At 35.9% G+C, this 144,179-nt stretch overlaps 3 protein-coding genes across 4 annotated transcripts in view; all 3 read right to left on the bottom strand.

Annotated features, from left to right (window-relative positions):
- nup214 (nucleoporin 214) overlaps positions 1–21,405 on the bottom strand; it is a 58,106-nt gene extending 36,701 nt beyond the window's left edge. For both annotated transcript variants that reach the window (XM_073840555.1, XM_073840556.1), the window contains exons 1-23: positions 21,229–21,405; positions 18,630–18,825; positions 18,404–18,555; positions 15,862–16,060; positions 15,645–15,715; positions 15,108–15,171; positions 13,150–13,253; positions 12,961–13,067; positions 12,786–12,852; positions 11,453–11,579; positions 10,812–10,970; positions 9,360–9,801; positions 9,150–9,283; positions 7,215–7,309; positions 7,043–7,123; positions 6,813–6,962; positions 5,461–5,619; positions 5,284–5,387; positions 5,023–5,205; positions 4,133–4,218; positions 3,834–3,917; positions 2,172–2,444; positions 1,934–2,095 (exon numbers count right to left, since the gene is read on the bottom strand). In XM_073840555.1, the coding sequence (XP_073696656.1) occupies positions 1,934–2,095; positions 2,172–2,444; positions 3,834–3,917; positions 4,133–4,218; positions 5,023–5,205; positions 5,284–5,387; positions 5,461–5,619; positions 6,813–6,962; positions 7,043–7,123; positions 7,215–7,309; positions 9,150–9,283; positions 9,360–9,801; positions 10,812–10,970; positions 11,453–11,579; positions 12,786–12,852; positions 12,961–13,067; positions 13,150–13,253; positions 15,108–15,171; positions 15,645–15,715; positions 15,862–16,060; positions 18,404–18,555; positions 18,630–18,825; positions 21,229–21,270 (3,241 nt within the window). In that variant the 5' untranslated portion in view covers positions 21,271–21,405. The remainder of the gene's footprint in view (positions 1–1,933; positions 2,096–2,171; positions 2,445–3,833; positions 3,918–4,132; positions 4,219–5,022; positions 5,206–5,283; positions 5,388–5,460; positions 5,620–6,812; positions 6,963–7,042; positions 7,124–7,214; positions 7,310–9,149; positions 9,284–9,359; positions 9,802–10,811; positions 10,971–11,452; positions 11,580–12,785; positions 12,853–12,960; positions 13,068–13,149; positions 13,254–15,107; positions 15,172–15,644; positions 15,716–15,861; positions 16,061–18,403; positions 18,556–18,629; positions 18,826–21,228) is intronic.
- A 7,271-nt stretch (positions 21,406–28,676) lies between these two features.
- nacc2 (NACC family member 2) lies at positions 28,677–80,149 on the bottom strand. The gene is made up of 6 exons (XM_073840679.1): positions 80,001–80,149; positions 43,188–43,983; positions 36,466–36,642; positions 32,168–32,273; positions 31,466–31,563; positions 28,677–29,927 (listed from the first exon to the last, which is right to left on the bottom strand). The coding sequence occupies exons 2-6, from the start codon at positions 43,936–43,938 to the stop codon at positions 29,410–29,412; spliced, it is 1,650 nt and encodes a 549-aa protein (XP_073696780.1). The 5' UTR covers positions 43,939–43,983; positions 80,001–80,149; the 3' UTR covers positions 28,677–29,409.
- Positions 80,150–88,643: 8,494 nt separating this feature from the next.
- On the bottom strand, positions 88,644–92,748 carry tmem250 (transmembrane protein 250). Its single transcript, XM_073841263.1, has 2 exons — positions 92,680–92,748; positions 88,644–90,079 (listed from the first exon to the last, which is right to left on the bottom strand). The coding sequence occupies exon 2, from the start codon at positions 89,889–89,891 to the stop codon at positions 89,472–89,474; it is 420 nt and encodes a 139-aa protein (XP_073697364.1). The 5' UTR covers positions 89,892–90,079; positions 92,680–92,748; the 3' UTR covers positions 88,644–89,471.
- Between the last annotated feature and the right edge of the window lie 51,431 nt (positions 92,749–144,179).

The following is a 144,179-nucleotide window of genomic DNA, read 5'->3' as shown; positions in this document are numbered from 1 at the left end:
AGAGTCAAGTTTTAAATACAACAAATATGGAAACTCGTTGGTCATTTTTGAACGCGATGCTATTGGTCTAATAGGATTCAATGATCTATGCTAAGCTATGCTAAAAGTGATATCGCCAGAACAGGAGAACGGCTGAATGGATTTCAAAACGGTAAAAATCAACTTATTAACTCGGAGGGAGTTGGAGAATGAGCCTATTTCCAAAAAAAGTGGAGTGTTCCTTTAAGGCTGTTTGATCTTCTTTGCATGTTCACTTTGCAAACACTGGGTCGGTACTTCTGCAGCGATGTAGGATGATTTTAAAATGATTGCTATTGCTATATTGAAGTTGAGGGAGAAAATAAGATGGGAGTTTTTTGACATATCCTAACCGTCTTGAACCGGAAAAAAAGTTCAGGCAGAGCAAGAAAATATGAGCGTTTGAGGTTAAAAAGTATATAAATTGTAATTTTATTAAAAAACAACAACTAATCTTTTTGCTAGATAAGACCCTTCTTCCTCGGCTGGGATTGTTTAGAGCTCTTTGAAGCTGCATTTTTGGAAGTTCAAAGTCGGGGCACCATAGAAGTCCATTATATGGAGAGAAATTCTGAAATGTTTTCCTCAAGAAACAATTTCTTTACGACTGAAGAAAGAAAGACATGAACATATATAAAACATTGTAATGTTTTTGAAAAAAAGCCTCTGCTGCTCACCAAGGCTGCACTTATTTGAATTCTGAATATTTTTGTTGAAATTGTGATACATTAAATTTTTTTTTAGGATTTTTTGCTGAATATAAATTTCAGAAGAACAGCATTTATGTGAACATGCTGTAGGTCCTATGTACAGTTTCTGTCGCCCCCTAGTGTACAAATGAGACTCAAAGAAACGAATAAACAGACATTGATTTAAATTCATTATCAAAAATTTAGTTCTAAGCAGTTTAAAATGACACAAACTAAAACCAAAATCATTTAAAATGTCACTTTGTTTTCATCTGTGAAATTAAAGCAAAGTGTGAATGGGGTGTAAATGTGGATTATGACACAGATCGGTGAAGTAGTGTGGTCATGATACCAAAATTTTGACTTTGATACTATACCTGACTAAAATGTTCACAATTAAGGCCCTATAAAATGTGTTATTTTTCTCAATTTTGATCAAATTCTGTGAATCATTGTATTAATTGTCTGGCTTCCATTTTAATCGTTTCATTACATTATAATAATCGAAACTATGTCTAATTAATTTATAAAGGTTACTTAGATTTTATAAAAAATTTTTGTTGTGTATTTACAATTTTCTTGTAAATAAATTCTCGTCAATTTTTTTCTGGTAAATCCAACTTACATATTGTTTTAACAATATTTTATTCGTAATAGTAGTGCTGTTGTTACATTAAGTAATATTTTTTTCAGGTCAAATCGAACTTTTATTTTGATGGGTTGCTGTGAAGATCTTTGGAAGTCTGTATATGATATGATAATGGTTTTTCTCTAGTAACAGTAAAACGCTAATGAAGTGACTCAGTTCTAGATATTGTTTATGTTTTTATGTACTCATATATTGAGTTGGCAGAGGCTGAAAACAGCGAGTGTCATGTGCACACAATATGTGTGTAGTAAACGAAACCGTACGTCTGTGCCATTCATTCATACAGAGATGCACACAATGTGCAAGATTCATATTTAAATTCTGTGATATTCCGTGTTATACAGTAAATTCCGTTTTTATGTCTGGATCCTGCAATTCCGTCTGCATTTTCTGCTTTGTGATTATCATAGGGTTCTAAATAAACAGTGATTTACTCAGGAAATATGGCTCTTATCAAAATGGATTCTTAAAGTACCAGTACTGGTAAAATGTGGAATCGTACTGTTTTTGAAAGCACGGTATCGCGATATCTTTTTACCGGCATACTGTAACACTACTGTGAAGGACGTGTTTGTACCTGGTTTCTGGCTGGTCATGTGTCTGCTGAGCGCGGCTCTTCCTGCAGCCTGAGGGGCGGGGATTGTACTGGGCGTGGTCTTCTCTGTGGGCGGAGCTCCATGCTTGACTGTTTTTGTGGCTAACGCTGTACTATCAGCACTGTCCATGTTTATCTTCGGAACTGCAACACATTCAAAAGATGTTGTAAAGACTGTTAACATCACCAAGAAAACGTTCAGGTGCGTTTTGAGCCTCACCAGGGCTGATGACGGGTATGGGGCCGCTCTGGACTCTGCTAAATGGACTGGACTGCATACCGAAGCCCGGCTGTATGGAGGGCGTCCGGACCACTGTAGGATGTCGCGGGATAGCATGCGTCATCACCGGGATTGGTGTCGGCTCGTCCTCTTCCTCGGCCACGGCCAGCGAGTCCTCGGGCTCCAGAGGCTGAGACAGAGACGAGCTGGAGCTCACCTCATCCAGATCCTCATAGAACTGAGGAGACAGGAAGGCCGACCGCGACAGGTTGGCTGAGAGACAGAGAGACACGTTGAGCTCTTCATGTATAATCACATATGTGACCCTGGACCACAAAACCAGTCATAAGGTTAAATTTGACAAAACTGAGATTTATACATCTTATGAAAGCTCAATAAATAAGCTTTCTATTGATGTATGGTTTGTTAGGATAGGACAATATTTGGCTGAGATACATCTATTTGAAATCAGAAATCTGAGGATGCAAAAAAAATCAAAAAGACTGAGAAAATCACCTTTAAAGTTGTCCAAATTAGGTTCTTAACAATGCATATTACTAATCAAAAATTACATTTTGATAGGTTTACAGTAGGAATTTTACAAAAAATCTTCATGGAACATGAACTTTACTTAATTTCTTAATGATTCTTGGCATAAAAGAAAAATCAAAAATTTTGACCCATGCAATGTATTTTTGGCTATTGCTACAAATATACCCCAGCGACTTAAGACTGGTTTTGTGGTCCAGGGTCACATATGAGAAACATATAGCAGTGTGCATGCGTGTATTGTCTACAATAAAATATAGTTGACGTCAAAAGTTTATATACACCTTGCAGAATCTGCAAAATGTGAATTATTTTACCAAAATAGGAGGGATCATACAAAATGCATGTGGTTTTTTTATTTAGTAGTGACCTGAATAATATATTTCACATAAAAGACGTTTACTTATAGTCTACAAGAGAAAATAGAAGTTAAATTTAATTGAAATGACTGAAGTTCACATACGCTTGATTTTTTTAATACTGTGTTTTTTCTTATTTTGCCAAAAAAAAAAAATTTTTTCATTTGGTACTGGTCTTCAGAAGCTAAAGAAGATATTTACATGTTTCCCAGAAGACAAAATAAGTTACATTTATTCTGATCTTCAAATTCAAAAAGTTGGCTCTTAATGCATAGTTTTTCCTTCTGAAGCATCAGTGAGCTTTTGAACCTTCTGTAATAATTCCCTCGGTTGTCCTCAGTGTGAAAAGATGGATCTCAAAATCATACAGTCATTCTTGGAAAGGGTTCCAATATACAAAAATGCTGAAAAAACATAATTTGTGTGACCTGAAGGATTTTTCAGGACAAACAAGGGACTCATGGAAAAAAAAAAAAGCTGTGGATCATTCAAACAACAACAACACAGAATTAAGAATCAAGCGTATGTAAACTTTCGAAAGAGGTAATTTTTATAAACTAATTTACTATTTTCTCTTGAGGACTATATGTAAACACCTTTTATGTGAAATATCTTATTGAGGGCAGTATTAAATAAAAAACATGAATTTTGTATGATCTCTCTTATTTTGGTAAAATATTTAACATTTTGCAGATAATGCAAGGTGTATGTAATCTTTTGACTTCAGCTTTATCTTATGGTTATGGTGACGTACCTGGAGCTGTGGAGCGCACCGGAGGAGTCTGTCGCTTTGACAGGAAGTTCCTCAGCTGAGACTGTTTGGCTGGGGTCATTTTAGCTGCGCACACCACACACACACACACACACACACACACACACACACACACACGTCAATTACAGATGCGTTCAGATTAACAATGCAGTGCAACTCATGTGTAAGCAGAAGTGGCTCGAATCTAATGACAAGAACAATCTCTTTCACTTTTGGACATTACATGCTGGACCAAACTGTGGTGAACAGCTCATGCATCAAAGAGGAACAAAAGCTCTTACATGGGGATTTTGCAGGAGCTTTGGGTGCGGTTTCCAGACTGGCCTTCAGAAGAGCATCCTTCAAACTCTCCAGTTCACTGTCCAGACTGTAAAACACACAGAACATATGAACATGTTATCTCCGATAAACAACAGACTAAAAGTAATTCATTTTCAAATCAGAGCAGTACAGAAACTGATAAAAGGTTTAAGCTGATGAAGAAGTTGCTGATTATGACTTCTGAAAAAAATAAAAATAAAGGACACACTTCGTATAAAGTGCTTCAAACTAAATCATAAACCTACATTGTCAGCCTTCCTGTCAAACGCATGTTGTTCAGTGCATTCGAGACGCATTTACCCTCACGGCACAACTGACATCTTAGTCTGTAAACGTTACAAATTCATGCAAGTATTTCGATTTGTGCAAATAATATTATTCTGTAAGCAAGTCTACATTTAACACAGACTTCAATGAATGAAGAGCTGCCTGATGAAGAGCCATATGGCTCGAGAATTTAAACATTAAAATGATTGTTTCTATTTTTGGCTCATCAAAAAGCTCATTGAGCTTTTTGCCTGCAGGATGTTTGCATTATTTGTTTATTTTCTGGCTTATATTGCTTAACTATATCATATGATATTAATATATTTATCACAGATTAAGCCTCAACCCACAGTGGATATAACACTATCCACCTTATTTTTCAATGCTGTTGTAAAAACCATTGTGTTATACAGGGTTCTCACACCTTACTACTTAGTAGTGTTATGATCACATTTGAGTGTATAATTGGCACAGTTTGTTGCTTTCTCGCATCATCTGATAGAGCATTTGAACCTGGAAGGGACGAAAGAGGTGATGTGTGATGTCAGACTTGACATCCTGTGTGGCACACATGTGCTCTTACCTCTGTCCTGAGGGTGTGGAGGGCGTCTGGCTGGTGATGCTCCACACTGGCGTCCCTCTGTAGAGCCGCAGCTTGTGCAGATCACTCTCCAGCCGTTCCAGACGCTGCTTCTGCTGGTTGATGATGTCCAGATTATTGGCCAGCGCTGCAAACAGAGCCTCTCTCTCTGGGATGATCATGTGCCTGCGGGAGCAAACACTGATACTCAACCGTACAGAAGAACAGACAATGAATAAAAAAGACAATATTACACATGCTGACCTCTGCTTCTTCTTCTTCTCCAAGTGCTTCTCCCACTCCACATCCAAAACGGCATTCACGTCCTCCATGGCGAACTTCACGTACTGGTACAAACGGCGAATTTCCTGTGGCAAAAACAAACATTCAGCACACGCCATCACTCCATATGGTGATCAAACTATCGGAGGTGGACGAGACCTTCAGTTGCTCCTCTCGCCGGGGGTCTAGTGGTTTCTTGTAGAGCAGCTGGAGGTAATCTTTGTCTCGGTTTAATTCACTCTGAGCTCGCGCCTCCTCCGCTCCAGCGAAACCCTCCAGCAGGCTGGTCTTCAGCATGCTGATGTCCCCGTGAAGAGACTGCGTTCAACAGTTAGACACGGTCAGACATGCATTCATATAGGGCTGTCAGTAATGATTATTTTGGTATTTGAGTAATCTGTTGATTGTTGTCGATCGAGTAATCAGATAATTATAATTTTTGTACTATATAGACCTAACTGAACCATAATCTTTCAAATGACTTAAATAATTAGTTCAAATATTGTACCACAAGAAAGTAATCATATGGTTTAGAAAGTTAAAAATGCACTTGGAAATCAGTTTAAGGGTGCTATTACACCTGTAGATCGATTGCTTTGTTTCGAAACAGGGATTAAAATGATTATAATAGCCAGTTTTCCATCCAAGGATTTTATGCTGAAAAATATTTAGCATTTCAAAATTGACTTGATGAAAATGCCATTTATCGATAAAAACTTTCATGTGTCGACAAAATCTTTTTAAAGGAAGTTCTTAGCAATGCATATTACTAATGAAAAATTAAGTTTTTTTATATTTACTGTAGGAAATATACAAAGTATATTTACATGATGATCTTTACCTAAAATCCTAATGATTTTTGGCATAAAAGTAAAATCAATTATTTTGACCCATACAATCTATTGTTGGCTAACAATAAATATACCCGTGCTACTTATGACTTTTGTGGTCCAGGGTCACATATTGCCCTTTCTGTCACTGCTGTGAACAAACGATCACACAGAATATGAAGAATATGAAAAGGCTTTGGAAGTCAGCTGTCACGACAGGCCTAAAACAGCTAATATCAGCATAAACACAATATTTTTGCAATTTGATAAAGCCATACTTTGATTTCACTTTTAGTTTGACATGTTGTGCTAAAGCAATGGTGCAAAACACAACATTAGAGATCTTGTTTTTTTATTACGAGAGGTGTGAAAATATTTCTGCCGCATGAAACTGTGGCAAGACAGATTATACTATCATGGGCCACAACAACCTAGAAAATGAATGCAAACACTGCTTTACCTGCTCTAAGTCTGAGCTATTTGCAACTCAGGTGTTTCATTATGTGAGGCTGTCTTTGAATTATGAACAATCTCATTGTTTGGTTTGTGATCATTTAACTTTATTTGGGACATTTAATTCACTAGATTATCAAAATTAGCCATTAAATGACTATCAAAATGTTCACATTTTCTCTGAATTTCCAAGAAAGAAGAACTAAAATTCTAAAATGCATGTCGTACCTCTGTGGTTTCTTTGATCTCCACTGTGAAGGTGTTTAAGTTCTCTGAGTCTTTCCTCAGGTCTTTCATGTTGTCTGTGCTGCCCACTCTGAAATCAGCATTTCTGCAGCGAGTCTTTAGATCATCCAGCTCCTTCTCAAAGTGTCCGATCTGAGCAACGAACAGAGCAGGCGCTCAGTCAGCATCAGTATAACAGGCATTGAGATGTAAACATGATTATTGTACTCTACCTCCTCCAGTATTCCAGTCATGACAGGGTCAGAATCTCTCTTCTGCTGCAGATGTTTCTCCAGTGCTTTCACAGAAACAGTCTGCCACAAAACATGCAAACACACTTCAGATTAGTCCATGCAGGACACCTGAGAGTAAACCTCTCTGATGCTAGTCTTCAAAAAGCTGTACCTGTGCAGATGGAGTGCTGGTCGCAGGAGGAGCGACTGCGGCTGGTTTCAGCGGAGCAACGGGAGGAGCACTGCTTTGGGCGACCCGAGTCAACACTACATCAACAACAGAGACAAAGTCACACACTTTAATTCTGCATCTCTATTCACTGTAGGGGCCTAAAGTTGTGTCGAATTATCCTTAACGTGTACGTACAACAACTTAGGAAATTATCATATTAAATACAATAAAGTGCATACAAACAAGTGTAGAACATTTAGAAATACCCTTCAATGGGTTGAAAGAAACACGGCACTGTTTAAATGCATATATGTGACCCTGGACCACAAAACCAGTCATAAGTAGCACAGGTCTGCTCAAAATTATAGATTTTTCTTTTATGCCAAAAATCATTAGGATATTTAGTAAAGATCATGTTCCATGAAGATATTTTGTAAATTTCCTAATGTAAATATATTAATATTTGATTAGTAATATGCATTGCTAAGAACTTTATTTGGACAACTTGAAAAGCAATTTTCTCAATATTTAGATTTTTTTTGCACCCTCAGATTCCAGATTTTCAAATAGTTGTATCTCAACCAAATATTGTCCATCAATTGAAATTTATTCAGCTTTCAGATGATGTATAGATGTGGTCCAGGGTCACATATTGTGTAAAATAAAGTATTAATTTTAATTCTGTAACAAACACTACCAAATTGAAATAATTAAGATTTTTTAATATTTTTAAAAGTCTCGTCTGCTCACCAAAGCTGCATTTATTTGTTCAAAAACAGTAAAATAGTAATGTTGTAAAAAATTTTAAAAAGTGTTTTTTTAGTCTTCAGCGTCACATAATCCTTCAGAAATTACTCTAATTTGCTGATTTGCTTCTCAAGAAACATTTCTGATTATCACCAGTGTTGAAAACAGCTGTGCTGCTGAATATTTTTGTGGAAACCATGACCTTTTATTTTTCAGGATTCTTTGATGGACAGAAGGAGCAATATTTATTTGAAATCTTTTGTAGCATTACAAACGTCTTTACCGACACTTTGGATCAATGTAATGCATTAAAATCTATTTTTATTTTTATTTTTTCAGAAATTATCAGATTATTTCAGATTATCCTCAGAATTTAATTTCAACAACAAAATGATCACGAAGTGGTTACTCATGTGCATATAATGTTATTAACACTATTTAAATGCTATTTAAATGTCTATTTAGATTACATTTTAATAAACCATATGTGACCCTGGACCACAAAACCAGTCTTAAGTCGCTGGGGTATATTTGTAGCAATAGCCAAAAATACATAGTATGGGTCAAAATTATTGATTTTCCTTTTATGCCAAAAATCATTAGGAAATTAAGTAAAGATCATGTTCCATGAAGATTTTTTTTTAAATTTCTACTGTAAATATATCAAAATGTCATTTTTGATTAGTAATATGCATTGTTAAGAACTTAATTTGGACAACTTTAAAGGTGGTTTTCTCAGTATTTAGATTTTTTTGCATCCTCAGATTCCAGATTTCAAATAGATGTATCTCGGCCAAATAGTGTCCTATCCTAACAAACCATACATCAATAGAAAGCTTATTTATTGAACTTTCATATGATGTATGCATCTCAGTTTTGTAAAATTTAACCTTATGACTGGTTTTGTGGTCCAGGGTCACATATTAGATGCTTAATTACTGGTATATACAGCATAACTGCAGAAAGTTTGTATACATGTTCATCTGTCATAAGTATGCATTAAAAATAATCTGTTTCACATCAATTTTCACATTAGTTTTGGCTTTAATAATTAATGATTTGTTCATCACTTTTGATGTAGGTCAAAATTTTGAATCAAATCCTATCCTATGTGCATTTCATAAATGCTCTATGAAAAAGCTGAAGGGGTGAAGGCCTGGATGGAGAAGGTGTGAGGTGAACATGTACCTGCAGGGGCAGCTGGTTTGAGAGCTGCTGTCATTGGACCACTGATCTCCACTGCTGCAGGTTTGGGTGTGGAGGTCAAAGAAAACGGCTGGACAGTCGATGAGACTGATGCCAGAGAGTCTACCGCCAGAAACCTGCCACAAAACACGTCAATTTCAGCTCATCATTCAGGAATATCCAGGAACGTAATATCCAAGATCACACACTCACCTGTCAGTGAGGTTCATCCTGACGGCAGGTGTTGCAGGCTCCGCTGGCGCTTTGGGGCCGCTGATGATGGGAGACATGGCAGGCGGACGCTGAGGAGGAATGGCTGTTGGAGCACTGATGACCTCCTTTGGAGCTAAGGAGGAAGTGAAGGAGAAGGCAGCAGCCTCTGAGGAGGGTTTGGGAGGGGCGAAGGAGAAACCAGCCATGGAGGAGCCCAGCGAGAAGCCTCCAGAGCCGGTGGAGCCCAGAGCAGGAAGAGAGAAGGAGAAACCTGCGGAGGATGCTGAGATGGGCGGGGCCGAGGAGGCAGCAGCAGGGGCTGCTGGGGGTGGGGCTGTGAAGGATAAGGCGGCTGGGGGCGGGGCTGTGCTAGAAGATGCTGGGAAGGATGAGAAGATGGAGGACGGTGCAGAGGCGGGAGCAGAAGAGGACAAGGATGATTCTGAAACAAAGTGTGTTAAATCACAAAGTTACTGGACAGCAAACACTGCACTTCGAAATCATGATTCTAGGTTTTACGGTTTACTTTTTCTGTTCAGTCCATTTTAAGGTCAGGCGTGTAAAACTATAAAGACTTTAAAGAGCTGCAACTAAAGTGTAATTCTAATTAAAAGTCACACTGACATTTTTCTTCCATGTTTAATGCTTGCTTTAATCAATCTAGTGTATAAAGCGCAATATAAACATGACCTAAGCTGACTGAAGCAATGAATTTAAAGCTGGAGCAAACATATCCACATCACTATTATTAGACACTTTCTTAACTGCTGTTTTCTCACTGCTGTCATTTTATTGTGTTTGTTACTGAGAGCAAAGTGTGCAGCATATATTTACAGGGTTCATACAGATACTGTAAAATTTAATTCCAGGACTTTCAAGGACTTTTCAAGCACTAATTTTTTGATTTTCAAAGAACTTCAATTAGAGATCTCACTTATCAAACAACGACTTTCATTAAAAAAAAAAAAAAAAGAGGAACAGATAAAGATATACTAATAAAAAGGGCAAAAATAAAGTGAAGCATGTGCAAAGTGTTACTACTAAAGTTTACGCGGTTAATTTTCATAAGAAAATTGTATTTGTGCATACTTTCTTTTTTCTTTGTTTTGTTTTTATAACTGTACTTCCTTAATGGTTTGATATTCTCTACTGTTTAAAAAAATTAAAATCAGAAAAAAGCTGATCCTCTAAAATCCTGATCTGAAACAAATGATTTGCGATTCACACTCCGAAGAACAATACCTTTACAGACCAGGACTTAGAGCACAGAACGCAAATCATTCGACTTAGATCAGAACATTTCCATCTAAAATGTGTTGAGATGTTTGCTAACAGTATACCACTGCTAAGTTATTACCAACTTTTTGACTATTAAGTGAAGAACAAAGTGTGCTGCGAGTATATCAGGGGCTTTAAACGTTGACAGAGCGAGTCGCATGATTGCGGTCTTACTGGCAGCAGGAGCTCTCTCTCCGTCCTCGGGCAGCGGGACGGCAGCCACGGTCAGCTGTTGGACCCCTGGGTTGAGGTTTAGTAAAGAGAAGGGACAAAGAACTCCATCTGTAGACAGCAGCATCAGCGTCGGAGCCGGAGGCAACCTCTTCTCATCAGCTGAGGATGCAAGAAAACAAGTGACTACACATAAAACAAACAAGCAGTTTCTATGACAACACTATGTTTACAAAACAGGGTTCATGAGTTGACAAAGAGCTAATAATTATTTACATGGAATGCAACTTTAATATAAACAAATGGGGATGCATAATTAATCAAAATAAAACAAATATTAATATTAACAAATTGCAATGGTCAAATCAAAGGCATTAAATAAACAAATACAGTTGAAGTCAAAAGTTTACATAGACCTTGCAGAATCAGCAAAGTGTTAATTATTTGACCAAAATAAGAGGGATCATACACAATGTATGTTGTTTTTTAATTTACTACTGGCCTGAATTAGAAATTTCACATGAAACACATTTACATATAGTCCAAAATCATAGTTGAATTCATAAAAAAGACCCTGGTTAAAAAGATTACATACGCAAGGTATGTTATTAAGGTATGCCTGCAAGCACCATAGGAGCTCTTACACAGATGTATGTCCTCCTGGCTGGTGTAATCGATGGCCATGCCCACAGGAAGTGTGTCCTCACTGTTATCTGTGACAGGAAGCTCTGCTCGACTGGCGTCTTCCAGACACCACAGCTCCCAATTCACCTGCACACAACATCACTTTAGCTATAAAAGCTATAAACAGCGTAATATATTATTTTTATACTTAGGCTACATAACATATCTAGGCTGTTCGGAGGTCAAGCCTCCGTCCCCACTTCTCAAACCAAAGTTACACCCTTGCACTCACGGACACTGCACTTATTTGCAATCTCATAAGTACATTATTTGCAGATTGTTTAAAAATGCAGTGGTTGCCTATAATTTAAATGGCTCTACCAGTAATAGAGAATCCTGTTCATGTACTCATATTTTCATTCATTCTTGTCTCTTTCTTAAGGCATAAAATAAATATTTAAAAAAAGGCTTTCAGAATCAGCCCATTTACTTGTAAATCATGGACAATCAGAATAAGCCTTGAAAAATCAAGATCGGTGCATTACATTTAAAAAAAAAAAAAAAAAAAAAATGCCAGGACGAGTGCTGGCTTTTCTGCTCAATTGTGACCATGGACCACAAAACCAGTCATAAGGTTAAATTTTACAAAACTGAGATGTAAAGATCATATGAAAGCTCAATAAATAAGCTTTCTATTGATGTATGGTTTGTTAGGATAGGACAATATTTTTTTCCGAGTTACATCTATTAGAAATCTGGAATCTGAGGGTGCAAAAAAAATCAAAATACTTAGAAAATCACCTTTAAGTTGTCCAAATTAAGTTCTTAACAATGCATATTACTAATCAAAAATTACATTTTGATATATTTATAGTAGGAATTTTACAAAAAAATCTTCATGGAACATGATCTTTACTTAATTTCCTAATGATTTTTGGCATAAAAGAAAAATCAACAATTTTGACCCATACAGTGTATTTTTGGCTATTGCTACAAATATACCCCAGCGACTTAAGACTGGTTTTGTGGTCCAGGGTCACAATTGGCAATTGTGGTGCTCCTTAATATTCATTGGGTGCTCCTAAATTTTTTTTGGTGCTCCTAGCTTTTTGAATTTGGGAGTACCCGTGCTACAAAGTAAAAAAAAAGTTCCATAGTATTTTTTCCATTCTATAGAAGTCAATGGCTACCATCAACGGATTGGCTCCCAACATTCATTAAAATACCTTCTTTTGTGTTCAACAGATGAAAGAAATTCATACAAGTTAGAAAAAAAAAACAAACGATTACAATTTAGTTTTTTATGATTTTAGCTTTAGTTTACGATAATGACCCATGCTGGCGTGTGTTTACCTTGTCCTCCTGTTTAGCAATGATGCTGACTTCAATAGCAGCAGCCGATGCAGCCAAAACCAGATCCCTGTGCAGGAGAAATCAGTTTCATTTAAATTTATGTCAACTGACATCCTGACTGGCTAGAGGACTAACAAAGCTCATGCAGAGCACAGGACATGTAGACAAGTCTCACCAGTCTTCGACATGGCACAGGTAGTAGTGATGCTGCCTCTCAGTGCAGGTGCCGTACACCAGGTCGTTGAAGTTCAGATAGCGCTCGTTTCTCTTCTCATCCTTTTTCTGATACACACACAGTTGACACATTGTCAGCACAGTCCTGTCTGAAAGGGTTTGTAATGTCTGATTTGTAAGAGTAACTCACAGGCAATGACACAACCACCAGCTCCGGCGGCGTCTCCAGAGAGCCATCAGCCGCTGCGTACGCCACTGCAAAGTTATACGTGCTCAACCACAACACGTCCAGCACTGCGGATCACACACATCACAGACATCAGCACTGACTCAAACAAGATGAAATGTGCATCTGGTATAAAAATGACTGTAAATAAACATGGACTTAATACGCAGTTGGACATTTCTGTCTCTCGATAGTCGTTACCTTCCAAACAAACAGACAATGGTTTCTCTAACTGATGTTCACCTATGTTTTTCACTTCTCACACTACCACAGAGAGTGATGTGATAGGGCTGCACGATTAATAGAAATAAAACTGAAATTGCGATATATACTGCTGTTTAAAAAATTGGATCAGTAAGCTTTTTAATGTTTTTTTTTGCTCATCAAGGCTGTTTATTTGATTTAAACAAAGAAAAAAAGTGAAATATTATTACAATTTAAAATAGTAGTTTTCTATTTTAATATACTTTAAAATAGAATTAATTAATTTTTTTTGTCTTGAGTGTCACAGGATCCTTCAGAAATCATAATTTTATGCTAATTTATTGTCAATGTTGAAAACAGTTATGCTGCTTAAGATTTTTTTGGAACCTGTGATACTTTTTTCAGGATTCTTTGATGAATTAAACATTAAAAAGAACAGCATTTATTCGAAACTGAAAACTTTTTTACCGTTCAAAGTTTGAGGTCAGTAAATATATTCTTTATTTCTTTGTTTGAAAGAAATTAATACTTTTATTCAGCAAGGATGTGTTGAATTGATAAAGTGTGATAGTAAAGACCTAAATTGTTAGAAAAGATTTCTATCTGAATAAATGCTGTTCTTTTAAAAGTTTTATTCATTAAAGAAACCTGTCCGTATTACAAGTTCCAAAAAAGTATTACGCAACACAACAGTATCAAAATCGCATATTAAAATGATTTCTGAAGGATTGTGTGATACTGAATAATGAAGTAATAGCTAATGAAAATTCAGCTTTGCATCACAGAAATAAATTACATTTTAAAAGTATATTAAAATAGAAAAATTATTTTAAAATGCAATAATATTTTATATTTTTTTCTGCATTTTGATCAAATAAATGATGAGCATAACAGACTTCTTTAAAAAACATGAAAAATCGTACTGTTCCCAATCTTTTGAACAGCAGTGTAGCTCAGTGCAATTTGTCAATTCACAAAAGCTGGGTTTTAATTCAAAATATGATAAGATACATTTAATAAGATCATTTTAAGACCAGTTAAAAAAAGCTTAACTAAAATATGGAAATAACTTTTTATAGTACCTTCTGATCAACTACAAAAAAAAAAAATGTTCTTCCTCAGTATTTTGTCTTGTTTTCCAGGGCAAATATCTAAAGATTCTTAAATCAAGATACATTTACCAGAGAAGCAAAATGACAGAAGATGACAGAAGAATTCTTGTTAACTGAGAAATGTATCAAAGTGAATTTGTGCATCTCATGTAAATGTATCGTAATTTAAGGAAGATTAGATATTTGTACTGGAAAATATTACTGAGAAAGAACATTCATTTTTTGCAGTGCATGCAACATTTAATGCCATGACATTAAAATTTTCTGCTAAAACCCTTTTAGGCCTTAATTACAGGACCCTTTCTAATTAAGATTTTTAGGATGTTTTTAACACTTCCAGAAACCTTGTTTTTATTATAAATATCTGTATTATTTCAGTCATGGTTCTATACAATTACAAAATATATGGCCAAACAAGCACAGCCAACTTAGATTTTTGATTGATAATATTGAAACTGCAGTCTCATTATGATCAAAACCAATTCACAAGCCAAAGTCAGGGGTTAAAGTTGTGGTGAAGTTCAGGCTGATTAGCGCTGATGTCCCATGTATACATGAATACAGTAACTGTAAGAGAACAGTAAATCTAAATCGGAGCTGTTGTACCTTTGACAGGGTGATCCTGACTGTAGAAGTTGGGACAGGGAATCACCTTCTTGGCCTGTAAGTTCTGAGACACAAACACACAAAGACATTAGACACTGGACTAAACACAAGTTTTAATAATTGCTAAAACAAAGAAACTATATTACTATAACCACTTTGAGAAAACTGTTTTTATAGCTAATGAATAGGAATATGACAATATTAAAATCTCATGATACATTAATTTCACAATGTGAAGTCCACAATACAATATTTACTATGATATCTAAAAAAAAAAAAAAGGCAATCTTTTTGCCTTGATCATGACAATATCGAGACATGATATTTACAATATCGTTACATCCCTACTAATGAATGATAAAAACACTGACAGCCAGTCAGAGTCCATCCAGCTTTAAAGAGCTCAAACACTGAAAGCAGCAGATGACAAAACTGCAGTGCATGTTTAAATTACTATAGTTATCATTTTAGTCATCATTCTTGGTAAAGTGAAGATCTCAAGATCTGTTCATCATAAACGATTGTGTACAGACTTACAGGAGTGAACTGAACCACTGTAGCGTCCTTTTTCCCAGCAGACACCTGCTTCCCCTTGGGACTCCAGCAGACTACAAGATGATAAATAAACATGCTTAAAAATATGGTCAGAGACACTGAATAACAAGAGCTCTAGATATCTGGGGACTGATAACTTCAATAGATTGACTCAAGGTTAGCACTGTGAGAATAAATACAGCACAGAGTAACCACTGACCGCATGTGATTCCCGTGGAGGCAGGAAGTTGCGCGACCACACTGACGGAGTCCTGAACGTCCAGCACCATCATACTGCCGTCAGACAGACACATGGCTAGACGGGACGCGTCCACAGGACTCCACTTCAGATCCTGGACCAGGGTGTTTGCAGCGGCTGCGGGTCTGAAAGAGGTGAAGGGACGCTTGTCCTGTCTGTTCTGCTGGAGCAAACACACACATGCATGCATTAACACTCTGGTGTTCACACTCTTGATCCTCAAAACAGACAATAATCATTTTGGTAACACTTTAGAATAGGTAACACTTATTCACTATTAACTACGACTTTTCCCTTAATAAATTCCTAATTTGCTGCTTATTAATAGTTAGTAAGGTAGTTGTTCGGTTTAGGTATTGGGTAGGATTAGGAATGTAGAATAAGGCATTAATATGTGCTTAATTAGTACTAATAAATGGCTAATCTTCTAGTAATATGCATGCTAATTAGTCGTAGTTAATAGTGAATAAGTGTTACCTATTCTAAAGTGTTACCATAATTTCAATATTTATTCTTCAATATTTTGTATTCTGAGGGGATTTAATTTTACTAGACAATAATCCCATATAATATTATGCATAATTTATAATAAGAACGAATAATAATTGAATTATAAAAATAAGAATGTACTGGTCTAAAATGAAGTATAATAGCTTTAAGTTTGCATTAATGATTCTGTTATTTTTCCATATATTTCTGTGAATCTGCTTTTGAAACAATGTGACTGGACTATCATTAAAAGAAGTAGTTCACTATTATGCATTAGTAGTTCAAAAATGTTCAGATAATATACTCACCCCTTTTTCATTCAAGGTGTTCATGTCTTTCTTTCTTTAGTCGTAAAGAAATGATGTTTTTTGCAGTGTTGTTTTTGACAACCATCTTAGATTTAGTCTTAGTCTTTTGGACTAAAATGCTTATTAGTTTTAGTCAAATTTTAGTCACTTCTATATGTGATAGTTTTAGTCCAATTTTAGTCGACGAAAAGTCAAAAAGGTTTTAGTCTAGTTTTAGTCAAAAAAGGGGGGAAAAGTAGTCTTTTAACAAATTAATGTAGGTCAGTAAGTATTTTGCTGTTGGGTTGTGTCACTAATAAGTTGTGAAAATAGCAGATCTATAGTTCAACACAATGTGAGCTTCCGACGATTGACTATTTTCACCAACAATTACAATAATGAAGGAATGGTTTTAGACATAAAAGACATATTTGAAATAATGTGCAAACTGCCGCCATCATGGTTAATCGTTTGTCTGTCTGAGTGACAACAGTGTAACGTGTTGAGCACGTTGTGCGCTGCACACCAGTTGGGGGGCGTAACCAAACAAGGATGGAATGCTAAAACGGCTTGCCATACTAGTATGGCAAATAGTATTTAATGCTAAAATGGCTTGCCATACCGGTAGATACTTTTTAGGTTTTAATTGGCATGCAAAATAAGCAGAAATGTCGTGCATTTTAAACGTCTGACGGACCACCCACTAACATTTTCGTCTACTCTCGTCTCGTCAACGAAAACTCACACACGTCTCGTCATGTTTTAGTCATCAACGAGCCATTTTTATCTCGTCATCGTCTCGTTATCGTCATTAAAAAAAGTTGCGTTAACTAAATGATTTCGTCATCGTTGACGAAAACAACACTGGTTTTTTGAGGAAAACACTTTTTTCTTCATGGTGGACTTCTATGGTGCCCCGAGTTTGAACTTCCAAAATGCAGTTTAAATGTGGCTTCAAACGATCCTAAATGCAGTTGTAAACAATTCTAACCGAGGAAGGAGAGTCTTATCTAGTGAAACGATCTTTTTTTTTTTTAAATGACAATTTATATACTTTTCAACCTCAAACGCTCGTCTTGTCTTGCTCTGCCTCAACTATTGTCTCTCTCAACTTCAAAAATAATTTCAAAATCATCCTACATCGCTGCAGAAGTACCAACCCAGTGTTTGCAAAGTGAACATACAAAGAAAATCAAACACCCTTCACAAAAAAGGTAAAACAGTGTTGTAGGACGATTCTGAAGTTGATGGAGAAATTGAGATGGGAGTTTTTCGATATACCCGAACTTGAATTGGAAAAAAACAGTTTAGGCAGAGCAAGTCAAGATGAGCGTTTGAGGTTAAAAAGTATATAAATTGTAAAAAACAAAAAACAAAAACGGGATCGTTTACAACCACATTCGGGATCATTTGAAGCCGCATTTAAACTGCATTTTAGAAGTTCAAACTCGGAGCACCATAGAAATCCTGAAATGTTTTTCTTTACGACTGAAGAAAGAAAGACATGAGCTTCTTGGATTACAAGAGGGTGAATACATTATCTGTAAATTTTTGTTCTGGAAGTGAACTACTCCTTTAACTGAAGTACAAGCCACATCACTCCACTGCTTCAGCTGCAGATATGCATGTTGACTTTTAGATTTAAAACATAAACTAAACATGAAGAGCTGCTTGAGGAGGAAACAAATGAAAGCACAGTTGAAGTAGTTTTAGGAAAGCTGAATGACCTTGTTGAGGAAGGTGCGGACATCGTAGAAGTCCATCGTGAGCTCCGCGGCGTCCCCCGTCCCGCACACAGACAGCGTGAGCTCGTCGCTGCTCAGAGCTATGTGATGCATTGCCATGTCGACGGTCACAATGACAGCACTGGAGCACTCCACTGATGAGACACACATAAGACACACATGAGTCTGAGCTCAGACACAGCGCAGCACAGGGTTCATGCGTTCTTACCCGTGTCATTGGGGTTTCCCTCCAGACGGCCGGCTGCGATCACGTCCCTCGTCCAGAACACTTTCAGTGTCCTGTCTTTTCCAGCGAACGTCAGACCATATTTGTTAGAGATGTTGAGGAGACTGGAGCGCTCCTTGGGAAGATCCGCGGACGACTCAAACACGCGGATCTTCTTCATCTGACGGAACTGGAAGTCCTGAAGAACACAGAAGAGCACATCTACAGTTAAAGTCCAAAGTTTACATACACCATGCAGAATCTGTTAAATGTTAATTATTTTACTGAAATAAAAGGGAACTTGCAAAATGCATGCTATTTTTTATTTAGCACTGACCTGAATAAGACATTTAATGTAAAATATGTTTACGTATAGTCCACAATAAGAAAATAAGAGTTGAATTTATAAAAAAGACCCTGTTCAAAAGTTTACTGAGTGATCCACAGCTATTATTTTGTTCTGTGATAGTTGTTCATGAGTCCCTCGTTTGTTCTGAACAGTTAAACTGCCCACTGCTCTTTAGACAAATCCTTCAGTTCCCACAAATTCTGTGGATTTTCAGCATTTCTGTGTATTTGAACCCTTTCCAACAATAACTGTATGATTTTGCGATCCATTTTTTCACACTGAAGGTTCAAACACTCACTGACGCTTCAAAAGAAAAAAAAAACATGATGCATTATGAGCCAGGGATGTAAACTTTTGAACAGAAAGAGGATGTGAATATTTTTCGTGTTTTACCTAAACATGATTTTTTTTTCATTTAGTACTGCCCTTCAGAAGCTACAGAAGATACTTACATTTTCCCCAGAAGACAAAATAAGTTCAATTTACCCTGATCTTCAAATTCAAAATGTTTTCACCCCAGACTCTTGATGCATCGTTTTTCCCTTTACAACAAAACTTTTACTGTATCTTTTTCTTTTTTTTCCCAGTGCAATCAAGATACATTTACGTGAGAAGCAAAATTACCTTCTTGTTTTATAAGAAACTGATTAAATGGAGGAGAATTCATGATAAAACTGAGAACAAATATAGGCCAAACGCATCTAAATTCAAAGGGAAAACTAGTTTTCATACTCCATTAATAGATCTGTTGTTTCTTGTTTAAAGCATAAACCTTTTTACAATTGTGTTCAATCTTTCAGAAAACAAGACTTTATATCTTCAGTTCGCATCTCAAGTAAATATATATTAATTTAAAGATATTTCAGTATTTGTTTTGGAAAACAAGACAAAATGTTGAGAAAGATAAAAATTATTTTTTGGCAAATTCCATGACTTTATAAAGACTTTCTGCTCTAAGACCTTTGTTTTAATTTGCAGAAAGGCGATTTAAAACTTTTTAAGACCAGCATAAAACCCGGGTTCAGTTGTTCAAAAGCTTTAACCTGGATCAGAATGATCCAGATTTGGAAATCCCATTTTTTGCAACCCAGGATCTTACTTTTGTGCCGGTTTCTAAAAGAAAAATGTAATGGATCACTCTGATCCAGACACACATTTTTTAGATTTTTTTTTTTTAAATCTGTATTACTAGTGCTCTACAGAGAGCACCTAAAGGGACATGGTGATGGAATAAAAATGTGAGGGAAAAAAGCCAAAGTTTTGCATTCTAGTTTGCATTGCAAATACTACTGACTGGACCATCTCTAAAAAAAAAACACCTTTAAATTGAATATAATACTTTTTATATTTACAGCTGTTTTGGGATATATTACATGTTAAAATGTAAAAACTATTAAATACATTTTTATTCCTGAAATCTACCCTTTTGCTGGTATCAGAAAAAAACATTTTTTTTTTTTAATCAAAGCATCTTAATCTTACTAAAACGTTTTGAACATCATAAACTAGGGGAATTAATCCAGATCAAAACTAAAATTGGATTTTGTGATCTAATCCGAATTCAGAATCCTTTTTTCCCTTTAGAACAACCCATTTTCAAAATTCAAAATCCAATCAGCTTTTACTTTTGAACAACTGGCCCCTGAATAACACAATGTTTAGTGTCATGAGCACAACATGTCACACTGAAAACACACAACAGAAAAACAATCAGCTCGTAAACACACCTGTTGCAGGTGTGTCTCTCAATCTCACAGCTTTCACTTTCATTTCACAACATGACTGGCATTAAATCTAAAGAAGCATGGGTTGATGTGCATTCACTTGTGTAACATCCCAAACACCTCCAAACTGAGTGAAACATTAATAAATAACGCAGATAATCTCATGTGAAACTCTATCTGCTCCATCATGCTGTCAAGATAAAGCTCATGACGCATGAAGTGATAAACAGACAAATACGACACTTAATAACCTCCAGCATGTGTTTATGTTCTTACTTCGTGTGCTAAAGACATACAGTACTAATATACCTGCATATTTAATCACTTAATTATGACTAGCATTGTTTTATAAAAATAAAACTACATCAATTCATAAGAATAAGAAAGTAAACACACCGTGGAGGCACATGAACTCACACACCATAAACATATATCATCTTTATCTGCCTCAGAATGATTTTACATTAATAATAATAATAGTAATAATAATAATAAGAGTCATAATAGCCGGTAACGTTAAGTGTCCCACCTTCATCTCTCTCTCAGGAATAGAGTCCGGATCGTCTCCCATCTTAGCAAAGCTTCACTCGAGCGCCTTCAATAACAATAACAACTAAATGTGTAGCTAATAAAGTTATTAATGGCGAAGTAATATATTTATTCCGCTCATCTCAAACTCTGCGTGTTAGCAAGAACCCGCGTTGAACTTTAGCAGGATATGACGCGTGTTTTGAAGCGGAAGCGTGCAACACGGTTGCGACCTCTTCCGGCCAAACGCAGCACAGCAGCAACGCTTTTGCAAGGAACAAGAGGAACAACTTGTTCTCTATTAATAAAGTTAATGGCGATCATTATAGTATGAAGTGATTTTAATTTACCTCATAGTAACCTGACAACATAATGAATATTGCAATAGAAATGTTCAGTCTTATATTCACATTTATATTTTTTTTGCCAACAGTAAAAAACCTGAGAATCACTCGCAAATCGTTAGAACAAAAACATTATAGGCTATATTTTAAACGTTTATGGAACGTTTTTGAAACGTTTTAGTTGGACGTTGATCTAACGTTCTTAAATGTTATTACTTGTTTCAGATGGTTCAGAGAACGTTCAAAAGTAACGTTCCTATTATGTTTGCAAAATGATAAAACGTAACGTTCATGTAATGTAGCATTCATATAAGCAAGAAATAACACTTTTTAAACATTTAAAAAACGTAATGTTTTGAATGTCCACACTGGTGAAAATGATTTTGTGGTAAATAATACAGAAAAACAAATGTCATTTCCACATAAAATAATTGATTTCAGGCAAAAATAAAAAAAGGAGTAAATTCAATATTAGTATTTAATTTAAAAAAATACATACAACGATTGTAGAATTTAAAATGTAAACTTTTAAGTATATTTTACTTGGAATTGTTTGTTATTTTTACAAAGTAAATATTGTTCAAGTCATGTTCCCATTGTTCCTATCATGCACTTGGGCATTACTAATTAACACAGTTACATTTATGGCTATTTTTTAGATGTATTTACACTGTTTTATGGTTGCTTTTTGTTGTTAGGTTAAATAACTTGCTGTTTTGTAACATCTAGAGTTCATTTTCTACTCAAAATGACCTATTCATACTCAAAAACTATTCACTGATTCACGTCATTGGGTATCATGTGGCCAGTATTGAGGTCTCTGTTCATTTGGTTAGTAACTACATTGAGTCAGCATATAACCTTAAAAACAATAAGGAGCTGTCTACTTGCTTACGTACGTTTGTAAGTGAACCGTATGCTTTAATGGCATTTTTTTCAGTGCTATGATGTTTGGGTAAAATTTACAAACCGTGAGTAGATTTGTACTTGAGGATTGTAGAATAAACTTAAAATAGTTAAATAGAAATTACTCATCAAGCTCTAACTGCACATTAAATTTACTTATTTCCTTTGCTAATTTTACTTGTTTGGTGAAATATATTTTGATTGGAAGAAAAGTTCAACAAATCAGAAGAACATTTAACCTGTGTTTCTGTCATTTTGACCCAGAGAGGATTTTCTTTTCCCCAAAAATGCTAGTTAATGTTCTCACACTGAACAAAAAAAAAAAAATAAAAAATAAAAAAATTTTGTTTACTTTTTGGGTTTTATTTTCTCTTACCTTGATACACTTTTCTCCCACTGCAGTACATTTGTGGTGTTCCTGTTCAAAAATGACCAGCCCACAAAATATACATATAAATCTCTAATTATGCTTATAATGATCAAAATACATTAGGAAAAGAATTGTTTTGTGAAATATGTTTTTTGATTTTCAGTCATTTTGACATAGAGAGGACTTTTTTCCCTCAAAAATGCTAGTTAATGTTACGCATTGGACTAAAACAGACTACAGACTTTTTTGATGTGCTTTTATTTTCCTTCCACCTCGATACACATTAAGCATTGATAGTATTTCAATTACATGTTTGAGTCAGACAACAAACACTGCCTCAAACACCTTCTTCCTCTGATTGTCTGCCTATTTAAAGCATTTACTGAAAAAACATCCATTATATAATGTTATTACTACGAATAATGATCAAAGTAAATGAGTACATGAGATTGTGTTGTGAAATGTGTATTTTGATTGAAAGAAAAGTTATCAGAAGGACATTTAACCATGTGTTCTTGTCATTTTGACCCAGAGAGGATTTTCTTTTCCCCAAAAATGCTAGTTAATGTTACCACATTAGACTCAAACTTGCAGACAGATCATTTTTGTACTTTTTTTTTGACTGGACCACAAAACCAGTAATAAGGGTCAGTTTTTTAAAAATTGAGATGTATACATCATCTGAATAAATAAGCTTTCCACTGATGTATGGATTGTTAGGATAGGACAATATTTGACTGAGATACAACTATTTAAAAATCTGGAATCTGAGGGTGCAAAAAAATCAAAATATTGAGAAAATCACCTTTAAAGCCGTCCAAATGAAGTTCTTAGCAATGCATATTACTAATCAAAAATTAAGTTAAACATCTGTATGGAACATGATTTTTACTTAATATCCTAATGATTTTGGCACAAAAGAAAAGTTGATCATTTTGAGCCATACAGTGTATTTTTGACTGGTTAATATGTGGTCCAGGGTTACATATTATTGCCAAATACTGAATCTTTGCATCAACTTTTCTTTGAATTAGCATAGGTTTTGTGTTTCTTTTTGGAGCTGATCATACCCCTCTTTGATCTGAGCTCATGCACCTCAGTTTTTGAGACAAAATGTTTGTTTTTTAGTTAAGGCGAGACACTGAATAGGGTAAAAAAAAATAACTAATAGTTATCTCCTTACTTACCCAGTTAATTGATTACATTGATCATTGCAAACATTTTTTGTATTACAAGTTTTGTATTAAATGCTTGGTTTAAATATGCAAATGAGTCATTATTTAATGAAATATGCGCTAATATGCATACATTTCTAGTACAAAAATCTAAAAACTGGATGAAGTCAGTTTCAAAATTCTTGTTTAATATTTTTTGACATATTAGAGTCATATGTTTTTACAGAATCTCATTTTGTCACTACGTAACTCAGATAAAACAGACAGAAAACAAAATAATTTGTTATATAAAATTAAGCAAATTCTATATGAAAAAATCCCTCTGTAAAAACCTTCAGGATATAGACAGGAATAAAAATGTAAAGTTTGGTGTGTGTTAGTGCTACTGAAGTGGAGATTGATGGCTCAGTGTAGGAGAAAAAACTCATTTTGAGAAAACGGCCTTTAAAAATGTGTATTGTGATTGAAATCTATTGACGCAAATAGATAAAGTGCTATAAAAGAAACACTTAACAGTGTCTTTTGGATGTTTTCTTTCCACTAGTCTAAAAAAACAACACTTTATGAAAAACTAAAAAGCCCAAAATCTCCAACTTGACAGGTTCATGAAAAAACAGCATTTTTGCCTGCAGTGGCTCCCCTTAAAAACTGAGGAGCATAAGCTTGGATCAATGAGCCCTTTGATCAATCAGCTCCAAAAAGAAGCAAAACTTGTGCTAATTCAAGGAAGACAAGTAAAAAAGACTAAATCCAAGATTTGGTGACAGCTAGTATAGCATCATTTGAAGAAATGAGCTTCACCCTTAATCACCAAAGACACTGGGAATGGAAGAAATTTTATTTGTGACAATGACAGTGACATGTTGCAGTAGACATAATTGTTTCGTATTTCAATAAAAAAAAGCAGTTTAATAGTTCATTATAAACTTTTGTAAGGAACTTGCATGAAAGCGCGTCGTGGCGATGCTACGCTATAGGCAAAGCTCGGCTATCGTTAGTACTTCAATCACAAGTTCGAGTCAGACGACAAACACATTCAATCGCAGAGATCCTCAAACACCACCTTCCTCTGATTGTCGGCGCTCAGAGCTCGAGGTTTACAGGCTCCCAATGAATTCCTCCAACCTTCACACAAACGTTAAAGTGCTGCCGTTATTTACAAGAAGAAACGCGCGTACGTAGTGCAGACGGGACACGAGAGTCCCACGAGAACTGCTCATCGGATCGATCTGAGGAGAAACAGCATGCAGTTATAGGCAGATCATTAATGCGCATATTAATTTGAATAATTAAACAGGAAGTCATTTGGCTGCACAACACCCCGACAGAGAATTATGCAATTACGCTACAACACTGTGGCGAAAGGGCGAACCCTCTGGGTGCTTTTCACTCCAAAATCAAAGGAATGAAAACAAGAAATGATCATCTGCGTAAAGAAGATGAAGGACCGAGACGTTTCCTTTATGCATATGCATTCTCATAATGAGGTGAACACCTGAAACAGCTGTTTTTATTACATTCAATGGCCATTGCTATGAAATTCGAGTCAAATGATGAAATTCTGGACCACTGCCATCTCACAAACACGTTCTGCAGACAGATCTGCTTCTCTCAGTGTTGAACATCACAGATGCTCCTTCACTTCTCTCACAAGCTGTGCAAAAGCACTTCCATTAGCCATTAGTGCTGATATTTGGATAAAGCTCAGCCTCACTGATTTATCTATAAATTAGCATGTTATATACATTTGAACAGCTACAACAAACAGCTTTGAGCTCTATAGAACATTCTCCCAGATCCACATCTAGTGCAACATTTTACAAGAATTCAGAGCCACTTCACTTCAGAAATAAAGCTGGCAGGTGGAAACGAGATACTTGGAAGGGGCTTCTGGGTAAATAATGAAGGATAGAAAAGATGTGTAAAAATACTAGTGTAAAACTGGCCTTAGTGATCATATATAAGTTCCAGCACATTTCAGTGGCAGCCAGCCGACTATTTCTACCTTTACAAACGTATTGCTATCGCTCTAAATAGTCACAGACTACATAAATATGAAATCGTACGAGCTATCTGTCAGTTCCGGTCAGGTGCTGAGGTGTTTTAACACGACAAACCAGCAATTGCATAACATTTTTGCATAATTTTCCCAAATGATCCAAAATGATCATGTCTCGTTACAAACATTCTGAATTGTAGAGTTTTGATGGTATCAGTAGTCACAATAAGGCACAAATTCTTCAACCTCAACACAACCAAGGCTCCTCAAGACGTTTCCTCATTAAGATATGAGACGGGTATGACTCGAAGTTGAATAAAATGCTCAAGCTACTAATAATAAAACAGGAGAAAAGGGTGCTCTCCACAAGAAAGAAACATCAATTCTTTAAGATTCTCATAGAAATGTTTCCTCGGACGTGGCGCTGGACTTTTTCATCTAGTGTTGATCAGAATTATTGTCAATTGTCAATCAACAGCACTGACGAGGCACTTAAACTCACAAACACCTGACAGTGAAAATAAACCAGCAACTGAGGAACAAATCACTAGACGTAAATGTCACGACTGATGACAACCGTAGTATTAAAAGCATGATAAATACACAACGCTCTTAAAGTTTCAGTGAGAACATGACATTTTTGTGTCACTTAGGAGGTTAAATCTAAAGAAGAACATTCATATTTTTCCCTAAAATCAAAGAAATGATATTTGCAATAAAGAAAACACACTATCAAACGCCTTCCAACTCTGCTTGAATTTTTGATGGCCAAAGATGATTTCTTTTGATTTCAAGGTGTATGTGAGTGTGTTGTTCACGAAATTCACCCATACACTTTAAAAATAAAGGTGCTTTAAAAGGTTCTTCACAGCGATGCCATAGAAGAACCATTTTTGGTTTCACAAAGAACCATTCAGTCAAAGAACCATCTCTTTTTCACCTTTTTATAATCTGAAAAACCTGTGAATCAGAATCGGTTAAAGGTTCTTTATGGAACCATTTAGACAATAAAGATTCTTCTATTGCATCGCGAAGAGTTTTGCATGGTAGAATTAGCTACTGTACATGTTGGGCAAAACACTAGTTTTTAAGTAAATGAACTCCATTTTGTGTCATTTTTAAGATGCTGAAGCATGTGGAGGGTTTGTTCTTTTAGTGTCCCACAGGGAACAGAAAACGCCTCAGACGTAAAGCAAAAGCCGCGTGAAGAGCGAACACAAACACGTAGACGTTGCTCTTAGTGCCGCTCACAAACAGTCTCCAGCAGCTCCGGTCGAATTGCGCAGCTGCTCTCTATCACCTCCTTAAATTCATCAAGTGCAAATGTAATAAAGCCAGCTAGATTCTTTAGAGTTTACAGTACATAAAAACCTCATCACTTCGATTCCAGACAGCAACACCCGCCTGTTGCCACTCTTTGTCCGAATAACAATCTTTACATAAACAGTATAGCAGTTTTTCTTTGTTTTTTGGGGATGCAGATTATAATCAAGGCTGTGTGTTTCTGATCTGGCATGCAAGCATCAGCGTGCGTTTGTTTCGAAGGATCGATGAAATGTCTGACGTCATCCGTGTGTCGGCTGGTCATGTCAGCGTTCAGATCAGGTCAAACACACACAGGCATCGCTCTTTTGAAGGGACGATCGCTCACATACCAGTCAAACTTCTGAAGATGGTCGTATTTGCAAAGGCGTTAGATGTGCTGCATGAAAACTGAACATGAAATGTCTCTTAATGTTCATGAAATGCATAATTTCAGCTTCATTTCTGTAGGTAGTAAGTTAATCTCATGAAAGAACATGCCCAGATCACACACAATATGTTTAGGACCATTATGGTTGCAAATTAAGTTAATTTAACTAAAAAAAATAAGAAATCACTGCATTATTCAATGTGTTACTGTAAAAATGAATACAAAATTTACAAATTAATTTGCACATACATTTAAGGTCAAAAGTTTACATACACCTTGCAGAATCTGCAAAATGTTAATTGTTTTAGCAAAATAAAAGGGGGTTCATATAAAATGCATGTTATTTTTCAGATATTTCACATAAAATATGTTTTTTTTATTGTTGTTGTTTATTGATAGTTGTTCATAAGTCCCTTGTTTTGCCCTGAACAGTTAAACTGCCTGCTGTTCTTCAGAAAAATCCTTCAGGTCCCACAAAGTCTTTGGTTTTTCAGCATTTTTGTGTATTTGAACCCTTTCCAACAATGACTGCATGATTTTGAGATCCATCTTTTAACACTGAGGACAACTGAGGAACTCACATGCAACTATTACAGAAGGTTCAAACACTCACTGATGCTCCAGAAGGAAAAAACAATGCATTAAGAGCCGGGGGGTGAAAACTTTTGAACAAAATTAAGATTGTTCTTATTTTGCCTAAATATCATATATTTTCATTTAGTACTGCCCTTCAGAAGCTACAGAAGATACTTACATGTTTCCCAGAGGACAAACTAAGTTAAATTAACACTGATCTGCAGATTCAAAAAGTTTTAACCCCCCCGGCTCTTAATGCATGGTTTTTCCTTCTGGAGCATCAGTGAGCGTTTGAACCTTCTGTAATAGTTGCATATGAGTCCCTCGGTTGCCCTCAGTGTTAAAAGATGGATCTCAAAATCATACAGACATTGCTGAAAAGGGTTCAAACACACAAAAACGCTAAAAAAAACAAAGAATTTGTGGGACCTGTAGGATTTTTCTAAAAAACAGCAGGCAGTTTAACTGTTCAGGACAAAAAAAACGCTGTGGATCATTCAGGTAACAACTCAGCAAGGTATTATTGCGTAAGAAAACAGTGTATTGAAGTGTTTACATATTTAATTTTATCCTGCTGGTCATGTTATTTCAGATCTACACCATTTCTTTCTATCTACTTAAAATTGAATTTGGATTGTCAGCAATCAGTCCGATTTAGCCTTCATTCAGATTATAAACTGAATATTTAACAGATTCATGTAAACATAGCTACTGATATGAATGTTAGCAGCCCTTTAAAGGGCTCCTAATTTTCCTAATTTTAAAGGGCTCCTAATTTCTCGTTTTTGGGGTGTAAAGTGATCGGATCATGTTTTAGTGAGATTCGTTGCTATATTTATGGCAAAGTGATCTCAAGAACGGAATACGCTAAATGAAATATAATGTTTCACAATGAAGGTCATCTGCCATGCCACTGGCATTGTTTCCTCACACGACCCGTGACTTCTGCTCTCTGTAGCACATGATGAACATCCTACCAGCGTCCAACTGGAAATCCAGTCAACTGCACATGAATACGAGTCTGTGTGTTCTGCATGAGTGATGCCTGCGTGTGTTTGATTCCTCCCTTCAGTGTTTATTCACATGGTGGATATGAACTGAAGGCTGGTTTCTCCAGTCTCACTGCCCGTTTACTCTCAGGCCGTCCACAATCTCCTCCTCCTGCTGCTGCCTGTCAGGGGGTGTGGCCACACTGGCCCCACCCTCAGCTTCAGGCTTGACAGGCCCCGCCCCCAATGTCCCATCAGCGCTGTCGGTCTGGGTCTCCTCCTCCTCTTCCTCCTCGGCCGGCGTCTCCTCCTCGCCTCCGTTCCGCGGGAGATCAGGACCGTCGCCATCCAGCGGTAAGTGAGTTCTCACGGCTTCCTTGCGCTCGGCGTAGAGACTCAGGCCAGAGGGAAGCAGGTTCTTAAAGTCCGTCTCGAAGGGCAGCTGAACACCCACTGGGAGGCCGCCGATGCCCAGACTAACGCCCGCCGCCACCGCCGAGCCCTGGTACACCTCCATCCCGTCTGGCAGCATGGACTGGATCTTGGGAAGCCATCGCTTTCGCACACGCCGCGCATTGGTGCACATGTCTGCGGCGATAACGTTCATCTCGCTTTCCTTAAAGTTGGGTGCGAAGTTCTGACAGTAAACTAGAGAAAAAGAGCACTTATTAGGAGCTTGAATGAGAAGAAAACTGCTGTATGAATTGTGTGCAATAAGGAACTAGAATTAATAGTTAATGTTGAATTCACACACTGCTTGATTATACTGAACACAGAAGTTGCAAAAAGGCACATATTACCTAATTTGAGTCCAAAAATAACAATTAAACATTAACATCATGTACAGTCTTTTCACCAAATACAAAAAGGATGTTTCATATTATAAATATACAATGCCTTGTGAAAGTTTTCCAACCCCTTTATTTCTTCACATTTTGTTATGTTGCTGCTTTGTTAAATTGCTTTAAATGACTATTTTCCACATCAATCTACACCCCATACACTAAAATGACCAAGCAAATACAGAACTGTCACAACTTCATCAATTTATAAAATAAAATAAAAATAAAAAAACTTAATTAAATACATTCCATAAGTATTCACACCCTTAACTCTGTACTTAGCTGAAACTTCTTTAAAGCCTCAAATGTTTTTGGTATGGTATGGTCACAGACCAAGGCTCGCAAAATTTCAAAATCTATGGTAGCACTTCGGGAAGGTACTCTTTAGATTTTAGTAGCCCGAAAATGCATTTAACTACCCCAAATAAAACCCTTTTTTTAAATATAGAAAATCAGATAGGAGTCTAAATGTCAATTAAAAATATTTTCAATTCACAAATATCAACAAATTTCAAGAATGGAATTTTATTTTGGGTAAGGGTTTAAATACTTATGCAATTAACTCATTTAAGTTTTCATTTAAGTTAAATATATATATTAAAACCAGTTTTTTTTTGCTTTGCCATTATGGTGTATGGAGTGTAGATTGATGTGGAAAAAAATAAAGTCAGTTTGAAGCAGTTTAAAATACGGCAGCAACATAAAACGTGAAGAAAACGTACTTTCGCAAGGCACTGTATATATTTGTATCAGCTTTAATGACTAATAAATGAACAAAAGCAGTAAAATGTAAAGTTTTGATGAGACAAAAGTTATTTAACTTACAATCAGCAAAGAAGTGGATTGAAAAATGTGTTAAAATACTCTATTTCATGTCAAAGAAACTTGCATGGATATACATTTATTATAAAATAAGCTTTTTCAAAAAATCTGTAATTTTCTGTGGCTGTTTAGATGCGGTAAAAGCAGAAAACATCTGCTTGTGTTTGCATTTTCTTTTGTCACTTTCCATAATTCTGATTTTGAAATCAGGATCAGGTATAAATGTCACACGTGTAAAAATGGGTTGAGAATTGAATAAACAGTTGTAATCTGCTCAGATTCAGACAGAAATTGTGGCTGTGGCGTTTCCTGCCAATCAAAGGTTGTCAAAAGCAAAAATCCTACGAAAAACATAATAATTTATAAGAAAGTGTGACATGCTTGAGCAATACAGACGGTATTTTTGGAATCAGCACCAAAAATGAGTTAGGAAACATGTTTTGGATTTCATTCAGCAGATATGATGCAGGGTTGTAATGAATGTTGACTTGAACATTACTGATGACATAGAGTGTAACTTACGTTTGACAGCGTTCAGGACCCGACTGTCCAGTGGTTTTCGGCTGGGGTCGCTGGTTGACGATCGGATCCCCGTCCCACAGCTGTTTGCTAGCGTGTTCCTGCAGGTTCAACAAACAGCCAGCAGAAGGTGCAGTGGAGAGCAAAGCCATGAGACCAAAACACTCAATATCTTAATAACTGCACTGTATATAACTGTACGGGTGTAACAGTACACAAAATGACGGTTCAGTACGTAACTCATTTTTAAAATCATGGTTTGCTATGTTTTTTGGTACAGCACTTGTAAAGAAATACAAGGAAAAGTGATTATTTTTCCGTTTTAAATAAACAGTGGATTACTGAACAAACTATGGCTCTCTCTTTAAAAAAAAAAAAGTCAGTCGCTACTTCTGTTAAAACACTCTTCATACTCAAGTTTATGGTGCTGTTGTAAATGAGGGATTTAAAAGACATTTGAAGATCTTCCACTTCAACATTTTACTGTTTTGAATTTTACAGACTCATTTATTTTCAGAACAAGTCTTTATGCGAAGTAGAATTACTTGCATTAACAGGAAGGCAAATGCTTTAAACTGTAGGCTTATGATTCAATTTGAAACGGTTCATACAAAGCACATTAATGCGTGGCAAACCGAATAAAACGTATGAATATGTGGTGTTACACCTGTGCAGACAGTGGTCATTTGATGAGAAGTCACACACCTGTCAAAGAAGGTTGCAAGGAGCCTGCGCAGCAGCACCTTGTGTTTGACACCAGCACACAGATGACAGTTCATCAGCTGACCTCTGGTCATAAACACACCTGTGCCTGAAAAACACACAACACAGAGACATATGACAATAACCAACGGCACTGGACAACTTAAGTGCATAAAGATCATCAGCACAGGTGAATAGCTTTAAACAAATAACTACTAATTATCTCACCGTATTTACCTTCAGTTGATAATCACAGTACATTAGGACTTTTCTGAAATGCTATTTAAATATGCCTGATGCATTATCTAATTAAGTCAGCATTCATTTGCACTAGGGTTGGGCATCTAAGGTATAATGCCGATCCGATACTCATCTCGATACAAAGTATCCGATCCGATATATTAACGATACATTTGTGACATATTGCGATGCAATACGATACGATTCACACCCATATCACGATACGATGCGATAATTCAGCACTAACTAATTAGATCAAGTTTATGTGATGATGTGAAAGAGGATGCGGTGCCAGTGAATGAGTTTGATTATTTATTAACCAAGTAAAACCAAGACTTTTTGATATATATATATATATATATATATATATATATATATATAATCAAAAAGTCTTGGTTTTACTTGTTGTTCTGTTTGGCAGGTTCACTTACTTTAGAAAAAGTACTCTGTAGTTGTTTAGAATGTCTGAATTAAAGAATATATTAGACAGATTTAAAGCTCCTGAATTCTTTAATTCAGACATTCTAAACAACTACAGAGTACTTTTTCTAAAGTAAGTGAACCTGCCAAACAGAACAACAGGGAGATGCCAACCACTCACTAAACCTGTCCATTTGAACTGGACTGACCGAATATCTACTGTTTGTATCCATCATAAAATGAACATACAAATGAAAAATACAGCAAATACATACTATATCTGTTGATGCTGGTGCTCATATGTGCATAAACACCACTGACCCTTACAAGATCCACCTCTATGGGTGAGTATCCATTATAAAACACTCACAAGACATTAATTTTGACAACTATGCAAATATTTTGAAATTTCACACAAAAATACTATGGATCAGAGCCCCGAAACATGACTAGTTCATGAATCAACAGCGGACTTATGCGTGCCTCCGATATGCAAGAGTGTCATTGTTACTAGTAGCCTACTCTGATCGTCTTTACTTTTACATTAGTGCGAGGGTTTGTTTCATGCAGTCAAGAGATGAAGTAGAGACCCGTTTTTCCGCGGGGGTATAGGTTACTTTTATGTGGGCTTTTGCTGGTGGGAGTGGGACAAAATAACATACATTTCTGCAGGAGCGGGACAAAAAAATCAGTCCCTTGCAGGTTTCTGATGATGTTTGCGTGCCGCGGTTGAAAGTTTTGAGCCGCCGTTCAGTCTGTATGCAATGAGGCTTGCTGCGCCGAGTCCAAAGCAATCAATCACAGAACACGAAAGAGGCCGTGCTTTGACCATTTTAGGATAAAATTTAAGTTAATTTTAAGCCATCTCGCGGGCCACCGGTTGAGAATCCCTGCTCTATGTGACTTTCTGGACACGCCCCGGTCTCTGTAGTGTTGTGATAGTCTACGTCATTCACGCAGCAGTGAAGGGAGACGTGCTTGCGAAACAGTTCAGAGGGGAGAAAACAATCTAACAATATTTTCCACTTTCTAAATAATAAAAATATTGTATGTCTACTAATAATTATAAAGAAATAAATCGGGATTTACCGATGCAGATATGTTAGAAACGATGCATCGCGATACAAATGCCAATTTGTATCCGATGCGCACTTTTTAAACCGATGCATCGCATCGTTAACGTTTTAAACCGATGCACCGAGTGAATCGGGGAATCTTCCCATCCCTAATTTGCATACATTGCCCGAATAGAAATCTGAAGACTGGATAAAGCCAAATTCTTGTTTGATTTTACTGACATGAGGTTTTTCCAGAAGAGAATTTGTATTTTCACTTTTTAATCAGTAAATACTGTCAACAGCCAAAAACAAATGCATTTTCGCCATGTTTTTAGAAATGAAATGTTACATAAATCATTGTGAAACTGAGAAGTTTATATACACCTAGCAGAATCTGCAAAGGTTTAATTATTTTACCAAAATAAGAGGGATCATACAAAATGTTATACAAAATGTATTTTTTTAATTTAGTACTGACCTGATTAAGATATTTTACATGAAAGAAGGAAAAGTCCACAAGAGAAAATAATAGCCGAATTTATAAATACGACCCTGTTCAAAAGTTCACATACACTTAATACTGTGTTGTTACCTGAATGATCCACAGCTGTGTTACAAAAATTCTGTTAAAAAAAAAGAAAGGAATTTTTTTTCCCTAAATTGTGAATAAAATAGATTATCTGAGTATGTTTTACAAGAAAATACTATTTCAGTCCTTCTACTTCAAAATTTCTTGTTTAATTCACATGCTTTACTTGTTTGTTTTTTGTATTTGTGAAATTCACAGAAGGTTCAAATGCTCACTGATTCTCCAGAAGGAATAACGATGCATTAAGAGCCGCAATGAGGATGTGTTCACCTTTCTTATTTTTCATTTAGTGTAAGTATTTAGAAGATACTTACAAGTTTCCCAGAAGACAAAATAAGTTCAATTTACACTGATCTTTAAATGCATTTAAATGCTCTTAAAGCATTGTGCTTCCTTGTGAAGCATAAGTGAGCTTTTGAACCTTCTGTAATAGTTGCATCCCTCAGTTGTCCTCAGTGTGAAAAGATGGATCTCAAAATCATACAGTCATTGTTGGAAAGGGTTCAAATACACAGAAATGCTGAAAAACCAAAGAATTTGTGGGACCTGAAGGATTTTTCTGAAGAACAGCAGGCAGTTTAACTGTTCAGGACAAACAAGGGACTCATGAACAACTATCACTAAAAAAACAAAAAACAAAACAGTTGTTGATCAGTCATCGAACAACACAGTATTAAGAATCAAGCGTAATGTATGTACTTTTACGGGGTCATTTTTATAAATTCAGCTATTATTTTTCTTGTGGACTATATGTTCTATTAAACCACCTGATGTACGCAGACATTTAGTTATTATGTCCCCCAGCACTGTTGGGTTCCAGCAGTTGTTGGATATATGCTCCAAGTATGGGGTTGAGTTTGATGTACAGTACAATGCAAAAAAGAGCGTTGTGTTGGTTTGTAGGACTAAGGAAGATCAGAAGCTGCACTTCCCTATGTTTTACCTGTCAGGACATTGTATCTGTGTATCTAACTGTACAAAATATCTTGGGCATATCATTACTGACAAGATGGAAGATGATGCTGACATGTATAGGCAAAGACGAATGTTGTATATCCAAGCGAACATGTTAGTTAGGAAATTTCATTACTGCTCTGATGATGTGAAAGTGCACTTGTTTCGTGCTTACTGCACCCCTATGTATGCAGCCCCATTATGGGTCAACTACAAAAAGGAGACCATGCGCAAACTGCAGGTAGCTTATAATGATTGTCTGAGGATACTGCTGAAGAAGCCCAGGAGCAGCAGTGCAAGTAAGCTTTTTTGTGACTTGAGGCTAAGCTGTTTACAGGTCCTCTTGAGGAACCTAATGTTTAAGTTTATGTGTCGACTTGATGAGTCACAAAACTTTATTATAGTAAGGCTCACAAGTCCCAGGTGTAGCTCGGTCCGATATCAATCACATCTATGGAAGCATTGGTATGAGTGTCTTTTAAGACTCTTGTGGAAAAGGGTGTTTTTTTTTTTATATATGTTTATGTAACTGTTTTTTTTTTATTATTATTATATGTTGTATGTTCTGCTATTGGGCCTAGAGCCTGTAATAAAGTTTATATATATATATATATATGTAAAAGTCTTTCATGTAAATAAAAAATAACATGCATTTTGTATGATATCTCTTATTTTGGTAAGATAATTAACATTTTGCAAATTCTCCAAGGTGTGTGTAAACTTTTGACCTCAACTGTATAAAAACATCTGTTATTTTTTATATGTTTGTGAGCCCTCGTATTTTGTTAAACATTCTCCAAGGGGTATGTAAACTTATGAGCACAACTGTATGTGTAGGACTGCTAGAAAATAAGACTTTAGGACTAGTAGGACTTTACTAGAAACATGCTAAGGAACAAAATGATTAACAATATTCTTCAACATTAGATGATGCTACAAATGAATCTCAGTTGTGCTTATGATTCCTAATCTGAATATTCCTGTAATGCTTTTCTTATTTATCTCTGCTAAACTTGACAGGGTTGAGTGCTTTCACTAACCTGCCACCAGTTCCAGTTTCTCTCCGGGGTCTCCCTCCGTGTAGAGTTTGGGATGGCATCGGTAGCCGATCTGACTGATGAGACTAGCGGGCAGAGCCACCAGATCCCTGCGGATCAGCACACACGAGCGGTTCTCTAGCGACACCGGCATGACCGCCATCTCCGGCTTCTCTGCCACTGGAAGAAACAGAACATTCAGAACCTCTGATACGGCCTCAAATCATGCTGTGAAACCAATACTGAATCATCTAAACAGATGCTTAGAAAAAATCATTTCAGAATTATATATACACTCAATATAATCTATTTACTTTAACTCATCAATATCATTTAACCAATTTCATTTCTAAGGGGAGATGCTACAGAGAAAAACTAATTGTCATGCTTCAGTCAATTTTGATTTTGAGATTTTCAACTATTTGGCTTTTTATAAAGTGTTGTTTCAGACTAGTAGAAAGAACACATCCAAAATACACTTTTAAGTGATTTTTTCATTGCACATTTTTTATCTACTTGCATCTGGAGATTTCATTCCCAATCCATATCAATTTAATATCAAAGTTTGTTTCTCCACTTCAGCAGTACTTACACTTACCAAAACTTAGAGTGTTAGTCCCATCTATATTCTGAAGAGTTTACTGAGCGGTTTGTTCACATACAGTTACGATCAAAAGTTTACACCCCCCTTTCAGAATCTGCAAAATGTAATTATTTTAACAAAATAAGAGGGATCATACAAAATGCATGCTATTGTTTATTTAGTACTGACCTGAATAAGATATTCCACATAAAAGATGTTTACATATAGTCCTTATAGTTGAATTAAAAAAAAAAAGACCCGTTCAAAAGTTTACATCCCATTGATTCTTAATACTGTGTTGTTACCTGAATGATCCACAGCTGTGTTTTTTTTGTTTAGTGAGTCCCTTGTTTTTCCTGAGCAGCCTGCTGTTCTTCAGAAAAATCCTTCAGGTCCCACAAATTCTTTGGTTTTCCAGCATTTTTGTGTATTTGAACTCTTTTCAACAATGACTGTATGATTTTGAGATCCATCTTTTCACACTGAGGACAACTGAGGGACTCATACGCAACTATAACAGAAGGTTCAAACGCTCACTGATGCTCCAGCAGGAAAAAAACATGCATTAACCGGGGGGGTGAAAACTTTTGAACAGAATGGATGTGTACATTTTTCTTATTTTGCCTAAATATCATATTTTTTTCTTACATGTTTCCCAGAAGACAAAATAAGTTAAATGTACCCTGATCTTTAAATTAATACATGGTTTTTCCTTTAGGGTTCAAATACACAAAAATGCTAGAAAACCAAAGAATTTGTGGGACCTGAAGGATTTTTCTGACAAACTGCTCAGGACAAACAAGAACTCATGAAAAAACTATAACTAAACAGAAAAACACAGCTGTGGATCATTCAGGTAACAACACAGTATTAAGAATCAAGTGTATGTAAACTTTTGAATGGGGTCATTTGTATAAATTCAACTATTATTTTCTCTTGTGGACTATATGTAAACATCTTTTATGTGAAATATCTTATTCAGGTCAGTATTAAATAAACAATAACATGCATTTTGTATGATCCCTCTTATTTTGCTAAAATAATTCATACTTTGCAGATTCTGAAAGGGGGATATAAACTTTTGAACTTGGTTTAATTATTGTACTTCATCTATTTGTATCTGTAGAATTCAGGCAATTTTCTCAAAATAAGTTTGTATCTCCACTTCAGCAGCACTTTCATACTCCAAAACAAAACAAAAAACAAAACACTTTTATTCATATCTATATTCTGAAGGCTTTTACTGAGGGGTTTGTTCATATATCATCCAGACTGATTTAAAACAATTTTCCCTTAAAAACATGGTAAAAATGTATTTGTCTTCTCTCTGTTGACAGTATGTTCTGAGCGATAAAAGGTGAAACAAAATCCCTTCTGGAAAAGCTTTAATACAGTATGTCAACAAAATCAAGCAATTTTAAACCTGACTTTATCCAAAGTTAAGATTCAAATTCTGTAAATGAATGCAAATTCGCCTGTATTTGATTAGATAATGCCAACAATTTGCATATTTACACGTAACATTTTGTTGAACTTGGCAGACATTTTTAGTGAGTCTATTCAGGGGAAGTGCCTGCTCTTCACTTCTGACGCATCAAATTGCCTCAACTCAATAAAGCTCTGCACTGGCAAAACTAATAGAAAAGTTCTGCTTCCCATTTGTCCTTCAGTCCTTAAACTGACACTCGCCAATCACACACACACACACACACACACACACACACACACACACAAAAGATGTGTGAGCTCTCAAATAACCCACAATGTGACCCTCTGGAGCGGTGACTGATTACAGACTGAATGCATTTCACAATCTGTGACACCCGAGCGCCGGACAAGAGCTGCAGTTAGTGTCACCGCGGAAAGACACAAGCTCCTGCACGACCATTTCTACAGTCAGGAGAGATCTGAATAGTTACCAAACATACGGGACAAATCAAGACAGGAACCGATAACACAAAGAAGACAATAGATCAGAGTGTTACTCAACATGGAGGAATGTTCAAATCCAGCAGCATTTCACTGTGCATTTGACCTTTCAGCTGCACTTTCTTCAAACTCTGACTCATTAACCTCAGGCTCTTTCTCATGAAACACTCATGTGCGTCTCCATGATTTATAAACAGCAAACTCAAACTATATTAGCATAACAAAGGTTAAAACAGAAAGTTGGTGTTTTTCCATTGGATTATCAGTAGACAGACGCAGTAAATGTGCATGGTTCATGCAAAGAATTATATTTAAATTACGCTTTTACTGATATTAAAACATGTTCATTTTTCTTTTTGTCTCAAAAGAGCCTGTATTTACTAGAAACAACATCTTGAATTTATATCGTTGTATTTCTTATTTTATATTTGAGAGAGTGCCTTAATCAATCTGATCTTGATCACTTTTTTACATTTATATTGGCTTCAAAGCTAAGTAGCTACATTTTAATGGAATTTTTTTCACAAATCACAATTTAGAATTGTGAGATGAAAGATGCCAAAAAAATGCCTTAACTGCAATTAAATAAATAAATAAAATACAAATGAATAAAATAAATGTCAAAATGTCAAAATTGAGAAATACCTGCTGCAGGATAAAAACATAAAATTTCACAATTAAAAAATAATAAAAATAATAAAATCTGACAATTCTGACTTTTTCCCTCAGAATTCTAAAATTAATATCTTATATCTTAATTCTGAGGGAAAAAAGTAAGAACTGTGTGATTTTAAAAAGTCACAATAATTTTTTTTCCCGTGTTGTAAAAAAAAAAAACTGAATTAAAATATACAAATTTAGAATTGCAAGGAAATTAACAATTTATTCACGGAAAAAAAATGTCTTACTTAGATTTTGTTGTCTTATTTCCAGCCAAAATATCTAAAAATTCTTAAATCAAGCAGGATTTTCTAGACAAGTAAAATTATTTTCTTGTTTTGTTTTTTACAACATGGGAAAAAAAATTGTGACTTTTTAAAACTCAGAATTCTGACAGAAAAAAGTCAGAATTGTCAGATTTTATTATTTTTATTATTTTTTAATTGTGAAATTTTATGTTTTCATCCTGTAGTGAAAACAAGGTTCCATACAAAGTATGAGAAAACTGTCTTTGAAGTAACATTTTGAAAGTAAAATGGGTTATTAATACATTTTAATTAGGATATCTGACTTGTTAGCACTATGTCCTGAAAATGACCCTTCAACTAAAGAAATGTTTATGCTTTTGAGCGAGTGTATTTTGGAGAAAGCCTGTATCTACACACTGTAATAATACATCAGGTTATCTTTAGCACATGTCTCTGATATCACAGTTAAACAGACATCATAAACCGCCCAATGTTCACACGTCTGTTCACGCACGCTTCTTTGCTGGCTATATTATGTCTCCCAACAGTATTTTTGACAGCTCACTAACAATTCTGACAGTTGTCGTAATGAATTGTATGCCGAGGGATGAAACAGCCGTTACAAACCATTGTAGGAGACATCCTGAAATATAATTATGCATATTGGTTTTACTTTTGGCTCTGGCTCAACTTAACAGACTCTCCTCTACTTAAAATGGTCTAGACATATTTACACACTGACACAAACTAATGAGCCTGTAATGTCTTCAACAGCGACGATGACGGCTTCTTGTGTAATATTGAATGATTTGCAATGATATAATATACCATTATTCCATTGCTAAAAGTACAGTGTTGTGTTGCGTGTAAAAGGTTATTTATTACATTTTAATTAGGGCTGTGAAACGATTAATCGCGATTAATCGCATCCAAAATAAAAGTTTATGATTACATACTGTATGTGTGTGTACTGTGTGTATATATAATGTATGTATAAATACACACACAAACATGTATATTAAAGAAAACTGTTTTAGATTTATATATAAAATATTTATAATTCTATATATAATCTAAATTAAATACAAATATAACTATCCACACATATAAGTATTTTTAAAGGCTATACATGTATGTGTGTGTATTTATATATACATAATAAATATACACAGTAAACACACATTTAGTATGTTAACAAACTTTTATTGTGGATGCGATTAATCGCGATTAATCGTTTCACAGCCCTAATTTTAATACATTTATACATGCATTTATTTAATAAAATAATACAGTAAAAATTATGAAATATTATTACAGTTTAAAAGAGCTGTTTTCTATGTGCTTAATATGCTATAAGCTAAAATTGTATTTATTCTCGTGATCAAACATGAATTTTCAGCATCATTACTCCAGTCTTCAGTGTCACACGATCCTTCGGAAATCATTCTAATATGCTGATTTGCTGTTCAAGAAACATTTCTGATTACTTTCAGTGTTGAAAACAGTTGTTTCTGCTTCATATGTTTTTGGAAACCATAGTGCATTTTAATTTTCAGGATTATCTGACGAATACAGCGTTCAAAAGAACAGCATTTATTTGAAATTGAGATCTTTTATGACATTATAAATGTCTTTCCTATCATTTTTGATCGATTAAATGTATCCTTGATGAAAAAGCAAACTGACGGCAAAAATTTGAAAAGTAAAAAAAAAACATATATACATATACATATATATATATATATATATATATATATATATATATATATATATATATGATCCACAGCTGTGTTTTTTTGTTTATAGTTGTTCATGAGTCCATTATTTGTTCTGAACAGTTAAACTGCCTGCTGTTCTTCAGAAAAGTCCTTCAGGCCCCACAAATTCTTTGGTTTTTCAGCATTTTTGTGTATTCGAACACTTTCCAAAATGACTGTATGATTTTGAGATTTATCTTTTGGACACTGAGGACAACTGAAGGACTCAAATGCAACTATTACAGAAGGTTCAAATGCTCACTGATGCTTCAGAAAGAAAAACAACGCAATCAGAGTCGGGGGTGAAAACTTTTGAACGGAATGAGGATGTGAACGTTTTTCTTATTTTACCTAAATATCTTTTATTTTCCATTAAGTACTGCCCTTAAGAATCTACAGAAGCTATATGCATGTTCTCCAGAAGAGAAAATAAGTTAAATTTACCCTTCAAATTCAAAAAGACCACCCACCAGGTCTTAATGCATGATTTTTCCTACTAAATCATAGGGCTGTGCAAAACTATTGCAATAATTTCTTTTACGATAGTGTATCGATAGTCCAACCTCAAGTATCGATCCAAGTTGTGCCAAACGACCTCCTTCTTCCGCTCCAGTAGATGTCGCTAACTCGCTATGAACAAAACGCTAAAAGTAACGTTGGCTACTCTGTTCAATCACACTGTGCAGTTTTAATGTATTGAATGGATGGAAAATAAATTGGAATTGGAAATTTAATTCGTCCGCCGACTTTATCAAGTTGTCAATGTGACATGCATACTAATACAAACTATTGCAATATATCACAATATTTATTGTATCGCATATGATATATTGTATCGTGACCCATGCATCGTGATATGTATCGTATCGTGAGGCCCTTGCCAATACACAGCCCTACTAAATCATCCGTGAGTGTTTAAACCTTCTGTAATATTTGCACACGAGTTGCTCAGTTGTCCTCAGTTGTAAGGGACTCATAAACAAGTATCACTCTCCTCTATCACTCTTCCTCCTCTCTCTCCTCCTAAAAGAGGAGAGAGAGGAGGAAAAAAGGGGAGGGAGGAGAAAGGAAAAAAAAAAAATCTAATTATACTTTGAACTTTACATATATTCAAATGGAAAAAACTAGCAATGGATACATGCTGGATTTATATAATGTATTATTACCATTACTACTATTGTTATTATTATTACTTATTTATAATAACTCTTTCTTACATGTGTTGGAAGATGGGGGAGTATTGTTATTCAACACATTGCATGTATGTCCATTTGTTTGTCATTTGGTTTGTTTGTTTGTTTGTTGTTTATAAATTATATTGTCTTTTGTTATGTTTATTGTCAATAAATAAAAAAATAAATAAAAAAATATTTATTAGAAAATGTCATAAAAAAAATAAATAAAAAAAATAAATAAACAAGTATCACTAAACAAAAAAAAAAACAGCGGTCAATCATAGTATTAAGAATCAAGTGTATGTAAACTTTTGAACAAGGTTATTTTTTATGAATTCAACTATTATTTTCTCTCGTGCAGAGGCTGCTGTACCTCCGTAAGGATTGGCAGAGCGGCCACAAAGCTGGCTGTAGGTCTCATCTGCATCGAATGGCTCCTCCTCAAACTCCTCATCTTCGTTCTGGTATGACGTGGGGCTGTCGGTGGTCGGGAGGCTGGACGCTCCCGGACTAGAACGCTCTCCCAAATACGCAGACGCCCCAGGTGGAAACGTGCCTGCCGAGAACAGTGGCGCGCCCCTTCCCGAACGCATCCCGTCACCACCAGCGATCCGTTTGGCCAGCGGCTCCTCCAGCTTGATCCTGCGGGCCTGCGAGGACCAGCTGGCGGGAACCAGCGGGTGGTTGCTGGGACTCTGCGGGCCTGAATTAGGCTCGTCCATAGCGGCCGTAGCCGAGTCGCAGTGCGGCGAGTTGGCTTTGAACATGAGGTCCATGCCGCGCTCTACGATGTGCTGGATCTGCAGGTACCCGGCCGTGTACATCACGACCAGCTGCTCGCTGGCGGCCATGGTCAGCTTCCCCGTGTAGCAGAAGCTGAGGATCTGCTGGAAACAGGCCGGTGTAACAGAGGACGGCAGCTCGAACTGCGCTTTGCTGCTGCCGCTGAACAGGTCACGGAAGTAGAGGCTGCTGGCGGCCAGCACGGCGCGGTGGGCCTTGAACGCCTGGCCCTTCACCAGGATGGAGACGTCACAGTACTGGCCTTGCAGCCGCTGCTCATTCAGGGAGCCAAGCACCATACTGCCGAAGTTAGGGATCTCCATGTGGAGCATCTGGGACATGACGGTCCACGTTCACACCGTTGACAGAGCCAGCGAGAGGGTCATCTGGACAGAGACAAGACGAAGTAGAAGTGAGAAACGGCCACATTGAGAGAAAATGTCACATGCATACAAAAGAAAATGACATGCACTCATTAACAGTGTTGGGGAAAGTTACTTTTAAAAGTAATGCATTACAATATTTAATTAAAAAAAAATCACTAATTACGTCACTTAGTTACTTTTTATGGAAAGTAATGCGTTACATTACTTTTGCATTACTTTTTAAATCTGTGCAGGGCTTGCTTGTTTGTTTTTAATATAAAAAGTTCTATTTTTTGCAAATGTAAAAGCCTTTTCACACCAAAAGCCTCAGGCTTAAAGAAAAGTAAATGTATGTCTGTACAGTACCGTAGAAGAAAAAATGTCAACTCTTTAGCAGTAAAAAAAGGAAAACAAATGTTAGACTATCTTAAGTCATTTTTGCTTATTAGAATGGAAGAATTGGATCATCAAAGTTCGGCAGCAAAGACATTGGTTAGTAAAATTAAAAAATTCATAAAGGATATTTGTATTAACATATTTAATTATTGCAGGTTTGTGTCATATTCTGAGTTGAATTTCACTGTTTTTATTCATTTTGAGGAATACTGTATCTGTTTTTTTTGAGTGAGATGAATTAATGCATGTTCACATTTATTCTAGAACTAAAGTAACATCTTACTCACAATTTCTCTTAACATGGGGACAGGAGAGCTTTGAATAAATAAATGGGGGGAAAAAGTAACTGGCTTTACTTATTTGAAAAAGTAACTCAGATATTTTCTTGTCAATTAAAAAGTAATGCGTTACTTCACTAGTTACTTGGAAAAAATAATATTATTACGTAACTTGCGTTACTTGTAATGCGTTACCCCCAACACTGGTCAGTGCTAAATAAAAAAAAGTAACATGCATTTTATATGATCCCTCTTATTTTGGTAAAATAATTAACACTTTGCAGATTCTGAAAGGGGGGTGTAAACTTTTGACCTCAACTGTATATAGATATTAAAATAAGTATATGTTAAATACACTAAAGGATTTTCTTTTTTATTATTAGAAGTTTTAAAGACACTGAACTAGACAGAAAATGAGTGCTCTTGCAGACTACCATCCCCAACAAAGCCAAATAAAAGTCCTAGTTTCGATTTGGCCAAGCAGATAAACTTAACAACTGACACCTACAATTACAAAATGCCAGATACTGCACTGTAAAAAACTATTTGTTGAAACAACTTAAAATAATTTGCTACCTGGCTGCCTTATAATTTTAAGTTCAGTCAACTTAACCCTTGTGCGACATTTTGGCTCAGATGTTTATTTTATTGAAATTTTAATATTTCACCCAAATTCCCTTCAAAAAAATTAATTTTACCCTCCGTACAAAAAAATACTCACACCCAGGGCATTAAAGACAAAAATGTCCACATTGACACCCATTAAAACTGCAATTTTTTAACCCAGGGCCATTTGACTATAAAATTATGCAATATTTGCTAATAGGCATTCATTCTATCGGCAAGGCTTCAGATTTGACATTTTTACCATTTTTTACTAGATTGTGGCATTTTTTCAAATTTAGCATATACATTTAAAAAATATATATTTTTAAAAATCTAAAACTACATAAAAATTGCCTCAACAATGAATGTTGTTGCTCTTCACTGACACATCCAAGAATCTAATAAGCAAAGAAAAAAAATTCTGCTTAGCATTTAGTGTATGGAAATTAACTACTATTTTTCATTTTTTCATAAAAACACCTGTGGCATTATGTAAACAAACCAGCACTTAAAGGGTTACAATTCTGAAAATTAATGAATGTTTGGTATCTATGGATAGAACAGACGCTGCTTAAAAAATCGACATCAGTGAAAGTGAAAAAAAAAAAAAAAAAGAAATCATATTTTTATGATAGCTTTTTGATGCCCAACTTTGAACAACTTAGATATTTGAATTGATTCAACTTGAAATTTTAAGGCAGCAGGGTAACAAATTATTTTAAGTTTACGCAACAAATTGTGTTTATTTGTTTTTTTACAGTGTGGGTGATATATTAGCCTTGCCTTGACTGAGATATCGGCATCAGCCAATTGAAACCCTAATCTGTGAAACAGCAGTAAAGAAGCTCAGAATCAAACTCAACAATAGCTGATAAACACATTTAAGCTCAGACCGTTGATCAGACACACACACACACACACACACACACACACACACACACACACACACGTTGGGTTTACATGTTTTATGGGGACATTCCATAGGCGTAATGGTTTTTATACTGTACAAACCGTACTTTCTATTGCCCTACACCTACCCTACACCTAAACCTAGCCCTCACAGGAGATTGTGCACACTTTTACTTCCTCAAAAAAACTCATTGTGCATGATTTATAAGCCTGTTTCCTCATGGGGACCTGAGAAATGTCCCCACAAGGTCAAAATCTACTGGTATTCCTATCCTTGTGGGGACATTTGGTCCCCACAACGTGATGAATACCAGGTACACACACACACACACACACACACACACACACACACACACACACACACACACACACACACACACACACACACACACACACACACACACACACACACACACACACACACACACACACTTTCATATGTGGTTTACAGGGTTTTTCTGTCCCCTTTCCCTTTCTATCTCTCCTTTTCTATTCCCTAATTCTACTCCTAAACCTACCTCTCACACTAAACTGCTGGCATATTTCTAAAAAAATAAATAATAAATTAGGACACAGGAAGTGTAAACCTCATAAACCACGTATACGTTGTAATACCCATGTCATTATACACATTTGTGTGTCCTCAAAACCCATTAAAACCTGTGCACACAGACACACACGCATTCACTCAAAGCACCACTGATGAGTTGGCGTGACACACACAGAAGTTCCACTCTTGGGAAACACCGGCGCTCATTTCCAGGAACAACAAGTGAAACGCAGCATCTGTCTGACTGTGTGTCTGTGTCTCTGTCCATCAGTCGCTCTGTGAGTTCCAGAGCCATCGGGACACAAAGCTTTAATGACGCAGTTGCACTCAACAAGTGCATCTGCGTCAGTGAATGTGTGAGGAAAGCAATCAATGCTGCGTCTATAACGTCACACACAGAGACCAGCTACAGTTACAAAGAGAGAGAGACGGGTGAGGGAGGGGTGAGAGACACAGCAAAGTCATTTGAGGACAGAAGCAGCAAAGAAAAGCAACTGCAGCACAACACTATTACACACACACACACACACACACACACACACACACACACACACACACACACACACACACACACCACTGATTTCACTGTAGGCAAATCACGCTGTCCTGAAAAGTCCATCGGATGATTTTCATGCTGTTTGTTGGGTGATTTATGAGCTTGCATTGTCATTATAAGAGCATCACGAAGAATATAAATCAACTAATTGATGTAATAACTCACATCTGCATCCTACTGATAAACTGTGTTCTGTCTATCGGTGTTATAATAGTTCACTAAAACTACTTCAAATTATTTTTTTTTTTACCTGAAATGAAAAAAGCTAGTTTCCAAAGCAGCATTTCTCAGAAACACTTGAGTTTAGGAAGCAATTATCAATATTAACTACTCATGCATATTACTAGCATACTGACTGTTTGTTAGTACTTATAAAGCACATATTAATGCCTTATTTTGCATGACCATATTATGTATCCCTTACTAATTATTAATAACCAGCTAATTAAGAGTTTATGACAAAATTCATAGTTAATAGTTAGTTTTGATAGTAAGAATTGGTCCCCAAACTACAGTGTGACCAAAACTACACTACCAGTCAAAAGTTTTTGAACAGTAAGATTTTTCATGTTTTTTTTTTTATTTTTAATAGAAGTCTTTTCTGGTCACCAAGCCTGCATTTATTTGATCCAAACTTTTGACTTGTAGTGTATACAGACACAACAAAATTACCAATACTTCAACTAAAATTAAATTAAAAACAGAAAATACAAAAAAAAAAAATTAAAAGCCTGCATTTATTTCATCCAAAGTACAGCAAAAACAGTAAAATTTTGAAATATTTTTACTATTTTAAATTACTGTTTTCTATTTTGATTTATTTTAAATGTAATTTATTAAAGCTGAATTTTTAGCATCATTACTCCGCAACTTTTGACTGGTAGTGCATACAGACACAACAAAATTACCAATACTTCAATTAAAATAAAAACAGAAAATAAACAAATAAAAAACAAATTCAAAGTATTTAAATAAGACCAATTTTCAGTATTAACTAGTTACTTATTAGCATGCATATTACTAGCATTTTGTCTGTTTATTAGTACTTATAAAGCACATATTAATGCCTTATTTTGCATGACCATATTCTAGATCCCTTAATCCTACATTACTAACTATTAATAACCAGTTAATTAAGAGTTTGAGGCAAAAGTCATAGTTAATAGTTAGTAAATAGTAAAAATTGGTCCCCAAACTAAAGTGTGACCAAAACTACACTACCAGTCAAAAGTTTCTGAACAGTAAGATTTTTAATATATATATATATATTTTTAAGTCTCTTCTGCTCACCAAGCCTGCATTTATTTGATCCAACGTACAACGAAAACAGTACAATTTTGAAATATTTTTACTATTTAAAAGAACAATTTTCTATTTGAATATATTTTAAAATGTAATTTATTCCTTTGATTTCAAAGCTGAATATTTTTGCATCATTACTCTAAAACTTTTGACTGGTAGTGTACTGTATATGTGACCCTGGACCACAAAACCACTCATAAGGGTACATTACTTAAAACTGAGATTTATACATCATCTGAAGGCTGAATAAATAAGCTTTCCATTGCTGTATGGTTTTTTTAAGATAATAATAATTGGCCAAAATACAACTATTTGAAAACCTGCAATCTAATGGGTGCCAAAAAATCTAAATACTGAGAAAAATGCCTTTAAAGTTGTCCAAATAAAGTTCTTAGCAATGCATATTACTAATCAAAAATGAAGTTTTGATATATTTATGGTAGGAAATTGACAAAATATCTTAATGGAACATATTCTTTACTTAATATTCTTATGATTTTTGGCATAAAAGAAAAATCGATAAGTTTGACCCATACAATGTTTTGTTGGCTATTGCCACAAATATACACTGTGATACTTAAGACTGGTTTTGTGGTCCAAGGTCACATATAGACAGAATTACCAATAAAAACCAATTTAAAATATTAAAGAAGTACAATCTTATTTTAATGATACTAAAACAACACTGTCTACTCACATTAGCATTCAGCCTTCATAATGCAAAACAAATCCAGTTTCTTTGTCTTGTTTAACCATAAAAATATCTGATACTGATTGACAGATTCTGAAACACATTCAGTCTTAATATTGTGTGCAATTTTGTCTCTCAAATCCATTTATCAGAAGATATTTTCACTGTTAAAGCCGAAGGTAGTTTTGAAGCACAGTGGTTTTGTTCTGCAGGTATTTGTCTTTGGCACAGACACTGAAAACTGCCGTCTGCTTTAGTGAAAGGAGAAAAATTTCTCCGTCTGAGCCGCAGGTGAAGTTATCAATCCAGTCTGACATGCACATGAACTCAAGACAAACAGAAAAAAACGCAAGGACATCCAACACTGACAAGCTGTATGTCTGCAGTCTGAATGAGTTTGAGGTGACATCCACTTTCTCACCCAGTTTCATTTTTTTTAAAGCATTGTTTTCATTGCAATTGTAAATACTACCTTTATGCAAAAGATAGTTTTTCTGATTTTCCTTCTGTGGATTCTACAGTGCAATATGAACCTCGCGTGCTTTCGTGAGATCACTCACTAAACGTCTGTTCAGTGTTGGATTGATCCTACGTGACCAGATGCAGTCAAAGACGACATTTCATGCCAGAGAATGCAAATCGAAACAGAAAAACTGCAGGCGCTTTTTGCCAGAGGACGACACAGAAAACACAAGTCAGTCTTGCTTCAAACATTTGCATTGATTTCCACAGATGTGAGCTACACTACAAAAGCAAACCAAAGAAATCTGAAATGCCATTTAGCAGATGCTGTTTATTCAAAAGTGAGCAGAGGAACAAGGACTGCTGGTGTTTTCTATTAGCTGTTGACTGGGTCAATATCACGTGGTATATCATATCGCGTGTTTATAGGATCTTTTAAATTGGATTATTCGCATTACAATTTGAGTAAAAAGTTGAAATAATTACAATTTTTTAAGCCTCAATCAAAAATACAGTAAAAATAAAAATTTAAAACAACAGTTTTCTATGTGAATACATAGTCAAATGTAATTTATTCCCGTGATCAAATCAAAACTTTCAGCATCGTTACACTAGTCTTTAGTGTCACATGATTCTTCAGAAATCATTCTAACATGCTGATTTTCTGCTTAGTTATTATCAATTATCATTGGTGATCAATTCTTATTAAAATCAGTGTTTAAAACAGTTTTTGCTGGTTCATATTTTTGTGGAAGCTGTGATACATTTTATTTTTCAGGGTTCTTTGATGAACAGAAAGTTTTGGAAAATAAAACTTTTGTAACATAAATGTCTTTGCCGTCACTTTTTGTCAATTTAATGCATCTTCACTGAATACATTTCTTTAGGCTGAGTAGTAGTGTATCATGGTTTCCACAAAAACATTCAGCAGAACAACTATTTTCAACATTAATAATAATCAGAAATGTTTCTAGAGTAGTTATACTAAAAATAATCCTGGCACTCAGTCCAAAACAAGTCCATCCATATTAAAAAGTGCCTCACGTGGCTCCGGAGGGGTCAGTAAAAGCCTCCTTTAGAGATCCGATGTGTTTTTGTAAGAAAAATATCCATATTTAAAATGTAAGAATCACTTTAATCTAACTTGCGCTAATAGTTGTACACAGAACTTGCTGCTTTGGAAAGGGGCGTGGCAGGACTCAAACGCTGTTTAAGCTGTTCGCCAATCGCAACGCAGTAGGACTGCTAACCAATCACAACACATTTCGTTTTTCGGAAGGCGGACCTTCATCAAACCTTGAACTAATCAAGCCATTTGTGCCAGGCTGGGGAGAAAGATATTGTAATAATGTCAATTATCTGAAAAATAATGCATTTTTCAAACCACCGAGCCATCAAGAGAATGTTCTAGTGCAGTGGTTCTCAATCGTAGTCCTGGAGGACCCCTGCTCTGCACATTTTGCATGTCTCTCTTATTTAACACACCTGATTGAGATCTTCAGCTTGTTAGTTCAGTTCATGGATCTCTCTCCTAATGAGCTGAAGATCTCAATCAGGTGTGTTAAATAAGGGAGACATGCAAAATGTGCAGAGCAGGGGTCCCCCAGGACCAGGATTGAGAACCACTGTTCTAGTGCATCCCAAAAAACTAAATAAAGACTTTGTAAAAGGACCCCTTTAAACAATATATGCATTGAAAATACTAAAAAATTATTCAAAATGGCCAAATATTGTTCTACCACTAATTTCCACACAGCTTGTCTCATCTGTGTGCAAGTAAACTACACTAGAAATGAAGATCTAATACCTGCTTTTCATGTATCCCATGTAAGCTCTACATCAGAAGCTATGTGATATCACAGCTGTGATAAATGACAGACAGCCGTCACACGTCCACGTGAGCCAAGAAGCACTGCTATCACACGTGAGCGGCGGCTGCAGCATGTGAGGATGGGCGTTCACATCACGCTGCCAGCTAATGCACAGCGCTGCAATGCAGTGCCACACACGCATGTACGTGCAGGGATAGTGTCGAGTCAGCCCAGCACGCACACACACACACACACACACACACACACACACACACACACACACGCGCACACTAAATATAGACTTTGCACATCTTTGATAAGGAACGTACAGACATGAACTCCATAAACCTGCGGCGATCCTCAGCCGAACCTCTAAATAAAATCAGCACGCGTCCGTCTGAGAGTCAGAACTGGGCCACGACGCACTGCACCGCACACATACAACTCCTTAGACTCAGAGGAAAAGGAGTTCTGTCAGAATAAAACATTTTGTTCTTGGTAAAGCGTTTAGGACCTGTAGAACCAATCAATCCTGGAGAAACACACATATATATGTATATCTGCTCGCACTCGCCGACCCTCTTCATATGAACCGTCCGCTTTATAAATATTCAAGCACTGCAGTCATTCTAAAGCCGAGCATGTCTAAGTGCACAGACACAACACATTCAGTCCACGTTGAGACGCTGCGCTCCCTGGCAACAGGCCTGCCAATCGGTGCCGTGCATTTGAGGAACATACAGAACCTAATACAGAAAACTAGAGCAGACACATAATGCACATTTGACTGAATTTGGCAGAGAACTTTTCCCTCAGTTCAAGCATCACCTGGGAATCGAACCCATGACCTTGATGATGCCAGGAACACAATCTCACAGCGACTGGAGATCTGCGGTCGAGTTGAGCGTCCAGCGTGTTTCTTAATATAGAGAGAGCGGCGCTGGGGTGAGATGGGGTGATGGACACTGAAATATCATGATGGCACGTCCTCTAATGCCACCGGCGTTTGACATACGATCCCTTACGTGTCACCCTGTTAAAATTCACGGATGAAGGTAACTGTATCAAACGGCCCTTATTTTGAGCTGCGATACTGTTTCCTAATGAAATATTACGAGATGCTGTTGGTCAGAGGTGAAGTTTTCAGTTATTTTTCATTGAGTGATCAACAAGCAGGGGTCATCAGATGGACATTTTCCAGAAGTTTATATGATTCTTTAGGGTCTTAATGGGAAGTCTCATACTTTGGTTAAAGGTGCCATAGAATGGAAAACTGTATTTACCTTGGCATAGTTAAATAATAACACATACCGTGAGTCTCAAACACCATCGTTTCCTCCTTCTTATATTAATCTGGTGTTTGCAAAAGACCACTGAAAAATTGGTCAATTCCAACATAACTATTGAGTAATAGCCGCGATCGTTAATAGCAAAGTCCCTTTAAGGCAAGTCATGTCACTCGGCGGCCATCTTTGAAACGCCTCTCGGGCATTCAAGTGCAGCTCCTATCTGTTTGAATGGGGAAACATCAAATTCTCCAAAACTGTTCACCAAGCTTACGATTAAATTTCATATTTTAAATCTCCAAAGAAATCCAACAAGAACTGCCTCATAAATATGGTTCCTTGTGCTCCAATAGCGTGAAAAAACGCTTATTTTTCCGGCTTGATGAGCCAGTGCGCATGCGCAGTACTGAGCGCACGTCTTAGAGCGCCGATTGTTTCTATAGCAACCAGGACTTCTAACTGCAGCTGCAGTGATGCGCTGACTTTTCTAATCAACTATTGGCTCTTTCACTAAGAAGGCGGAGCTTCGTGGCCATGATGATCGTTTCATTGTTCCCCATTCAAAACTACACGAGTGACATGTCTTTGGTATTCTATAGTCTTTGTTAATAGTCACGCCCCCAACATTTGCATCGCCCAATCATCAGACGTTCTGCAGGTGGGCTATTGTGAAAAAACAAAGCGAGGACAATGGCGAAAATGGCAGATCACAGGAATAAATGTTATGTTCCAGGTTGTGCAGGAGATGTTAAGTGCAGGGATGGGTTGGTGTTTGTACTCAGAAAGGCACAGAAAACAAATAAGGTGATCTAATAAAATAAGGCGAGACACTAAAGGGACACGGTTAGCTTCTTGCTAGTGCTAGCCTACATTGCAGTATATAAGATTTCACTTACCACATAAACAAAGAGCTGGAGAGATGACTGCGCGAATGATTTACAGATCCTGATCACTGCTGACAGAATCTAAACTTGTCAAATATGGTAAGTACTGCCGCTGTAGTATAACGTTACACAGAGCACATGCATGTGTTTCCTTACTGCTGTGTGAGAGCGGGCTGCTCTGTGAAACAGCCAATCAGAGCAGAGCTCATCATTATTATTCAGGAACCTTCCAAATAAGGCAATAACAGACCATTTCATTCTAGGGACAAATCCTAGGGTTGTAAATTGACCTGTAAAACCATTTCTTGAGAATACCTTCTATGTAGGTATCAGAGAACAATTTAAAATAGTGTATCAATGCATTCTATGGCACCTTTAATATTTCTCAATGGTAGTGTAAAAAACACGTTTTACCTTGTCAAAATCAGCCCTTTTTAGAGCAAGCTATTCTGTTGCATGTTCCTTTAAAAGCTAAAAAACACAAAAGTACGTTTTTATAAGTTGTCGACCCAAAAAAACGAGTGACAAACAGTTGTGGATGTCAGGGTATTTCCCGTTGGGCCATTCAGTTGGATCATTTCTCCAACAAAAGGAAGGTAAGGAAAAGGAGCACTGAAATAGACCAATAAAATTGTGTTTCTCAATATATCTCCTTCTTTCAGGGTGGTGAAATAACACTTTGACATGGTTAAAAATAATGAATGTTTACTGTTGCCGTTAAATTTCCCTCCAGCGGACATAGTTCTCAGAGTAATACGACACATTGCGCTCTACTTTTGTGTCCTTAAACGCTCGTTTTTTTAGGTCAACAGCCTATAAAAATGTAATTTTGTGTTTTTTAGCTTGTTTACTGTACACTTTGTCACATAGCAGCTTTTAGACATTGTTCTGCTTCTTGTTTGAAGTCCAAAATGACAAGGAGGCGGATTTTGGGTGGATTTTTATCATTGTAGGGTGGTTGCGTACACTAACTGCCGAAACACATTAATGTTCAAACAACATGTGAAAGTGAGTTTTGCATCTGATGACCCCTTTAAGGTCAGAGAAGACATATTTGAAGCTATGCACGGTTTATCAAAATCAAATAGGAAATTTGTGATATGACTTCAAAACACAAAAGCTGTGATTGAATTAATCAAATTAGCACTGCATTCTTCAGAGTGAAGTGCGGCATTGTGTTCATTTACACATGAGCAGCTTATGATCTCACAGTAAATGATCCACATGAATTCCATTTGTGTTTGTGTATTTAGATCTGGAAACCACACATGCAGCAATCATCTTCACAAAACTGTAATGAGAAGCACTTAGCAACAAAATCGTTTTAGGCACTCCCTGTAGTTTCCCATCAAAATACAAGCTTGATGGTGTAATATTCAAAAATGAAAAAATTAAGACAGCCATAAGTATTAATAAATAAAATATATTATTAATGCAGTAAAATATTACAGCATTACAATTTGTTGTGTACAATTATTATTATTATTATATTTTTAATGTTGAATAAATATCTTTATATATATATATATATATATATATATATATATATATAGTGCAAGAAAAATCTAAATATTGAGAAAATTAACTTGTGCTACTTACAACTTATGTAGTCCAGGGTCAGATATTGTTATATATTTTTAATCTTAAATAAATTTCCTAAATTCTTTATTTGCTATTTTACTGTGAAATATTAGTTTTAGTATTTTAGTATTAGTATTAGAGTTTTTTTGTATAAAATTATTATTATTAATTATTATTATATTTTAATCTTGATTAAATATTTAACTCTTTTATTTATTTATTTATTTATTTTTGTAATTTACAGTGAAATATTATATTATTTGTATTTAGTATAAAATCTGTCATAATGACAGTTTATTTGCTAAAGTTTAGAAAATGGTTATAAAATATGACAATAACTCAGAGTTAAACTGTGTCAGAACAAATTCATCTTGAAAATGTCAGATAACTTTAATAGAAAGGTATGTAATTAGGCCGAATAGCTGTCAGCTGTTAAATTTAAGTACACACTTAGATAATACAAGCAACGCTCAATTTTGTTCAGTCTGTGGTGTAAAAAGGTCACATTAGTAATTAAAAAAAAAAAAACATTTAGTGCAGGTCAAAGTGTCTGAATAAATTTTGGTCCCAAATTTTGAACAGTTTTAATGGAAACTCAGTGTATGAAGAATTTTTGGGTATAATAATGTCAGTTTACTTTATTTTGCTATCCTCACTTTCATAAATGAACTACAGTGTCCTGCACCCACTAGTAAAAAATATATAAAAATGATATCTGGTGTCTGAATGAGGTGTTGTTTGACTGTATCTTATATTCTCTTTTTTATTTTAGTAAAATATTGCTATATTATTAGAGCTGCACGATTGTGAATAAAATGAGAATCACAATTTTTTTTGCTCAGAATAAAGATCACGATTCTTTTTTTTATTTTAAAGATTTACCCCTGAACATTAGGTTATCAAACAACAGTATAGCAGTGATATAGCAATGAAATAAGACAAAATAAACTTTGCTTTAAATTTAAAGAAATGTAATGAAAAATAATGTAAACAAAACAAAAATCACCATTAAACATTAAAAAATAAACATACAAAGGTATTATGTCAGAGTAAAGCGATTTAAAGATTCTTAGCAGAAACACTGGCCTATCAACATTTTACAGCTGTCACCGTCCACTCTGTGCCCAAGTTTACTTCACCATTTTACAAATAAATCCTAATCTAATCATGACAAACTATATATCCTTGGAAAGGTCTAAGGCTCCTAAATAGATATTTGACATTTTTTTGTGTTACAAATTATGTAGGAAAATAATTTATGACAAGAGTTTTATTGATTCATTTATGACAAGAGTGCACCTCAAAAATCTCCTTCATAACAGGAGTTCTGACCTTTTTCACAAACAGACTTTCTTGTTGCCTTTTTCCCTATTACACTTTAGAAATAATAAGAAATTATACATCAGATGAAAACTTAAAATGTCAAAATTCATCCTTTGGAATGTCATTTTAAAATCAGACATTGAATTAACATGGAAAATGTACATCAAAATCATATGTGACCCTGGACCACAAAACCAGTCATAAGGTTAAATTTTACAAAACTGAGATGTATACATCACATGAAAGCTCAATAAATAAGCTTTCTATTGATGTATGGTTTGTTAGGATAGGACAATATTTGGCCGAGATACATCTATTTGAAAATCTGGAATCTAAGGGTGCAAAAAAATCTAAATACTTCAAAATCACCTTTAAAGTTCTCCAAATTAAGTTCTTAACAATGCATATTACTAATCAAAAAATACATTTTGATATATTTATAGTATGAATTTTACAAAAAATCTTCATGGAACATGATCTTAATTTAATTTCCTAATGATTTTTGGCATAAAAGAAAAATCAATAATTTTGACCCATACAATGTATTTTTGGCTATTGCTACAAATAAACCCCAGCGACTTAAGACTGGTTTTGTGGTCCAGGGTCACATATTACTAAATGTTCTTGGCCATGAATTATAGAGATTAAAGATTCAATTCTTCATTTTCACGTCTCTGTTCAAAAATGGGAGTAACAGTTAAGGGGTTAATGGATCGTCATGCTCATATTTGTGACCCTGGACCACAAAACCAGTCATAAGGTTAAATTTTACAAAACTGATAATAAATAAGCTTTCTATTGATGTATGGTTTGTTAGGATATGACAATATTTGGCCGAGTTACATCTATTTGAAAATCTGGAATCTGAGGGTGCAAAAAAATCTAAATGCTGAGAAAATCACCTTTAAAGTTCTTCAAATTAAGTTCTTAATGCATATTACTAATCAAAAATTACATTTTGATATGTTTACAGTAGGAATTTTACAAAAAATCTTCATGGAACATGATCTTAACTTAATTTCCTGATGATTTTTGGCATAAACGAAAAATCAATAATTTTGACCCATACTATGTATTTTTGGCTATTGCTACAAATATACCCCAGCGACTTAAGACTGGTTTTGTGGTCCAGGGTCACATATATGGTTCCATTGCTCTGCCGGTCCATAAATCTGGCACGATCAAAGTACTCTTTCAATATTCAAAGTGCTAATAGAGACCGAATTTTCCAAGCATGATACAGAGCTATCTACTGTACACAACTACACAACTTATAGCCTACATACTAATAACAGCCTAGATATTTTATGTAGCTTAACTTGCGCGCATTGGTGAGTCGCTCTCTAAACACGGGGTTTTAAAATTGCTTTTGAATGCGCGTGCAGGTTTTACTCTTGGTTTCGTTTTAATGACCGCGCGAAACTTTCGGCGGCGCTGAGCGTGCATTCTACAATACAAGAGATTACTTTAACAAAACCATTTGAAAGTGGGTGGACACCAACGGGATTTTGAAAAGTGTCCCCAGTGGAAATTACGCCCCTGCGTGAGTGGACCAGCCGCTGAGTTATCATTTGATGAATGCCCCGTTGTACGGTATATTGAGACAGAGGCGCCATCAATTGCATCTGACAGAATGTGCGCTGAAGATGAAGTTTAAATGGTTATGTAATGTTGGAGAGAACGGTGAACCTGTCACTGCATCAGCTCACAGCAGTCTGTGCAGTAATAAGGCTAGCAAAAGTTTGGTAAAATATAAATAAAATATAATTGGCTGAATCGTATAAATGCTGGATTAAGATCGTGAGGGGGGTCGAATCGAGATCGCGATCTTTTAACGATTAATTGTGCAGCTCTATATATTATACATACATACATAAATACATTTCTTAATTTATTTAAAAAGTTTGGCCATATCGTGCAGCCCTACAAATAAGCAAATCAATCACATTCTAATTTGCTATTTTTATCTTTCTCCCACACAGTACAACTCTATGTGAAACTTCTTTTTCTAACAGAAACATGAGAATCAGGAGTCTCTACTAAATCTCACTGCTGTTGTGTGAAGGTAAAAGCTCATTCAGCCACAGCAGAATCTCAGCGAGGCCTGCGGCTGAGTCAGTCCACACACTAATGGACTCAAGCCGGCAGAGAAGATCAACAAACAAACAAACAAACAGTGAGTTCAACAGCCGCCGCCAGACCTTCGCACACAACTACAGCTCCAACAAATGACAAAACGGCACAGAAAAGTAGACGATATCTGTGTGCTGGTCATAGATGCTCTTAAAGACATTCAAAATGTATTTGATTCACTATTGGCTGTGACATGAAGTGTGACTCTCATATCTGAATAGACAGTTCTTGGCCAGATTTAATTGCCAGATTTCACAACTTTGACGTGCGAGTATGGCCGGACTCACTATTGAGGTCCCTGAGGTCCAGACTTCTGTGTGTTTTTTTTTTAGGTGTGGCTATAATAAAAAAAATTAAATAATTGGCCAATAATAATAACAATAGCACTTTGGTGCTACAGCAATATTATACAATGAAACTCTCATCTGAGCTTATCATCTAATGATCAAAATAATCAAAACGACTGAATCAAATCAAAGGCGGCGGGAATTACCATTACTGTTCACATGGAGAGTGTGTGAATTCCTCCCCTTTAGTTTTAACAGCCAAAATGCAAGAGCTATAATGTAAGCAGCTAATTATTTAACATTTGACAGGTGTGTTACAATTGAAATGACCTACAGAATTGACCCACAACCTCTGCATACATACATCAGTGTTCCTGTGTGGGTTGTTCTTTTGTCTACATGTGCAGAGATTGGCTGTTGATGGAGGAATGTGACTGAACCTGCTGACGCTCCGCTACCAGTATATTGTGGTGTATATAACTGGACCATGCTTTTGATTGCGACGATACTTTACAAGACTCTTGAAGAAGTTCACTTACAGAACAAAAATTAACAGATAATTTACTCACTCACTTGTCATCATGTTCATGTCTTTCTTTCTTCAGTTGTAAAGACATTGTTTTTTGAGGCAAACATTTCAGGATTTTCTCCATATAGTGGACTTTAATGGTGCAAAATGCAGTTTAAATGCAGCTTCAAAGGGTTCTAAACGATCCCAGCCGAGGAATAAGTGTCTCATCTAGTGAAATGATCTGTTATTTCCTAACAAAATGTACAATTTATATACTTTTCAACCTCAAATGCTCGTCTTGTTTAGCTTTGCACGTACTCTTTGTATTCCAGTTCATGACATTTAGGGTATGTCGAAAAACTCCCTCATTTTCTCCTTTATCTTCAAAATTGGGAGTTTTTCAACATACCCTAACTGTCATGAACTGGAATACACAGTTCACACAGAGCTAGACAAGACGAGCATTTGAGGTTAAAAAGTATATAATTTTTTGATTTAAAAAAGTGATTTTTTTTTCCCTTGGCTGGGATAGTTTAGAGCCCTTTGAAGCTGCGTTTAAACTCCATTTTGGAAGCTCAAATTCGGGGGCACCATTGAAGTTCACTATATGGAAAAAAAATCCTGAAATGTTTGCCTCAAAAAACAATTTTCTTACGACTGAAGAAAGAAAGACATGAACATCTTGGATGACAAGAGGGTGAGTACATTATCTGTAAATTTTTGTTCTGGAAGTGAATTTCTCTGTAAACTGTAATTTATTTTGACTTAGTTTGTGAATAGATTATTTAGTACGGAGTGTGAAACTATTCTCAGTTGTACAATATTAACAGAACCATGAAGACCAAATACTTTCAACATCAAATTCAATTTCCAAATACTTTCAACTTCATTTTATACTTATTTTGAGAAAAAAAGCGCAATGTTTTTGGAAGGACATACAGTATGATCTATGAACAATATTTTTACTCTCAATACACTAAAATGTCATCGTATGATCTGGATTTGTAAGAGATTGTAGAAGAAGTAACTATGACAGATACTTGTTTTGTTTTGGATATTACTGGCAACAAGTAAAACTGCCATAAAAATAGTACAAAAAAGACCAACCTACTAATGAACAATGAAACAGTAGCAGAGGTCAAAGAAATGGAAAGACTTTGTCAGCAAATGGAGGAAATGTATTACAATGTATTGTCAAACTGATTTCAGGAATATACATAAAGTTCAGCGACTAGCTCCTCACAGACTCTTGTTAAGCATTTTGAGAAGTACTGGAAATGTGGGATGAAATTATACACTGCAGTGGGTGCTGTGCATGTGTGTGTGTGTGTTAAAAGTGTGTTAAGGGTGTGTGTGTGTGGGATGGTTTCCGGCTTAGTTTCAAGATACCAAATCAATCCACAAGACAAAGAGCCGCCGCTCTACAACTCTTTGCTCTGAATATGACTCAGCACGCAAATCACACACACATTTTCTTCAAATAATCCTCACCTGCTCCAGCATCAGTTTGTCTTTCCATCTGGTTCTGAACTGGTCCTGTTCACCAAGTCAAGCAGCATTGCTGTTGCTCACACTTGAAACAAACCTTAACTCAGACACGAGTGGCAGTATTTGTCACAACCTGCTGTTATTTTACTATTCTAGTTTTTTAAAGACCAAAGACGTCAATGTAGAACGTCAATGAATTTGACGAATTTGGGATGAATAAGTCAAAAGTAGGTCAGTACACTTAAACTGGAAACTGGTAAATATATTCCTTAATGTAATGCTAGTACTACTACTACTACTAATAAAATTATTATTGACATATTATTAAAAAAAAAATACCAGAAAAATTATTTACCAGAAAAAACAACAACATTTTTTTCTGGGGAAAAGAAATAAAAATAAAAAAAAGTAAATAAATAAATAAATACATAAATTCATTTTTAGCTACGCTTTTGATTCTCAAAATTTAACGAAAACATTAAAAATGAAACCCAGAGAATTAATAAAAAAACTGAAAATTTGGTCAAATATAAAAAAAATTCATAGGGCCTTAAAAATGTTAAATTGCTTATAAATTATGTAAATTTCATGTACGTTTAATTCATTAGACACTTTTTTTTATAAATATTTTTGTTATTTAACCATTATTTTATGGAATATTTACAAGAGCATTTTTTATTTGAAATAATGTAAATACACAACACAGTATTTCTCTGGGGGGATTTTTTTTATTAAATAAATTAAATACATTTTTAAATAAAATCTATTAGTTGGAGATGCTTTTGATTTTTACAATTTAAAGAAACCATTAAAATGGAATCCAGGAAATTAAACTGAAAACACAAAATGTGGTAAAAAATAAAACTAATTTAAAATTGCTGTTGCATACATTTAATGATTTTAATTAATTAGACATGCTTTTAATTCATATTTACTAATGTAACAATTATTTTTTAAGGGATATTTACCAGAAAAATATTTACTATAACTTTTTTTACCAGAAAAATGTAAATAGAAGTATTTCTGTGTGAAAGGAAATAAAAACAAAAATTAAATAAATTAATACATAAATAAATTCATTTTTTTTTTATAAAATCTATTAGTTACAGATGCTTTTGATTATTAAAATTTATTGAAACCAATAGAATCCAAAATATTAATGGAAAAACACAAAATCTGGTAAAAATATAACTGAATTTGAGAATATAAAACCCATATTATGGGGCCTTAAAAAATTTAACATTTCTATTAAATCGTGTATGCTTCATCATTTTAATTCATTAGACAGGCTTTTTAAATTCATATTTTTTTTAATTTAACCATTAAAACAGTCTAGAAAAATTAAAAGGGAAAAAACAGAATTAAAAAAAAAATTGAACTTGAAAATAAATGGATTTGATAGGGCCCAAAAAAGATGCAATTGCTTTGTAAATGCATTAACGCCACATTTGAACAGTATTAAACAATCTAAAGTGCTTCTGCAGAGTAAATTTAATGTAATACAGACAAACAGCATACATTTTTCAGTGTCTTTGCAAATTGTGAGCACTTCACAGTTTGGGCCACAAGTGTAATAGTAAATTAGTCACTAATTCAACTGCTAGCTGTTATATCTTGAATAAGGTTTACACTCTAGTAGGCTCTTCGCATCTCTTGCTTTATTAGATGTTTGACTGTAGGCAAGAAAACATGATGAGAAATATAGCTCTGCTGGATTATTAACAATGCATCAGTGTTTTTGAAAATGAAACATTTGAAAGTTTTAAAATTTAGCGAATAATGTTACGCATTGAAGTTTAAACCGTGCAAAATGAAGCTGAAGCGTGAAAGGATACCAGTTAAAAACACATCTTACAAGAGAATAATCAGACTGATACATACAACTTGTATAGATGTGCACAAACGATGCAACTAAAGTAAATTTGATCGTGCTAGAAAGAATGTGTAATCGGCATAGTGAATGGATTATTCCCGTAACAATGCACAACTAAACAATTTCACAACATGCCTTTACAACAGTGTCTTATTTTAATGTCATATGGCACATTGGCGCCGCACATCTTGCACTTTCATTACATTATCAAATGCACTTTGCATTATCAAAGTAAGGCCAGGCATCACTGTGTGCTTTCAAAGCCATAGTTCCACTTTAGTTCTCCAGTCTGGACGGCATGCTGTCCTAACACTAAATAATCAGAGCTCAAATTATTGCCGAAAAATCCAATCACTTTGGAGAGTTTAAAAGCAAGAAATATAACTATAAAGATAACTGTATAACTAGTGTTCACACCAGAAGGTGTGATAACATTATATTATTATATTATCCCTCATGCCTACAATCATATTTTGAGTCAGTCATTAGCCAAAAAAGAGAAAACTCAAAATAAACTTAAAAAAGTTAAAGATTCATTTAACTTATTTAACTTTATTTTTTTTCACTTTTGTTTTCGCCAAATTAGAGGTGGGCGATATGGCAAAAATATATCACAATTGTTTTCAGAAATATTTACGATTTTAGAACAATTCTTCCCTATTTAAAAACAAAGCATTAAGGTGACAAAATATAAAATAAAAAGAAAGGGAGATGTTTAGGCCAAAAAAATGTCTTCATTATTTTAATTTTGTTATTAAAACATATGAACAAAGATAGGCTACATGTTACAAATAGACAAATAAAACAAACATTGTAGTAACATAGTAGCATTTGAGAAACTGAATTAAGAAATATAAAAATAAAACACCATATACACTATAAACATAAATAATACATTGACTCTTATTATAGCAACTGCATTAAAGTTCTCTAGATAAGAGCAGTGAGTGATTTTTCATTTACTCACTTTAGAGTTTTTCTTTTTTTAAAACATAAGCTGTGTGTGTTTTATGATTTTAATTCATTAGACATGTTTTTTGATTAATATTTTTTAATTTAACAATGATTTGTTAAGGAATATTTGCCAGAAAAAATTATTTACCAGAATGTATTAAATGTAAATACACAACACAGTATTTCTGGAAGAAAATAAATAAAAAATTTAAATGAAAATAAATTAATACATAAATATATATATATATTTTTTAATAAAATCTATTAGTTAGAGATGCTTGTGAATATTATTAAATTTAATAAAACCATTAAAAAGGAAGCCGGAAAATTAAAAAAAACAAAATTTAGCAAAAATAAAACTAAATTTGAGAAAATATAAAACCTATTTCATAGGGCCTTAAAAAGTTGTTTACGCTTCATGATTTTAATTCATTAGATGTGCTTTTTGATTAATATTTTTTTAATTTTACAATGATTTTTTTAAGGAATATTTACCAGAATTTTAAATGTAAAACAATTAAAATGGAACCTAGAAAATTAATAGAAAACACAAAATTTTGTAAAAATATAACTAAATTTGAGAAAATATAAAACCTATTTCATAGGGCCTTTAAAAGGTTAAATTACTGTTGCCTACGCTCCATGATTTGAATTCATTAGACATGTTTTTGAATTAATATTTTTTTCATTTAACCATTAAAATTAATGAATTAAAGAATTAAAAAAAAAATTATTTCAAAATTTTAAAACTGAAAAAAAAAAAAAAACTGAATTTGGAAAATTATTATTATTATTATTATTTTTAATTTTAAAATGAGTTTTTCTTTTTTTAAACATAAAACATGTTGAACATAAAACTTATTTTGAAGAATGTTGGTAACCAAACAGTTTCTGGTCCCCAGTTACTTCCATAGTATTTGATTTAATTTTTCCCACTATCAAAGTCAGTGGGGACCAGCTACTGTTATCCACATTTTTCAAAATATCTTCTTTTGTGTTCAGCACAAAAAAATGTATTGGGGGTTTGGCACAACACGTGAGTGTGTAAATTTTCTGGGTGTACCTTCATAACAATCGGCAGCATGTTTAGTTCTGTCGCTTTAAGAGATGCACGCATCTAATAAATATACCGGTGTCGTGAAAAATTGAGTCCGCCCCGGAATCGGGTCCCCTTTAGGATTCCGGCGGTAATGCCTGATCAAAAATGTTTTTCATTTTTATAAAAAGCAACATGCGTATAATACAATGATGTAATTACACTATAAAAAAGTAATTTAATAACTTATGTTTAATTATTCACAATTTCTTTATGGAAAAAAACATATTTAAAGGAACTGTATGTAAGAAATTTATTTCAGTTAAAAAAAACGTCATATCACGCACCCCTACACCAAATAATAGCATGAATTTGACCATCATAGCCATGATAATCTCAAAACATTGTGTTAGTTTATTTTGGTAAACGTACGAACTGGACGGCATCTATTATCATTCATCTCTCAGCAGTTTATGGTTTCTAGACGTTTTTCTAGCAGTGTTTGTTCCACTATTGTTCAGACAGACAGCAGAGGCAGCATTGATAAAGTATAGCACAGGGAGCCATTCACAACAAACGACTGAAAAATAAATGAGAAACAGACACAATACCATGAAACTGTGGTGGACTAGTTTGTGTTTCGCTTAGGGTAAATCTGAAATCAATAGCGATTTCATAAAAATAGAGCTGTACAGAAAGCACCAAAGAAATGAGTTCATAATCAAAACGTCTGTCCACGTAAAAAGAAAGAAGGACTGACTGCTTTTTATGTGGAAAACAAAGTCGAATGTACTTTCTAAAGTGAATACTGAATGTCTCAAAACAAAACTAACTTTCAAAGATTTGTTCAAAGCTGGTGTCTAGCTCTTTCTCAAAGGTTATTTCCAGGATGACTGTTTGTGTAACGCCAGGCAGCAGGTGATATCAAGCAGTTGTGTGCAATATGTATTATTCACAATGTCTTCAGATATGCTGCTGTCATTCAAGGTAAAGACCCATCAATACTGTGTGAGCTGGAACTGTGCGGTTTTAGATTTCAGTGCGGAAATAGTCCAGATGATGAGCGTAAATGCAATGCGAATGAGTTTTATGTCTATTCATAAATCACACCATAGATGAATATGTTCATTACAGCAAATGTTTCCATAAACTGTATTCATGCCACTTTCAAATACATAGAGCACAGGTCAAAGGTCAACCTTGACAAATCTTGTAGCAATTCAAATCACATGACAGGATTAATTGTTAACAATCCACTCAATTCCTCAGCCGAATTGCATGAGAAACCTGCTAATACCATAGAAATAAGGCAGGCTATTTCATGTTAGTCATGCATGACTGTAAACGATAACCAGCAGAAATGATATGAGTCTCCACTGAAGCATTCCAGTAATACATGGTAGTCAGCAGGGTTGGGGCCATTCATGAATTGAATTAAGAATGAATGGTAAATTCCAATTCACTTCCTGGAATGAAATTGGAATTGGAATGGCATGCAGCTGACAGGAAATGGAATTGGAATTAAATTGGAATGTCAGGAAACAGAATTGAAATCAAATCAATTCCACTAAATTCCACTTGAGTTGCTAAATAAAATAATCGACTTGATTTGCTTAATAGTTTATAGTACATTAAATATTGTAAATCACGAAATACAAAGTACTGTATGTTTAGTATGTTAAGCATGATCATTTCACATGCCAAATTTCAGGAAATCATGATAATATGATGCAATAAAAACATGACTCATTTTTTTGTGAGTTGAGACATATATTATGTGGTAATCAAATATTGAATGTATAGTGCATCCAGAAACTTATCACCGCTGTCATTCAATTATTAATTCATAATGTACAGTTCTCATTTTTATTTACTTGCATTTGATCAACTCTATTTCATACATTACTTGGTATTTGTAAAGCATCATAAATAAAGTTCAAATGTATGTCTCTAAATGCAATCACAAATAAATGCTCAGAAACAGCAATAAACGGAATTCAGTGGATCATTTTCCCTAAACTGAATTCCGCTTCCTGTAATTCCAATTCAATTCCAACTCTGTTTCCTGTAATTGTTGTTCAATTCCAATTCTATTTCCTTCTTTGCATTGGAATTGTTGAGTTCATTCCTGAATTGACCCCGACCCTGTTAGTCAGTGATGATCCTGCTACAGTGAAGGCAGACACACGTCTGACCCGTAAGCATCAGTGCAGTGATGATTTGATCTCATCATTATCCTCTACACAATGCTTCACCATGTCAGTGTGCCAAACCATGCAAAACAAGACAATCGTGATTCAGGAAGAATCAACACTGTATTCTACACACACTGACCATATGCACTTCAGCGATGCATGCACAGATGAGAGCAGCTGCCAGTGTGTTTACTGAAAGCGTGATGGGAATACTGGGGTAAAACTCTCCATATGAGTCAGTGAGCAACGGCCGCTGTAGCTGCGTCTCACGGTGTCTATAATGGTGCATGAAACAGCATGCAAAGAGCATTTTAACAGTTAAAGGGGTCCTATTATCAGGGCTACACATAGGTTTTTTTAACCTGGTTCTCATAAGAGTACCTGGAAATTTGGTTTGGTCCTCACACAACACATAATGTGACCCATTAAATACAACTAAACAAACTAATTAATAATAGTGATGATATCATTGCATTTTATTTATTTATTTTTTTGTTAATAAAATAATAAACAAAATAATAAAGTGTGGTAATACTATTATGTTTTATCAGTATTAAATTAAAATACAATTAGTTCTTTTTTATGTGAATTTTTATCATTTTCAAACCTAAATTAGTAAGCTTTTATTTTGGCGGGTTGCCGGCAAGTAAGTATACGCAGCGCGCTCATGTCGGGTTTAGCAATTCCGATCATAGAGCATTCAAAGAAGAGCGTCAGTAAATGAAATGTCACATTTTTGCATTGTGCTTTGAAAACAGCAGCGAAAAGCCTAGAATTATGCTTTCAGTGCATTTCTTATTTTGGTCATGCATGCGAACCAGCGGACCACTTATGTGCACCCCTGCCTATTATGCTCTTTTACAAAGTCTTTATTTTGTTTTGCACTAGAACATGCTCTTATGCTTAGTGGTTTGAAAAACACATTATTTTTCATATAATTTACATTACTACTATAGCTTTCTTCATCAAACCAGGATTAGTTCCGGGTTTGATGTAGGCCCGTCTTCGGAAAAACAAAATGTGTTGTGATTGGTTTGCAGTCCCACTGCTTTGGGAAGGGGCGTGGCAGGACTGAAACACCGTCTAAGCTGTTCGCCAATCGCAACGCAGTGGGACTGCTAACCAATCACAACACATTTTGTTTTTCGGAAGGCGGGCCTACATCAAAACCGGAACTAATCAAGCCATTTGTGCCAGCCTGGGGAGAAAGCTATTGTAATAATGTAAATTATGTGAAAAATAATTTCGAACCACCAAGCATGAGAGCATGTTCTAGTGCACCCCCAAAACAAAATAAAGACTTTGTAAAAGAGCATAATAGGACCCCTTTAAAAAATCCATGTCATGACCCCTTTAATACAGTCTCAGCTGTACAGAAATGAACAGGAGCTTGGGGCAAAAAAAAATCACACCAAAAATGAACAAAATTTGAGCAAATTTAAGGTAATGGGCAAAAAATGCCCCTGCATAATTCAACTGATGCACAATTGATTACGACTGTATAAATAAAGTGAAATGTGCAATTGAAAAGCATCAATTGCTGCATTACATGTGGATCTGCGTATGTGGCATCATCTACAGTAAGTGCTGTTTGTTGCTTTTGCAGCCTTGAGCATTACAGTCGCACACATTTCTGCTGAGTTTATGAATACAATGGCCAACCAAGGGCGTTTACATCAGTCACTGGTAAAAATGCCAGAGTTTTGTTCTGCGCTCTCGCACATTCTCACAATCAACTAAGTGATCAGATATTCATTTTGCAACTTTAGCTGTTATGAGGGGAGTCTTTGTGAGAGTGCAGAGCTTATGCTGAACTGAAGTTAATGACAGCTTTAGTGATTAGGGAACGTTATTTGCTCGCTTTCTGTATATAATCTAAACAATATCCTCTAGGGGCAAATTTTAGCCCTGAATGGAAAAGTTAACTTCTAGCTCTGTAGTAGGGCTGTGCGATTAATTGAAATCGTATCGAAATCGCGATGTGAACACACACGATTTCTAAATCGCCTTACAGCACGATTTTTTGCACGCTCTCGACTGATACTTTTCCCGCAGCATGCTATTTGAACCGATCACAACACAGCGTGCCTAAACAGAGAGCAAGAACATGCCAACGTTCATGTTTGAAACCAGAAATGGTCGTGCTGGTTTTCTTAGCAGAAAGCAGCTAGACTCTGCCAGTGTTCTAATTGTTTTTATGTGGGACACTGTGGTCTGGGTTGTTGTTTTTTCAAACACACGCACGCACATACTTACTTTTTGCCACAGGTCTGTTCTAAAGACATTTTGTTCTACCTTTACTGGGCAGGGCTCGAAATTGAGAACGTTTTGGTCGCATATTCCTCCCAAAATCTAAAAATCTAATCTCATTTCGATTACTGCATTTTCATGATCGTTTGAAGGAGAAATCGAAATCGAAACCAAATTTCGATTAATTGAACAGCCCTAGTTAGAAATGTGCTAGTAATGCTGGAAACATGCTAGTAACTTGCTAATCATGCAAGAAACATGCTAACAACTTGCTAATCATGCTAGAAACATGTTAGAAATGTGCTAGAAAAATGCTAATAACTTGCTAATCATGCTAGAAACATGCTAGCAACTTACTAATCATGGTAGAAACATGTTAGAAATGTGCTAGAAAAATGCTAATAACATGCTAGCAACTTACTAATCATGATAGAAACATGTTAGAAATGTGCTAGTAATGCTGGAAACATGCTAGTAACTTGCTAATCATGCAAGAAACATGCTAACAACTTGCTAATAATGCTAGAAACATGTTAGAAATTGCTAGAAAAATGCTAATAACTTGCTAATCATGCTAGAAACATGCTAGCAACTTACTAATCATGGTAGAAACATGTTAGAAATGTGCTAGAAAAATGCTAATAACTTGCTAATCATGCTAGAAACATGTTAGAAACATGCTAGCAACTTACTAATCATGATAGAAACATGTTAGAAATGTGCTAGTAATGCTGGAAACATGCTAGTAACTTGCTAATCATGCAAGAAACATGCTAGCAACTTGTTTATCATGTTGGAAACATTCTACCAACTCACTAATCATGAAAGAGACATGTTAGAAATGTGCTAGTAATGCTGAAAACATGCTAGTTACTTGCTAATCATTCTAGAAATATGCTAATAACTTGCTAATCATGCTAGAAACATGTTATCAAAATGCTAACAACTTGCCAATCATGCTGGAAACATGCTAGCAACTTGTTCATCATGCTAGAAACTTGCTAATGACATGTTAGCAACTTGATAATCATACTAGAAACATTAAACATGCTAATGTTAGAATCATGCTAGCAACATGCTAATCAGCTAATCTATCTATATAAAGTTCAAAACTTTAAGTTTTCACAGCTGCTTTAAACATTCAAGCTATAGGCTTTCTCAAGCCAAACTAAAGTTTGTCTTGACAACCTTCTTAATCTAGTTTTTTAATTGTTTCTTTTCAAATTAAACGCATTTATTTATTTTTTCAGAAGGGAGATTTAAATTTCATTAAATTAGTTTCAAGTTGCAATAAAGAATTTGTTCATAAAATAACTTGTTTTTATTCTTTCAAGAGTCGGTGTTTCTGATAAGAATTATAGTTTAATATATACTCTAGGATATAAATTTTACAAAATTAAATTTTACAAAACTGAGATGCATACATCATATGAAAGTTCAATAAATAAGCTTTCTATTGATATATGGTTTGTTAGGATAGGACAATATTTGGCCGAGATACATCTATTTGAAAATCTGGAATCTGAGGGTGCAATAAAATAAAAATACTGAGAAAATCACCTTTAAAGTTCTCCAAATTAAGTTCTTAACAATGCATATTACTAATCAAAAATTACATTTTGATATATTTATAGTAGGAATTTTGCAAAAAATCTTCATGGAACATGATCTTTACTCAATTTCCTAATGATTTCTGGCATAAAAGAAAAATCTATAATTTTGACCCATACGATGTATTTTTGGCTATTGCTACAAATATACCCCAGCGACTTAGGACTGGTTTTGTGGTCCTGGGTCACATATGGGGGTAGAACGGCTGTGTATGAAATGTATTAAACCCGCCTTAAGGTAAAACTGTATGAAAGTGTGTGGAGACACTCTCTTATAATAAAGACTATCTTCTAGCATCAAAACCTCAAGACTTTGAGAGTAAATTCTCACGGAAGTGGCAGAAGCCACATTAAACTGAAACTAACCAGCTGATCTATTAAATTCAGGGAGGATCCTACTAAACTAAAAATCTAGACTAAAAATCAGATTTGTTAAATGGTTTAAATTGAGTCTTCGTCAGTACAGTCTTCACATACAGTTAATCACTTGCAGCTGAAAACAAGTTCTCATCAATTGCACTGTACTGAAAATTAAATTATAATAAAGCAATGTGCCTTCAAGGCAAGAAAATATGATCTGCTTTGATCAGAAAGAAGCAAACAGACAGAACTGCAGGTCAACCTTCAAAAACACTAAAGATCCTAAAAATGGTGAAATACGGTTAACCATCTACAAAATCAGCCGAGCACAATTCTCAGCGTTTCATCTGGACTGAGGAGTTTGTCTAAAGTTGCACATCCACACACTGCAGTCCACCATATATAATAATTAAGCAAATTCAGCTTGAACAGATTGTGACAGTAAACTGAAATTAGAAATTCTCATCACGTAACCCTCGTTATCGATCATTATCAGTTCATAAAAAAACATTAACAAGACCCGAGTTAAGAAACGACAAAGTGGGTTTGCGCTGGAGCATGGGAGCAGTGCGGATGAAGACAAAACAGGCTGTTCCCTCAGATTTTTCCAGACGTTCTGCTGGAGCTCAACCAAAGATCTGGATCACAGCACACGAGAGCTCATACACCACAGGTGTGCACAAGAGAACAGGAATGTGCCGGAAAACATAGAACAGTTGATAATAATGTAGGAAAAGAAGCTTTAATTCACTGTTAATTGTAAGTTAATGTGTGGTGTTAGCTTGTGCAAAACTCACCACCACCTTCATGAAAGAGGGGTTTTCCTGCTGCCTGCCTGGCAGGAAAAGACCGATATATCTTGAGTTTGTCCTTCAGTGTGCATCTGTGGGAATTTTCCACCTGTTTTATGGTCTAAATGGTGCGTCTGATCACTAAAGTAGCAGCTGACTCTCTTTAACAACACACAATCTGAGGAATCATTCATAATGTAAGAACTGCATATTAGCGTTTAATCACCTCACTAAACACTTATAAGTCAATTTTACAGATGAGCTGCTGATACGCGCATGCACGAGCCGAGCACTTGAATGAAGGGCCAAATAAAAGTTTTTATGATTTCTCTTGGTGCATGTGAGTTGATTAAACTAAAACATATATGTTTCACATATTTATTGGGTTCTTTAATAATATAATTGCATATGCATGACGCTGTTGTGTGATTACGTAAACAATCTGGACTCGGTTTTATGGTGCAAATTGTGCGTCTGATCACTAAAGCAGCAGGAGACTCTTCTTAACAATACACATAATCTGAGGATTCATTTATAATGCAAATATAATTACATGATGTGCCTATTAATCAAATTTATCCCAGATTAATTACAGTTTTGTCTGAAGAAAATATCCCCAAAACATTATTTCAAATCATTATTGTGCTAAATGAGAAAAGCATTGAAAAGACATTATAAAAATGTAGCTTTAGGTATATATTTAGGTATATTATTTAGGTATATTTTTAAAGACGGTGGCATGAACACTTTATACTGCAATCAGAATCGTGTAGAAAATGCTGCGAGATTAATGGGTTTTAAAAAGGCATTGATAAGTTTTTTTAAACTGAATGATGAAATATATTGACATAAATTTAAAGGGGTCATGAACAGCCTGTTTTATTTATTTTTGTTTTGATAGAGGGAAATGATACAATTTTAGTTTCAACATTACTTATTCTTCAGACATTCTCCTTTAAATAAAATTACTATCAGCTGTAAACAAAGTGACTCACATTTGGTTTTCAACCACTGAAAATGGGTAATATTCAACAATCTGAAAATGGTGCCTCATTGAGATCCCCATATCTCTGGGACTAAACAATGTAGGGCCTTGAAAATGAAGATTCCAAAAGAAAAGTTTATTAAGAACTAATTATTATTGCATCAGTGCTATTATATATGTATTTTAAGTCATTTTAAAGGCTATTGTTCACTTACATCTACATTTTTATTACCACAAAAAGCCTAATTATAATTATAGTGCCCTTAAATCTATTAAAAAAATTTCTATACTCTGTTTTAATGGTTAATAAATTTTTTTTAAATCAAAAAGCCTGTCTAATTAATTAAGTTTTACAGTTTTGTTTTTATCAAATTCTTTTCTTTTCTGGATTCCATTTTAATGTAAAAAGTAAAATTGTAGATTTTTTTTTTTTGCGGGAAATTTGCCGTTTAGATTAATCGGTAAATTAGTCGATATAAAAATAGTCACTACACAATATTAACTTCTTGTTTATCTCCTTGCACTCGTGCAGATATTGGGGAAAAACAGCACTCTTGCTGGTGTGATATTGCTAAACTCTTTCATATATGTAAATGGGTCATTTTGCCTCTTATCTTAAATTTTAGGCTCATAAAACCGCATTCTAATAGGCTTTATCACATAGTCGTCATGTTTAGCATGGTAAGATGACGCACAGGTCTGGGTGGTGCACTGCGTTAAATGCCTTAATAGTTTTAGCATGCAATTTTTTTCCATAATTAACAGTGCCAAATTAACATTAAATCGGCAGCCCTAGTTAATTTGCTTAGCAAACGCTTACACAAAGGTCGCTTTTGTATTACACTGAGTCTCATTCACATCAACTACGATGAAAGAAATCATATGTAAACAAATTAACGCGAACAATCATTTGAATGCTTGTTGAGGCGGCTGGCGCTCTACCTGCACAGCGTGTGCATGTTTTAACATGCTTATCAAACACAGAAACACATACTTGGCAGTTTAAAGCAGCTTAAAGAGTGCTGAACAACACGACACAGGACAGCTAAAGTGGAAAATCATTGGAGCATCGAAGTGTTTACAGTCACAGTGAGCTCTGCCCTGCTGGAATTATACAATATACACACAGTCATTCATGTGGAATTATTCACAGACTCTCTCTCTCTCTCTCTCTCTCACACACACACATAAACTGGCGTGACATCCATACCATGTGATCATGCCAGGCATTATGCCAAAGGCCAGCCATGTCACTTACCAGAAATCACAAAGACACAGAGGGGGAGGGAGAGACAGAAAGGGCTGTTTAATTTAACAAACTATCAAACCTCCAGCCCGAGTTGACAGTAAATTATACATTCAGAGTCTGCGTGCAACGTTCGTCGCATATTGTTAGTTTAATATGTCCATAAAAGAGCACTTATTGCTCTTTTATCGCCACACCGTCGCTGCATCTCTTTCATCCCATATTTTCCCTCTTAAGAAAATACACAGAAGTATAATTAAGCATGAACAGTTTTCCATGAAGATGCCGATATGAAACTGTTTACACAACACACTGACAAAAAAGGTCATTCCACCCATATTTCATTCCAATATCTGACTGAACAGGTTCATACAATGACTATACGAAACAATTTGATCTAGATATTAGATCTAAATGCAGACGTGATCTGACGTCCAGCATATTCACCACCAGCATCTCATTGGTATCACAGAAACAGCGACAGGTGCATAGTTACTATAAATATATGCCAAGTGGGAGTTTAGTCACTGTAAACAACATGGGCTACATGAGAGACGAACCCTAACCCTGGATTCAAAGAACTTGCTGTGAAATGTCCTATACGAACTGTTTTAGCACTGATCTTCCACCCTGTAACATTCAACCCCGAGACACTCTGAATGTAACAGGGCTGGAACAAAACATGTTTTGAAAGACGGCTTTTGCAGGCTTAACATTTCAACTCTGTTACGGGAAAACACTTTTTTTTTTTGTTTTGTTTTTTATACAGAAAAAATATTGTCCTTGGCACATAGCACAAGAATACTGACTGTAAATAATGCAGTGTGGTGCAATGATATTTGAGAGCTGTGGTTCATTTTAGCATCAATCTTAAACCCAGAAACATTTTGAAAGATACACGGTCGGTAGAAAATGTTTTTGTCAGGGGTTATTAAAACGAAATAAAATGATAGTTTTGTTTAACGATTTGAATTTGGTTTAATTTTTCGGTATTAGTTATAATTTTAGCAATTTTGTCGTGTTTCTTGTCATTTTTATTAGTTATCATTTAAATCATCTAACCATGCGACCCTCCCTGGACCACAAAACCAGTCATAATGTGTTTTCTTTTTTTAGCTCCATTGATGTATGGTTTGTTAGGGTAGGACATTACTTGGCTGAGATACAACTATTTGAAAATCTGAGGGTGCAAAAAAAAATTTAAATGTTAAGAAAATCGCCTTTAAAGTTGTTCAAATGATTAGTAATGCATATTACTAATCAAAAATTAAGTTTTGATATACTTACAGAAGAAAATGTACGAACATGATCTTTACTTAATATCCTAAGAATTTTTGGCACAAAAGAAAAATCTATAATTCTGACCAATACAATGTATTTTTAGCTATTGCTACAAATATACCTGTGCTACCTAAGACTGCTTTGTGGTCTAGGTGTGTACTCTCAAATTTAGCAGCAAGCTAATGATAAATAAATACAAAAGTCCTGATATTCTCTACCACAAATGGCACACAGTATCGTCAGAATGGCTGTAGTGAATCAGTGTGAAATACTCTTAAGATTTTAAGTCTGTTGTCAACAAACAAAAGATCTGTGAAGAGCATGTGACCGATGGTGTAGCGCGCACCCATACAGAAGGACAGATTCATCACAGCACGTCTCAAGAGTCTCTGGACCTGAGATCTAATTACTGATGTACAGAGCGAGCTCATTGTATTCAGATAAGGCTCTCAGAGAAGGGGCCCGTCAGGGTTCGGCTCAGAGAGCGCGTCAGGCAAACCCAACAAACCCCGGCTGGCCCTTCAGCCCCATGTGGAATGTTTGGTAGAGCGAGGCCTAGGGAAGGCAACTCAGGACACAGTGCAAAAATACAGCTGCTGCGCGTCATCAGGGACGTGGCAGCTGGCCAAACCAAAGACAGCGCTCTTACAGGCATGCATTGAGCCCTAGAAACACGGCCTTGTATATTGTGTGGGATCGCACAACGCACGGATGACGATACCGCTTCAGAACACTGTCAAACTGGCTGATGAGCCCGTTACTGGCAGCAACTTTTAGAACCACAAAATGGTTTATTGCATTCATAATCATAAAACTTCAATTATGAAATACATCACCACAGTGCCTCAAGGGTCGTGACCTAAGAATGACAGACAGGCCGAAAAAACAATACTAAATGCAAATCTTCAAATGCAACTAACCATTCAGCCGTGCATGGCGAGGATGACAAAACAGACTTGTAAAAGTCAGGAGACCGTCTTTAGTAGTTGATCTCAAACACTGTGTCCAATCAACCATAGAGGCTTTTTAGACAACTAAAACGAAAAGCATAAAATGATCATTTACATTGAAGAGTTCGATTAAATCTATTTTTAAAAATTAGTTTATTTCAGCTAGTTGCAAAAGCAGCATTTCTCATTTTCATTCACTTTAACTTGACGTCCACAAACAACTGAAACTGAAATAAAAATGATTAAAACTAGATTCTTATAATAAACAACACAAAATTAACATTTAATTACTAAAACCTAACTAAAATCAAAATGTAAACAAACAATATATATATATATATATATAGGTTTTGATATGCCCTCATCCTCAAAAGCCAACAACAAAACTACAGAAGACAACACAATATGTGACCCTGGTCTTTCTTGATATTTGTGATATTTTCTAGCAATAGTCAAAAATACATTCTATAGGTCAGAATTATCAAAGTTAATTATTCCGCATGCTTAAGAGGCATGTTTAGAGCATGTGATGTTGTGAGAGGCAAATCGATATTGTTATATTTATTTATAACAAATTATTTATGAATTTTTTTTATGAATTTATGAATTATGAATGCATTTTAAAACAACTTTTCCCATCAACTGGTCACAATGCACAACAACGCTGTATGCTGCGTCAAAGATGCATGTGTCCTCTAATGTAAACAAGCACGGATGAGAAGCACATGGCGGAGCACGCGAGAGACGCTCTGGATGAAAGCGCACTTTCATTCTCTGACTGCAGATGGCGCTAAATATAATGCAGCCGTTACCCTGGAAACCCTGGAAACAAGACAGCTTTCAGTTTCTGAAAAGTGTGTATTTGCTATGGTGTTCATCAAAGCGCCAAATACTTAAATATTTAGACTTAACAGGATATACACATAATATAAACTGCCAATGTAAAATTCTTCAAAACATTCATTAATCTTAGGTAATTCCAGTATTTAAAAAAAGTTTTTTTTTTTGTTTTTTTTTTTTTAACAAAGATTAATAACTTACGTAGCAAATGTAGCTATTGCTCATTGTGAATATTAATGTGTTAACTAAGAGATCTTACAATAAAGTGATACCTATTGGTCTAATAATTATTTTGCACTTTAATCTGTGTAAATTTTTTACTTCATAAATGTTTTGTGTATTGCTTTATTGTAAATGATCAGTTATTATTGTTATAAGTAAATAGTTATTAAGCCTGTCATACAGTATTATGACACCACTTTTTTGAAAATAATTTTCAATATCATGATAATGCTGCATACCGTGATAAAAGCATTATCAATGAATCGCAACATGAAAATTGATACCGGCATATCCCTATGCATATTGCATATTTTTAGTTTTTAGAAACCAAACCGATGTATTGTTGTGGCCACAAGAAAAGCAATAAAAGTATTTCAGGAAGAGTGTTTTCAGCTTGTTTTTTATTTTTATATAACATTATGGCATGCATTTGGTATGGTATAAAGCCATTTAAAACATCAATCAATGTAAACTGTGATAATCGTAATTAACAATCGCAATTACAATTTTTGTCATAATCATGCAGCCCTATGTTCAATTAAGATATTTTGTAAAATTCACACCGTAAATATATCAGAACGTAACTTTTGATTAGTCATATGCATTGCTTAGAACTTCATTTGCACAACTTTGGCGATTTTCTCAATATTTAGATTTTTTTGCACAATCAGATTCCAGATTTTCAAATATTGTCTTATCCTAACAAACCATACATCAATGGGAAGCCAAAAAATTACTCTTATGACTGGTTTTGTGGTCCAGGCTCACATATTAAACACAGATTTATTCCCGGCAAAGACGTGTGACCACAATTTGTTTTGTGAGTACAGGAAAACGCATTGATATTCAAGAGATATTTACAAACAAAAACTGTCAAGGCCGTGAAGGCCTGCAACTAACAAACATTTCGATATTTTGAGTTTATAACTACAAATCACTGTTTGCAAGGCTGTAAGCACATATTTAAGACTCAGCCACCGAAAAACCCATATGTGCATCAAAACGGTGATGTATTCATATTCAGCACATTTGCAGTAACAGCTGGTGTGGATTTTACAGCAGTGTGTAGCTGTGAAAAGAAGCCCTGTGGCTCTACGGGCTTGGAAATACGCCACCATAGTCCAAAAACTACCTCAAAATCTCTTCACACGCTCGTCCTGAGGAGGAACCCAGAAAAGCAGACATTTGTTAAGGCTTTCAATAAAGGATATGACTAAGTGCACACTATTCTGTTTAAATGACTTACTGTACACACTTAAAATATTTGTTAGATATCATCTAGATGGAGACAGCGAGATCTTATGCAGGAAATGCCATGGAGCACATGTTAGTTGCATAGGAAAGGAGGCATTGTGCACAGTCACATGTCTTGGAAACCAGACAGCAGCACGCAAGTCACACACACACACACTCCATGTGGCTATACACTCTCTCCTCTGACCAAACTTCCTTTCTCCTATTTAGTCATCGTCTGAATAATCTTAAAGCAACAAACACTCACTCAATCGAAACTAAAGATCAACCCCAGACCTGTCTGAACACACTGCAGATCGAACATGCCATATCAATCCGTCTCAAACCGTTAGTCAGTTTATCTCATGGAGTGTGCGCCCGTGTCTCCGTTCATGTGGTTTCAGAGTTAAAAATGACATCCGGTTTCAATAAACAAATCAACTGCTGAGGATTCATGCTACAATGAACTTCATTTATAAAAAAAGTTGCAACTGGAGATCATCAGCACATGCTCTCAGAGTAAAAAAGCAAATCAAATGTGATTTACAGCTGTGTGACTGTGTGAAAAATAAACATTGATCTTTCTATATAATATTTGTTTTCAAGGTCCTTCAAGAATATCACAGCTCATAAACATGTAGCATTTTCAGGTAAACAATGTCACACCATGGTACCAATGTTGGCATGTCCAAAAATAAATAAATAAATAAATAAACAGTACTTGACAGACCTTAGGCAGTTTTGCAAAAGTAAAGTGAGTTGTAACTGTTTATCTGCAGTGACTATCATCTTCATCTTTCTGCATTAGAACACTAATGAACTCAAACACTGGCGCGCGCACGTTCTCACGGTCTGCTAGCAAAAAACACATTCCACCGAATCCACCTGCATTCCTTCAGTGCCACACTTTTATTTTTTTTTTAACAACTTTCATTAGCCAAAACAAATGTCTTCAATATGAGACCTTAACGCTCACGAGGTCAAAACAAACCCAAGTTTCAGTTCTGAGTATGTGACATTACCCGCCGCACTGAAATCTAATCTCCATCAGTGACTCGGAATCATAGAAATATATGAAGTAGGAAATAAAATATGGCCCCATATGCGTCATGCAGTCCTGCCATCAAGACTCAAGCACGCTGCGTGTCATATATTTACCCAGAGAGTTTCTCCTCCATATAAGAGCGCGACGCTCTGTAGCGGCGTATTTCTGTGGATGTGAAGTTTCCAGCGGGGTCCGTGTTCAGCCAGACCCTCCTCACCTCCACTGCTCTCTCCCTACAACGCCAGCGCTCTCTCCATCTGCCTCTGTCTGAGTCTCTCTCGCTCTCTTTCTCTCTCTCTCTCAGTTCAGGAAGTGATTTCGCGTTCAGTCTGACATCATTCTCGAACGCTTTCAGGAGTTTTTAAAGACACAGTCGGACCGTCCCGTACAGTACATATCAAATGAACAATTATGGCAAGCCGTTTAAACATTTATTCCTCAAACTTTATTATGTTTAAGTACTTATGGAAAGGACAACGTACAGGCAATCAGGTATTATTGCAAAATAATCTGGGTTATTATTAATTACTAAAGAAGATTACTTTACATTAATTTATTTCGTGAAAGTAACAGTCTGACTGTACTTTTACTCTCATTTTATTATGGAGAGTTTGCAAACCCTGCTGAAAAAAAAAACAGGTAAAACCAGCCTAGGCTGGTCAAACAGCCTGGTTTTAGCTGGTCATAGCTGGTCAGCAGGATGGTTTTAGAGGGGTTTTGGACACTTTCTGGGAGACCACCAGCTAAAACCAGCTACTTACAACTTAAACCAGCTAAGACCAGCCAACCAGCCTAGGCTGGTTTTAGCTGTTTTTTTTTTTTCAACAGGGAATACAAAAAAATAAATTGACATGAAATATTCAGAGCAACACAGAAAAGCTTTTCACACTTGAAATAGTTAACCCTGAGTAATCCTAAACCCTGGGTAAATTGTTTACAATACCATGGGTTAACAATAATGGGTATTTACGATCACAAAGTAATGTTTTTAACATTCTTATTTCCATACAGTATTTGCATACCGTGCGAAAGTATTCACACCCCTTTCGTTTTTCACATTTTATGTTGCTGCTGCCTTATGTAAAACTGTTTTGTATTACTTTTTTTACACATCAAAACAGAATCGTCACAGCTTCATCAATTTATTACAAATAAAAACTGGAATAAGTACATTGCATAAGTATTTACACCCTTAACCCAGTACTTAATTGAAGCACCTTTATAGCCTCAAGTCTTTTTGGAAATGTGCAACAAGATTTGTACATCAACATTTGGCAGTTATCTGTCATTCTTCAACCTCATCTCTTTAGCTCTTTCAGCTTGCATGTGGTCTGGCAGACATTTTCAGGTTTCTCCAGAAATGTTTGACTGGATTCAAGCCCTGTATGTGGCTGGGCCATTTAAGGACATTCACAATGTTGTCTATAAGCCACTCTTGCTGTGTGCTTAGGGTCATTGTCCTGTTGGAAGGTGAACCTTCTGCCCAGTTTGAGGTTCTGAATGCTCTGGACTGGGTTTTCCTTAAGGCTATCTCATAAGTTTAGTGCACTGAGCTTTTCTTCTACTCTGACAAGTCCTTCAGTCCCTGTTGCTGAAAAACAGCCCCACAGCATGAGGCTGCTACCACCACACTTTACTGTTGGGATGCTACTCTGCAGGTGATAAGCAGTTCCTGGTTTTCTTCAAACATGATGCTTGAAATTGAGGTTCATCAGACCAGAGAATCTTGTTTTTTTTTTACAGTCTGAGGGTCCTATAGGTTTTTTGTTTGCAAATACCACCATAAGGCCCAGATCAGTGGAGTGTTGCAGTGATGTTTGTCCTTCTGTAAGTTTCTCTCATCTGCATATATGATCATGGAGCTCAACTAGAGTGACCATCAGGTTTGTCACCACTCTAGCCAAGGCTCTCCTCTATCAATTGCTCAGTTTTTGCCAGGAGGCCAGCTCTAGGAGAGTTGTGGGTTTGTGAACCTTCAATGCAGCAGAATTTTTTCTGAACTATTCCCCACATGTGTGGCTTGATGCAGTCCTGTCTCTGAGCTCTACAGGCAGTTTTTTTTACCTCAGGGCTTGGTTTTTGCTCTGATATGCATTTTCAGCTGTTAGATCTCTTATTAAGACATGTATGCCTTCCCAAATCACATCCATTCAATTGCATTTGCCGCAGGTTAACTTCACTCGAAGACTGGTTACATCTACAAGCAATATGAAGGCTCCTAAGCTAAATTTCAACTGTCTCAGAGAAGGGTATGAATACTTATGCAATGGAATAATTTAGGTTTTTCGCTTTGGCATTATGGTGTATGTAGTGTAGATTGATTTGTGGAAAGAAAGTAATTTAAAACAGTTTAACATAAGGCAGCAACATAACAAAACATGGAAAAAATTAAGGGGTATGAATACTTTCGCAAGGCACTGTATTTGCATATTAGTATCAGTGTCATTGACTGGATAAACACAGCATGCAACCTAGTTCTAAAGGCTTTAGCACATTTTCATGTTACTGCATACTGTACTATCAATTTTTTCCTTTATGGACTTTTCGGTGGAATATAAGGGTTGAAGAAAACTCTTAAAGTCTCCTCTTTATTCCAAATTACCTGTTTTCCATCACCATTTGACATTTTCCCCTCAAACTCCAAACAAAAAGCACGCTGTGTTTTCATGATGACTGTCCAAAGCATGTGAATATGTGGCACGCGATTGGGTATCTGTTACCACACATCTAGCTGTAACAAAAGCAGTGCTAACTCCAGAGCGGGGTTTCTTAACCAAAGGTAAATAGTGGTGCTAACTCTGCTTCTGAATCACAAATGTGAAATGTACTTTTAGCTGAGGTTAAAAGTGGGGTTTAGAACAATAACCCAGGGATGTGAAAAACCCCAGAGAGACAGAACACATTAAGACACAATGGTGTGGACCATTTTGTCCATGTTGTTGTTCTTCTCGTTATTTCCCTATAGCAGGTAGTCTCACTCATATGGCTTACTTCCACGTTGAAAAAAGTGATAAGTTTTGTGGTCTGGACACTTCGGATTCTAGAGAGTATTTGATTGGACAGAAAGTTGGATGAGAAGCTGAAGTGCAGGGTGATGTCATCAAAATCGTTAATCCATATTGGCGGAAGCTAGAGACTGTAAGATTTGAATGCTGTTATCTTGTAAATGCAAATTTTGTCATTGTTTTTGGAGTGTATACTAGCTTATAGATAATCTTAAGGCTAACATATTCACACTAAAAGCCAAAAAACATCATTTCATGGGGACTTTAACCCATTAGCAGCCCTGACTGTTGTCCCAGACAACCAACTTACTGCTTACATAGCTTTGCTAGCTTTATGTCTTGTATCATTCCACAATCTCTATTTTTCACAAAATAATATTTTACTCTCAAATCAATATCTCATATCCATGTTTTTAAAGTGTAATAAGAAGGATAATGTGTAATGTATAATCTGTTTAATAAGCAGGATAAGGCTTTCAGCTTGTCATTACCACACAAAAATACTACTTCAAAGAATGGCTTGCTTAGACTAGTTGGTAGTCGTCTCAGTGTGAACAATTATAGCGATTAGACTGGTGACAGAAGCCACAGCCAAACCTTTTATAGCAGCTATTGATCCCTGTTTTTAAAGAGGGATGCTGCACAACCAAGCTAGTTGAACCAACTCAGGGTTATACGATAATATATATATATATAACCCATTTTAATCAGTACCACTGTATATAAACTCTTTTGCAAGTAAGTAATTCGTCCTTCTCTTTGGCAAACTACTGCTTCTGCAGTCCTTTTTTTCAACAGACACCAGCCACTTTTACAATGCTGGCCTTAAACAGGGCCACTCATACCTCTCTTGGAATGAGGGAATAACTCCACCATAGGTTGGAGTTAAAGATCTTCTGGACAGTAGCCTCCATCAAACATTCCCATTCTACCCTCACAATCTGTTTGGGTTTGCCAGGTCTGTCTGGCAGCCTCTCTTGTCATTTGAACATGGTGCCCAACGAGGTCAACTCAGAAGCAGCACAAAAGTCCATTAACAGAGCACTGCTCTGGTTCATATCAGACAGGCCATTCCACCTAATCATTCTCCTCTAGGTTTCTATGTCATTAGCAACATGGCCGGTGAAGTCCCAGCAGTTGTATGGACTCCCTAGTTGGTACCACTTCTAGGGCCTCACCTAGAATCTCCAAATAGGTTGGATACTCTGAATTGAACAGTTTGGTGTATTGGGAGAGAACACAGAAAGACCCTCTACAACACAAAGTCACATTGAGGTGACCTTCTCAAGCTCTCGAAAGTGGAAATTGAGGGCCAGAGTTGAGAAAACCTGCCCTAGTGTACACTCTTAAAAATAAAGGTACTTCATGATGCCATAGAAGAACCTTTTTTGTCTAAATGGTTCCATAAAGAACCTTCAACATCTGAAGAACCTTACTGTTTCACAAAAGGTTCTTCAGATAATGAAAAGATAAGAAAGAGATGGTTCTTTTTTAAGAACCTTTGACTGAATGGTTCTTTGTGGAACCATGTAAGGAGTGGAGTCCGGCGGCCTTGTCCTTCCTTGGCCCATGGCACTTCTTGGGGGAATTACCGGCCTGGCATCCTGGGTGCAGTACTCGTCTGGACCGTGGGTCTGGTAGCTCGTCGCTTTGGCAGCGCTGGTTCCCTCAAAGCTCCCTTCCTGGACCCACGGGAAGACCAGTATGCATGCACGGGGAAGAGACCGGTCCCCTGAGGAGAGGCGTGCCCGGCATTTCAACAGCGGCAGTGATGAGGCTTCATTCAAGTCAGGTGTGCCTCATAACACTGCCAGACCTGGCTGATTTGGCGCCCCTCCTCTCTCACACGCCCACTCCCGTCGGGAGCCTGGTCAAGGGTGGCGATTAAGGGACAGGGTGATGGTGATAGATAGGGGGAGAGGCAGCCTTTCACTAAATTCTGGAAGAGTATGGAAGGTTTTTCCAGATTGACACTGCTAGAGCTTTTCCAAATTAGCAAGTTTGAAAAAAGGAAGAAGAAAAAAGTAATTATAATGTTTATTTTAATCATGTACTCTTTTGTCAGTGGTCTGTGGCGCACTGAATAAGAATGGTAGAGGGGTGACAGAATAAACAAAATTCCAGAGGCCACTATTGTGCTGAGTCATGCAACACATGCATCCCCTGAGTTTTCCATCATGAAGGGCATGTGAAAATTTTGTCATTCCCAGCATTCATGACCACTTTACAAAGTACATGTCATGTCCAGCACCTACTCATGCCACTAAAACAATTGTAGCACTGTAGTCACAAACAACAAGAAAATGCAAGTAATTAGTGATGGACTGGATATTCTTGAAACTTCTTCACCAGTACTTCTACAGATCTGACACTCTTGAAGTGCTTCTTAAGTTTTCAGCTTCACCTGACATTACAGAAATATTTTACTGGACTGGATGGTGCAGAAACACCATCTATACTTTCCCAACAATAATTTGTTAATATTTGCATGATATAACTTGGTGCCAATCCTGTTTATCCCTTGCCTAGTTCTAGAAATTGTTCTTGTCAGTGCTTAACTTGCCTGAAGCTATGCCTATAGCCTTGTCTAGTCTTGCCGTGTCTTTTCCTGTCCTAATGCAAGTTTTGTTGCTAGTTTTCGTCCCAATCCTGCTTAGTCTTCTTGCCAGTTAGTACTCTAATTGTCCTACCCAGTGTCTGGATCCTCTGCCTGCTTCTACACCTCCAACTTTCACCCCGGGACTTTGCTTACCTGTCTGCCCTTTTCAGACTGCTTACCTGGTTCTGACCCTTGACCGGTCCTTAGTTGTCTGACAGTTTGATTCTTTTTTATTGTTATTTTCTATAAAGAGTTATTCACCTGATTCTGCTCGGTCTTGGGTCCTCAGTGCTCACCTGACAATGTCAACCTCGAGTATGCCACTTGGTTCGCAATATTCCTTGGACAGGTCATTTAGGGCATCAGAAGACTCATTAGAATCAGTTCATGCTTGCTCTGGCTATCAAGGTATTGCTGTTCTTAGCTTACCTTATTACAAGAATGTCCAATACTGATCCTAGAGGGCCACCGAGTTTAGCTCTAACCTTAATTATACATACCTGAACCAGTTTAGCAAGGTCTTCAGAATCACTAGAAACTTCCAGCGTGGTGTATTGGAGCAGGTTGAAATTTGTAGGTCGCTGGCCCATTCTGGAGCAGGATGGACACCCCCCTGTCTATGTGTTCACTGTTTCTCTGCACCCACTACCAACCCCTTTCAATGCATAGCCATGGCTGCTTGGACTCTGCCACCTTCTTTCCCTTTAAACTGACTTTGTCACAGACGCCTTTCCGGTACACACTGACATATCGGCCAGACAGATTAATTATATAATATTTATTTTTAAACAGCCGTTTCTTTCAGTCCTTGAATAGGACACCAACAGCACAAGGACTTTTCACTATTTGTATCACTTTGCTTGTCTTGTTTGCCTTTCCAGACACTGTCAGACTGTGCATTAGTCAGATTTTTCGGTTTTGCTTTCAGAAGATTGTTACACCAGTAAGTTACGGCAATTGAAAGTCTTAATGAGTCATTGAATCATTCACTGAACCAACTTGTTAAAAATTTCTGATTTATTCACAAACGTTACTCTAGGACAGGGGTGCCCAACCCTGTTCCTGGAGATCTACCTTCCTGCAGATTTCAGCTCCAACCCTGATCAAACACAACTGAACCAACTAATTAAGATCTGAAGGAGCACTTGATAATTACAGACAGGTATGTTTGATCAGGGTTGGAATTGAACTCTGCAGGAAAGTAGATCTCCATGAACAGGGTTGGGCACCCCTGCTCTAGGTACTTCTCAGAAACAACCTAATCCATATCTAATTCTAAACTAGTTTTTGAACTAGTAATGACAAATCCTGACCTGTTAGCATAAGAAAGTAGTTTTGCACCCAAGAGGGCCTTTGGGACACTCCTACCTAATATACTTCTAAGACTGTGTTATGGTCATATATCAGCACAGTTTTTGTGGATTTCAAGCCAACATTATGTAAAATAACCCCAAATAAAGTGTTTATTTGGGGTTCAAGCGTGTAGCTCTGAAACCCTATTGTAGTTATCAGCAATCTCCATGTAAAACTGATTGTGCAGACCAAACCGTAAGTTGTAGGGACTCGAAACTTGGAGGGATGGTAGAACGCTAGAACGATACAAAAGTACGAAATCACTCATAACTCATAAACTGTCAGTCACAGGCTCAAGTGTCTTATGTCGTTGGAATCATTGGCTCATGCCAGACAAAACACATGCCAGATTTGAACGTGAGCCTTTCAGGTATTTTTATTTTATTTTATTTTTTTTGCAGAAAGATTCTCTGGAGGGCGAAAAAGGGGTGCCAAAATGCTCGAAAGAGGCAGGGCCACTTTTAGTAAAATGCCTATAACTCTTGAACAGAATGAGATCTCTTTGCCAAACTCAGAACACTCATGTAAGAGCTCAATCTGAGGTTGCAGGACAAAAATCACAGAGCTTGGCCACTTGGTGGCTCTATAAGAGGGGGAAAAAAGAACATAAAAATGGCTATACTCATTTGGCAATATTGCATTTTTCAAGGGCATAAATGGTTGTACATTGCATGTTTTTTTTACACGTACACACAGTATTTGTATCATATGAAAGAACTCCTCATTCCAGACAATTTTGGCTCTAGAACCACTGCTGTCAATCAAACCATTCTTTAAATAATTGAGGAAATGTGAAAAACCTACTTTTGTCAACGAATCCTAGGTTTTCCACTCAATCTGGAAAAAAACACTGCAGTACAATTGTCTGGACTCTCTAGTTCTGGGGTTCTCATCTCTGGCCTGCGAGATCCATTTTCCTGCAGAATTTAGTTTTAACCTTGATCAAACTCACCTGCCTGAAACTTTCTAGTGATCCCAAAGACCTTGATTAAAGGATTAGTTCAGTTCCAGAACAAACATTTACAGATAATTTACTCACCCCCTTATCATCCAAGATGTCTTTCTTTCTTCAGTGCATAAGAAATTTTGTTTCTTGAGGTAAACATTTCGAGATTTCTCTTCAATAGTGTCCCCAAGTTTGACCGTCCAAAATGCAGTTTAAATGCAGCTTCAAATGACTCTAAACGATCCCAGCCGAGGAAGAAGGATCTTATCTAGCGAAACAATCGTTCATTTTTTTTTAAACAAACTGACAATTTATATACTTTTTAACCTCAAAGGCTCGTCTATATCTCTGTGAACTCTGTTTATTCCGGTTCAAGGCAGTTTGTACGAAAAACTCCCATCTCGTTTTCTCCTCCAACATCAAAATCGCCCTACATCGCTGCAGAAGTACCGACCCAGTGTTTACAAAGTAAACATGCAAAGAAGGTCAAACGCCCTTTAAAAAAAAAGGTAAAACAGAGATGTAAGACGATTTTAAAGTTGGAGGATAAAATGAGATTTTATTCGACATACCCTAACTGTACGCATGCGCATGGCAGAGACTAGACAAGATGAGCATTTGGTTAAAAAGTATATAAATTGTCAATTTGCTTCGAAAAAGACATCGTTTCGCTAGATAAGACATATGCTTTTTAAAATAGATTTAGGTGGTTACAGGCTTGCTAAATAATGTCACAAAATCCCATACTGGTCAGAAACACAGAATATCCAAGTACATCTCCTTGAAATAAAATTAGGACACAGCTGTCTGGGACACATTTATTATACACAGAAATAATAATTGCACACATCAATGAGATTTACACCATTTTTATTCATAGTGTTTTAATGCTGTTCCTGAGATGTTATTGAACTGTGCTACACCACAACAACCATTGAAGCATGTCTGCACTAGTAGATATGTGTCCCCTCCAAGAGAGTTCGGCCATTTGACACAGGTGATACTCCAGTCATTTGGCGGCTGTACATGTGTCAGTTCATCAGGGCATTGACCCTTCTGGGTTGAGCTGTACAATGGCTTGTCTGAAATGTCACTGGTGTCCGTTCAGTTTCAGAACAAAAGAGCGTGCTTGGCCAAGTATGAGGCATATGATGTTTGATCCTCAAACAATAGGAGATTGTACTCACTCACTTCACTTTCATGCCGGGCTGGCGCCAATAACACCACACTAATGCAACATGGGACATCAGACTTATGCTCTGATTGGCACCATACAAATAATCTGGTCTGACCGCCGCATATAAGCTGAGAGAGGCCATTAGTGAAGGATATTTCTCTGTGAGAAGGGAAGGAAGAAGTACCGTGATAAAGACCACCTTTCAAAAGCAAGCATAAGCATTAAATCAAGGCATATGCAGATCTACAAATGTGTGAAACATTGGTTTACTGACATTAAAAACAAAATGGAAACCATATTCTCCTATGCACAGTGTTAACCTAAAAAAAAAAGAAAAAACATGCACACTCAAAAAATTCTCTCACACTGGAATGAGATGCAAAGGGTGGAAAATGATTTCAGCTTTTTTAGAAGTATTTCACACTTCAGTTGTCACAATTTGTAAAAGTTGCATGCTCAAAAAACATGTCTTTCAACACAGTGATCATTTATCCAGTCCAACCTTCACATATCTACAAAGACCATGAAACACCATCCCAGGCCTCCGATCAGAAACATTGTAACATGCATGCTGTATATAAACAGATCATTGAGGATGCCGAAGTCTAGCCGGCGGTGGCCCAGCAGCAGGAGAATGACGGACAGCTTGTACTGAAGGCGAAGGAAAATCCGCACGCTGATGTACTGCAGGCAGAAGAGTGCAGACAGCGCCACCCAGAGGAGGGAGGTAAAAAGACTGCAGCCAAAGTAGAGAAGGAATCGGACAAAACTATACATCCATCGAGACTTCAGGTACAGGTCAAAGTTGTTGTATTTGGTGCGTACGAGTTGGGCGGTGCGTGCCGGGCCACAGGCGGAGTGCATGCAGGTAGTGTGAGGGCCATGGAAGGAGCGAACCCTCCGTGGGATGGGAATGACAGGCATGGGTGGGCTTGAAAACCCCCTGGATTCAGGAAGGCCCACTCACAGGACTCTTCCAGTAACTCCAGGGCTGCATGTTGCATAACAGGATCACCTGCTGCTAACTAAAACGCAGAAGGATGTAAACGGGATGTTCCCATGACAAAGTGTTCTGGCGCTCACCCACTGGGCATTTCCATTTCAATGAAACACTGGAGAAAAATAATAATAACTATAATTAGTTAGAGACAAATATATCTTCCATTGGGCTAATATGAGTATTTATGGTTGTCCAAAGTCAGAGTTGGAAACGTCTTGAAAAATGTATCTGTTATGCAAATCGTATAATACACTCTTAAAAATAAAGGTGCTTTACGATGCCATAGAAGAACCTTTTCTGTCTAAATGGTTCCATAAAGACATCTGAAGAACCTTTCTGTTTCACAAAAGGTTCTTTGTGTGAAAGAAGGCTCTTTAGATTATAAAAAGATAAGACAGAGATGGTTCTTTAAAGAACCTTTGACTGAATGGTTCTTTGTGGAACCAAAAATGGTTCTTCTATGACATTGCTTAAAGATTTAAGCACCTTTATTTTTAAGTGTATCCAAGTTTTTTTTTTTTACACATTTTGTAACAATATTTCAAGTGTAACTTATGAGATTTCTTGCATTTTGAATATAGTTTTTCTTTGCAAAAGGCAAAAGTTAAATCATACTGATTTCAATGTTCAGTATACTTTATTGGATGCCATGTTTCGGTCATGACAGCACATTTTCGGTACTGACAGTAATGTTTTGGTAGCAACCACATCACATTACAGAATTTTCTACTCACATACTAAAACACTAAAAAAATTGCACAACTGTATTAAAATTGTTTATCTGACCTAAATATGAGGATTATGTGTTCCCTTTCGTCACTACCAAAACAATGACGACATGTTTAGTTCATGACTGTTACAGTAGTGACATTTCTATGGGATAACACCCAAAAACAAAAATGTCACTACCGAAACTCCACCAAATGTTTCAGTAGTGACTGTTTCGGTAGTGACAATTTTAGATACTTTTGAAGCTAGCTCAAAGATGATAATTAGCACAGTTCTGAACAGTTGTACACATATAAAAACTGAATGTTATAAAATAACTCACAAAAAATGTGTTTAACTGTAGAAAAAAGGTGTTCGCTAGTGACTTTCCTTAAAGTTACACAAAGATTTTTCAGACTTTTGAACACATTTAACTCAAAATGATGAGACCTATCTACTCACACCTATGAGAGTTTAGTGAGAGTTTATGGGTTTAGTTTTTTAACTTTACGTTTCATAATTTACAAAGAAAATATGAAATTCTTTTGAACTTCACGTTTTAAAAGAATCTAAAAGATGGAAAAAAAAAAATGCAAAAATTATTTCAATATCATTTTCATTAGTTGAAATTTAGGGGTTAGGCTTCAGGACAACCACCTCCCAATTGAAAGTACCCAATAAATGATGATTTTATATATATTAAGCTTAATATTTTGTTTTAATAGATAATAGAAGGAACTTAATAAACATCTAAGATTTAAACGTATAATGCTTTTTAAATGTATTTTCTGGTTGTGCGACAGCAGTTTGCACCAATTCTGTAGAATGGCCCATATACAGTATGCATTTAAAAAAATGGAAAGATATGATGACGTTAGACACATTTATTTTTATTTTTTTTTGCTGAATGGTAAGACAGTGAACAAATGAGACAGATCCAGAGACACTAAATTCCTTATTAAACCAACTCCACTGAAAACACTGATATTCTCTGATTTTATAAGAATACAGCTCTTCTACAATGTGGTTTAAAAATACAAATGTACTTACTTTTTTCAGTATGGTATTGGTACTAAGTACTGTTGCCATGTTTCTTATTGGTTAATTGGCCAAGTTAAGAACATATTCTTGAATCTGAACCCATTGGTCAGTAAATTATATTATTTAAAGCATGCAGACAGATGACAATGTGTACATAATTGTAATTTAGGATTAATAGATCTATTAATTTACATTTATGCATTTGACAGATGGCTTTTATTCAAAGCGACTTACTTTGCATTTAAATTGTACATTTTATGCCCTGCTTATTTTACATCAATTTTCTTTTAGCAGATCTAACTACATCGCAAGGAAAGAGACTTCTACAATTGCATGCATCTCAGTTTCTGCCGTTAAACTGTACTATCATACAGGCCATCAGACAACCTTCTCTCCAGATACTTGGATAAGCATCGGCTATTACAAAAAAGTCAATGATAATAATAAAAGTGCTGTAAATATGCTAGAAACCATGTTTAATTTTGTAGCATTCTCACAGAGTGCATTGCTAAATCCTTTGCAAAAGGTATTATGGCAGTACCATGGTACAGTGATGGGATCTGATGGTAATACCATATTCATAAACAATGATATTTCCACAGTAGCCTATTCCAAAAATACATTGTATTACACGAAAACATTTATTTACATGGTTATTATCATACCATGTATTTATAGCAAAGTAACGTTACTTAAGAGAATACAATGATATTGTGTCCAAAATCCATAGTAATACGTTTTTTTAAGGCTTAAGTGTTAAAATAATTAAATGAGAATTAACGTTTTTATGAAAACATGCAGAAATCGGCCTATATTTTATCTTATGGTCATTTTACAAACGCAAGGCTACATGTAAAGCTGTTCAACACGCAGAACACATTATCATTCACCTCTCCTCACGCGCATCTCATATTACATGCACATCAAATGTGATTATATATGGAATAAGTAAATAATACTCACATGCGTTTATGCTGCATTCATCTGCTGAAGATGTGCTGCGATACGGAACACGGTCTGTCGCAAAACTCATAGGCCCTCTGGTTGCTATGACAACAGCCGGACAATTTAAAGGCGCAGGCTAGTGTTTTTAAGCTCTGACGACAATCAAAGTCGCAAAAAGATTTTCTTTCTTTCTTTTTTTTTTTTTTTTAAGATTTAAGACATAATTATTAAAATAGTTAATGCTGTTTAAATTAGGTCTCTTTTTAAGAACATAACCTTTACTCAATATCCTAATGATTTTTGGCATAAAAGAAAAATCGATAATTTTAACCCATACAATGTATTTTTTAGCCATTGCTAAAAATATACCCTTGATACTTAAGACTGGTTTTGTGGTCACATATATCAAAATAGAGTAATGCAATCTGTAAAGCTTCTTATGCATTGTGAAAAGCATGCAAATAACATTGATTCCACACACTAGCTTAAGGATCATTATTAGATTCAACCATCAATCTGGAGTGAACTATCACACTGAATAGTTATATTTTCACAGTGGTTCAAATTTACTAATCCCAAACATATCTGGTGATAAGCTAGAAATCAAATCTTTTTCTCCCAGCAATAGGTTAAAATAGTTTCCGTGCACTTTTCTCCGAGTTGAACACTGTTGCAACAGAGGTTGAATACCTGCATGAATCATTTCCATCTCATGCCTTCACACTCAAGTTGTGTGTGTGATCCCTCATAAAGTTGGTTTGACCTCTGCCTAACTTTTCCAGTGCACTGCGCAGCTCTGCACGTCTGCAGATTTATGGCATGACCGTACGATTGCATCCTGCCTATTTGTCAGATGGCCAGATAGTGAGCGGAGCAGCACATCTCACGGCAGATAAATCATAACGTGAGGCGCTTTTTAAAAGAGTTTATTATGATCGTTAATGGGGCGCCCGATCACTTTGTGCAAGATTTAAAGACATATTATGCAAAATCTGAAAAACAAACCTTATGATACTTAATCAAACATGCATAAAGCCGTCAGCGGGGCTAAATAAATTCTCCCAATTAACTTGTTTTAAGAGATTGTGATTGCTTTTACTAATTTAATCAACAGTGTAATCATTTCAGCAGCAGTCAGGGTTGATGATGAGATTTCTGTGGATACGGAAGGAATCTGTGATGAGACAGTATCTTTAACAACATGCTGAACCATTTTGAGATTTCATGTTCTGCTTTTGCTTCTAATTGCACAATATAAAGAATATTAGTTCAATGACTGCATTCAGATCACATGTCAGAGTGTTGCCAAATAGCATGCTGCTGGACGACACATTTTTGTAGGCCAAAGTGCATGTCTGTGAAATGCCAACTTCCGGTATTTTTCAGTGGACGCAAGTAAAAAGAAATCGAGGATATTTAAAAATCAAGTAGTCGATTAGAATCAACAAATCATGACAGAACTATAATTTTAGCCCTTCTGGTTTCATTATCCTCTTTTTTTTTTTTTTGGTTAAATTAATGGTAGCCTAGTTTTATACATAGTTTTGTGTGTGTGTGTGTGTGTGTGTGTGTGTGTGTTGATTGATTGAGCTAAAAACCTTCAAGTTAAAAAGTTGCTTTAAATGCCTGAAATAAGGTCTGTGGTGAACACAAGCTAGATATATACACATTTTATTATGTGACATAAAATACATAAGAAATACCCTCTTGTGATTTTTTTTAAAGCTTTCACATGTCTCAAAAAAAAGTGGTTGCTATTCACGAGTCATGAATCTAGAGGTCGTCAGGAACGTTAAACATCACAAGGAACAGGTGGGCCTACATTCATCTACTCACTTTCACTTCATTGTGTCCATAATCATACTATCTTAACTCAGATTTTCAGGGAAATGTTTTTAGATAAAGATTGCAAGAGTTAGATGTTTAATGATGGTGACACTGAAGTTATGTCTCTGTGGTGTTCGTTTATAGTTTAGCTTTTTACTAAAAAAAGGCTTAAAAATTAATCACAGAATTTAATTTCTGCAATAATCCAAGAGCCACTGAAATATTCTATTGGGTTTTCGTGGAAGGAACTAGAGTGAATTTACTGATTGGCCTAAATACATCTTCACTGAAGCACCTGATGTAGGTTTTTCAGAATTGTTGGAGAAGAAAATCTTCTCTTCTCTCTGACACTGTGGTTTGATCATTTTCATCTCAGGTTATTGTCTGGTCAGGGCAGATGTTAACATTTATCTTGTGCTCCAGCTGTTGTTTTATGATCACATTTTGTATTTCACATTTCACAATTAGCACTGGTGTCCACTGGTGTCCTAAGCTCTTTGGCTGGTTTTAGCTGGTCAGCAGGCTGGTTTTATAGGGGTTTTGGCCACTTTCTTAGCTGGTCAGGCTGGGAGACCAGCTGGAACAACCAGCTAAAACCAGCCTGACCAGCCTAGACAGGGAGACCAGCTAAAACCAGCTACTTCCATCTTAAACCAATCAGTTTAAACTGGTTTTAGCTGGTCATCCAGCCTGGTTTTAGCTGGTCATAGGTGGTCAGCAGGTTGGTTTTAGGGGGATTTTTGCCACTTTCTTAGCTGGTCAGGCTGGGAGACCAGCTGGAACAACCAGCTAAAACCAGCCTGACCAGCCTAGACAGGGAGACCAGCTAAAACCAGCTACTTCCATCTTAAACCAATCAGTTTAAACTGGTTTTAGCTGGTCATCCAGCCTGGTTTTAGCTGGTCATAGGTGGTCAGCAGGTTGGTTTTAGGGGGATTTTTGCCACTTTCTTAGCTGGTCAGGCTGGGAGACCAGCTGGAACAACCAGCTAAAACCAGCCTAGACAGGGAGACCAGCTAAAACCAGCTACTTCCAACTTAAACCAATCAGCTTAAACTGGTTTTAGCTGGTCATAGCTGGTCAGCAGGTTGGTTTTAGGGGGATTTTTGCCACTTTCTTAGCTGGTCAGGCTGGGAGACCAGCTGGAACAACCAGCTAAAACCAGCCTGACCAGCCTAGACAGGGAGACCAACTAAACCCAGCTACTTCCATCTTAAACCAATCAGTTTAAACTGGTTTTAGCTGGTCATCCAGACTGGTTTTAGCTGGTCATAGCTGGTCAGCAGGTTGGTTTTAGGGGGATTTTTGCTACTTTCTTAACTGGTCAGGCTGGGAGACCAGCTGGAACAACCAGCTAAAACCAGCCTGACCAGCCTAGACAGGGAGACCAGCTAAACCCAGCTACTTCCATCTTAAACCAATCAGTTTAAACTGGTTTTAGCTGGTCATCCAGCCTGGTTTTAGCTGGTCATAGCTGGTCAGCAGGTTGGTTTTAGGGGGATTTTTGCTACTTTCTTAACTGGTCAGGCTGGGAGACCAGCTGGAACAACCAGCTAAAACCAGCCTGACCAGCCTAGACAGGGAGACCAGCTAAACCCAGCTACTTCCATCTTAAACCAATCAGTTTAAACTGGTTTTAGCTGGTCATCCAGCCTGGTTTTAGCTGGTCATAGCTGGTCAGCAGGTTGGTTTTAGGGGGATTTTTACTACTTTCTTAACTGGTCAGGCTGGGAGACCAGCTGGAACAACCAGCTAAAACTGACCATCCTAGACAGGGAGACCATCTAAAACCAGCAATTTCCTGAAAAAAAAAAAAAATCTGAAAAAATTGGGCACAAATGGGTTAACTTTCAAATTGTAACTGGTTTCTTACCAATCATGTCTATTTTTAGTTTTAGAGAAGTGTGATAGTGTAAGTGTGACAGGCCCTGATCAGTTAAGGAGACTTCTCCCCTCTTCACCACTAGTAAGTAACACATATATTTAATTTATGGTCCTTTTTTGTTTGTTTTTACAAAATTTTATTTCAGGTGCTGTCACATCCTACAACTTCACTCAAGTGCCACTCAAAATACACATAATAATCGACTTACAGGCATCATAGAGAATTAGGGTTTAAAGGGTTATTCATAACACCATTATGGTCCTATAGCATTTTCAAAGCATGGTTCTTTATGAAACCGTATAAAAATGGATTCTATTTATGACCAAAAAGGGTTCTGCTATTGTTACAAGCCGAATAACCCTTTTCTGGCACAGTATAGGTTTGCTGTCTCTTTACAGTTCTGCATTTTATTGTTTGATGCTCATTCACTATCAGTTTAAGCTCACTGTTTTTCTTTGCTGTCCAACCTCTGTGTATAGTATATACAGTATAGAGTAATATTAGTACAATGACAGCACTTTCTTCTTATGATTCAGTATAGCTGATGTCCACTAGAGGGAGCTCCATTCCTATATTATGGCTTCACATTAAATCCAAGGTCAGATCATCAAACATCTCAAGATCAGCTCATCTGTTTCTCCTGCTGTTGAGTTCTGGCTTACATACACACGATTTAAAAGCTGAGATGTTTCAAACTGTTATTTCCGAAGCTCTTGTGTTTTTCATGGAAAATTCCTAATGAAAAAAAAAGGCAAAATATTTTGCTTTTAAAACAAGCAAATTTCAACTACAACAATAATGAATTCCTAGATGCTTGTGATGAATTTGAATGCATGAATTGAGGATATTTTGATAACACTGCAGGTTCATGAGGACACACATATGCAGCTCCACTGGCTGTAAAATCTTTCAATTTCCAGCCAGCACAAGATTAAAGCAGTTAGATGTCAAAATCCTCTTACCAACCCAAAATACACTGAAGGTTGATCAATTAATTCATTAACTAAGTAGAGGTCCAATACACGGCGAGAGACAAATTGAATCAATTACCAGAGGCTAATCAGAACAAAGGGAACTTTAATTACAAGAAGTTTAATTAAAGCGCTTGCCTGTGTAATATGAAGGGAGCTCTTAATATATTCTGGAGGAAAAGCCACACATTCACAGGAAATGAAAAACAGGAACACTTTCATTGTTACCTCTAACACACAAACACACACAGCTCTAGTGCTGCTGAGTTTCACTTTGAGAACCAAAAGTTATGACAACAAACTGAAATGAAAAAAAAAATTGGTGTGAGATTCATTCTGAGCTCATGTGTGTTTTTCTTCTAAATCATCTGCTGAGTTCTAATGAAAATTCTTGATCTTCTAACCCAGTGAAGGCTGACATAACACTTTTTAAATGCGAGAGTTAATTGAAAAGTTTGCATATGTGTTTTTGTTGAGTATCATCTTTACCCCAACAGACTTTTATGGCTCATATAGTCTGATATAGTGATAGTATGGAGGGAAAAAACCCCCAGCTCATACTGACCCGATATTTATATGACGAAATTCTGATGTGTGTAATGTAATAAACAAGATCTTTATTAAATATCAGTCGACACTCTATATCTGCAAAAATATGCCTTATAAGATGATATATGAATGCTTAGTTTGATGATTAAAACATAAAATGCAATACAATACAAGGATGATTGAGAGATGGTGAACAAATAAACATTCTTTAAAGATTTGAGATGTTTTTGAGACTTGGAAAGATCATTACTCCATGAGGAACAGCGAAAGCAAAGGTTCTGGAAACAAACGTTCCTCAAACACCTGATGATCAGTTTTGAGAACTTTTTACAAAATGATAATCTGGATAATCGAGTAAAGCATAGCTGCTTCAGTCCAGTAAGTTAATCTTATGTTTACTTGATAAAAATCTGTAAAGATTTTACAGCAAAAAGACACATGAAGCATGAGCTAAAGGTGGACATTTGTACAATTATACTAAAAGACCTTTTACTTCATAAAATAATCAGAGACAGAAGGCATGTAGTAGATTGTGTGACAGCAAAGTTTTGATCATGATGATCATTTAAATGCCTTGGAAATTCATGTTCAGATATGACACAATAGGCTTCATAGGGTTAAAATTCTAATCAAACAGAATATAGCACTGACACAATCCCACTGTTCTGCTATTATCATTAATCGTGTCTAGCATTGCTAGTGCAATTAGTTATTGCTGCCATTTTGGTTACTTTGTTATCAACTGTGCATATATTTGCATACATTAGCATGGAAACGCACATGCACACACACACACACACACACACACACACACACACACACACACACACACACACACACACACACACACACACACACACACACACACACACACACACACACACACACACACACACATGTTGGGTTTACATGTTTTATGGGGACATTCCATAGGCGTAATGGTTTTTATACTGTACAAACCGTACTTTCTATCGCCCTACACCTACCCTACACCTAAACCTAGCCCTCACAGGAGATTGTGCACACTTTTACTGCATCAAAAAAACTCATTGTGCATGATTTATAAGCCTGTTTCCTAATGGGGACCTGAGAAATGTCCCCACAAGGTCAAAATCTACTGGTATTCCTATCCTTGTGGGGACATTTGGTCCCCACAACGTGATGAATACCAGGTACACACACACACACACACACACACACACACACACACACACACACACACACACACACACACACACACACACACACACACACACACACACACACACACACACACACAGAGGTTGTACAGTGTTTATAAGTTGTATATTGCCTCTTTGTAGAACTCTTTGTAGAAATATATATATATATATATATACATACACAGTGGTGAAAATGGCCAAAATTCACTGGGGGGACTCTAGCTTGGGGGGGTGGGGCGGTTAATAAAGGTATTTTTAGATGTCCTTTCGGTTGTATTTAAGTATAAAACCCTTTATAATCTATAATAACATTAAACATATTTAATATTTTCTCTAAACCTTCTTGGATATTAAGACAGACACCTGCAATTATGGCCAAATTAAAGATTTGTTGTAGGCCTATGTCGTGTGCTCTTACTGAAACAAAAAAACAAAAAATTAGACATCTTTGATTACATGACAGAAATGAATCTTCCCGTTATAAAGCAATATTTGACTCCTTGAAGTTTTTTTTTTTTTAACCTTTTTAATGCCATTTTTCTAACTTTATTAAATGTATGTCATATTTTATGACAATAAAAAATTTAGATTTATGATTTTTTTTTGTTCAAACATTTTAATTAAACAATAAATTAAATTAAAATCATACGAAACAATCAAGAAAAAAAAGTTACCAGTCAAATTAAATCAGCAACAACAATTCATCTTTGCACGGCACAGAAGAGCACAAATGTGGCATTAAGGAATATTTCCAGATTTTTTGATTAAGATTAATTAATGTTTTAAATATAAAGTTTTGAATATAGAAAAATGAAACAATTTAATTTATATACATTATATATTATATACTCAATTTATATTTTAAAAATTAAACTGAAACTGCCAGTAGGTGGCAGCAAGTCAAAGTCTTTGTGACTGAATCATTTATTCAATCGATTCAAAAACCTAGATTCATTCATACATAAAACAGCACTGTGTCAAAGACTATAGATGCGCAATGGCGCAAATGGCTTTGCTTCGAACTATTTTTGTTGAGGAAATATAAAACAATCAGACTACAGTGTTCCTAAAATGTGAGTCACTTAATATAACTTTTGTATTAAAAATGTATAAAACTTCAGTGTCACTTTTGCAAACTCCCTTTATAATCATTAAAAACTGTCACTTGTCTTAGTTCATTGTGATCTCACAAACTTGCATTTTAATTAATGAAGCTCTCTGCACTGCATACTGAATCTATTATTTACGTCATCTCTACACTTTGTTTGTTATAATGAAATACAAAAACTGCAGTCTGCTTTCACGATCTGTGCTGTGAGGAGCAGGACGTACACAGATAGAGAGCTTTTTCTATTAGTCTGCAGTTATTATGGCAAAAGACGGCATTGCGCAGCGAAACACAGACAAATATTGCTACGTTTTTAATCTACATTGCGCTATACATTTATGTAACTGGGAACTGGGATCACTTTTGCAGTCTTTTAAAAGGATTAAATAGAGAAATCACTTTAATTTCTAAATAAACCTAACCAGTTGAACCTGAAACAGTCCCCCTTCGAAATTCAATTAAATTGATCAAAAGTGATGATAAAGTAATTTATAATGTTACAAAAGATTTCTGTTTCTAATAAATGCTGTTCTTCTAAACTTTACTGTTTTTGCTGTACTTTGGATCAAATAAATGCAGGCTTGGTGAGCAGAAGAGACTCTAACACGTCTTTTTGTCCAAAAACTACTGACTGGTAGTATATATGTCAATACTGTACATGCACATGTATTAAAAACATCACTGTCAATAAACAAAGTCAATATTTTTAAATAAAATCATTATATAATCCTGTTTCCATTTTCCACTTGAGAAAGTCAAAGGAAACAGTCTGTTTGTGGTGCAGTGGAGAGTGTTAATCTGTGGCATAAGGCTTTGAAGCTCTTATAAGGGTTTGGATCAGATTAAACATCTGCAGCAGGAGGATCATCAGATCAACTAGCTCCTTTAGTCTGTTCAGGGTCTGAGCTGCACATTCCCTAAATTTCACAAGAAATCACTGACAGTCACTGGAATACCGGCGAAGTCACTCACAATAGAAAACAGAAAAGCTGTTTTAAGTAAGTTTTAAGTTGAATCAACTCAAATATCTAAGTTGTCACTTAGTAGAACTTAACATTTTAAGTTGACTGAACAAATATATATATATATATATTTTACATGAGGAGGACTGTTCTGTTAAGGTGAAGACTAATGTTGAGTTAATAATAATGTGTAGGCCTATGAGATAAATGAAAAATCGAACTATACAAACATATATGTAGGCAATACATAAGTAAATCTTGATTGCGTGTTTGCGCTTTCTTCAGTCTTTGAATGAACTCATTGGGAGTCAGTGGCCGTAAGTTCACTGGATTCTGCATATGAGCATATTTCTGCATTAATATACATAAAGCCATGAATTTCCTCGTGTGATTTAGTGGTGGAGGACACACATTTGGCTCCGTTACGGAAGAGGCTCACATCAACACAGCGTGATTTACATTGGTGAACAGATGGCACAGAACGCAGTGTTTGGAGAAGATGTGCGGTTTATTCACACTGACACTGTGTGCGACGTGTACGAGTGTTTGTCTAGAGCTGCATGGAAATGAGACGGAGAACATCATATGAATGGTGCAACCAACCCAACGGTCCAAACATATGCATAATTATGCATAATTTCAAGAGGGAGAGAGTTGAGTGTGAATATCCAGTGCGAAAAAAAAGTTTGCTATACAATAGGTGCTCTGAATGGTTGTTAAGACATTGCTACATAGTTGCTAGGTGGTTTTATCATGCATCAGGTAAGAGCTCTGAGGACTTAAGCAGACACATGAGGGATCATTCATGTCTACAGCACAAACTCACACTCAGCTTTAACATTTAAAGATAGCGGTACTAGTACTGGTGATGACTGATTTAAATAGCAGCATTGCCAAATAATTTACTGAAATATTGTGTGTGTACAATATATGTGTAAGTTTATGCTGAGAGATCCCATGCAGAAATATAATAAATGATACCACCTTGTATCAAGAGTGAGGTACATGTTAAGTATGTTACCTACAAGTCCATAAATTATTTGCACATACATACAGTGCTTTGCGAAAGTTTTCATACCCCTTCATTTTTTTTCAGGTTTTGTTATGTTGCTGCCTGTGGCAAAACTGATTGAATGGGTATGATTTGGATAAAAAAATGATTTTAATAAAAGGTCTAACAGCTAAATGCATATCAAAGCAAAAACCAAGCCTTGAGGTAAAAAAAAACTGCTTGTAGAGCTCAGAAACAGGATTGTGTCAAGCCACACATCTGGGCAAGAGTTCAGTAAAATTCTGCTGCACTGAAGGTTCACAGAAGCAATTGAAGAAGTTTGAAACAACCAGGACTCTTCCTAGAGCTGGCCACACTGAACAATTGATGGACAAGGGGCTTGGTTAGACTGGTGTCCAAAAACCTGTTGATCATTCTAGTTGAGCTCCATGATCATATGTGGAGATAGGAGAAACCTACAGAAGGACAAACACTGCAACACTCCATCGATCTGGGCTTTATGGTGGTGTGGTCAAACTCAATCCTCTCCTCAGTGAAGACACATGAAAACACACTTGGAATTTGCAAAAAACTTACACTTAAAGGACCCTCAAACTGTGAGAAACAAGATTCTCTGGTATTTGAGTGTCCCAACCAGAGCCAGGGCTTGAAGCCAATCAAATATTTCTGAAGAAACCTGAAAATGTGCATCTGCCTCCATCTAACCTGAACGTTTTCAGCCAAAAAGGGAAACTTTTTTAATGCGTTTTGCCTGTTCGATTACACGACAACAGCGTTTTGGGGACTGAAAACACATAGTTTTGAAAACGTTTTTTGAAAATGCCACCGCTATCATTTCCGTGTAAACTTCCAATACTAGAATCTTTGAAAAAGGTGACGTCATGCACGTACGCGTTAGGTATGTAGACATGTGCAGTACCATAGACTGTAAAAAAAGATGGATGACGCGTCTCCGCTTCATTCCACTATAGAAAAGTGAAGCCAAAGCATCTCAATATGGCCGTCTTGGGGGGAAATTGCGTCATTTGAAGCCAGAGTCTGTGCAGTAGAGATTCGTTTGGAGCCAGAGTCTGCGCAGTAGTGTGGTATCAAAGTCCCGCCCAAACTCCCGCTGACCCATTCGCAAGATCACAATCATGTAATCCCGTTTTTATAGCATCAAATAACTACCTAAAAGCAAACTTATTAGAAAAATTAACACTTGAACATGAATCAGCATTATAAGAACCTCTCACGATGGAAACAATCTTTGAAATTTTTTTTTGAAGTGTAATTCGATTATTTAGTTTGGCTCACGTCCCATTAGATTACATGAAGAGGGCGGGGTTTATGACCTATACTGCCCCACCAGGGGCGATCGAAACGTTTTGGATTAACTTTTCGGGACTCGTGCGGCACACTAGTGAAGTACTTGTCGATTTTAAAAGCAAGCGTGAACAAACAGCGTGCCAACTACTGGCCTGGCATACGTAATACAGTGGTTTTGGCAGTTTACACGGATGTGTAAACGCAAATCGTTTAGAAAACGTTCATGTGTATACGTGAAACTTTTTAAAAATGCAAGGGAAACACTTTTCTATTTTTGACTGCATTGTTGTCAAGTAAACATAGCCTGAGCTTGAGAGGTGAATGAGGAAAAGAACGGCAGATAATTGCTAAATGTTGATGTCCAAAGCTTGTGCATCATTCCCCAAAAAACTTGAGGATATGAAGCTACTTCAGCTAAGTACTGAGTCAAGGGTATGAATACTTATGCAATGTACTTATTTCAGTTTAAAAAAAAAAAATTGGTAACTTTATAATAACTATCCGTTATAACTAGTTAATAGACCATTAATAAACTGTTAGTTAATGAGTAATAAATGACTTGTTAAATAACAGTTAATAGTTTGTTAATTATTTATAACTGTGCCTTATAGATAGCCAATAGATAGCTTACAAGCTGTTAGTTAACAAGTCATTTATAACTTGTTAACTAACAGCTTGTAAGTTATCTATTGGCTATCTATAAGGCACAGTTATAAATAATTAACAAACTATTAACTGTTATTTAACAAGTCATTTATTACTCATTAACGAACAGTTTATTAATGGTCTATTAACTAGTTATAATAGATAGTTATAAATAATTAACAAACTATTAACTGCTATTTAACAAGTCATTTATAACCCATTAACTAACAGTTTATTAATGATCTATTAACTAGTTATAACGGATAGTTATTATAAAGTGTTACCAAAATTTTTTTTATAAATTACGAAGTGGTGAAAATTCTGTTTTTGCTTTGCCATTATGGGTTATGGAGTGTAGACTGATGTGGGAAAAATGTAATTTAAAGCAGTTTAACATAAGGCAGCAACAACAAAAAGTGAAAAAAATGAAGGAAAAAAAATTAACATTTCATATATGTCTACACTTGGAAAATACATATATTGCTTGTGCCCAATTTTCAAGAGACATCCTGATTAATACACCAATTAGTCTGGTGCTGCTGTTTTTTTCAGTGATGGTTCAGCGCAGAGAGAGAGAGAATGAAAGAGCGAGTGAGAGGGGTCAGTGCTAACGAGCGCCGCGCCAGGAGCATCAGCAGGGTGCGTGTTAAAGTCCGGCCGCGTTAGACCCCCACGTCACCGGAGCGGCTCTAGCCTTACGCCACCATTAGCCTTATTGGCCGCAGAGGTCAACAGGGGTCAAGTGGCGTGTCGATACGTTGACCCAACCTATAGGCTGCTCCAATGACTCCTTCAGCTGAGTTATGTGTGTGCCAGCTTGGCCGCGTTACTGCCAGAAAATCATTCGCTTCACTCGTGCTGATTTACAGACATTGAGCCCCTGTGGCTTCTGAGTGAACATCTGAAATGCATGCAGATTTATGTGGGTATTAATTCACAGTATTTGGATATAGCGAATATCAATACCTTTATTGGAACAATGAATATATTCATCACCTATTTACCGTCTTTCTGAAAGCTGCGGCCATTATTCACGCGGTTGCTGTAAAACACTTCAAGATCTTTGAGCTCAGTTGCATTCCTGCAGAACGCATCGAATGCCATTGAAAAATAATTCCACTTAATTCTAAATGAAACCGTCACCTGCGTATCGTGTGCTCAGCAGCATCAGGCTCATAGAAAGTGCTCTGGTCATTCATTAATGTTAATGTCCAGAACCTAAATGTGTGGTGAACCACAACTTGGCCTAAATAAAGCAAGATAAAGGCATCAGTTTCCACGCTGGTGCTCAGTGACTTAATCCATCACGGAGGCATGGGATCCATCTTTATCAGAGCCCATTAAAGTTACAGCGGGTACAAACGGATCCCAGCTTGCTTACCACTCTTCCTTTAACCTGTCCAAAACACATCTCCGGTGTCCCCGTGAAAGAAATACCCGCACGGCTCATGAGCTCTGAGGTCAGGGGTTAAGGAGTGCGAGCCGGTGGCCTCCCCATTACATCAAGCGCTCTAGCCAGCCATTGGTTAAGACACAGCCGAGCTTTGGTTACACGACGCCAGAGGTTTAGCATGAGCTCCACTGATCCTACAACGGCAAAATCTCCAAACAGAGCTTGGCCAACAACCGCAAGACAGATATGCATGAGTGAGGTTTCACACAAATACAGTGGCATGCGAACGTTTGGGAACAAACTTTAACAAAATGAGAGAGATTTTTCTTTTTAGTACTGTCCTGAGTAAGATACCTTACATAAAAGATGTTTACATATATAGTCCACAAGACAAAAGCTGAAATTATTAAAATAACCCTCTTCACAAGTTTGGAAACCCTTGGTTCTTAATACTGTGTGTGGTTACCTGGATGATCTACAGCTATTATTTTGTTTTTTGATGGTTGTTCATGAGTCCCTTGTTTGTTCTGAACAGTTAAACAGCACTGTTCTAAAGAAAAATCCTCCAGGTCATACAGTTTCCAGCATCTTTTGCATATTTGAACTCTTTCCAGCAGTGACTGTATGATTTTGAGATCCATCTTTTCACACTGAGGACAACTGAGGGACTCAAACACAACTATTAAAGAAGGTTCAAACATTCACTGATGCTCCAGAAGGAAACACGATGCATTAAGACCTGGGGAGTGAAAACTTTTGAACAGGTTGCTTTTGTTTAAAGCAATTAATCAGCGAGTTCAGCGTTCCCTGCAAAAACCATGACCTCGGCATTGCTGAGAGCAAGCATTATCTGTGTCTAACATCTAACAGCTTACCTAGGACATCTAATACTATTCAATACTGCTGATAAACACGTACTGAACAAAACTGACATCATGAATAGTAGCTGGTTTTAAATGCATCAGAAACAAACAAACAAACAAACAAAATATTTTAGACTGCATTTAGTGCCCAAACTTTTCTGAACAATCACCATAAATGACAACACTGTAAATTGGACAGCTCATATCATTTACATTTTAATCATATAAACATTTCATGACCATATATTCATTTATTTATATGCTGAGTGGTTGTTTTAGTAGTTATGCCTGTGCTAGCATTTAGATCCTTGAAAGAAGCTCTCAGTGAACAGTTCTTTAAATAACTTTTTTCCCCTTAGTATGAACATTTTTAATCATCTAAAGAATCTTTTTCCACTATAAAAAACCTTTTGTGCAATGGAATGATTCCAAGTATGTTAAGGGTTTTAATGGAAACATCAAAGCCATTAAAAACTTTTGTTATTAGGTGGGATAATGTACATTCAGACAGTTATTACAGTATGATGTTTTTCATTTTGTGATAATAACCAGCTAACTGTTTATTGTTACAAAACAAATTGTGAAGAAAACAAAGAGAGTGAGAAAACATGTGACTCTGGACCCCCAAAAAAGTCATACGTAGCAAAGGTATGTAAGATTTGTAGCAATAGCCAACAATACATTGCATGGGTCAAAATTATTGCTTTTTTGCAAAAAACATTTGGATATTAATTAAAGATCATGTTCCATGATGATATTTTGTAATTTCCTACAGTAAATATATACAAACCTAATTTTTGATTAGTAATATGCATTGCTAACAACTTCATTTGGACAACTTTAAAGGCGATTTTCTCAATATTTGGATTTTTTTTTTTCAGATTCCAAATTTTCAAATAGTTCTATTTGACCAAATATTGTCCTATCCTAACAACCCATATATCAATGCAAAGCTTATTTATGATGTATACATCTCAGTTTTAAAAAATAGACCCTTATGACTGGGTTTGTGGTCCAGGGTCACATATTGGATGTGATGGATGCAGCACCTGTATTGACAATACATTTTAAAGTGATCTAAAATAAAATAAATTAAACAAAAACCAATTTGTACAATTACGAATGGCTAAATTTACAGCACCTTCATAAATTTAATAAAAAGCTAAACAAGCTAAAAAAATACCCAATGCATATTATATATTCATTTTGTAGATGCAGTTTAAAAATCTTGAGTTTTATGTAGAAAATGTGCTGAGACCAAATGACATGAACACACATGACGTCATAGATATGACAAAAATACATAGTAATTTTACCCAAAATACGCAAATGCAAACTTCCCAGGAGGACCTGAATGTACCAAATGATCTCTCACTTGATTTATGGCAAAGTCGTTTTTTTCTACTTCTGTAGCTACAAACCAATATTTAGCTTGTTCCTCAGCATGGCATTTTAATTTTTTATATTAATGTTTGTTTATTAATCCTTGCTAGAAAATAACATACGGTAATAGTATTACTTTTAAACCGCAACTTCATTCATAATATTAAGATTGGATTTTTCAATCTTTTGAAAATGACTTTCATTGTTTGTATTTTTTTTTTTTTTTCTGCCATGTTACAAATAGGTGGCGTCATGCAGTGTTTGGAAGGCCGCAGTGCATTACAGCAGATTCTTTCTCTCCTAGAAGGGCTCTAAGCGTCTGATTGATTACCTCCTGCTGAAATATTTCTCCCTTCCCTGGCAGGAGATTACGGACGGCAATTTGTGTTTATGGGATTCCCGAAATTCACTTAACAACTGCCCTCCTATTAAAAGGTCAAGCAGGGAGGAGGAAGAGACATCCCAACGTCATCCCTCATTTCAGTTCCTGATAAAAACAGAAATAAAAGACTATCTGGCATTGAAAAAAAACTTTATTAGTGCTGTTTGTTAAGCAATCAAACCACTACTCAGTAAAAAAGTCGTCCTGCAGTGTTTGAGCATCCAGATATGAATGATTGCTCAAATTGTGTTGTTACTAAGAAAATAGATGAAAAATTGTACCTGCTGAACAACAAAACAGCTGAAAAAATCTTTAATATAGGGTTCTTTGTAATTGTTTGTGTGAATTTACTAGCAATATCTGAGTGAAGATTCCTAGTATTTTTCAAGTAAATCACAATCCTTTTTTGTCTATATTTATTCATTTTATATTTTTGACATTTGTATAATAAATGATAATTTTTTGACCGCTTTCTGTATTTAATCAGACATTTCACAGTATAGCAGTGACATTGTGAAAAGGATATACATTGTAAAAATTAATATTTCCAAGTTGCAAATAAAACAAAGATTGAAAGGTTTTACAAGACTATAATACTTCAGTCTCATTACTTTCTTTGTAATTATTTGTGAAATTTACTAGCTTGTTTCTTAGCTTTTCTATTTTTAATGTATATTAATAAACGTCATCATATTCAAATAAAACATGGATATCTGTGGGCTGTAAGGACTACTTGATATTTGTACTACATCTCTTTTTAGCAGTTTCCTCTCAGGTTTCAGCCTGAGTGTCTCTGGGTTTTGCTGGTTTGAGATTACATTCATACTTACATTATTAATAGCGTCGCACCATTATCTCCCCGCGAGCTCCTCTTACATCGTGCCCAAACTGCCTTAGCGAACACATCGCGTGGAAAGGCCCAAGTGTTTGTGTGAGAGCCTGGGAAGATGGACAGGTGTGGGATCAAATATTTATCATTGTATAGCAGTAGGCTGTAAGGTGTAAAAGGTCAAAGAGCAAAACACAAATACAAAAATGAGAAATCGTCCCATTGCTCATCTGTTTGCTTTCAGCATGACTATCATTCTAATGTGGGATGGAAGGCATTAAGTACTAGCATAACGGCAATACAAACGCAATCAAATTTTAATTTTTTATTAAATATTTCATCTTATTCTTATGCACAAAATTTTTAAATTTGGTGTTTAACTAAAATTATATGCATTTAAACCTGCATTCATTTGATGTCGTTTAATTTTTGCAAAATTTTACATTATAATGTGAGGGTTTTTCGCAAAGTGTTGCCTTCTGTTATCTTAGTGGTAGTTTAACTAGCAGGGTAGTTTTGTCCTAGTCAGGTAGTGACAAAGCGTGTTTTGCTGCTCTTGAATTATCCAGGCCATGGGCAGATGGAACTCTGCTGAAACGGGAGAGTGACACCTGACCCCAGGGCGACCTGCGGATCAGCTGCCCAGGTGTGGCCGTGGAGATTCTCACCTGACCTTTACCCCGAGCGTCTCCACCCCGCGAGCAAGGCCGGGGTTAAACGCGCTCCGTAGAGCAGTGTACCGTTACTGCGCGTACAGACGACTGTGAACCCGTGCTGCCGTGCTCCTCGCGACAAACTCGACCCAGAGCCTTACAGTCGATTACAAGTGCGATATCACTGCGACGCAATGAGAAAAATGAATGAGTAATAGGAACAGAACCGTTTTGGGGATGCAGTAGCGCTCTCCGGTCCAATAGTGTGTAGTGTTACAGGTATGCTGTGTGCAGTTACATTCTCATCTTGGAGGAAATACTGTAATCACTGGAAAAATGTTGACTGAGAGTCAACAAGGATAACCAATAAAAACATTAAAAGTAGCAAAAGTAGCTTCTGTAATCACAATTTGTTGTGGGTGTTGACAATAGACCACTTTAGGTGTTCTACTAACTATAAATGACTTTGCAATGACATGTCAACTAACTTACATTAATTTGCAATTATACTCTCATTAGAGTATTACTGTAGTACACTATTAGAAAAGGTTTAGGGCTGGGAAAGTAGAATAAGTTGACATGAACTTGCAACTTTGGAGCATCTGTTAGCAGATATTAAAGAGTTAGTTTATCCAAAAATGAAAATTCTGTCATTAATTACTAATCCTCATGTTGTTCTAAATCTGTAAGACCTTCGTTCATCTTCAGAACACAAATTAAGATATTTTTGTGAAAGCTGAAAACTCTCTGACCCACCAGAGACAGCAAGGGCCCTTCCATATTCATTTTGTGCACAAAAACTATTCTTGTAACTTCATAAATTTACAATTGAACCACTGATGTCAATGATGTCCTTACTACCTTTCTGGGTTAGGGTTAGGACCTTCACTGCAAAAAATGCTTTTCTTACATAGATTTTTTGACTTGTTTCCAGCCCAATATCTAAAAATTAAAAAAAATATCGTCTTGTTTTCAGAAAAAAAAACAAGTCAAAATTAAGTGCGCTTTTGCTTAAAAACAATCAAAATAATCTGCCAATTGGGTAAAAAATTTCTTTGTTTGAAATCTGAAGATTTTTTGCTTACCCCATTGGCATATTATTTAGCTTGTTCTAAGCAAAAACGTACTTAATTTTAACTTGTTTTTGACTTTGGAGCATCAAAACAAAGTGTTAGCAGATATTAAAGAGTTAGTTCATCCAAAAATGAAAATTCTGTCATTAATTACTTATCCTCATGTTGTTCTAAACCTGTAAGACATCTTCAGAACACAAATTAAGATATTTTTTGTGAAATCTGAAAGCTCTCTGACCCTCCAGAGACAGCAAGGGCCCTTCCACATTCATGGCCCAAAAAGTTTTTTTTTGTGCACAAAAACTATTCTTGTAACTTTATAAATTTACAATTGAACCACTGATGTCTTGGACTATTTTAAGGATGTCCTTACTACCTTTCTGGGCTTTGAATGGCGAAGGACCTTCACTGCAAAAAATGCTTTTCTTACATAGATTTTTTGACTTGTTTCCAGCCCAATATCTAAAAATTCTTAAATCAAGAAGGATTTTCTAGACAAGTAAAAATTATTGTCTTGTTTTCAGAAAAAGACAAGTCAAAATTAAGTGTGCTTTTGCTTAAAAACAGGCAAAATAATCTGCCAATGGGGTAAAAATTTCTTTGTTTGAAATCTGAATATTTTTTGCTTACCCCATTGGCAGATTATTTTGCTTGTTCTAAGCAAAAACATACTTAAGTTTTTTCTGAAAACAAGAAAATAATTTTTACTCGACTAGATTTGATTTAAGAATTTTTATATATTTTGGCTGGAAACAAGGAGGAAAAGCATTTTTTGCAGTGTTTGCTGTCTATTGAGGGCCAGAAAGCTCTCGGATTTAAAAAAGATGAACAAAGGTATTACAGGTTTGGAACATCATTTCATTTTTGGGTGAACTAACCCTTTAAGCAGACTGTCTACTAATACTCTAATGACCGCTAATTGACAGTTGCAATGTTACTTATAGTTAGTAGAATGTTTAAAGTGGTCTATAAAAAAAAGCCTTTTTACCGTAAAACACTAATAACTTTTAATCATTTTCCCACAAATTGTGATTACAGAGACAGATTATTGATTAATAAAGACTTATTTTTGTGTGGCTCCTTTTACATTACTATAGTATAAACTCAGAGCCCCTTTATCATAGTTCATGATTTGTAAACTAATACATTCTGATGTTTGCATCACAAAACCAGCTCCATATGTGTGGCTTTTGTGTGACAAGGTAAACTTGCTCAGTAGCGCACCCGGTACACTTGTGATGTAAAACGGTCAAGTTTGAGTCCCGTCAAAACATGTGTCATGATAAAAGAGCTCATAGACTTGTAGAAGCAAGCTGAAACTGCAGGACACATTCAACAATCAGTGTAAAGTTATCAGATTTATGTCTAGGTAAAACATCTAGGTAAAACTGGGCATTCGCACATCATTGTGCGGAGAACTGCCAGCGGCACACTTTCCAATTGAGCCCTGGTTGGTAAAATGACAGGATTCAGTAAATACCAAACATATGTTTAATACAATGTGACCACAATCTAGGAAGATAAGTCTGCACTCCCATGAAATTCAACAGTAGAATGGGAGAACTCATAATAGGATCTGGGCACATTTAGTACTGTGGAAACTATCCTAAAATATGCTTTTCACTTTCTTACTATTTTGTCTGTTAATAATGTCCAACTTGTTTTCCCTGAATTGTGAAGGCCAAACATAATTTATTTTACATCTTAAAGCACTATTTAATTCCTAAATGTTTTACATTTACACTTCTTGGTTTGTATATTTGTCCATATTGAACACATACCATTGGTGTTATTAGTGCTCTGCTCTGCCAGGTGATCTAGTACAGGTATGAATAAAATAGTTAAATAGTTGACGCAATTTTCTTGTTAATGCTAATGTTATATCTAGCATTTTACAAGGTTGCCAACTTTCATTTCCAGACGGAGGCGACGGAGTGAGATTTCAATGCCTTGTTCTCAGTGCCTTTAAATTAAGTTCCAAACGTAGGTTCGGGAGGAGCATAAGCATTCATTCCTGTCAATTATCTTTACAAGCCTCCACCTCCCCATCTCCACCTTTATTTCTATTACTCTCCCTTTATGTACCGCAATAGGGGGTTTGAACTCAAAGCCGAGTCTTGTGCCTCCATTGAGGACAGCAAGCAAAGTTTGTTTACCATTAACCATCATGAACCATCTACCTATCTATCTATCTATCTATCTATCTATCCATCCATCCATCCATCCATCCATCCATCCATCCATCCATCCATCCATCCATCCATCCATCCATGATTTTGATGAATCATTTTGATTTATTGACATTTTAAAGCATTCTAATTATCTTCACAGGGTTGAAGTCTATAACACATTTGATGGGATAGATTGCCTTCAATTTTAATTTTTAGTTTTTTTCTCTCTCATATTGTCCCCTTATTTCTGGGTCAAACATATCTGAATGTCCAACACAGTCTTTCTGCTGCCAATGTGGGTGCAGTTTCTGATGTAGGATGCTTGTCAAAGTTTAAGTGGACATATTACATAAAAATGATTTTGGTACATGCTGAAACCATGTCTATTTTATATTTTTTCATTAAAATTATTAATAAATAAAGGTAAAAACTCAAACCTGTCACAAGTTTACAACCCCGTAACATTGAGAAATACATATATTTGTGATAGGGTTGAGGTTTTTCACTCAAAATGGCCACTGCTTCTCATGTAGTTAAGAAAGTAGACCATATATGGCAGCAATAAAGTACAACAAGTACATTGTATATACTTATGGATTAAAATAAAATAATAATTTTCATTTAAATTTTATGTGACGAGGTTGAGTTAAATAAAAGGTATGATACTACTAACAATTTTCTGCACCACTATTAAAGAGACCTGAATGATGTAATTTCTGGTAAATAATGCCACATATGAGCAAAGTTTAAATTATTATGGACGTAGAATGGTTAGTGCAGCGAGGTTGAGTTTAGATTAGATTAGATTAGATTCAACTTTATTGTTATTATACATGTACAAGTACAAGGCAACGAAATGCAGTTTAGGTCTAACCAGAAGTGCAATAAGCAGTAAGTGCAGGATATAGGTATAATTTATAAGTTATAAGTGCACTTATAGGAGATATGTACAGGGAGAAGCTATGGATAATATTTACAGATGAAGTACTGTGAGCATAATTTACAGATGATAATTAACTACAATTAGAATGTACAAATAGATGAACATAATATACAGGTTGCTATTAACTATAATATAAATTGCAGGTAGATATGAACATAATATACAGGTTGCTGTTTACTGAAGCAGGAATTTACAAATAGACATGTATAGATTTATCACAGATTTACAATATGTATATGTGCAATGGAAATGTGCATTTACAAATGGGTATGTACAGTGTAGTGCAATGAATATTAAATAGTGCAATGGTAATGGGGATAGTGTGGGGTGTGTACGGGGGGCAGAGGTGTCAGTGGTGGGCAGAGTTCAATAAGGAGACAGCTCTGGGAAAGAAGCTATTCCTCAGTCTGCTGGTTCTAGTCCTGTGGCATCTGAAGCACCTGCCGGAAGGCAGGAGAGAAAACAGTTTGCGGGCGGGGTGAGAGGAATCGTTAAGAATACTGCGTGCTCGACACAGACAGTGCTTCTTCTGAATGTCCTCAATGGTTGAGAGTGGAGTCCCTATAATACGTTGGGCAGTTTTCACCACCCGCTGCAGTGCCTTACGCTCCACAACAGAGCAGCTTCCGTACCAGACTGTGACACAGCTAGTAAGGATGCTTTCTATCGTGCAGCGATAGAAGTTCACCAGGATAGCTGAGGACAGCTGGTTCTTCTTAAGTGTTCTCAAAAAGAACAGGCGCTGGTGAGCCTTCTTGACCAGGCTGGAGGTGTTGGTGGTCAAACTGACCACTGACCAGTTCAGACTGAGGTCTGTTTTTTTATAAAATGTGACCCTGGACCACAAACCCAGTCTTAAGTCGCTGGGGTATATTTGTAGCAATAGCCAAAAATACATTGTATGGATCAAAATGATTGATTTTTCTTTTATGCCAAAAATCATTAGGAAATTAAGTAAAGATCATGTTCCATGAAGATTTTTTGTAAAATTCCTACTGTAAACCTATCAAAATGTAATTTTGATTAGTAATATGCATTGTTAAGAACTTAATTTGGACAACTTTAAAGGTGGTTTTCTCAGTATTTAGATTTTTTTGCATCCTCAGATTCCAGATTTTCAAATAGATGTATTTTGGCCAAATATTGTCTTATCCTAACAAACCATATGTCAATAGAAAGCGTATTTATTGAGCTTTCATATGATGTATACATCTCAGTTTTGTAAAATTTAACCTTATGACTGGTTTTGTGGTCCAGGGTCACAAATATGTTTACATTATTGCCAAAAATCACAGACACTATGCACATTTTGTTAATAAGTTTCTAAGTACAAACTGAAGTGCCTCAGGGACAAGACAAAATGCTTGGTTAAGATAGATATAAGACATTATTTCATGCTAAAATATTATTAAAATGCAATAACTTTATTCATTATAATGGGCAAACCAAAGTATTGTGACGGTTAAGCCTTGAACAATTCATTTTGGTGAACCACCAATTTAGAAACTTTGGGGGACTGAAATATTACTGTATCCCAGGAAAGACCCTACACTCTTAAAAATAAAGGTGCTTCACGATGCTGTACAAGAACCTTTTTTGTCTAAATGGTTCCATAAATAACCTTTAACATCTGAAGAACCTTTCTGTTTCACAAAAAGTTATTTGTGGCAAAAGAAGCTTCTTCAGATTATAAAAAGGTAAGACAGAGATGCTTCTTTGTGGAACCAAAAATGGTTCTTCTATGGGCATCGCTGTGAAGAACCTTTTAAACCACCTTTTTTAAAAGAGTATACTAGTTTTACTGTAACATGCTTTAGTAATATTACATTATTTACTACAAAACCATAGTTAAACCATGGTAGTAAATCATGTAAAACATACCAGTATGTGTGTGATGAACTGTAAATATTGTTAGTTTTTCATATCACAGCACTTAGCCAGTGTATAACTAATATGCTACCTCAGCGGACCTTTAGCTAAAATTAGCATATTAGCAGCTTCTCTAAACAGATTTGACATGGGACAGCGAATACCAGACGCAACTATGAATTATAGCCTGCTGCTAACCCTGAGCATTAGCATCACCTTAAAGTTTGATCCATTCCAGGTTGCAGAAGAGAAACCCTGAGCCAGCGGCTCGTGAAAACTTATGAGCTGTCAAGAAAAAGTGCGCGGCTCTGCCAGTAACTGACGCGCGCGCGCGCGAATGAGTGACATTGACACAGAAAATCAGCGCAGCCTCCCTCACTCATACTGCCGTCACCTGCTAATCTGATCGCAGATCGTATGTTACCCTACTGTATATGTTTCTGTCTCTCCTTTTGTTCTGACGTGTGACGCTTTAGAGGGTGCTTTTACAAAGGTAAAAAAATACAGTCTACAATTACCAGTGTTCTGTAAGCAGATCGTAAACAAACTGCTAAATACTGACATATGACTGATAGATCGAGTTGAAGATGACTAGAAGCAAATAAAATAGCACTTATTATGCAAATAATATACTTAGAAACATACTTACGTGCAAAATGCAAGTAAGGTTTTCAGACACTGCAACTAAAGTACAATTAAAGGGATAGTTCACCTAAAAATAAAAAAATTCTGTCATTACTCAAATTAAGATATTTTTGATATAATCCAAGAGCTTTCTGACCCTCCATATACACCAAAGGTCATACCACGGTCAAGCCACAGAAACACAGTAAAAACTTTTGTGAAACAGTCCATGTGACATATTATGAAGCTACAGTACGAGCATATTTCTTGTGTGCAAAGAAAACTAAAATAACAACTTTTTTCAACAATTTGATGATGAATGAAGATCTTACGGGTTTGAAATGACATGAGGATGAGTAATAATGACAGAATTTTCATTTTAGGTGAACTACCCCTACCAAAAAGAAGTAGCCTATACTTTAAGTTTATTTTATTAAGCATACTTAAGTAAAGTTCAAGTATATTTTAAGTATAGTAAGTATACAAGTAGTATACTTTTAAGTGTACTATTTCAATAATCCATGGGACTAAATTGGCCCACTTTCTAGTGTATAAAAGTATACTTTTAAGTATACTTGAAGTATAACAGTAGTAAACTTTGAGAGCACAACTAGTTTACATCTATGTTTTTAGTTTGTACTGCAAGTATACTAAAAGTGAACTTATATGTATACTGATCGCTTACAAATTAAATGCTTTTTTAGTACACTTTGAAGTACAGCCTCAGTAAACTACTAGTTTAGTAGTTTTATACTGCTAGTATACTCATAAGTTTTTTTTAGGGAACTTTACATCATAATTTAAGTATACTACTAATAGTATTAAGTATAATACTACTATGTCCCTATTTAGGTATTATTATATTTTGTTATATAAATACCTGAACATACAAAACATCAAAAGAAAGAACAGGGTATCTACTTGTAAATAAAAACATTTTATTCTAGCTTCATGCATTCTTTTTTATAAACACTTGAATGTGGGTACATTTCATGAATAAAAAATAAATAAACATTTTGAAAACAAAGCTAAAAAAAAAAAAAACTAATAGCACACTTGAATAAACATCTTTTTCATAAGGGTATCCCTTTCAGTACACTTCTTTTTCACAACAATCAGGCAGTAAATCCTTCTAAATTAATCCACAAATAATTATTTGTAGTTGTACAAGTATATGTAGCAATTAATTAAATACAAGTTGTGACATGAGTCATGACAAGACGTCTATCACTGCAGTCCAATTTACATGCTGTCTATGTAGTACACAAGTTAAGAATTAGCATGTTCTACATGATAATGTGACCTTTAGTATATGCAAAAGGTCCTTGGATAGTAGCGTCCTATTTCCAGTGGATTTTTAATGTGAGCATCATGCATGCTTGCTAGGTCCAACTGCTAGTTGAGTACTAAAAACACTTTGGATCCGCCCATAAACACAAGATGATGTCATCAATATATTTGGTTTGTTTGCTCTCAAAACAAAACAGTGTACATATTAAATATGCACTTCTGCTTATTTTTAGGTGTATGCATATAGATGACCTTCAAGCAACATGCTTGAGCTCTAGGTTTTTCATGGAGTTTTTGAGATCATGCGTTTAGATGCTAACTCTGCCATGCAAATCCACACCTGTAAATACACCAACAAATTCAGACATCATGACTCCATTCTGGACTCTCACCCTGTGATCCAGCCCCCCCACGCCACATGACCACCAGCACCTCTGGCTGATGAATGCACGGCCCGCTATTGATCGCCGCGCGTGATGGATGACGGTCCCGCGATGACTGATGGGCTGCCGGCAGAGGTGCCAATAAGGGCTCGGCGCAGGGCGGAGTTTCGGACGGCAACATAATGCGAGCAGACCGTCCCTCAGAAGCGCTCGCCCCGCCTCAAGCTCCAACGTCGCCCGGCCCGGAGGTGAGGACGTGTAGGAGGTGGAGGAAGAGGGGGAGGAAAAGATGATGGATGGCAGGGCAGGAGGGGAAGACTGCTTCACGGCTCCAAATTGATATCCAGGCAAATGTTTTTGTCTGTTGTGAAAAATGGTGCGGCGGAGACTCTGATCAGCACACCAGCCTTCCTCCCTCCCCCGGCCCTTCCGCTTTTTCCTCTCATCTTCTTTCTCCCCCCCACCTTCGGCTGCTGAATGCGCTGAATCAACCAAAAGCAATTCACTCATCCAGTGTCTAACGGTGGAGCTCTGCGGCGGTGCACTGCCTTCCCCAAAGCCATTCCTCATCGCTTTATTTCGCTGTATCCATGGCTACGGCTTTCCCCATCGCTGTTGGATGTGCCCATCAATTGTAGGCAGAATTGAGGGCAGAGGCGATAGCACAGGCCACGCTCAAACACAAGGTGTGATTTGCAGCGTTCTGAGCAATCTCACTGTTAGTGCGAGCAAAACTGGCCAAAAAGCATGAAACTTGGGAAACAAGGTTTGAACAACAAATCTATTGCCATTCTGATCTCATCCCAAGGACAATCTAGAGCAATGTGCAATCAGCAAACAAACAAACAATTATTGCAAAAGAACCGTAAAAGTCAAAACACAACAAATCTTGTTCGCTCTTCCCTGCTGAAAAATCAACCAACTGACCCTCAACCCTGCAAGACCATGCTGGTGAACCAGCATCACCGGCTTCATTTTGCTTGAGAACAGCATGGATATGCTGGTCCACCAGCTAGACCAGCACTAACCAGCATAAACCAGCAGTATACCAGCATTAACCAGTCTGGACCAGCACTATACCAGAACTAACCAGTCTGGACCAGCACTATACCAGAACTAACCAGCACTATATCAGCATAAACCAGTATTATACCAGCATAAACCAGCCTGGACCAGCACTATGCCAGCATAAACCAGAACTTTACCAGCCTAAACCAGCATTATATCAGAACTAACCAGCACTATATCAGCCTAAACCAGTATTATACCAGCATAAACCAGACTAGACCAGCACCATGTCAGCATAAACCAGAACTTTACCAGCATATACCAGTTTAAACCAGCATTATACCAGAACTAACCACACTAACAACCATATTTTATTTCCTACTTCATATATTTCTGATTCCGAGTCACTGATGGAGATCAGATTTCAGTGCGGCGGGTAATGTCACATATTCAGAACTGAAACTTGGGTTTGTTTTGGCCTTGTGAGCATTAAGGTCTCATATTGAAGACATTTGTTTTGGATAATGAAAGTTGTTTAAAAAAATAAAAGCGTTGCACTAAAGGAATGCAGGTAGATTCTGTGGAATGTGTTTTTGAGAGCAGAATGTGAGAACGTGCGCGCCAGTGTTTGAGTTCATTAGTGTTTTAGTGCAGAAAGATGATGATGATAGTCACTGCAGATAATGCACAAACACTGTTACAACTCACTTTACTTTTGCAAAACTACCTAAGGCCTGTCAAGTACTGTTTTTTGGACATGCAACCAGCATTGGTACCACGGTATGACATTGTTGATCTGAAAATGCTACATGTTTATGTGCTGTGATATTCTTGAAGAACCTTGGAGTACTTTGAAAACAAATATTATATAGAAAGATCAATATTTATTTTTCACACAGTCACACAGCTGTAAATCACATTTTATTTGATTTGCTTTTTTCTGTGAGAGCATATGCTGATGATTTCCAGTTGCAACTTTTTTTAAATTTTTTATTGTATTCTAATAACCTTTTGCAATATTACTGTTTATTTTCCATATTTTTGATCAAATAAATGCAGCCTCGATACGCATAATAGACTTCTTTAAAAAACATTACAAATCGTCTGATCCCAAACTTTTGAACAGCAGTGTATATATATTTTAAATGCAGAATATGTTCATTTTAAAAAGGTCAATGAAATATCCCCTATTTATGTAAATAAGTAAAGTGTGTTTGTGTGTGTGGCATGTGTCCAACATCTCAAGCAACAGAAATCTTGGATTTTAGAGATCATCTTGGTTCTTGGCTCTGCCAAAGAAAAGAGGCTGCAGAGACATTAAGATTAGGACAGACCAGAGAGAAACATTTGTCAGTACATGTGCATCCTGACCTGCTGAAAGGTCCTAAATCTCGATAAAAGAAGAAACTGAATCTAATAGTCCTCAATCATGCTTCTGCCACAGTGTCAGTGATGGTACATTCTGACATTCTCAGATTGATGATTGCAGTTCAGATATGAATGCTATAAAAAAAATATGAGGCTAACATGGGTGCTGTAATGAAGTAAATGACGCGATCAAGGACTTTCCTGCTCTCCTTCTAATTTACCGTTCAAGTGCAGATTCGGCGTTGGTTTCAATCGGTGTGGATTTATGGAGTTTGTGCAGTCTGTTTGGAAGGCCATGACTGCTATAATTACTCTGATGATTTGCTACAGTGGCGCACAGGGGCGATTAGATTAATAAATCTACCTGATATGATTAATAAAGTCTTTCAGAGAGAGAACACGTTTCTGCAGCTTTCTGCAAAAGTAACAGTGTAGAGTTTTCATACACATTTTAAAGATCATATTTCTAAATCTAAATTAACTGGTTTTAAGTTAAATTATTTACTATCACTGAAACAACCTACATACATTAGATTACACCACACATAAGTTTTGTTTTTACAAAATCTTTATTAATCACAGGTTGCAGTGTACACTACATATCTGCACATGCAAATTAAAAATATTCTTTTAGCAAAAATATTTAATGTTTAATAATATAATATAATATAATATATGAGCAATATCACACGAGTAGACTTGAGATATGGCTATATATTGGCACAGCTGTGATTTGGCCATAGCCAATCACAGCAATACCCCAAATCTATGAGTATGAGTGTGATATTGCGTTTATACAACAGTTGGATGGCACAAGTGTAAATAAACAAAATAACATGTCTTTAAAAGTCCTCTTTTGTGTGAACAACTTTCTTCTGCCATGGATCCAAATCAAAGTTTAACAGTTGAACAGCTGAGCGCAAAGCCTCCATTACTAATTCCAAAAGGTCACTTAAAAAAAAAAGGAGTATCCATAATTATTACATAACTAAGTACTGTCCCTTAGGATGATTTTCAAAAAACAAATATTAATAACCAGCCTTTATTAAAGTTTATAGATATAGGACAATATTTGGCTGAGATACAACTATTTGAAAATCTGGACTCTGAGGGTGCCAAAAAAAAAAAAAAAATTCCAAATATATAGCATTGCCTTTAAAGTTGTTCAAATTAAGTTCTTAGCCATGCACATTACTAATTAAAAAATAAGTTTTGATATATTTATGGTAGGAAATTTACCAAATATCTTCATAAAACATGATCTTTACTTAATATCCTAATGATTTTTGTCATAAAAAAAGTATAATTTTGACCCTTACAATGTGTTTTTGGGTATTGCTACAAATATACCCATGCTACTTAAGACTGGTTTTGTGGTCCAGGGTCACATATGATAATAACTAACTAACTAACTAACTAACTTAAAAGTTAGTCTCTTTTGTGCTTTTCCCTCACCCAGTCCATTTAATGTCTCCTTAATATTAACCACATAAAAAGTGTCAAATGCAGTTTGACTTTTTTGACTTGTTTTACTTCTGTTTTGTTGATCAGGTGGCGGTGAAAGACCCGCAACATGGAATATCTAACTATTGTATGTAATCTGCACTCACTAATTAATCGCAGACTACAATGTTTTTTCAATAGATGAGCCATTTTAAAACTGTCCATGTTCTAGCCTGATCACCCAAACCCCTTATTTTTGGAGATCGCCCTTACGTTCCTGGCCAACAAGGGACTCACTGCGCCAGGGATTATAAAGCTCCTGGACTGGCAGGACCAGCGTGACAACTATGTCATGGTCCTCGAGTGTCCGTCGCCCTGCCAGAACCTTGTTAGTTTCTTGGAGAGCCACTGAGGCATGCTCAACGAAGGTTTAGTTCGGCACATCATGCGGCAGGCGGCGGTTGTTGGAGAACTTCATCGTGAGCAAGGACACCCTAGAGGTCAAGTTAATTGACTTTGGGTGTGGGGACCTCATGAGAAAGTCAGCCTACATGACATTGTATGGTATGTATTATGCATGGTATTATGCAAACTTGCATATGAGATTGAAATGTCTTTCCTCCAGGCACCATGGAGTACTACCCTCCTGAATACAGGATCATGGGCAAGTACCATGCGAAGTCTGCAATGTCGTGGTCTCTTGGGGTCATCTTGTTCAAGATGCTGTGCGGCCGTTTTCCAACTGGTGAGGAAGTGCAGAAGGCCGAACTAAACCTTTGGTCGGAGCCTGGGCTGTCAGAAGGTAAGCTCTTAATTATAAGAAGTGGAGGCTCCATCTGGGGAAGATCCTTCACCACGACTGATTCAAGGTCCTGGGTCTAAAATCAGCCAATTTTTACACATTTGCTTTTGTTGTTTGTTTTGATTTACAAGTGTAGTGTATTTGCCAATATTTTCTGTTTTGTTTCAGGTTTCCATATAAGTCGTGGAGGACCTCCAACCCCCGACGCCTCCAAAGTTTCCTGTCAGCTTTGCGCCTTGCTGGCTGGCAGGAAGGCTTTTCATCCCTCCGGAAGCCTTTGCGTCTTGCGGGGCTGGCAGGCCATGGTTGCATCTTGCTCCATGGCCTGAAGCAGCAGTACTAGCGTCTTGCGGTACTGCTCATTTGGGGATGTGTATATATGTACATAGCTTTTTGAGAAAGGTGAGATTTTTTTCATTAAAAAAACAGCCTGTTTAGATCTTAAAAGCTAACTAAATAGTGCAAATGTAAATGCGAGAAAAAAGATTGTTTACCAGGACTGGCTTAAAGGTAATGAGCCTAAGTTCAGGAAGTTTTTTCACGTTTAGCTGTTAATTTTGAATGAGAAGAAATTACATAGTTAAATGTAATGTATTTAGGCAAATGTTTTGCATTCTGTTTTATTTCAGATCTCCATACATGTCGTGGAGAACCTGTCTCCTGTCAGCTTTGCGTTCAAGAAGCCTCAGCGTCTTGCAGGGTCTGGCAGGCCATGGTTATGTCTTGCGCCATGGCTTAAAGCAGCAGAACTTGCGTCTTGCGGTACTGTTCATTTGGGGATGTGTATATATGTACATAGCTTTTTGAGAAAGGTGAGATCTTCATTAAAAAAACAGTCTGTTTAGATCTTAAAAGCTAACTAAATAGTGCAAATGTAAATGCTTTGAGTCATAATCAGATGTCTCTTCTCTGTTTCTGCACAGAATGCTGCATCTTGTTCTGAGGAAGATCGTTTACCAGGACTGGCTTAAAGGTAATGAGCCTAAGTTCAGGAAGTTTTTTCACGTTTAGCTGTTAATTTTGAATGAGAAGAAATTACATATTTAAATGTAATGTATTTAGGCAAATGTTTTGCATTCTGTTTTATTTCAGATCTCCATACATGTCGTGGAGTACCTGTCTCCTGTCAGCTTTGCGTTCAAGAAGCCTCAGCATCTTGCAGGGTCTGGCAGGCCATGGTTATGTCTTGCGCCATGGCTTAAAGCAGCAGAACTTGCGTTCTGAACTTGCGTTCCCTTTAAGAGACTGCTCCTAATCTCAGATCATTACCTGTATAAAAGACACCTGGGAGCCAGAAATCTTGCTAACTGATAGGGGATCAAATACATATTTCACTCATTAAAATGCAAATCAATTTATAACTTTTTTGAAATGCGTTTTTCTGGATTTGTTGTTGTTGTTATTCTGTCTCTCACTTTACTAATACATTAGAGTGAGTGTGAACATACATACATGCCCAAACATAAAATAGACTCATAAAACTACAGGACAACTCAAGTATTTATGCAAAATAACTTACATGCAATGGGTAATGAACGATTGATAATATAGTGTTGTGCTGCTCGCTTGCATGTATGAAACTCTTAGCATTCTCGGTCTCATTGATTCGGTCGGCGGCTGATAGATGCTGGGCAATTGATTTGAATTTAATTAACAATTTGAAGGAGCCTTAAAGAAAGTCTCTTATTTTCCTGCCTTTCCAGCCTCTTGCACCCGGCAAAGCGAAGCAGTGACTCATGGGTAATTTATGATGTGATCAATAAGTCCCGGCCTAACATCCATAGTGTGAAATAAGGAGGCAGGAGAGTTGTCAGCGTCCACCACGAGACCACAGGAGAACAGAGGAGAAGATGGAGGACAGAATGAGATGAATGAAAGATTGTGACCAGTGCACTAAATATCACTAGTACCTATACACTGGTGAGTTTTGCACAAGGAAACATCACTCATTGGCTGAAATGCATTTATTTGTGTCTCCATTAGAGGGCAACAGACTGTCTTTCTATCAGGAACATCACAGATTCATATCAGAAGGCAAGCAGGCCACACTTCATACTGAGAATAGCCTAGATTTATAAGAGGAAGCTGAAGCTGTTTGAGAGCCAAGGTGAACCCAGAATATGAGTCAGACGCAGTGACCTCTCTATCAGCGGTTACTGACCTGTTTACAGATACGGCCTTCAGATGGAGTCGCGCTGATGTGTGTGTGTGTGTGAGTGTGGCCGCTACCACTACTTTTACTGCCGCCTCATAAAAATGCTTTATACCATATCTTGTAATGCGGCACATTAAGGCCGACTGTTGTTGTTTCATGCAAGGTCATTTTAACCCTGTCTCTGAGGCCCTCTTCATACTTTTGCTTAAAACCGCTCTGTCTGAGATTATATGAGCACTTCATTTTGAAGAAATATGTAGGATACCTGCATGCAGGAATGATATGAAAACCTTGGGTTTTTGTTGTTAGCGCAGTGGAATTATTTTTGCATTGTTTATTTACTATTATAGTTCGTATTACTATTTTGAATTACCTTTATTTTTAATTTTTTTACTTTACAGTTTAATCTTTTAGTAATTGCTTATGTGCTTATTATATTTTGTGCTTTTGTCATTTTTATATTTAAGTGTTTATACTACTGTAGTATTTATTCATTCTTGATTCAGCTTTTATATTTATATTATTATTTTAATTAGTTTTTTTTAGTAATTGTGTCATGTGCTTTTGTGATTTTTAAATTTTAATATTGTTTAGATACTACTTTAGTATTTACTAATATTTTGAATGAGCTTTTATTTTGATATTTTTACTTTACATTTTAATTGCTCGTGTGCTTTTGTGTTTTTATTTTAGTATTATTCCTATACTACTTTTGTATTTATTAATATTTTGAATTAGCTTTTATTTTATTTTTTACTTTTGTAATTTTGTGCTTTTGTCATTTTTATATTTAAGTGTTTATACTACTTTAGTGATTTAGCTTTTATTTTATATTATTACTTTATTATTATTTTTTTAGTAATTGTGTCATGTGCTTTTGTGATTTTTATATTTTAGTATTACTTAAATACTAAATATTTACTAATATTTTGAATTAGCTTTTATTTTGATATTTTTACTTTACATTTATTTTTTTTAGTAATTGCTTATGTGTTTTTGTGAATTTTATATTTTAGTAATATTTTTATGCTACTTTTGTATTTATTAATATTTTTATTTAGCTTTTATTTTATTATTTGCTTTACATTCTAACTTAAGCTTGTTTCTTTAGTGCTTTTGTCATTTTTGTATTTAAGTGTTTATACTACTATAGTGTTTATTAATTATTGATTTAGCTTTTATTTTTAAATTATTACCTTTTTTATTTTTTTAGTAATTGTGTCATGTGCTTTTGTGCTTTTTAAATTTTAATATTGTTTATATACTACTTTAGTATTTATTAATATTTTGAATTAGCTTTTATTTTATTTGTTACTTTTGTAATTTTGTGCTTTTGTCATTTTTATATTTAAGTGTTTATACTACTTTAGTGATTTAGCTTTTATTTTATATTATTACTTTATTATTATTTGTCATGTGCTTTTGTGATTTTTATATTTTAGTATTAATTAAATACTAAATATTTACTAATATTTTGAATTAGCTTTTATTTTGATATTTTTACTTTACATTTAATTTTTTTTTACTTTACATTTTTAATTTTTTTAGTAATTGCTTATGTGTTTTTGTGAATTTTATATTTTAGTAATATTTTTATGCTACTTTTGTATTTATTAATATTTTTATTTAGCTTTTATTTTATTATTTGCTTTACATTCTAACTTAAGCTTGTTTCTTTAGTGCTTTTGTCATTTTTATATTTAAGTGTTTATACTACTATAGTGTTTATTAATTATTGATTTAGCTTTTATTTTTAAATTATTACCTTTTTTATTTTTTTAGTAATTGTGTCATGTGCTTTTGTGCTTTTTATATTTTAGTTATATTTATATACTACTTTAGTATTTACTAATATTTTGAATTGGCTTTTATTTGTATATTTTTACTTTACATTTAAATTTGACCTTATTTCTTAAGTAATTTTGTGCTTTTGTCATTTTTGTATTTAAGTGTTTATACTACTTTAGTGATTTAGCTTTTATTTTATATTATTACTTTATTATTTTTTTTTTTAGTAATTGTGTCATGTGCTTTTGTGATTTTTATATTTTAGTATTAATTAAATACTAAATATTTACTAATATTTTTAATTAGCTTTTATTTTGATATTTTTACTTTACATTTATTTTTTTTAGTAATTGCTTATGTGTTTTTGTGAATTTTATATTTTATTAATATTTTTATTTAGCTTTTATTTTATTATTTGCTTTACATTCTAACTTTAGCTTGTTTCTTTAGTGCTTTTGTCATTTTTATATTTAAGTGTTTATACTACTATAGTATTTATTAATTATTGATTTAGCTTTTATTTTTAAATTATTACCTTTTTTATTTTTTTAGTAATTGTGTCATGTGCTTTTGTGCTTTTTATATTTTAGTAATATTTATATACTACTTTAGTATTTACTAATATTTTGAATTGGCTTTTATTTGTAAATTTTTACTTTACATTTAAATTTGACCTTATTTCTTAAGTAATTTTGTACTTTTGTCATTTTTGTAATTAAGTATTTATATTACTATAGTATTTATTAATTTTTGATTTAGCTTTTATTTTTATATTATTACTTTAATTTCATGTGCTTTTGTGATTTTTACATTTCAATATTGTTTATATACTACTTTAGTATTTACTAATATTTTGAATGAGCTTTTATTTTGATATTTGTACTTTTATTATTTTTATATTTTAGTATTTTTCTATACAACTTTTGTGTTTATTAGTATTTTGATATAGCTTTTATTTATTTTTTTCTTTAGATTTAAATTTTATCTTATTTATTTACTAATTTTATGCTTTCATAATTTTTATATGGAAGTATTTATACTACTATAGAATTTATTAATTATTGATTTAGGTTTTATTTTTATATTATTGCTTTTTTTGTAATTGCTCATGGGCTTTTGTGATTTGTATATTTTAGTATATTATTTCTATACTACTTTTGTATTTTAGCTTATTAATTTAGTAACTTTGTGCTTTTATCATTTTTATTATGAAGTATTTATACTACTATAATATGTATACATTTTTGATTTAGCTTTCATTTTTATATTATTAATTTAATTTTAGTTTTTTTTTTGTAATTGTGTCATCTGCTTTTGTGACTTTAAAACATTGGATTTTTATTTGCCACCTTGAAAACTAACTTTTACATTCTCAGCTGATGTGTGTGCAGACACATCTTTAGCAGTGATTGTGTGTTTGTTGAACTAAACCACATGAGTTCAGATGGATTACTGCTTCGCATAAGACCTGCTTTTACCTTTTTTATGTTTTAGCGTCATAATTCTAGCCCGTCATTTTGATATTTTATTATAACTCCCGGTGACATTTAAGTCCTTGAGCTTCCTCATAATCTGGTCAGCTCACCTCTTAACCCGCAGCTCCACATTAATAAAAGAAATGCATAATCCAGTGTTTTGAAATAGCAGATTTGCTTGTTGAAATCCAACCGGCGCATGTTGGATTAAGCGTGTCCGTAAGACCAGGCCAAAGATCGGCAGCCCGACAATCACCTTTGACCTCTGAGATCTGCTACAAAACAACCTTCATCCTCAACAAGTGTGCAAAGATCAAATATAACATCTCTCTAGATATATAATTTTGATTAAAGAAGTAATTAAATAAGTGATTTGCTTTTACACATAATGTGACCCTGGACCAAAAACCAGCCTTAAGTAGCACGGGTATATTTGTAGCAATAGCCTAAAATACATTGTATGGGTCAAAATGATCGCTATTTTTTTTTATGCCAAAAATCATTAGGATATTAAGTAAAGATCATGTTCCATGAAGATATTTTGTAAATGTCCTCCCGTAAATATATCAAAACTTAATTTTTGATTAGTAATATGCAATGCTATGAACTTAAATTTAAAGGCCATTTTCATCATTAGCTTATTTATTCAGCTGTATAAATCTCATTTTCAAAAAATTCACCCTTATGACTGGTTTTGTGATCCAGGGTTACATATCATAAACTCACACTCTTGAAATACTGGAATCAATCAGTGATTAAAATTTTGATTTTGAGGGGAAACATTTTATGGAATAAAAATAAATAAATAAATAAATAAATAAATATATATATATATATATATATTACATATTGTATTTAAATATAAATGCAAATTTTAATGTGTATTAATTAACACAATTCACTTAAAAATATACATTTATATATTACATACAATAAAAAATAAAAATATTTTATGGCTTTTGAACATTTTTTTTCTAATATTTTTAATGCAATATCAACCTCCAGAATAAGTGTAAAAAAAGGGTTTAAGCATAAAAACAATAAGTGTGATACTGCTTTAAATTGATGTTGTTTTATTTATTTTAATTGCATTTTTGTTTTTTCTGAAAAAAAAGATGCCCACTAAATATTTACAACAAAAATCAATTAATGACATATTAAAAGACTAATTACTTTCACCTCAAATACTAATTAGTTGTAATACTACATTTAAAAAAAAAAATTGCCACTATCTTAGTGTCACGGTGCATGTAGGAGAGCGCAACACGAAGTTGAAGCAAATGCAAAGCCTTTAATAATAATCCACAGGCAGGGCAATTCACAGACAGGATAGGCACACAAGCACACATTGTGTAACCTCGTAGCCAGACAAAAAAACAAGAACTCAAAACAAACTTATAAAGGACACTAATTGATTACAGACAGGTGATGGGTATAAACAATAATGACAGGAAAACCAAATATGGGCATACAAGGACTAAACTAACCGAGTCCAGCCAAATCCAGAAGTTTGCTGAGCAGGACACTAATTATGAGATGAGATGAGATGGTGTGAAATCAAAAATCAAAATGGCAATATGCAATAGAGGTTTGCTTTTGTTACATTTAATTTGCATGGCCTTATTCTAGTTGTAAAGGTTAAAAGAAGGTTAAGAATCTGACAAACAGTAGTGTTTAGTTGGACTCGGACTCGACTCAGACTCGATACATTTGGACTCGGACTTGAGTCCAACTCGCCCCATTTTGGACTTGGACTCGACTCGGACTCGAATGGTTAAAGACTCGGACTTGACTTGGACTCGACTTAGGTGGACTCGAACCCAACATTAGAGTTTATGGTGAAAAATAAGCATTGTAGTCCCTACATTAGATGCAAAAGCCCACTTCAATTTCATACTAAAACAACTCACAGACTGACTGTCAGCTAAAATAAGAAGATATATATAATAAGTTCTGCATAGGGGTGTGCACTAACACTGTCAAAACACACAAGGTTTACATATAAACAGTTGCTTATGTCTAAAGTGAAAGAGAGAAAAACGGATGTGTACCTGTATATTAGATGCGTGCAGCTCTTAAAGCGACAGTACTAAACATGCTGCCGCTTGTCATTAAAGGGATAGTTCACCCAAAAATATAATTTTTCATTATTTACTAACTTACATGTTTCCCAAACCTGTATTAATTTCTCTCTTGTGCTAAACACAAAACGAGATATTTTGAAGAATGTGGGTAACAGTAGCTGGACCCCATTGAAATTAATAACAGAAATGATCAAATAGATAACGTTCAACAGGAAAAAGAAACTCATTCAGGTTTAAAACAACCTGAGAGTGAGTAAATGATGGTATAAAAATAAAACACCATGACAGAATTAACAGAAAGATGACAGAATTTTCATTTTGGGCGAACTATTCTTTTAATGTTAATAAAACAACAAAACACAAAGAGAAAATTCACTCACTGCTCTTGACTGAAGAACAGTTGCTTTAATAAGTATATAGTGTTTTAGTTTTTATATTTATTCAATTAATTCAATATTAATTCAATTTCTTGAATGCTACAGCTAAATACACCTACTGTAGCTGAAAAATAAAGCACTGTTTGTTTTATTTGCATTACGTTTATTTGTAATGCATATCTTTGTTCTTATTTTTTTAATAACAAAGATAAAATAATGACAAAGATTTTTATCTTCACTCACTTTGGCCTAAATATCTGCCATTCTTTTTATTTTATATTTTGTTACCTTGAAAGGTTTTGTTTTTTAAAAAAGGAAAATTAGTTTGGCTGTATTGTTCAGACTTGCAAAAAGTCTGTGATATAAAACTGTGAATCATGATATTTCTGGGAAAAAAAAAAAATCGTGATAATTTTTTTTTGCCATATCGCCCACCCCTGTCTCTGCATGAATATGATTTCCATAAGAGTTCAAATAAATGTCATCACAGTAAACATGCATTTAGATTTTAATGATGTGCATAGGTTTTGAGTGTGTGTCTTCTTTTGTTCACAATGTTTGATGTGAGAGCATCTGCCCAGCAAATCAGCACTTAGCTCTTATTTTAATATTCATGTGTTTATTGTGCAGGCCTTTGCTCATTCCTCTAATGCGGCTGGGCATGCATATGCACACATGCATCCTGCACAATATGAATTTTATGTAAAACGTCCCCATAACTCTATAGGACAAGATGGGACACATAAGTCCTTGTAATTTCATTACATAAAAAGCTTGTGTATATGTTATGGAAAAAAAGAGGGAGGGTCTTTTTAGACCTGTGTGTGTGTGTGTGTGTGTGTGTGTGTGTGTGTGTGAAGGGGATGTCTAGATCAACAGAGTGGACCTGCACGTGGCACATTAAATAAACCAAGTGGCTTTCCCAAACATTACAATAATCCATGCACTCAGATTGAACATGCATTACATCTGCAGGTAGAACAATCTCAGGAATTGTAATATCCTAAGAAAAAACGTCTGATGTTTGCTTGTGGTCTGATCTCCAATCATTTTTAATATAAAAACACCCAGTGTAAATGTCTGTCTCGTGCGATCTCTGGATCTCGCTCTATTAGGAGATGAGCTGAAGGTTTTGCTGCTGTTTGATGCGAGTCAGTGAACATGCAACGTGTGCTCTGCCCTTCGGAGTCTCTGGAGACGAGCCTTTGAACCTCACATCAAAAATCATGATCCCTCTCAGCTGCTTGCTCAGAAACACACTGCCGTTCATTCAGAAAACGAGGTTTTTCTGAAGAGTAGCTGAAGATTAGCAATTCCATGAACCTTAAACTCATGACATCAAAATTACTGTCCTTTTCTGGGGTAGTTGGCTTTAATGAGCATGAGAAAATAAAGGGACAGTTTTTACAGATAAGACTGAAGATCTGTAGATATGTCATGTTACAACTCATTCCTGTAAAACAAAACAAAAATAAAAACTGTTTTTTCATGCACTTGTCAAGTTTGAGATTTTGGGATATTTGGTTTGGTTTTTCAGTGTTTTTTCAGACTAGTGGGAAGAAAACATTCAAAAGACACTGTTAAGTGTTTCTTTTATAGCACTTTATCTATTTGTGTCAATTGATTTCAATTACAATACATATTTTTAAAGGCAGTTTTCTCAAAATGAGTTTTTTTTCTCCATAAATCCATAAATCTACACTTCAGTAGCACTTACACACACCAAACTTTACATTTTTATTCCTGTCTATATCCTGAAGGATTTTACAGAGGGATTTATTCGTATAAAGTTTACTTGATTTTATACAACATTTTATTCTCCAAAAAACTGTACAAAATATATAGTTTTCTGAATTATAGTGACAAATTGAGAACCACCCCCCCAAAAAATAAAATAAAACTGACTTTATCTAGTGTTTAGATTTTTTTACTAGAAATAGTGCAAATTAGCACATATTTCATTAAATGATGCCTCATTTGCATATTAAAACATTAACATTTTAGAAAACTTGTAATACAAAAAATGTTTGCAGTTATCAATGTAATCAATCAACTGAGTAAGTATTGTAATAAATATTAGTTTTTTTTACCCCATTCACCTGCAGTGTCTCGCTTTAAAATAACTGCCCTCTTAACATAGAAGAACCTTTTTTTATCTAAATAGTTCCATAAAGAACCATTAACATCTGAAGAACCTTTCTGTTTCACAAAAGGTTCTTTGTGGTGAAAGAAGGTTCTTCAGATGATAAAAACGTAAGAAAGAAATGGTTCTTTAAAGAACCTTTGACTGAATGGTTCGTTGTGGAACCAAAAATTGTTCTTCTATGGCATCACTTGAAGATCCTTTTAAAGCACCTTTATTTTTTAAAGCATGCTGTAACCTAATACAAACCAGTGTTATTATAGTTAAAAAAGTCAAGAACTAAAATTATGTAATAGCTATGTAATAACTATGTAATTACTAATATAATTACCTATGTAATATAATTATTCATTATTTACAAGCATAAATAAGTCCTAATGTGACAAAGGAAATAGTCGTGCACCAGCAGAGACCAGTCTCTGAACACACACACACACACACACACACACACACACACACACACACACACACACACACACACACACACACGCAATTCTATTAATAAAGGGACTGCTAATCCATAATGTGGAAATCATGTTGCCCGGTATCGATCGGTCAGGACCCGTGGAGGGTGTGTGTGTGTGTGTGTGTGTGTGTGTGTGAGAGTGAGTGTGTGTGTCTCAGACACTTCAGTCTATTGGATTGAGATTCTCTCGCCATCTAAGGGTCAGAGATCGGAGCGTGTCTGTTTGATCAATATCATGGCCAACCTGTGTGATCATTCACCATAAATACACACGAGCACACACACACACACACACACACACACACACACACACACACACACACACACACACACACACACACACACACACACACACACACACACACACACACACACAAGCACATGAGAATACAGCATGAAGAGACTCATCGGAAAGACCTTGACAACACTCAAACACATTTAAATAAACTCTAGACATTCTCTAATTTTATTACATTTTCATAAGCCTTATGTCACTACATACAGAGCTAAAAAAGAAAAATACAGACAATAGCCTAATAAAGACCTACAACCTGAGAAATCTTTAATAATGAGATTAAAACATTCCTTTAACCTTTTAACAGATTAGTATGGAAGTATTGTTTTTATAAAAATTACAATGGCAGTTGTGACTTTTGGTATCTCACGATTCTGAATTTGTTTTCTTCTTTTAAAAACTATATAAAAACAAAATATCATGAGTTTTTCTGTGGCAGAAAAATAGAACTGCAAAATAAAATGTAGAATTGTGAAATAAAACACTGAAAAAGGTAACAATTCTGGGATAAAAAGTCGCAATTATCTTTTTTATTACTTGGCAAAAACAAAATATAATGTAATATAATGTAATATAATATAATATAATATAATATAATATAATATAATATAATATAATATAATATAATATAATATAATACATTAAAAAAGTGAAAGTATTCATTTTTTTCATGTTTTATGTTGCTGCTTTGTGTTAATATGCTTTAAATTACCCCCCCCCCCCCACATTAATCTACACTCTATACACCATAATGGCAACGAAAAAAAACAACAACAGGTTTTTAACATCTTTGCAAATTTAGTAAAAATAAAAACTGATTCAATTGCATAAGTATTCATACCCTTTTCTGGGACAGTTGAAATAGCTCAGGAGCATTCATGTTGCTAAAGGGAGCAAGCTAAAGAAGAGAGAGAGCATTCATATTGCTTGTAGATGTTACTACAGTCTGAGTGAAGGTAATCTGTGGCAAATTCAATTTAATTGAATATGAATTGGCACACATCTCAATAAAAGGTCTAACAGCTGAAAATGCATATCAGAGCAAAAGCCAAGCTCAAAGGTCAAAAGCACTGCCTGTAGAGCTCAGAAACCGGATTTTTGCAAAACGGATCTGTGGAAAAGTTCAGAAAAAAATTCTGCTGCATTGAAGATTCGCAGAAGCATGTAGTCTCTGTTAACCTTAATGGAAGAAGTTTGAAACAACCAGGACTCTTTCTACAGCTGGCCTGCTGGCCAAACTGAGCAATTTATGGAGAAGAGCTTTGATTAGAGTGGTGACCAAGAACCTGATGGTCACTCTAGTTGAGCTCCATAATCATATATGGAGATACGAGAAACCTACAGAAGGACATCACTGCAACACTCCACCGATCTGGGCTTTATGATGGTGTGGCCAAACTTAATCCTCTCCTCAATGAAGACACATGAAAACCAGCTTGTAATTTGCAAAAAAGCACCTAAAGGACCCGCAGACTGTGAGAAACAAGATTTTCTGGTCTGTTGAATCTCAATTCCAAGCATCTTGTTTGAAGGAAACCAGGCACTGCTCATCACCTGCACAGTAGCATCCCAAAAGTAAAGTGTGGTGGTAGCAGCCTCAAGCCTCAGACTGAGGGACTTGTCAGAGTAAATGGAAAGCTCAATGTACTGAAATATTGAGACAGCCTTAATGAAAACCCAGTCCAGAGCATTTAGAACCTCAGACTGGGCAGAAGGTTCACCTTCCAACAGGACAATGACCCTAAACACACAGCAAGAGTGACTTATAGACAACTCTGTGATTGTCCTTGAGTGGCCCAACCAGAGTCTGGGCTTGAACATTTCTGGAGAAACCTGAAAATGTCTACAAGACCCCATCCAAGCCGACAGAGCTTGAGAGTTGAAGAAGTGAGGAGAAAAATGGCAGGTTTCCATTTTTTTGCCAAATGTTGATGTGCAGAGCTTGTCACATCATACCCATAAAGACTCGAGGCTGTAAAGGTGCTTCAGCCAAGTACTGAGTTAAGGGTATAAATACTTATGCAGTGTAATGATTTCAAGTTTTTTATTTTTAATACATTTACGAAGTTGTGACAATTCAGTTTTTGCTTTGTCATTATGGTATAAGGAGTGTAGATTGAAAGTAATTAAAGGCAGTTTAACATAAGGCAGCAACATAAAAAAAGAAGGAGTATGAATACTTTCACAAAGAACTGTAAACTAGAAACGCAGAAATGCAGATAAAAAAATGTAGAAAATTTGTGAGATGTAAATGCAAAATATAGAGAAAAAAGTCAATTTTGAAAAAAGGCAATTAATGCCTTAAAAATATTCAATTAGCGTTTTTGTTTTTAATTCCGTGGTTTAAGTGGGTTTGCACAGATAAGCCACCTAACTTGAGCTTCAGTGGTTATATAAATAATAATCAGATCCGCTATTAGTCTATGAAGCACATGCTTTAGTTTATCTGAGGATATATTTGTTCAGTGTGTTTGTGTCGTCCTTCTCCGTGTCCTTCACACACCCTTGAGCTCCAGCTCATTTCCATATGGAATGCAAACAAGTTCCTGTCCATAGCTCCACCTTTTCCCTTCACTATCACACACACACACACACACACACACACACACACACACACACACACACACACACACAGACAAGTGCGTTTCCTCCAGGCATCATCCAGCACCTTCACTCCTGTATCCTGATGCGGATTTTCGCGCCTGTCGAGCCGATCCGGCAGGATGAGGTTTCAATGAACAGCAAGGTCAGAGACGAGCAATCTATTCAATGCATTCTCTTATTAGGGATATAAATAATTTGGATCAGGACTGAACCTTGAACCTTGAACTGTGAGCCCTGGAGAAATTTATCTCTATCTGTCAGTGCCTGCGTCTTCTGTCCATGCGCTTGATAGTTCCATTAGGACAATGAGATGAATCCAGCCACTCTGCATATGCAATATTCCCGCCGTCCATTCTGGGAGAACAAGGGAATCGAGCAGGGAAACCTCTCTCCTCACAACACCAGACCCTATTTTATGGGCTGTGATGAATGGCTCAGAATATGAGACAGAATCGTGACTGATACACTTGCATATACAGTGCAAGGTTTCTTAATTTTTTTATATCACTCTTGAAATATATATATTTTTAAATGCATCATAAAAATGTTGTGTAAATTATATGAGGCATTAACATTAATATAAGTAAATACTAATATGGTTATTCAGCCCTTTACAATAAGGGTTTATTGCTTAAAATTTCATTAATATTAAACAATAAGCAAACAAAACATTATTTATACAGCTGTTCATTGATAGTTTGTTTTAATTAGGGTCTGTCAAAAGATATTAACAGATACAATTTTTGTTTGTAATAATGGATTTAATATTATGTATTATTAAATATGTATTTTAAATTTTATAAAACGTTAAAATTGCTATGCTTTTGTTGAAATCTAAAACTACTAAATGCTTTAGAAGTATTTTTTATGTTAACTAATGTATTTAACTAATATTAACAAATGGAATCTTGTACCTAATTATTACTACTTAATTATGCATGAAATAATACTCATGTAATGAGTTGTATAAAAGCATTATAAAATAGATCAAATATTGCATTATATATATGCATGATATAAACCCACTCAGAAATGCCCTCCCTCCCCTCTCCTACTCACTTCTCATCCCTGGACACTAATGCAGCAACTGACACCTTATGCTCCACTATTACCTCCTGTCTAGATGCTATATGCCCTCTCTCCTCCAGGCCAGCACGATCTGCTCCGACAACCCCTTGGTTATCCGATGTTCTTCGTGAGCATCGTTCCAAACTTAGGGCAGCTGAGAGAAAATGGCACAAATCTAAGGATCCATCCGACCTCAGTATGTATCGGTCTATGCTCTCATCTTTCGCTACCCAAGTACATACAGCCAAATCTTCATACTTCCACAACAGGATCAACAATTCCCCGGACGCACGCAACCTTTTCAAAACATTTAATACACTGCTTTGTCCCCCTCCACCACCTCCCACAACTTCTATAACAGCTGATGATTTCGCCACATTTTTTACAGACAAAACTACATCGATCAATAATAAGTTCTCAGCTCCACACATACAGGAACTAAAATTGACCACAATCACGGCTGGAACCCCCCACTTCTCCTTCTGTCCTTGCTCGGAGGCAGAAGTAACCAAACTTTTCCTCTCCAGCCATCCGACGACATGTCCTTTAGATCCTATCCCCTCACACCTTCTCCAAGCAATCTCCCCTACAATCCTACCGGCGCTCACACACATCATCAACACATCTCTTCTCACAGGCACTTTTCCCACTACATTTAAGCAGGCCCGGGTAACCCCACTGCTCAAAAAACCTACACTTAACTCCTCACTCATAGACAACTACAGACCTGTCTCCCTCCTTCCATTCATAGCAAAAACACTGGAACGGGCTGTTTTTAACCAGCTATCTTTATTCCTCTCACAGAACAATCTACTGGACTCTAACCAATCAGGGTTCAGAAGCGGCCATTCAACTGAGACTGCGCTACTGTCTGTCACTGAAGCCTTGCGGACGGCAAAAGCTGAGTCCAAATCATCGGTACTCATCTTGCTGGACCTATCTGCAGCTTTTGACACTGTGAATCACCAGATCCTCCTGTCCACCCTCTCAATGCTGGGTATTACAGGGACTTCACTTCGCTGGTTCAAATCCTACCTCTCTGGTAGGTCTTTCAGAGTGGCCTGGGGAGGCGAGGTATCCAAAACTCATCAACTGGTCACTGGGGTTCCTCAGGGTTCAGTTCTTGGACCTCTCCTCTTCTCCATATACACTACATCTCTGGGCCCCATCATACAGGCACATGGCTTCTCCTACCATTGCTATGCTGATGACACACAGCTCTATCTTTCTTTCAAACCAGACGATCCATCGGTAGCTGCACGGATCTCAGGTTGCCTAGCGGATATCTCTGCATGGATGAAGGAACACCATCTACAGCTCAATCTAGCAAAGACGGAACTCCTTATCTTTCCTGCCACTCCATCTCTACAGCATGACTTCTCCATCCAGTTAGGTTCATCAACAATTACCCCATCAACTTCAGCCAGAAATCTGGGTGTTATCTTTGACAACCAACTGACTTTTAAAGACCACATAGCTAAGACCGCTCGATCTTGCAGGTTTGCATTGTACAACATCAGAAAGATCAGGCCCTTCCTAACAGAGCATGCTACACAACTCCTCGTCCAGGCCCTGGTCATTTCCAGGCTGGACTACTGCAATGCTCTTTTAGCTGGTCTTCCAGCATGTACAATCAAGCCTCTACAAATGATTCAGAATGCAGCAGCACGACTGGTCTTCAACGAGCCCAAAAAGGCCCATGTTACACCTCTCTTCATATCCCTGCACTGGCTACCGGTTACAGCACGCATCAAATTCAAGACACTGATGCTGGCCTATAGGACAGCCACCGGATCATCACCTGCCTACCTCCATTCACTACTACACATCTACACTCCTTCCAGAAGACTGAGATCCTCTAGTGAAAGACGCCTCATTGTACCACCACAGAGAGGTATTAAATCACTGTCCAGAACATTCTCGTTCAACGTTCCTGCCTGGTGGAATGATCTTCCCACCCCTATCCGGAATGCAGACTCCTTAACAGCTTTCAAACGACTGCTGAAAACCCATCTTTTTCGACACTATCTGACTCAATAAAAAAAAAAAAAAAAAATATCCTCCCTTCTAGCCTGTTTTTCCTCTCTTTCTTGATCTTCTCCTTCTAGCCTGCACTCTTCTAACAACGCCTGATATATGGTATTTTTGAACACTTCCTATGTTGATCTGCCTCCTTAGGATGAATCACTTGTTGTATTCCCAATTGTAAGTCGCTTTGGATAAAAGCGTCGGCTAAATGAATAAATGTAAATGTAAATGTAAATGTTATGAATTTGAGTGACTGCACACTGTGAAATTACGTTTGGAAAATGCATTTGAATGCATGCAGTAGCAAAAATCAGTTTCCATGTACAGTTTCGTTTCAGAAGTCGTACATTTGAAAGACTTTTCTTGCATCCCGACGAGTTTCAAATAAACATCCTCTCATCCCATAGGCCCTCATAAGCAATTGTGATTTTCTTTGTGCATTTTTTTGTGCATCTCTCATTCAAGATGGCGTCATCTGTGTCTGTGCCCCTGATCCACTTTGGACAAAACGGCAAAATCATAGACAGCATGATGAGATTGCTGCTCTATTATTAATCTTTAATAAATACATCTTGACCTGAGGATTACGGCCCCCGCCCTTCCTACATAAGACTATCTTACTGACATGAATTATGAAAAAACAATGAAATGACAAACAAATGTTCCGACCTAGATTGTTCCAAAATCTGTGTCCTTCAGTCTGAGGGATTTAGTACATGGAGAGTTCAGTGCTTTACTACAGGACAGAGTTTGTGACGATTATGGAATTAAAAACATACGAAAATAAAAAGTGTATTGCACAGCAGTCCAAGTAGAAAAAGACCAAGCATGATCACCCTAGCTGTGTTGGTATTTTTTAAGAAAACCATGATACATTACCATTAAAAAGTTTCAAAATTAAAAAAATAAATACAGTGCCTTCCAAATCATACCCATTCAACTGAATTTGCCACAGGTTAACTCCACTCGAAGTGTATCATCTACAAGCAATATGAATGCTCCTGAGCTAAATTTCAGCTGTCCCAGATCAGGGTGTGAATACTTATGGAATGGAATCATTTAAGTTTTTTTTTTTTTAATAAATTTGCAAAGATGTTAAAAACCTGTTTTTGCTCTGCCATTATAGTGAATGCAGTGTGGACTGATGTGGAAAAAAGTAATTTAAAGCAGTTTAACATATAGCAGCAACATAAAACGTGAAAAAAATAAAGGGGTATGAATACTTTTTGCAAGCAATGTAAATGAATGCTTTCATTGATCAAGGATGCATTAAATTGATCAAAATTGTCAGTAAAGACATATATAATGTTGCAAAACAATTTCTATTTTAAATAAATGCAGTTTCAAAGAATCCTGAAAAATAAAATGCATCAAGATCGCCACAAAAAATATGAAGCGGCATCATGTGACACTGAAGACTGGAGTATGATGCTAAAATTCAGCTTTGATCACAGCAATAAATTACATTTTACTTTATGTTCACACAGAAAACAGCTATTTTAAATAGTAATAATATTTCACTGTTTTTAATGTGTTTTTGATGAAATCATTGTAGCCTTTGTAAGCAAAATAAAATTGTTAAACTTTTAAAAGTCTTTAGTGTAAACCCTTTTGCATTTTGTGCACTTTAGATATATATAAATCCTTTTGGGTTTACAAAATAATTAGTTCATATTTTTTATTGTTTTTATATGAATTTATTGTATTTATAATAAGTTAGAATAATGAAGTATGCTATCACGTTTATTTAACACATTTAAGACATGCACCTTATTTGACATTATAACGGGTTCACTGCGTTTTGTTTTTGCTCATTCAGGAGAGCATTTGATTGGACAAAATTCAGTGTGGTGCAAGATGATGTCATCAGGAAGAGAAATATTGCATATAACTACAGTAAAAAGATGAGTTCAAAGCTATAGACAAAGACTTGAAACTTTTATTATTTGGATTTTTATTTGATATCTAAAGATATTTCCATTAAAAAAGTATTTTTGGTCAGTCCTTCTCTGTAACCTTTACAAAGGTCCCAAAGGTATTGCACGTTTCAGTGTTTATCCAAATGTTCTTATGACTCTGCTCTAGATCACCCTGAAGAACAGCTATCATTAAACAATAATGTCTAAATGACAGAAGCAAATGCAGGTGGGCTGGTTTTTCCACGCTGGTCTCATCTAGCATGATAATGATGTCCTGCCGTCTGCTGCCGCGTAATGAAAGCGCTTCTGAACTCAGAAAGGGACCCACCACCTGATTGATTTGTTGTCAACCCAACAACAACACAAGCAGGAATTAATGTGCCGCATGTGCAGCATATTAAGACAATGTGCAACAGCGAATAAACCATGTGCTGTTCACAACATGACTGACCACTCTAATAAAAGCTAAGGGAATACATTAGCTCTGTTCCAAAACCTAGTAAGCTGCCTACCTAGACAACATCATACAGTTTTGTTGTGTTTTAAGTATGCATTTGCTAGGGCGTTGAGTGTAAGTTAGGGTGTTGCTAAGTGGTTGCTAGGGTGCTCTGTATGGTTTCCATGCAATTGCTAGGGTGTTCTGGGTGGCCCAATATTACCCCCTTTCCGATATCCCTGATTAAATAAGCTGCTTCTAGTGCACTTGGTGTTAATTAGGGTGTTGCTAAGTGGTTGCCATGGCTATGGCTTTCTCAGATATTCTAAGTGATTGCTGTTCTGGGTTGTTTTAGTGGTTACTATGTGGCTACTACGTTGCTCTGGCTTGTTGCTAGGGTGTTACTACAGTGTTCTAAGTTGTTGTTAAGTAGATGCAACAAGTATGGTTGTCAGGGTGTCACAATATGGTTGTTGAGTTTTCTGAATAGTTTTTAGTGTCTTAAATATTCAGCTGCTAGGGCAGTGAGTGTTAGTGAGGGTGTTGCTAAGTGGTTGCTATGCGATTGCTAGGGTGTTCCTGATGTTTACTATGTTGTTCTGGCTGTTGCTAGGGCATTGCTGGAGTGTTCTATGTTGTTGCTAGGTATGTGCTGTAAGCATGTTGTCAGGGTGTCAGGGTGTCACATTGTAGTTGCTAAGTTGTTCCTGAAAAGTCACTAGTGTTTTAAGTATGCAGTTGCTAGGGTGTTGCTATGCTATGTTGCTATGCTATGTAGTTTCTATGCAATTGCTAGGGTGTTATGAGTGGTTACTAGTTGTTTCTATGTTTTAATACTCTGGGTTAGGGTTGTTATATAGGGTTGTTTTGGTGTTACTATGTGGTTACAATGTTACCCTGGCTGGTAGCTACAGTGTTGCTAGAGTATTCTAAGTTGTTGTTAGGTAGATGCCACAAGCATGGTTGTCAGTATGTTACAATATGGTTGTTGAGTTGCTCTAAATAGTTTTTGGTGTTTAATTAGGTGGTTGGAATATTGTTCTGTGTTGTTCTGGTCGGTTGCTAGAGAATTGCTTTAGTGTTCTTAGTAGCTGCTAGGTAGGTGCCATAAGTGTGTATGTCAGGGTGTCACAATGTACTTGCTGAGTTATTCTGAATAGTGTTGTGGTGTATTAACTATGCAACTGTTAGGACACTGGGTGTTGGTTAGTGTGTTGCAAAGTGGTTGCTATTGTGTTCTGGATGGTTACTATGTGTTTTATATGGCTTTTACAGGATGTTCTGGGCGATTACTAGAGCATTGCTTGAGTGTTCTTAGTGGTTGCTAGGGCATAAGTGTTGTTATCAGGGTAACACAATGTAGTTCCTGAGTTGTCCTATATAGTTGTGCAGTAATTATGCAGCTGTTAGGACACTGGGTGTTAGTTAGGGTGTTACTAAGTGGTTGCTATGGTGTTATGTGTAGATGCTAGGGTGTTCTGGATTTTTACTATGTGGTTTCTATGGCTTTTCCAGGGGGTTCTGGCTGGTTGCTAGAGCACTGCTTGAGTGTTCTTAGTTGTTGCTAGGTAGGTGCCAAAACAGTGGCTGTGTAGGTGTCACAATGTAGTTGCTGAGTTGTTCTAAATAGTTTTTTTGTGTGCATTAAATACGCCACTGTTAGGGCACCGGGTGTTGCTAAGTTGTTGCTAGGGTGTTCTGGGTGGTTACTAGGTGGTTTCTATGGCTTTTCCAGGATGTTCTGGGTGATTGGTAGACAGTTGCTTAGGTGTTGTGGGTTGTTGCCAGGAGGTTGCTAGGAAGATTTTGTCAGGGTGTCACAATGTAGTTGCTGAGCTGTTCTGAAATTTTTTTTCATTTATTTATTTATTTATTTTATTTTTTTTGCGCAGTGACTATGTAGCTGTTAGTTGCTAGGGTGTTCTGATATAAGGCTTTTCCATGTTCTGGGCAATTACTTGATGGTTGTTTGGGTGCTGTGGATTGTTACCAGGTGGTTGCTAAGGTGTTTTTGGTGGATACTAGGTGGTTGCTATGTTTTCCTGGCTGGTTGCTAGGGCACTGCTAGAGTGTTCTAAGTGGTTGCTTAAGTGATCCTTAAATATATATTTTCTTGCCTATTACATTGTCTTTCAGGTAAAAATAAATCTCATAAATCTCAGCGTGTAGAAAATGTACTCCTCAACAAGCCACAAGATTTGGACTTAAATACTTATATTATTCCAGTGACTATGAGCAATGATGCACATCCTCCTTTTTGTAAAACACAAAACATTCATTATTGCTTTTAAAGATTTTCGGCCCTAAATAAGACATCGGTTAAATCACAGAGGGGGTAAAAATGAAACTCTTAAAGCATTTTATTAATCATCATCCTCACACCCAGCTGTGATAATAACACAATATTCAAATGAAACGCTAACGAGTGTGTCAGCCTGGCGCGTGCCCTCAGACCTCCGGTCCAGCTCACGAGACGCACGCGTGGGCGGCACAGACCGGACCGATGCCTCGTAACGCATGCCGTGATTTATCATCACATCAAACCAGCAGAATCAATCAGCACCAACTGCACCAACCTACAGCTGTGCTGTGTTAAAAAATGACCTCCACGTACAGATGCACAACTCAAGATTGATATTCTAATGGCATGCGTGTAAGCCACGGCAATGTGGGTATTTCACACACACACACACACACACACACACACACACACACACACACACACACACACACACACACACACACACACACACAC

Source organism: Garra rufa, chromosome 5 (assembly GCF_049309525.1).
Source record: "Garra rufa chromosome 5, GarRuf1.0, whole genome shotgun sequence".
In the NCBI taxonomy this organism is placed as follows: Eukaryota; Metazoa; Chordata; class Actinopteri; order Cypriniformes; family Cyprinidae; genus Garra; species Garra rufa.
The sequence above is the reverse complement of the archived record's forward strand: the minus strand, read 5'-3'. Positions and strand labels throughout refer to the sequence as shown.

Bases quoted from the DNA above. Each gene is read 5' to 3' on its own strand.
- tmem250 (XM_073841263.1), bottom strand. From the start codon at position 89,891: ATGCCTGTCATTCCCATCCCACGGAGGGTTCGCTCCTTCCATGGCCCT.
- nacc2 (XM_073840679.1), bottom strand. From the start codon at position 43,938: ATGTCCCAGATGCTCCACATGGAGATCCCTAACTTCGGCAGTATGGTG. The intron at 32,274-36,465 runs GTTAGTGAAAGC...TGTGTTTTTCAG, and splicing joins GAAACTGGAACTGGTGGCAG to GCACAGGTGTGTTTATGACC. The intron at 31,564-32,167 runs GTGTGTGACTTC...TTGAACCTGCAG, and splicing joins CTTGCAACCTTCTTTGACAG to GAACACGCTAGCAAACAGCT.